Source organism: Protopterus annectens, chromosome 13.part0 (assembly GCF_019279795.1).
Source record: "Protopterus annectens isolate FY-2018-M chromosome 13.part0, PAN1.0, whole genome shotgun sequence".
In the NCBI taxonomy this organism is placed as follows: domain Eukaryota; kingdom Metazoa; phylum Chordata; order Ceratodontiformes; family Protopteridae; genus Protopterus; species Protopterus annectens.
The window spans coordinates 896,223,218-896,367,396 of record NC_056747.1 but is presented as its reverse complement, the minus strand read 5'-3'; positions in this window follow the sequence as shown (position 1 = coordinate 896,367,396).

Here is a 144,179-nt window from a genome sequence, read left to right as displayed (position 1 = left end):
CGGTCTTTAACAAATCAGCTGTCATTCTGGGATGACATGGCTGACAGTAGGCAGGCATTTGACACATATCACATGCATCCATGATACAAGGGAGTGTGGATATTACCCAAGTCGCATCCGCCCACACAGTGCCATTCCAAGGCAAATATCCTAAACACAGGCTAACTCCCATACACTTATAGGACAACTGCATTGTTTTCTTATGCTAACCAGTGCTAGATGTGTTGGCATTCGGTCATGGGAATGTGTATTACTGATTCCCATTGAGGCATCACACTTCCCACTTGCCTCTATCCTTGTAATCAGCTAGACCACTCTCTTACCTTACCACTCCATGTAACTGTACTTGTGATGGCACCCTTTATGGATGTCACGTCTGTGTCCACAGTAGCTTAATACACAGCTATCATGCTCCTGGAACAGTAGACGTGTTTATAACGTGGGACATTCTCACTGGTATGTGGCAGCTACATGGTGCATGCTGGTATATTCATACATACCTGTGAGTAGTCCACATTGACATATGGGACACTTAACTGCAAACACTGACATCCACTGGCACACGCAATTAGACCTGAAGAAGGACAGCAGAACAACATGACCAACATGCATTTACTGTTGTTACACAAGACATATACTGTTAACAGTATTGTACACCTGTACTACATGGTATATCTGCTGACTGTCAACAGTACTCAACATTTGTAAACTACACATATCATCCTAGTCTGTTCATCCTGTGCATCAGACCATATGAGCATGTCCCTGCACCGATGGTGTGGATGTCAGGGATGTGGCACAGGCATCAACATATGCACAGGGTGTTAATGTTTGCCAGAGGCCTAGGCTGCACCATTGGATGACATCATGTGTGTGGGTTTGGGCCTTTCATCTAATTGGGCATGTGTGGATGTTATGCATGTGTGTTGCGGTACCCTACATATGTGTCCAGTGTGTGTGTGTGTGTGTGTGTGTGTGTGTGTGTGTGTGTGTGTGTGTATGTCTGCACACAGTTCTCCCATGTGCCTGGCCTACACAGGGGTATTATTGACAGCTGCAGACTGTACAGGTGAGGTTTTACAGTTCACAGTGTCCGGCCACAGACATGTGACCTGTGCCTGCCAGGGGCTGCCCGGGCCCTACCAGACAGAGGTGCAGATTGGGTGCTGTCTGATGTCACTAGTCCACTGGAACTGTGTCCCTGTTGGAACCATCCCGGGCCATATGCATGTGGCCTGCTGTGTCATGGTGTGGACAGCACAGCACCAGATGCACTGCTGCTGCTACCGCCACTATGGGAGGGGGCATATGAGGTAGCTCGTATACGTAGACCTGACACAGGTGATGTAGCAGGCCTATGTCCACATGCCTGATGCCTCACTCCTACCAGATGTTCCAACACAGACAGCTCATGCTCACGGATTGTCATGCCATGGTCAAGGAATCCAACGATGTCACCCAACCGTCTATCCAAAGCATCAGCAATCTGCTGTTGAGCATTTACCATTGCCTGGATGCTGTTGTTTAAAGTACAGACAGCAGCCCTCTGTAGCCTCTGATCTTCTCTGTTGCACTATTCAGCACATGCCTGTACCTCCATTCCAGCCTGAAACATGCGTCTGGTGACACCAGCTGCTGTGCTCTGTCATGCAGGATCATGTTGGCCAGAGGTCCTCCTATGAGCAGCACTGGCCACGTGCCTGTGTGGGGCACCACCAGTAGTTTGGCTGACACCATAGTGTGCAGGCACACCTTCCATAGCCCCCACCCTTTCCTGTTCCAAGCTACCACATGCCAACTGTCCTTCCTATATGGCCACTGGTGATGGGGTATGTGCAGGTATGGGATCTGTGTGCGGGGATGAGGTGGATATAGATGGAATGGCAACCGATGGCACAGTTTCAGCCCCTGACAGCTCTGCCTGTGACCCAATCATATGTTCATTGTCACTGCTAGAGTCTGTGGGGACACTAACATCTGATGTACCACAGGAGGGCAATGCACCTACATCACCTGTGAGGGCAGACAAGATCTGCACATTACAATCTATACAATAGTCACACACATGCATGTGATATGACAGAAGGCATGCAATATGCATGTGATACGGCAGATGGCATGCAGCGCAGACAATAATAGTGGTAGTTATCATACATCCCTAGGTTGCACACAGCATGCATGTGTCATAGCAGACGGCATGAAAATTACACAATCATAGTAGTGGTTAGCATACATCCCTGTGTTACACCATGTGGACCAGCACAGGTTAACAGTACATCTGCCTGATGTGTGGCATATGACCTTGATAATCACATGTAGTATGACATGTGATCTGCTGATGTGTGCAATGACATGCATACATGTTTAACACAATGGTGTCCTGTTGAATATACAGTGGGGTAATGGTGTACCAATTCAGTGTTGTCTGTCCACCCTACATATATACTGCAAATTTAGCTGATGTGCATGGCCATTGCAGGGAATCATGAGGAGTCTCTAGTGCTATACAATGTGAGTTACAGACAGGGTTCATAGCCATGACTGTGTTCAGATACAATACATATATACTGTGGAATGTGACCTACGTCACTGAGGTGTATACACACTAAACCATGATGTGGAAGTTGTGACACAGGTCACTGACGGGTATACGGATGACATCCCTACACATCTGCAACCATATTGCTGTAGCCTGGCAACTATGGGCAGACATGGCGAACACGTCGGTACACCATGTCCCACATGACATCTGTGTACCACACACACACACACATGAGGAGCTATTATGGCCTTTATGTCCATCACCAGCAGCAGGAATGTACTGTATCTGTGGCCTGATGTGGATACTGTACAGGTAATTGCTGTCAGGTTGCAATGCCCTCAAGGTTTTCAACACATCCTATGTGGTGGATTGATGTTACGCCTACACAAGATGTGCACAGGCCTGTAGGATGTCTAGCATTCCACATCTACATTATGACCATTATATAAAGGCCATGGCTGAACCATGTGTAGCCACTGTATGACAGGGTGTACACACAAGCACAACACTTCTAGTGTGTGTGTTGCTCCATGTCTCTGGCCATCCTCCATGGCCATGTGTGTACATGTGTTGTCCAAATTATAGTGATGGGCATCTATTTCACATGTCTGTGTTGTCCCATATGACATATATGCACCACTGACAACAGGGTTATGCAGATAAAGGGTGGTATGTGGGATATGTTTTCAGGTTAGGTAGGCAGTGTAGCAGCCAGGCCAGTAGATGTCATAGACATGTCAAGATAGCACATCACATTGTGTGACATTCATAGCAGGGCTATGATCCACACCGGTGAAACCTGTGTGCTGGCCATACTCCAGCCCACTGTGTAGTACTGTTTGTATTCCACCACATGTGTAGATCAGATCTGTTGTACGTTCCTAAAGCGAACAGCACCACCACCATTGTATGCACAGCTGTCAATACATCTGGCAATAAAGTTTGTGAGGATTCATGTAGGTGAGATGATTCACATAGTTTACAAGTGTGGCACATGGATAGTCATTGTGATGCATTGCAAGTCTGACCTGTATAATGTGACAGGACCATACATTATGTGTACATGTTGTGAATGGCCACATGGCAGATAGATTTGTGCATTATGGTTCCTGATAAATAATAACACTCTCATCTGCAACAGGCTGCTGTTGCTGTGGAATGCCAGAGGTACCTAAATAGGAGTAACAGCAGTATGAGCATAATCCACTCCTGTATAAAGGCTACAGGGATCAATGTGCATAACACATACACCAGTACATTAGACTATACTATGGTGTATGCACATGTGTGCATACACAGAGTAGCATACTATAGTGTGTGGCATGTGTGTATACATGCCTTGCATATGATGTTACACTACATATTGTACAGTGACACATGCAGCTATATGGAATATAGTTGTTATAGGTGCAGTACTGACTTACCAGGCAACTCCAGGCTCAGTGGTTGAGAGACACCAACCTCCACAATATTGGTTAAGGCTTGTGGATGTGGTTCTGCAGGTGTCCCCAGGTTGGCCTGTAGCTCCTCGGTACGTGTGAGTGGGGTCTGGGTTGGTGGTCCACCACCTGTTGCACCTTGTTCCCTGGCGATTGCATTCGTACGCTGTTTTGCCCATCTAATGAGGTCTGTACAGTGTCTGCACACCTGCTGGTATGTGCAGTTGTGGCCACCCACATCATTAACCCTCCTGCAAAGTTCCATCCACAGGGCATCCTGCTACTGTGCATCCTGTGGCACATGGCTGAACAGGATGTTGTGATTATCGAGTAGGTATGGGATGAGGCCCTCATCCTCCAAGCATGTAAAAGGGGGAAGCCTTGTACGTGGCATACCTGGAAGACATAATGATGGAGACAGGTCACTGTACCTCAGAGACATACAGAGCTACAGCTGAACATACATGTGTATCACATTACTTCAGTTTAAATAGTTGTATTTGCAAACCTACATGACACTGACGTGTTTGTGTCACACACATGTGACACTCAATGTTGAGTGGATATTATCATCATATATGTGTGTGTGTGTGTGTGTGTCACCTGATTACATTACTCATACCCCATTTGGTTGCTGCCTTGATGTGGGCATGTCTGTTTGCCTGTACTGGTGTTCCTACCTATCAGCACATGGCTGGATGTGTCCACATGAATGCAGTCGACCTTGATGCAGTGTATATGTCACATATAAGGACTTACACTGCCTCAACAGACATGCCCTGTAACCCTGCAGACATGCTCACATAAGATTTTACATGTATATGTTCTGCCATATACATCTACACAGCACTGTACAGCGATTCAACATCCTGCCATGTATCACCTGTGTTGCACATGTGATACACATGGGACACTGGCTAGCCAGGTTGTATTTGCAGGGATGGATATCAACTATGGCATGTACAGTCAAAGTCAACTAGTTGGCTATATGCCATGGGCCATATATGCATCTAGGATGAAAGATTACTTGGCAGTAGCTGACAGGTGGGTCTGTGTGGCCAGGTGGAGCAGTGCCACATTACTGATCCACAGGGTTAATGATACATATACCATGCATTACCATGTAGTCATCACACCATGTCTAAGAGGGGAGCGATGTGCAGCTTTGACGGACAGGAATGCATAGTGTGGCAGGACTATGTCAAGTGTATGGGACAAGGATCTGTCCAGCATGTGGTAGGTGGATGTCCATGAAGTATGTGTTCTAGATCAGGATGAGTACATGTAGCATGTCCAACATCACTGGGTTGGACATGGATTTATTCAGGGTATGCATCATCCTGCATAGTGGAGATGGGGAATGGGAAGGCTGGTGTAGGCCATCTGCACATGGTCAATATCCCTTAAAGGTAATATGTGATCTGATATGGGTCACTTGAGTGGTCTGTATGGCTGGACAATGATCTCTATATTCATGAATGGCACCCTATTTTTATTAGGGTTGCCACATATGACTCCCTGATGGGTGTGGTGATGTAGCTATCACAGGAAAGACAACTGCCCAGCTGCATCCCTCACATACAAGTGTCTATTATGATGACTGCTGCCTAGGTGGAAGTTCATGGGTACAGGGTTATTAACATAGGGGTGACAATGTGAGTCAGCTATTGCTCCTAGGTCATAGTCATTCGCATACTTCAATGGGCAGATGCCTTCTGTTTGTCTGTGAGGTAAGGACTATAATGAGGGGGAATAGAATTCATTAACCCTGACATACTGTAGCTGCCACTGGTGTGCTGATCGCGTATTATTCAGACACCTTCTGTAGTGTTGTTTCTGCCAGCAGTCCTGTTGCTAAATACTCCTGTGACATAGGAATGTACATCTAGTATACCAAGTGTAGGTGGCGCACAGTATGGGTGATGATGTCCTATGACCTGGCAAGGTTATGATATGCAGTGTGACATCAACCATACTGTCATCTACATCTGTACTGCTGACATCACTTAAGTGATTAAGGTTCATGGCCTTCCAGACCAGACTCAGCAGGGTAGTAGTACAGTATTTCTTATTATCAGTGGTGTCTCCCCCTTTGTTGGGTTGTGATACCTATTGGTGTACACCATTCAGTGTGTACACAACCTGACATGGAGCTATGTTTTACATGATGTGTACATGGAGAGCATCTTGTTTTGCCATATGTGTATGATACAACCTGTGATTTGGGCAGGTCCCATGCAGACTGAGTGCAGCTTGTACCTGCATAGTTGTGGGTACAGGGGCCCTGTGGTGTACATGGATATATGCTTGTGTACCTGTTGAGGGGACGGGCCATGTTTTTATATTATCCAAGACCCTATCCGGATTGCTTATTCATGCTAAGCACTTGTTCTGGACTTGTAAACAATACGTAAGCTAATGATTACTATAGCACTTAATCTTCCACATCACCTACAGGTAAGGGTGAACAGGTTTTGTACATACTTTTCTCACTTGCGTAGAGTTATGTAGCTGTTGTACTCACTTATCTAGGTGAATGTAGTTCTATATTCAGGCATGTCCAAGAGTCAACTGCCAGTGTTCTCACCTGTCTATTTGATGAATCTGGACATCTTGAGGCAATGCACATATTGTCTCATGTACACAGTAAGCATCTCCGCCTACCACCCACACTACAACCTGTGAGAGATGCACTCATCTAGCCAAACTGGAGGTAAAGGTCTCTCCAACCAAGCCTGAGCCTGTCATGTGGAGAAGGTACAAAGTCGCACAACACCACACTCATCACATAAGCCTCAGAGTATCTACCCCACCATTAACTGGGAAAACTACTCGTGTACCAACACATTAGCTCAACGGTTTCTGGAATTCATAAACACCAATGCCCTGACTCAACATATCCACACACCCACCAGGGGCAACAATATCCTACACCTAGTCATTGCAACATGAGTGACGGGTGCTCCACACGTGAAGCCAACTCCTCGTTGGTCCGATCAGGCCATGTGCTGAACACCATTGATATCCACATCCCGCACCTACCCCACATTAAGCAAACCACAGTATAATATGTCTACAAGGCCAACTACATGCTTCTTAAGGCAGACATGGTGGACATCATGACACCCATGCAGATGGACAGTACTGTTACAACTGCTGAATCCTACACAACTGCACTCTATAAGCACTTATAGGAGTGCTTGGCTTGTGCTATCCCAAACAGAACCAGGATGCTATACTCATAATTAACTAAACCAATCTGGTGGTCCCCTGCCATAAACATATTGTACTGCAGGACACTGTTGCAAAACGAGAGTACAATACCATGTGTGGAGGAGATCCCTGGCCCGCCTCAGTAAGAAGGTGAGATCCCTTATACGATCCTCCAAAGCTAGCCACGACAACTTTAACGCAACTAATACCAACAACAACCACAGAGCCTCGATGTCAACAACCAGAACTGCTCCAAGTTACAGCACAAAGGCATGAACATTACAGAAACAATGGATATTGGCAACATCCTGGCAGATCCCTCTCAAAGCTGCACACTCTGAAAGCAATATCACAGCATCCATGGGACTGGACAACATCCCAGGCTGCATTTTACACAAACTTCGGATACTACTGTCTCCTCACCTATGCACCATGTTCAATTATAGCCTCACATCGGGCATAGTACCCCTTGAATGGTGCACAGCAACAGTTATCCCACTCCACAAAGGTGGCGCCACAACAGACCACGGGACCTATTTCCCTATAGGCCTGACTAGCCTGGTCTGCAAGGCTATGGTGCACATCATGGATCACTGTCAGAGACATTGGGTTCCTCCCAACCTTTGACCCCTCCCTGTTTGGCATTGTTAAGGCCAGACCATGCCTCCTAAACCTGATGGGCTTCTTAGAGACAGTTATCAAGGCATTAGATGAGGGTAAGGAGGTCCACACAGCCTACCTATATCTCTTATAGGCTTTCAACACCATTCCTCCTTCTGGTATTATCAACATACCCATCCGCCTGAACATTAACTCCTACATCATGTGATGGTTTGCAAAGTGGCTCACAGATAGAACACACACAGTAGGAGTTGCATACCCTAGGTCTGACTGTATACCAATTATAACTGCCGTCCCCCAGGGCTCAGTCCTAGGACCCCTTATGTTTGGTATATACTTCTCTGATGTACAAACAAACACAGGAGGGCTTTAGCTGAAAAGGTTTGCAGTTGACTGCAAACTAGGGGATGTCATTGTTTCCCCAACTGTTACAGACAGCCTCTGGAAGGATCACACTGAGACAGATACCTGGTGTTAATATCATGGCGTCAATCTGAATGCCTAAAAGTGAATAGTCATCCCCTTTGGATATAACTAATTACCCACGGACTACCACATAGGTGCTAGTCCCCTACATACAAAGAAGGTATTACGGGATCCAGAAACACCAGTAGATAGCAATCTCTCCTTCGATACCCATAATGACAAGATGGTTAGAATATCCTTCTACATGGCCCCCCTAATCTCTAATGGGTTTGCATCAAGATCAGAGGGGCCATTGTGACTCTACACATGTCATATCAGACCCATTAAAGGATACAACACCCCATTTGGGATATACCTTACAAGACAAGTGCAACAGCTTGGAGGACCACACCAGTACCACACCAAGAGGATTACTGACCTCAAACAGATGACCTATGCAGCCCAACCTACGAAACTCCAGCTGTACTCAGTTGCATACCACATACTCACAGGTGATCTCTGCTTGACATACAAGGCCCATGTCCAACCCTGTATTGCTGGATATGCTCCACCTAAACAGAAGCCCCTGACAGCCACATGCTCTAGGGAAATACACCTAACCACAATGATGAGTAGGACATGCTGAATGGATAGATTCCTGACCCAGACACTCCCTATGCTTTGGAACGTGATTCCAATGTAAATCAGGCAGGGCCCCTCATGAGCACTCTTCAAGGGAAACATTATGGATGGGAGACAGACATGTACCCGTGGATCACTGCAGTGGCTCTGCTGGACAGAGGCACAAGGAACTATTGGCTCTGCCATTCAGAGGCACAGGGAACCAACCTATGGGTGTGGTGAAAGACAACACACGCTAGCTAGGCTTACTGATACCCTTGGTAAGACAGCCTAGTACCTACCTTTGCACATATTACATGTCTTATGTGCATGGATAGTTAAATAGCTCCTCCATTTTACTTTGCTATCATGCTGATAAACTGTCGGCTCACTAAAAGACATATGTATCCTGTTACTGTGTATTGTAAATGCCGATTGACATAACTAATGTTTGCCTGCCATTACAGTAATGCTATGTAGCTTGTAATACATATCTGCCTACAGTACTGTACATAACACAGTTATTGGCACAATATCCCACAATGCAAAACATACTTGCACAGTGGCCCAACCTTCCACATGTTATTCTCCATATTACACCCATACATATGGCTACAGTTACAATTTATCAACATATACTATCTCCTGTTATAGCACATACTTGTTGGACCAACCCTGTCACTGACTTCGGCTGGTGAGGAGTATTTCTGTTCAAAGCCATTATATAGCATCCCTTGTGGTGTATGCGGTGTTTGTCTTGTGACCTAACCAGAGTACACACAAATACTACAAGCATGACTATGCTCAATAATACATCACTACAAGATAACAGTTACCACTATATGGATTGCGTGCAGTTTAAATACTACAGAATAGTGCTACATACACAGACATACTGACTGTTCTACATACCTTATTAGTAACCCAATGTATCGTTAACAGTTGATTCAATCCTTTTCGGTTTCAATGTTATTTGTAATGTTCCGCTGGTATATACGGATGGTTTGAATGTGTGATGACACATCCTTTTCTAGTTTCATATCGGTAACATGTGGTATCCTGTCCACCAATTGCTGTTCCAAAGTAGTTAACTGGATGCACATCAGATGTGCAGCTACTCCATTAGCCGATACCATGCCAACAGTGGTGTATAAGTGAGTACTCCTTTTAGTGGTTGTCCGTTTGCCTTACTTTCGAGGGAGATGGCCTAGATGTGTCATTGCAATATATTTCAACAGCTATATGGAGACACACAGAGATATATTAGCTTCATGACTCCCGTGGACTGTGTATAATGGCTAGACGATTTAGTTCTACATGTGAGTACAGCTGTTATATTTTGGAACAGTGCTACTTATGCAGGGTTTGTTTGTACCTGATACTTCTGCAGATGTTTAAGTCTGGCAAGGGTGTTTCGCCAGCTCAAGGCCATATGGCTATGCATGAACTGTTATGTGGTGTACAGTCATCCTTGATTTGGTGTACAAGCGTAGCATACTGTGCTGTTACTCACTAATTGCTAACATATCCCGGTGTACACACAACCCTCTGAAATGGGATTAGTGCAAACAAACCCTATTACATCAGCAGCTGTTCCATTACATAACAGCCGCTATTTCACTTAGGGCCATGTTAGTGTGTGAATGATTTGTGATGTTATTACAGTTTGTATTGTAATATGTTTGGGTGTGGGGGTGATGGTGGGTGTGCATAGCAAATGCAGGTGTGTAGGAACTGCTTTTATACATAATCACTATGGGCGTGAGGGTTCCTACCCTATTTGAACACCTATCCTTTGGTGGACTACTACAATGGTATTTGCAGGCTGATTCATTAAGGCACTGTTATGTGGCTCCTGTATAGCATGCAGGTGATGTTAGTCCTTGAATCCCTTCGGTAATACATCTGAATGTAATAACGTGTTGCTACATGATAGCTGTGTATTTCTGTCATAGGTACTTGCAGTCATCGTAGTTGTGTTGTTGACTGACCCTCTTTGGCTAGGGTTGCCACCTTTTCATATGTCCATAGTGGGTCCTTTTCGGGACACACATCTGATTTTACAGGCCAACACAAACCCACGGTCAGTACAAGGGATAGAACTTTCCTTTCTTGCCTAATTATAATCGTATTCTTGTAGCAGTTTAGTAGCTTATCCTGTTTCCTGTACCATGTAGGTACTTTAGATACAGAAATAACTATTGTATGCAACTATTACAGTACACATGGGACATAATTATGTCCTACAATCCCAGGACATTTGCCACATTTAATATATTTGGTCAGGACACAACCACCCAAAGAGGGAGTGTCCCTCGCAAAGTGGAACAGGTGGTAGCACTATCACTGGCTCATGTCCATAGCACATATTTATAATGGTGTATAGGCATATACTCTCCATATCCTTTGTTGATAAAGGTTGGTAGTGGTGGAATGTGTGATTGCTATGGTCTATGTTATACACATATGTGAACACTTCAACCGCTGTATACGGGAGACCTATGGAATTCTGAAACCACAGTGTTCCGATGCACACAGTCCCGGGAACAGACTCCCATACCCCACATTACCGACACTGACAGTAACCCGCGAAGGTAACATGAACATGGAACACACACATGCACACACAGACACACTGCTACCCAACACATCCAAACAAACCATCCTACACTACGTATGAGCAGATGGCCAAGCCCCCCTACACACCCCATGTAGGTGTGTGCACCCCACACACCACCCACTACTTTAATATTCTACATCCTAGGTTGGGCAAACAGACGCACAAAGCTAACCCACAACCACACATTACAGTCCCCCAACAACACACACCACACACAGAACACACACTTACACACACTACAGCCCTAAGAAACACATGTACACACAGTAACCTACCCAAACCGCAACACCAGAAGCACTGACTAACTGCCCATTAACATTGTGAGATTACACCTCATGCATCTGGTGTTTCGGTACTGTGTTCTTTCGGACCTTAAGCCTCTGGCTTACATGTGTCGGTATGTAAACAGTCGGTATGTGGTAGGTATCCCATTTATATGTACCTCCATGGTTATGTAGATGTTGTTAACCTATCTATATATCTACATATATATGTATATCCCCATATACAGACATATGTCTCTCTCTCTCTCTCTCTATATATGATTGTGTATATTTATATATATATATATATATATATATATATATATATATATATATATATATAAAACACACCTTTCATTGTGTACATGCCGGTTTGTCCTATTTCAACACATTCCTACCTTTTGTGTTTTATCCTGTCAGTATACACGACTGACATTGGTACATCTCAGGTAGCTTAGTGGTATGTTATTGTGATGAATGTGTACATGGTTGCATGTTCTAATCCTGGCAGTGATATCTTACCTCTCAGAGCAGGCACTGGTAGTGCAAGGGTGATGAACGTACATTTCAGTGGTTGTGTGTTCCACATGTTTATTATTCTGTGGAGAACTACCTATATATGCAAGTTGTGTTTAAGGTATACTATGTAACATGTACACATCTGTGAAGATTCCTGTCAGGGATACTCCCCATTATTTGGAAACACATCCCTGATTACATTATACAAAACCCCTCAATAACACTCCGGGGAATTCTTGCAGAGTGGGTGGTGAGCAGTAGCTACACCCCAGGGATCCCGCAAGTGGCTCTGCTCCACAGAGGGACAGTTAGTTGATCGATGGGGTGGTGACAGCAGACACGTTTTGCCTATGCTTATGAGTGGCCTCGGCGGTTGGCCATGTACCTACCTATGTATCTATGAACCTGTACATACAGTATGGACACATGCTGATAGCTTAATATACTGTTCAGGTATTGACTTACCTTGTGCCAATGGTGGTTGTGTGTACAATAGTTGAGGGCTGCCTATGTAGGATGCACAGAGTAGACCCCCTATACATGACAATTTACAGGTGGTCGTGTGTGTGTGCCATCCATGTTTGCTGTGTGTGCAGGTGGAGAAGGGTGTCAGTCCATGAGTGCCTACACTGTCAGTGTGTGTGCTATACATTCCCTCCTTGCCAAGGCATGGGCATACTGGTCACACCTCCGTCTGCCTACTGGGGCTAGCACAGGGTCTTTGTGGTCTGAGCCCCCCTGTGCCTGTGGGTCCCTTGGCAATGGTGGTGGGCTATGAGGGCCTTCACCATTCTGTCTCTGCTGCAGCTGTTTCCGCAGGATTATATTGTGTAGCATGGCACATACTATGAAGATGTCGGCACACATTCCTGGAGAGTACTGCAAGGGTCCACCGGATATGTCCAAGCAACGGAACCATGATTTCAGCATCCCAAAAACGCGCTCTATGATGATTCTGGTTTCTGAGTGTGCCTCATTATGGCATTCTTGCATGGCTGTGCGTGCATTTCTGATGGGTGTCATCATCCACGGTTCCAGTGCATAGCCAGCATCCCCCACCAGGTGGCCATATGGGATGTCCCCCCGGGCAAATACCTGATACAGCTGTGAGGCATGCCAGATGTGGGAGTCATGATAGCTGCCAGGACTGCCAGCACACACATCCATGATAATGCCCTGGGCATTGCACATGACCTGGCAGTTGATGGAGAGGAATACCTTGCGGTTTATGTAGCGCCTACCCTGCTCACTGGGTGGTGACTTGATGTGTATGTGCGTGCAGTCTATTGCACCCAGTACCTCCGAGTAGTCTGCCACATGGTGGAAGAGACGCATATTGCTGGCCAACTCCTCCTGCATTCAGGGGAAGTGTACGTGCTCATTGGCATGTGGTAACATGGCATTCAGGAACTGGTGAAGTACCCTGGATGCTGATGCCTGCGAGATTCCCATTATATCCCTGGATTGGCCTTTGAACGGTACCTGTGACTAGTATTCTCAAGCTTACACATACCTTCGTGTCCACTGGGATGGGTTCCCCTCTGTTACTTCTGGCTCTGAGGCGTGGCTGGCACAGCTCAACAAGTTGCTGTATGATGTCCTTGTCCACCCTGTAATGCTCTACTATCTCCAGATCATGTATCCCCTGGTAGGTTACCCTGGGCCTATAAACTCATCTCCTCCTCCGGTGCCTGAGATGGTTGTCAACATCATCCTCCACACCACCGTCAGTCTCCAACACATGCTATGGCAGCCTCTAACATATACATATTAAAAGTTCCCCATCTGTATACACCAATGGTGCAGAGTGTCTGGGAATACACAAGTGTGTGTGTGGGGCTTTCACAACTTATACTATTGTGCAATGGATGATGCTCGTGTAATTGGGTGTGTTTGTGCAATTTCAGCTGCAGGGTATCTTAATTATTGGTTTTACAGCAGGTACTGCTATTGTGGGGCCTTTGGTGTTGACTTACGCTTGTCTGCCATGATTCATCTATTGCCCTTTACTTCTATTTTCAACCATATTCACCTCCCATTGCCAGGTATGCATCCAGCTGCCGCCTTTCTTGTTTTGTGCTTCCACAACCCAGGACTGTGTTGGGAAATGTGTTATGTAGCTGATCTACAGCAAGTTTGCTTTGTTCTGCTGTGACAGTTCTCTTTTATTTGCTGTACGGCACCTCCCTTTCCTGTTCTGCAGGTAGCTGCTAGCAGCCTGTTAGCTGTTGTTTATGGCCCACTGTGAGTTCCTAGGTGTTAATTACTCATTTGTACTCCAATTACAATGCTGCAGCATTTCCTTATTGTCTTCCTGTAATCTTCCTGTTTCACCTAAGTTTCACACCGCGCGCACCCAGTTTCCGGCTTTTGAGCATGTTTTCATCCATATTCACATGCACTTTCGGTCACCTTGTGTGCTCTCAGCTAAGTATAGCTATGGCTAGGTGCACACCCCTATCCTGCGGCTTTGCTTAGCAACAGGCAACTCGGATTCCCAATGCTCCAATGTGCTTACAGCTACAGTGGCGCACACCTCTCATGATGTCATGTTTACCTCCAGGCCACTCCTCAGTGTTGTACTGCTGCACTGTGTGGTACATCCTTACACTGGCGGGACATTTGCAATTCAGTATTACTTGACTCATTTGCATGGCATTGACTACTAATTCCTAGTTACCATGCAGAACACTGTCACAGACCCTTAGCCATCCTTGTAACTTGGTTGTGGTGTAGCATGCATACCATTGACTATTATGGCAAAATCATGATTTGTGTTACATTGCAGTTTTATGACATCTATATATATTTCCTTGTGTTCCCGTTTGTGCACCCATGCACTGTGGTTGTAAGTTGCGTGAGTGTGGCCATGACATTAAATGTTATTTTTTATGTGTTGTGCATGTTTTTTTATGCAATTGGCTGTATATTTAGCCATTGCCATATGTTAACATTGTAATACGTAAGTTTGGTCCGCTTTCATGGCTCCAATGTTCTGTTTGAAAAAATGTAAACTGTTTTTTTGGTTTACATTTCTGCATGCTTACGCTATGCCTGCACCACTTCATGAATCGCTATATACCTTCATTTGCATGCTACACTGCTGTACATGGGGTAATTAGCATACAAGCGCCATGAGCTGCGCAGCTCTGGCATGCGCTGGTAATGCACGTGGAAACAGCTCTTACCTGAATCGCTCGACAGCCATATGTGGCGCTAGATCACCAACGCTACTCCGGCGCATGGCGCAAGCTTCATGAATCCCAGGGTATATCTCTCATAACTGCATTAGCAAAACATCTTAGGGAGAAAATCTGTCCATAAGCATCTTGTTGACTGCTGGAGCCATATAGACTGTATATGAATGGAGTATAATTTTGGGGAAGGCTATGCATGCATTCTTCCTTCAAAAAATATAAACTTTATGATATGCAAACTGGATGCAAGTAAGAAATTACCATATTTTTATTATCTTTACTGTACCTATTTTATAGTAGCAAATGTCCTCTTTATCACCAAAAGCTGGGATTGAAATCAATGACTATCACACACTTTGACTGGTTTGCAAAATATCTGTAGAACAGGTAACAATAATAAAACTTAACTGACCTCAGATCTATCTCCTACACGTTGTCAGCATACAGCTCATTAAGCACTAATGCCCCAGCCCTGGTCCTTGATATGTCCTTTCTCCAACAGACCTTGTTATTGTAATAGATGAACTGTGAGACTACAGTTAGATAGTAGATTGTGTGTTTACTGAGTTAACTGCTATACATTGTTTCTCTTTTCATGTTGATTGTGTGACTGGGGAACTAATATATTTAAGTAAAAAGATTTGGAATACAAACTAACCCCAACTAGGGATAGGGGGCTTGGAACCCTAAAAAAACTGCTTTATGTTATTTGCACTTTGGTAATTCAGGGAGGTGGATTGTGATCCTTCAAGCCTGATCAGTTTGCTGTTGGGTAATTTTTATTCAGTTCTTCTTAAAAGAACCATTAAAATCATACATATCTCCCTAGTGACTGTCATTGGCACACTCCTCTTCATCATCTTTGTAAACTAAAGAAAACTTCACTGTACAATACCATCACAACAGAGTATACTGATAATACTGTGTTCTCCTCCTTCCTCAGAAATAATCACTACAAGCATACACAGATACACACACACACACACACACACACACACACACACACACACACACACACACACACACACACACACACACACACACACACACACTTCCACCCATGTGCATACCATATGCATACATCTATATCTATATCTGTATCTATCTGCATATACATATATACATACACTCATATTCACACATATATACAGATTTTCACACACACACACACACACACACACACACACACACACACACACACACACACACACACACACACACACACACACACACACACACACACACACACACACATACACACACATTCACACACAAAGAAAGTACTATGCGTATACAGATCAGAGTTGTAAATAAGTGAATAGTAAGTTCACTACAGGCGCACTGAGGTGAACCTGAGGATGAACTTCAGTCCTCTAGTTACATCCTTTTAACAGTGAGACACCCCAATTAGTTCATGATTGCAGCTGCATGCTTCAGCCAGTAAAGGGACCCCATTTATAAAGAGAAGATTGCTGTGTGCCCAAATCTGTTCTCTGCTACTGATCAGGAATGGAATACAGAGTTATGCTACCAAAATTCTGTTGGAAAAGGCTAAAGTCCTGGAAGCTTGAAACAAGATTGGACAGTAAACAGGAAATTTATATGTGTCAGTAACTGTCCTCCAGGGATGTGCTATGATTACGAAATGGCTCCTAACAGAATAAATAAATAAATAAATAAATAAATAAATAAATATGGAAGAATGAAAAGTGGATAACAAGCTATGGGCAAATGTAATGTTCAACCAACTCACCTACAAAAAGCTTTGCACCTGGTATAGATTAACTGCATAAATATAGTCACCAGATCCATAACATGTACCGGACTATAGGAATGGAGGTAGGAGCCTGTCCTGCAGCACTGATCATGTTATTCAGTTTTATACCTTTATGGTGAGTGCACTCACATAGCTACAGCATGTTAGGATCATTGCTGCAGGAATCCATACCTCTGTAAATGATTGGGAGAGTGCCAAACAGTGCACCTTCTGCTCCTAGATATATGTGGGTGGTTTTAATCATGCCCTGCAGAATGGTGGAAACAAGTCTTGCTCGAGATTGCACATTAATGTTTAAGGAATGTATGAATGGACAGATGGTCATGTTATGGCTTCATAAATATTCTGGGAGGACGCATTTTTGTAAAAGGATGTAAAAGAAGACATAATGGTAATTAGATAAATGTGAATTATGGTGCAGGGTATCTTCAGTATTCCTAAGTGCATGTGATAATCAGGATTCAGCAGCACTGTCAACTTGAAAAGATCTTTTGTGAAGTTACAATTTGTTTTTCACCAGATTCCGCGGTGGTACAGCGGTAGCGTTGTTACCTCACAGCAAGAGGTTCTCCCATTCGATTCCCAGCTTGGCTTGGGAGTGCCTTCTGTGTGGAGTCTGCATGTCCTCCCGCGGTTGGGTAACATTCAAAAGACATGTGTGTGTAAATGGGCATGCCTTCGTTGAAGGTTGGGTGTCGAGCTGGCACCTCAGTGTTTTGTAAAAAATCTACTGCCAATCATTAGCGGACCGGAGTTCCGCTGTGGCGACCCCTTACCGGGAAAAAGCCAAAAGACAATCAAGAACAACAACAACATTAAGGTATCACAAGAGTCTATTGATTATACATGACTGAGTTAAGGTGGAGAGGTAAAGGCTATGGGTTTGTTAGTTTGCCTGCCAGTATTAAAGTATCACAAGAGTCTATTGATTATACATGACTGATTTAAGGAGGAGAGATAAAAGCTATGAGTTTGGTAGTTTGTCTGCCGGTATTAAAGTTTCACAAGAGACTATTGATTATACACGATTGATTTAAGGTGGAGAGGTAAAGGCTATGAGTTTGGTAGTTTGCCTGTCAGTATTAAAGTTTCTCAAGAAACTATTGATTATACATGACTTATTTAAGGTGGAGAGGTAAAGGCTTGTGTTTGGTAGTTTGCCTGCCAGTATTAAAGTATCACACGTGTCTATTGATTATACATGACTGATTTAAGGTGGAGAGGTAAAGGCTATGAGTTTGGTAGTTTGCCTGCCAGTATTAAAGTTTCACAATAGTCTATTGATTATACATGACTGATTTAAGGTGGAGCGGTAAAGGCTATGAGTTTGGTGTTCTGCATCTGTCATTGCTGATATAGTATGTTGTATAAGAGAAGACAGAATGAGAGTTAAACCTTTGTGAGAAATGGACTTAGCAATGGAAACAGTTGTGAACGTTTGCAGAGCAGCTGAGTTAACAGTTTTCAAATGAAAAAACCTTGTTGATGGTCTGGATATATACAGAATTAAAATGAAGCTGAAGTCTGTAAGTAATTGACAAAATTCTACTGTGGAGTGAAATCTGAGAAAGTCAACTATCAGACTGTGGCAGTGAAGAAAGCTTCAGTAATGCACAAGGCTGATACAATTAAAAATGAATGCTAGTTTAGACTCAGTCATTTTCTTAACACTGGTGTTATCAGCATGGCAATAAATAAATAAATAAATTAACATGTTCTGCTCTTAACAAAAAAAGCAACAAATGTAGGTAAGCTAATCATGTTTCTCTCGTATGCAACTCTATAAAAAAGGACAAAAATCTGCTTTAGTTTAAGTTAATAAATTAAATGGCAGTGCAAGCAACATCTTATCCTATACCGAAACTGACCAGTGTGCCACAAATAATTATTTGTGAATGCTGTACACCTGTATTCTGAAAGTATGTATACAGATTCTTCAATGAGTCATAAATTCATGTGTGCCGGTACAAAAGCCACTAGGCTGAAAAATGTGCATACATACCATGTCTAGATACAGTGGATATAAAAAGTTTACACACCCCTGTTAAAATGCCAGGTTTTTGTGATATAAAAAAAAATGAGACCACAATAAATCATTTTAAAATTTTCCCACCTTTAATGTGACCTATAACCTGTACAATTCAATTGAAAAACAAACAAATCTGTTAGGGGAAAAAAATATAAAAAATAAAAAACGTACCATAAGTTGGTTGCATAAGTGTACACACCCTTAAACTAATACTTCGTTGAAGCACCTTTTGAATTAATTACAGCATTCAGTCTTCTTGGATAGGAGTCTAACAGCATGGCACATCTTGACTCGGTAATATTTGCCCACTCTTCCTTGCAAAAGCAATCCAAATCTGTCAGACTGTGAGGGCATCTCTTGTGCATAGCCCTCTTCAGGTCACCCCACATATTTTCTATTGGATTTACATCTGGGCTCTGGTTGGGCCATTCCAAAACTTTAATTTTCTTCTGGTGAAACCATTCTTTTGTTGATTTGGATATATGCTTAGGGTCATTGTCATGCTGAAAGGTGAAATTCCTCTTCATCTTCAGCTTTCTAGCACACGCTTGAAGGTTTGGGGCCAAAAGTGACTGGTATTTGGAACTGTTCATAATTCCTTCCAACTTGACTAAAGCCCCAGTTCCAGCTGAAGAAAAGCAACCCCAAAGCATGATACTGCCACCACCATGCTTCACTGTGAGGATGGTGCTCTTTTGGTGATGTAAAGTGTTTTTTTGCGCCAAATGTACCTTTTGGAATTGTAGCCAAAAAGTTCAGCCTTGGTCTCATCAGACCATACCACATTTTCCCACATGCTTTTGGGAGACTTGCTGCATTTTTTGCAAGTTTTAGCCAGGCCTGGATGCTTTTCTGTGTAAGAAAAGGCTTCTCTCTTGCAACCCTATCCCATAGCCCAGACATATTGAGAATACAGGAGATTGTTGTCACATGTAGTACACAATCAGTACTTGCCAGGAATTCCTGCAGCTCCTCCAGTGTTGCTGTAGGTCTCTTGGCAGCCTCCCTGACCACTTTTCATCTTGTCTTTTCATCAATTTTGGAGGGACGTCCAGTTCTTTGCAACATCACTGTTGCCCCATATTTTCTCCACTTTTTGATAACTCTTCATTGTGTTTCATGATATATCCAATGCTGTGGAAATTTTTTTGTACCCTTCTCCTGACTGATACCTTTCAACAATGAGATCCCTTTGATGCTTTGTAAGCTCTCTGCAAACCATGGCTTTTGCTGTAGCAGGCAACTGGGTAAATGTCAGGAAAATCCTACAAGGACAGCTGAATTTATCTGGGGTTAATCAGAGTCTCTTTAATTGATGGCAGGTGTGTACACAAGAAGACTGAATGCTGTCATTAAATTAAAAGGTGCTTCAACAAAGTATTAGTTTAAGGGTGTGCACACTTACGGAACCAGCTTATTGTACGTTTTTTGTTTTTATATTTTTTCTCCTAACAGATTTGTTTGTTTTTCAATTGAATTGTATAAGTTATAGGTCACATTAAAGATGGGAAAAGTTTTGAAATTATTTATTTGTGGTCCCATTTTTTTATATCACAAAAACCTGGCATTTTAACAGGGGTGTGTAAACTTTTTATATCCACTGTATGATGGGCTATCATGTTGCATGTTACGATAGCAAAGACTGAATCACAGTGTTGCATATATTTTCCATATATTTTTTGATGCTTCTGTATAATAAAAAACAACATATGTATGTCATGAGCCATCTCTAGTCTATAGTCAAGTGTATATATGTGTTTATTATTAATGCAAGCAATATGTTTAAGGGGAGGGATGTAATGCATAATGAAGTGTGCCTTCAGTATCCCATAAATCTATGTGTATATGGGATGTCACGAGACTGTATATTGCTCAAGCACTTGGTGACATCTTTGTAAACAGTATGGTTACCTACTCATCAGTTTCTGTATAGTCCTGAAGTTACTTATGTTGCTGGTGTCTACAACAGAACCTGAACCATTCCAACCTCAGACAAACTCAGTTTGCCTGATAGGTTTGGGTCTCTCAGGCTAATATTTATTGTTTTGCACTTTGTTAACCAGGTTAGTCCCACCAAGCTAATGGCCTCTTTTCAGGGAAGTCCCAAAGTGGCATTCATATCGTGTAGTGCTGAGAATGCTAATGTGGAAAAGCACAACCTTCAACGAAGTTACGCCCATTCACGCATGTCTCCACACAGAAGACGCTCTAGCTGAGAATCGAACAGGACAATGTCTTACTCTAAGGCGACAACGCTACCGCAGCACCACCACCGCAGTGACTGAAAGTAAAAGAGAAAATTGGCAACAAACTGAGAAGGAGTCCAGTTTTGTGGCAGCAAATAATACAGCAGTTAAAACTAATGCATCACTGACAGCAGGTTAAAAAAGGAGAGCAGCAAGAAACTGAAAGTAAAACTGTTTTTAAAAGGAACAGAAACCCAAATGTGAGAATAGGAACAAACATGAGACTGTAATAAAAATATATTAAGTATAGGACAATTTGGTAACTGTTCTAGGATTTAAAGCTCAATAAATTCTGCCTTTTATACACATAGGTACAGAGACTTTTGTGATTTAACATTTGAATCTGTGGGGCTGATGATGAAATTTCTGGACCTGTGTCACAAAAAGAAGGACATTTATCCATGCAGCAATTACTTGTTTTCTAGCAGTAATTTAAATGCTACTTTGCAGTCCATAGCTGATGAACTGGAAGAAAAAGGTGCTATAAAAAATCTTGCAAGATTTGTGTGAAACTGTTTCCCTCCGAAAATTAGGGTAGCTAGTAGCTGTAGCATAGTCCAGATACAGACACAGGTTTGCTGCATCTAGGTCTGTTTGTAGTGGCTGTTTGTTCTGAGCATGTTTTCCAGGCCATCTTTAATTAGAAGGGCCCTTCTGCACTCTAGTAAGAGGATTGTGATGACTTGAACCTGTCTGGTAAAGGGTGGTTGACCTAGGGTTTGGAGTAAGCATCCTCAGTGGTCCTTTTGAACCGTTTTAAAGTTTTTTTCAAGTTTTTAGCTTCTGGTATTTAAGCTGTGCCCTTGAACATCTGCTTGTTTGTGCACTGGCTCGCAATTGTGCACCATAGCTGGACAGATAAATTCAGCAATTTTTCCCTTAGATACAGCTGTAGCACATTAATGTAGTCCTCATCCTAAGTACTTTCCTGGTCAAAGAAATACTGCTAATGAGCTGTAATCTACTACACCACCTGCAAAAAAGCAAAACAAAAAAAAACAGCAGAAATACCCATCCACTGAGCTCCTCCTTGATTGATCCTGAATAGCCCCCTTTGTGATAACAGTCTTCAACCTAGCATTAATGACAGTTGGACTACCCTTCTTTCTCCTGCCAACCTTGCTGACTTGGGTCTCTTGAGGCAGTGTAGCGATTGCATCATATATACTGACAACCCTCTACTAATAACTCACTCTAGCACAGAGTGCGAGAGATGTATTTACAACAAGAATCTTGAATCCATGCTCTCTCACACTCAAAACAGTAACACTGAAGAGGTTGTCAACCCAGCCACCACTACGCGTGTATATAGTACCACTACTCATACACATAGTATGCATCAAACACAAAAATCATGATATGCAGAGGTTCTCTCAAAAAACTTACTAGAACACCAGAGACCTACAAAACACAAGACTGTTACAACTAACACAGTTCCCACAGCACCTATAACACATAATAACACCATTGTCTCAGCTACCAAGCCCATAAGACGTAACACTCAAAAACTACATGTTCTTGTCATTGGAGACTCAATAGTGAGATACATGGATGTCCCATTCACTGGGTTGGACAAGGAGAAAGTCAGTGTCAGCTGCCTGTCTAGTACTAGGATTCATCAGATCATTCATGCACTCAGGTGTCTCAGCAACAAGTACCATTATGACTCTGTCATAGTTCATGTTGGAGTGAATGACCTGAGAGATATGTGTCACTGCACTATGTGAAGAGAGACATAATTGATGTCCCTAGCCTTGAGCAGCATACTACCCTCACATAGAATGATGCCACATTATAAACAAAAAATGATTGATTTCAATAATAGGTTATATTTGGTGTCAAGGATCTAGTTCCTGTCAGCCTGGGAAGCCATGGTGGACAAACCTTGCTGCTTTACTAGAGATGGTTTGCAACTGGCACCTCTAGGCTTTTAGCTGCTAGCAAAGGCTATTTCCTCCCCATAGTGCCTTTTTTAGACAAGGTCTCGAAAACAAACTTACCAACATGAAATTGGCTAACTATAACAAAATAAGGTTAATTCTGCTAAATGAAGGAGCCTAAACCAAAAACTGCACATGGAAGCACTTCTATCACTGGAAAATGCAGATGTCTGTGCAGTCACAGAATACTGGTTTAAGGTGTCAGAGAGTACCTCGGCCTTGAAAGGCTACAATGCCTTCCACACCTTCAGACTGTAAAACAAATGTGTACGAATCAAAGGAGGTGGTGTTTCTGTCTGTATTAGAAATAAATTCACCCCCCCCTGTCTAGTTAGACTGGACAACTCCATGGAGTTACTCCAAGTTTGGGTTACAGTGGGTATGTCCCCATTCAAGTCACAGCCAGTTATAGATCCCCCTTCATGGGTCATGATGTGCATGAAGCCTGCTTGACCAAACTGGAGACAATCCAAATTTACCACTCTGGTTATGGGGGATTTCAATTATCCTACCATCAACTGGGAAACCTACACTACCCCTAACTCACTAGCGCAAAAGTTCCTTCACTTTGTTAACTCAAATGACCTGGAAAAAATTGTTCATACCCCGACAAGAGGAACAAAAATACTAGATCTGGTCCTCACTAACATGTCAAACAGATGCACTGCTGCAACTGTTGGACCCTCATTAGTTAAATCTGACCACAAATCAGTCACCTTCGTCGATCTGGCATTAATGCCAGAACTCACAAAGGCTGAAATCAGACTAAAAAACTTCACCAAGGCAAACTATACCCTCCTAGGTGAAGATACAAATGCATTCCAAGCCTCACCCCCAGCTTGAAGTGGTAAATACACCGAAGCTTACACTAAAGCCTTGTACAATGACTGCATAAGTGTATAAACTCAGCTGTACCAGAAAGAATCACAGCCAGAGCCCTAAGTAAAAACAAGCTGCCATGGTGGACATCCAGCATCAACAAACTTTACAATAAATGCAAAAAGTTGCTGTCCAAGAAAACAAAGGTGAGGCCCCAATAACGGAAAAGACCCTGCTCAGCCTCAACAGGCAAATAAGACAACTTGCCAAATCCTCTAAGGGCTTCTTTAAGAAAAACGTAGCAAGCACAGCCAAGGATAACCATAAGGCCTTTTACAGCTATGTACGTAGCCTAAAAGGTAGGACCCAAGTGTGTGCAAAACTAGTGATCAACTGTATCACACACACTGATCCCACAGAGATCGCAAACCTGCTAGCGGATAGGTTTGTCGAAAATTTCACTCCCTTATCTTCTCCAAACTTATCACAAACCTTCCCCAAAACTTCTCCCCACTCTACATATCTGAAGAGCAGGTCAGCAAAGCCTTGTCCAAGGCAAAAAACACAGCCTCCATGGGACCACATGGCATTCCAGGCTGTCTTCTAAACAGGCTAAAACATGAACTGGCACCACCATTAAGTACCATTTTCAATCAAAGCCTAACCACAGGCTTTGTTCCTGCAGAATGAAGAACAGCAACAGTTATTCTCCTCCACAAAGGTGGCCCTAGCAACAGACCCAGTGAATTACAGACCCATAAGCCAGACCAGCCTCATCTGTAAAGCCATGGAACATATCATTATGGACCTCATAAATAAAGACATGGGTGACCTGCAAACCCTGGATCCTACCCAATTCGGCTTCATCAAGGGCCTGCCTGTTAAATGTGGTGGATTTCTTCAAAAATGTGACCAGGGTCATTGTCAAGGGTAAATCTGTGCACACAGCACATCTCGAGTTGTCAAAGGCTTTCAACACAATCTCACACTCAGACATTACTGATAAACTTAGCAAACTGAATGTAAACCCCTTTGTTGTAAGATGGGTTGCCAACTGCCTCACAAACCAGACACACAGTATCAGAGTGAGTGACTCTACATCAACCAGCAGACCTGTTACCAGTGGGGTGCCACAGGAGTCAGTGCTGGGCCCCTTACTGTTTGGTATATACTTCTCAGAAGTTCAGATCAAAACACAGGGGTTGTGGCTGACCAAGATTGCGGACAACTGTAAACTAGGTGCATTTATTGAATCCCCAAATTATGTCAGTATACTCCAGGAGGCTCTTACACAGACAGACAACTGGTGCCTTAGTCACGGCCTCAGACTGAATGCAGAGAAATGCATCATCATTCCATTTGGCACAAACAATGTCTCTTCACACTATCAAATCAACAGCAACACCCTAAGTACTCACAATGTGGTAAGGGGTCTGGGATCACAAGTTGACTGCGACCTTCATTCCGACCACCATGTGTCTACTTTAGTAAGGAAGACTTTTTACATAGCACACTTGATAAGTAAGGGCATTGCCTCAAGAGCAAAAGAGGTTATAACCCCTCTATACTGGGCACAAATCCAGCCTACAATTGGGTATAAAAAGCACCTGTAGCAATTGGAGACCTCAGAGGTTTCTAACAAAGAAAATCAAGGAACCCCAGCACCTGCCTTACACAGACCGACTAAAGTCCCTGTCACTATACTCTGTATCATATAGACTTCTTAGGGGAGACTTATGCCTGGCTTACAGAGCAATCTCAGACCCAAACCTAATGAACTTGCTGCATATCCGTAAATCAAATGGGACTAGGGATACCCATTCCAGGGACCTAAATATGGCCTGCAACTTAAATAGGTCATGCTGGAGTGACACATTTTTCACCCAGCGACTGCCGCATCTTTGGAACAGGCTACAAATTCATGTGAAACAGAGCACCTCTATGACACTGTTTAAGAGGACCTGGATGAGTGGATGAGGCACTATAAATTCTTACCAGGAATGGCACCTGCAAACCTCCTGGACATGGGCAGTCATTACTAAACGCAACCTTGGGTTTTGGCTAGCATTTCTATGGTATTGCATTGGGATGAAATGGCTAGGCTTGAAATGACCCCCAAGATCAATAGCCTAGTAATCTCCTATGATCTTATGATCCTAAGAGAAACTTACAGAATGGATGGTGGAGTTTGGAAGCTGTTTTAAAATGTAAAAAAAAAAAAATTGCAAAACACTTGCCAGCTATTTTTAAAATTGGTTATAGTGACATTAGGATATGCTGGCCAGACTAAATTATGCTTCTTTTGCAGGGACGTTTCTCATTTAATTAATAAATGTGAAAAAATGCAACATAATCAGTATGGGGAGAAGGGATATACAGCAAGAGGCTGTGTGGCTGAATGCAGGCTCTGTTAAAAAAGGAATATCTTGGATGGCTTATCAAGAGTAAATAGTAAATAGTGAAATAAAGGGGAAGGGAAGAAAACATTCATGAGGAAGGACAACAAGAGGCTGTGGGAGAGGGTGAACTAGGTTTAGTTGAAAAAATATGGAAGGGAAAAAAGAGAAGAAAGTTTGCATGCAGGAAGAGAGGTCAGAAGAAGGGATCGACACTAAGTTTTTTTTGAAGTTCTAGTCAGTAAAAATTATGATCCTGAGGATCAAGGATTATTTGTAAATAAACCCAGGAAAAACTATCCAAAGAGGAAATACCAAAAAAATAAGAAAATGAAAATGTAAAACTTTTTCTCCTAAATTTACAAAGAATGAAAAACAACAATGTTAGAGTACTTTCACTAAATGCAAAAAAGTATTCTTAACACTGTAAGAAGGATAGGAATACTGTAATGGTGTGCTAAATGTGATGTGGATGTTATTGTGTTAGAGGATGTAAGATTCCTGAGAAGGAAAAAAAGACATAGTCGATATCCTTAAGTCTGAGGGGACATGGAACATGCAGACAGGCTTAACCCTCTTCTGCCCAAAAAATAAAACATCTCTTTTGTAATTTTTAATTTGTAGGGGTTTTATGCTGGTTTTGATATTTGGTGTTTTATTTAATTGTGCATTCAATTTATTGTGCAATTCACATTTTATATTCACATTTTTGCCATTTTCTCTGTACTGAGTTTGATATTTGCCTATATAATAGTGTGTGTGTGTGTGTGTGTGTGTGTGTGTGTGTGTGTGTGTGTGTGTGTGTGTGTGTGTGTGTGTGTGTGTGTGCGTGTGTGTGTGTGTGTGTGTGTGTGTGTGTGTGTGTGTGTGTGTGTGTGTGTGTGTGTGTGTGTGTGTGTATGAACTGGGGGGTTGATGAAAGACCACTTTACACTTATCAAGGTAATAATGAATAAATTAAAAAGTGGTTGTTTTGCAATAACCTGAAATCTACAAAATATTCCAGACTGTTAAACTCAATGACTTTGATACGGATGTAGAGCTCTATCTTGCCTTTTTGGGTAGTGCTCATTGTGCAAAGTCATGGTTATTGAAACAGTCACCAATATTAGTCAGCCAGTCTATTAGCTAGTTGGATTTCCATTTGTTTAACAGCAAATTTTGACTGGGCCATGCAAAACTATTTTACAGTGGAGGCCTGAGGAGAAAAGCTCCAAAGTAGTAAGATAAAGATAAAATACATTCCAGTGTCATAAAATAATGCATTAGTTCAAATATAATAATGAAATGGCATTTGGAAAGCCAAAGGTAGCCACTTAAGTTAGACGTGTGAAGCAAGGTCTATCTAAACCAAATTTGACCTATAAGTAGTACGTTTGTTTTCACCTTTAAAACCACTGTTGTGATCGATAGCTTCATGCAAAAGCAGACATCAGGTTCTGACTCTATCTGACTGCAGAGGTGTTGGTCATTACTGCTCATTTCTGAAGAAGCCTGGAACAAAACAGAAGAAAGGAGCTAATTTTTCCAGTGAGAGACAGAGGCACACCTTAGGCTGATGTCATATGTTTATCAGCATCAGGAAAATGCCTTCACCTAGTTGCCACCTATGAGACAATGAGCCCTATCTGATAAGAATATGTGCCAGGGTATTCTCTTTGCCAGGTATGGACATTTCCTGAAGACTAAGATTAAGTTAAATTGTCTCTTCCAAAATAATAGTAGCAATTCTGCAAAGAGGTTCATTGTGGGGATCCTAAGGGTCATAATTGTTTATTGATGTACCACATGAGTTTTGCGTAGTCTACCAGGGTTTGCAGTGTCCTTGTTTTTTTAATGGCAGACTTTAAAACCTACTAGACTGATATGGATGGCTAACACCTATTTGAGGATGATGTGGCGCTTCATCAGAAGCTACGACCACTGGCCATGAACGTTTGGGGTTCACAGATTAGCTCTGCAAACAAAATGTGATGCATCTGTTTTCTTGATATAATTTGACATTGAAGGTTCACAGTTAATCTTTAATTTATTGCACTCTGACTGTATTACCAATCAAATTCCTTCACTGGATGTGGAATCAGTAGAAGAGAATGCCATAAGGACCAAGCTCTTAGATTCTGAAGACTGAACAGATGCCAGTGCAGTTTTCTCTTGTGAAGTCTGGCATTTGGGGCATTTAGGAGAATGTTTTTGTTTCAAAAATATCTGCTTTTGCTGAGAACTTGCAGAAAAGAATTGCATCATCAATTACATGTTATTCTAAAGAAGAAAACAATGCAAGTGTCAGTGTTCAGAATGACTCTCAGGAAAAGACTTAGTAAGTCTGATATGCAGAGTTCAGTGAAAGCAGTAGACAGTGTTCTGTATGGTCAAGCATAAAGTGTCCCGTGACTGACCATGAATCATGAATTTTTCAAGTAAGTAAAATATGCACATTTGAAACCTAAGGTAAGCAATGACTGGGTTTAGACTTTAGGTAAGCACCCTAGGTGAGTAGAGAGGTCAAGTAGCAGGGAATTGAATTGGTAGTGGCAATTCCTTACTTGTCTGTGGGATTTCGATATGGTTTCATACTAGCCTGAGTGCCCCTAGGGCCCTAGCCCATTTATAGGTGTGTATGGCTTGCGCCACTATTTTTAATTTAATTATGTTTTTTTTATGCCCTTTTTATGGGTTAGTATACTGTGCCTCTGTCTAACAGTGACACAGAATTGATACCATCACCATCTCCCATCATCCAGAAGAAAGCCAAGAGATGACTTGAATACTCTGCCCTGACCTGGCCTGGACTTTTATTCCAGAGTGAAGAAGGGAGCCTCTGGGTTATGAGTCTGTCCCTCCAGCATGTTTAGTGCTGTTCAGTGCTGTGGTTATGGCTCGGTAGCGTAGCTTGATGGGAGATGGATTTCTGAGCAGTGCCACATGTCCATTATTCCGGGGTTGGACATGGCTTTTTATCACGTCAGAGGCAGATAAGCCTCTGTATGCCACTCGAGTAGAGCTGGAGTTTCTTTTTTAACCCCCAGCATGCGGCATGTTTGAGCCCCTTGAATGTTTTCTTGGCTTTGTGGCCGTTGTCAAATGAGAGATTGCTATCTGCTCGGGTCCCCAGGTCCTCCCTAGTTCTTCTTCTGCTTAATGGATTACTACCGATGTGGTAAATTTGTAGTCACTGTTTTTGCCAAAGGATGACGGCGGTTTGCAGTCATCTCATCAACTGGTCAGCCAGTCAGTCTCCTTCCATGGCCTGGCCCTCAGAAATATATAACCGAACAAGCAACCCATGACATAGGTAGTGATTTATGGTATATGATAGCTCTGGCTTGATGCCGAGCTGTGCCGAGTGAGTTGTGTAGGTGGTGTGGCTGGGCTTGCCTTGTCAATCCAATGGCTGTGGCTTTGCAATGAAATCAGCCCAGGCCCCTTAGGAGATCAAATCAATAACAAAGCCGAACTGTAAAGGATCTGTGTCTGTAAGTCCCCATCTCTTTTTAATATAAGTCCAGCTTGATCTTTTTCATAGCTTTTTGGCCCAATTCCTTGAGAGACTTATGAGGCGATGGTTTCCAGGATCCGTTGAGGCACCATCTTTTGGGAGGACCGTTGAGCACCACTCTTTTTGTACACCAGCTACATGGGTAACTTAGTATGTGCTGAGTCTTTGTAGACATATCTTGTTTTAAGTTGGAGACTAGCTCTTCAGGATGCAGCCGGGAGTTCATGTTCTGGCGTCTGGTCCCGATGCAGCTCTTGCTTTGGAGAGCAGTGGCTCTGTGAGCAGGCAGCACTGGGAAGGGGCAGCACTCTGCTGGGATGAGTGCAGCCCTTTTTGGTGTGGGTGTTGCACTGATTGAAACTGTGTGCTAGGGGATTGGCAATGTCTTGTGGTTTTTGGTGTTTTTTGGATTTTGGACTAATTGAGCATATATCTGAGCATCCCACACTATTCCTAACATAACTAAAAAAGAATGTGATTATCCTTCCTGTCCTGTTTTTCTTTCTCTTTCTCTGGCCTTAGACTATTTTATGAGTGCCCGTAGTTTTTACTAATACTGAGAGAGATGCCTTCCCTTTTTTGGATTTCTCTGTCCTCTTGTGTAGCTTTGCTCTCTATTGTGTATAGTTTGTTTATGCTGGGATCCACCAGACAGGTTGGTCTCTGACAGTTGGGTCTTGGTTTTATTTGGGATTTGGATGATCATGCATTTGATGAGGTGTTCATCAATGCGTTTATAAAAGATTTTTTGTGGTTATAAAGGTATCCAGGCCGGGGGGTATCTTCCCCGGATTCGGTTTTGGTTAGGAGGAGTGTGTTTTTTGGTTAGATTTGTTTTTCAGTTTTTTGGCTTGGGGGGCATGGGGTGGGGGGGGGATGGGTTATCCAGTGAATATAGTTATGGATCTTATCAGTGAGTGAGGGATTCACTTCTGGTCTGGAGCATAGAGTCCCCGTATATATGATGACAAAAGTACATAGATATCCACCTACATAGATATCCACCTACAAGGCCCACAAAGAGAAAGGGTCAAAATACTAAATTTTTGTCATCATATACATTACATTGCCCATACATGTTAAGCAGAGCGCCTCCTTGGTCCTCTTCAAAAGGAACCTTGACAATTAGATGGGAGATAGGAAATTCACCCCAGGGATCACAGGGGTCTAGGGAAGTACATATGGTGGGAAGAAATGTCCAGGGAATTGCTGTGGCTAGGCTTGTATAGGCCCTAGGGCCGATAGCCTGATACCAACCTATGAACCTATTATGAAGTTGTTTATTTATTTATTTATTTTTGTTTACCAGAGGTAGTGCACTGATCTATACTGACCAATTTCAGGTTTCGCCCAGGTGAGATACAAAACATTTCAAAACAAAAAATGCAGAAATGTAAGCAATAACAAAGTAGCTCAGATTAGTTAACATGGGAAAACTGTGTATATACATTCTAGTGAACAAGCACAGTCCGAGGTACAATCAAGCAGAGTGCAATGTACAACTTCTACATTAGTTTCTAAAGTGGGTCAGTCTTTAGTGAATCTTGTGAGAGGAGAAGAGACTCAGAAAGGAGATAGGTTAGGTGATATGGGCTGTGCTGATGCAGGAGCAGTTGGCCTGGATGAAAATGTACCTTTTGAGTTGCACTCTGAGTGCAGCTTTCCTTTATGCTGATGGTGAGAGCTTGGCAAAGAGCCAAAGAGGAAAAAGCATGTGCAGTGCTGTGAAGTTTGCTTCTAGGGGTGATGAGAGTCGGTCTGGATTATCAGTAGTGTCTCAGGGTGTTTGATGAGGTTTTCTCATGAAGTCTAGCAACAAGGGGAGTAAATGTATGGAGTTGGAGCAGTTTCTAGACAAGGGATCTTAAAAGCAGTTTGAGATGTTTTAGATTTTGTGTTTTACTTTCGTTATATTAGAGAAAACCTTAAATAAAGCCACTGCCTATCTCTGAAGCAGCAATGGTTGAATAGCTCAAGATACAAAAAGTTGTTTTATTAGAAAAACAGCTACCCAAAGTTGACCACATTTGGTGTTGGGGAGTCGTCCTGAAGTTTGGTGTTTGATGTAATAAATGAATGCCTCGTGTGCTTCACTGCTTGGCCATGATTTTTCAGAAAAGATTTACCCCAATGGTATTTTTAAAATCACAGAAACAAATTAAAAAGTTGGGTGGCAGCCTATATTTATGACTATCACCTTCATAAGATAAAATCAATGGCAATTCATCCATTTGCGGTTGCAAAATAAGGGATGGTTCCCTTACAGCTTTGCAAATGTATTCTCCTCATAGAATTGCATTCGTGGTTCATAATAGATCTACAGAATCATTATGAGAAGGCTACTTCTCTAAGACAAATCAGAAGAAAACAAAGAATGTAAATGCTACAGTAAAATCATGACTTACCTATGGGAGCAGTAGGATTTACCCATTACTGGTGTTTACCACAAGGGTAAAGCACAAATGGGTAAATGTCACTGGGATTGGGTAAATCCTGCATCACCCAAGGTCAGCTGGTGATGATTAGTATTATATAACAGAATCATTTAGAAAATACATTTCTCTTTTTTTCACTCAAGAGGTATTTCTGCACATACCAGGAAGCAGAGACATCTTCTGCACATAATATGCATGAATATATTTCTATACATACAAAGCATGCATTTGTGGATGCATTTTTAAACCTTTTAAAAGAGTTACTCATTTGCCACTGTATGTAGGTTGCTTTTGTCCAGGATTAGAACTATGTTTCTTCATACATTCACTTATATGAACTTGCCACCAACATAATAATGGGAGCAAGTATGAACATATCTTTTTGGGATGGTATTACAACAGCTGAAAAGGCTGTGATTAACCAATCAAATAACACAGTCTAAGGACTTTTTACAGAAATTGTGAATGTGATTTACAGCATAATCATGTATTTGCATGAACCAAATTATTTTACTCTTTCTTTTTGCCTTTAAGTTCATAGGTTCATAGGTAGGTACTAGGCTATTGGCCCTAGGGCCTATATAAGCCTAGCCAAAAAGGTACCCTAGCTTTCGCCACTCAAGAAAATTATTTTCCTGTGCCCTTGTCGAGAAGAGCCCCAGAGGTGATCCCCGGGGTGAATTTCCTATTTCACATCCGATCATCAAGATTTTTCTTGAGGAGTGCTAATGAGGAGCTTTGTTTGATATAGATAGGTAGTTTGTTCCAGAGTATGGGAAGTCTCTGGGACAGGAATCTATCCCTCCAGCATGTTCTGTTTATTGTGGTAAAAAGGTTTAGGTCCCTAGAGTGTGTAGCTCGGAGGGATTGGGATTTCTTTAACTGAAGCATGTCTAACAGCTCTAATTTTGACATAGATTTGTATGTTAGGCAGAGATCGCCTCTGAGTAGATGATATGCAACGAAGTAATGCTGGAGTTTTTTGAGACGGTCTGCATAGGGCGTCTGTTTGAGGCCAGTAATCCTCTTTGTGAAATATTTCTGTAACCTTTCCAGTTGTTGTAGATGTCTTGTGAGGTACATACCAAACAGGGAACTGTATTCTATAATGGGACTAATGAGTGACGAGTAGAGGGGAACAATGACCTCTTTTTTCCTGGATGAGAAACCTTTTGTGATGAGGTGTGCCACATAGAAGGATTTCCTGACTACTGTGGTGATGTGATTATCAAAGGAGAGACTACGTAAGTGGCTTTTTTGTTCTCTACAGGAATCTGAAGTGAAGTTCAGATGTAAATATTCAAAGTCATTCTGTTAGCTGATTTCAGAATTGCTTTATAAATAAACATGCCTGCATGTACTGCAATATTTTTCATATATTAAATAGCCTCTGCATTATCAGATTGTCTCTATCCTGTATTTTTCATTTATTTACATAAAAGAAGTCATTCCTCTCTTATAATTTTCCCCATGCATGTACCATAGCTTCTATTGTATTATATACATTCATTCATTCATTCATTCATTCATTTATTGCATGCGTCTGTAGATTTGTATGTCTAAAGCACAATGGTGGTGTGCATAACATTATAACACCTCCAGATCATCAGATATAACAGGCGGTACAAACTTCAATGATGTAACTTGTGGACACCTCATCTCTCACCCATTTGTCTAATGCTATACAATACCTAATTCTTTATAACTAGAGAGAACCTTCTTCTCCAGTCTTCTGCCGGGTAAAGATCCATGATAGGTAGAAGTAGATGATGGTAGGTCCCATCACAGAAGATCCAGGATAAGTTGAAGAGGATGATGGCAGGCCAGTCACTGAAGACCCAGAACCAATGCCAGTTCAAAGTCAAATGGGGTCTCAGGAAAGGTGATGGACTAGGCCCCTCCCAGCAGCCAAACCAATATCCCATTACTTGACTGAATCTCCTCAATTACCATAAAATACTGTTCATACCTGTCAGTGCACATACTATTTTTTTATTTCTACAATGATCACAAAGATATGAATTTAATTTAGAACTATTATTTCAAATTTTATAGCAAAATCACTACAGCCATTTGCTAAACAAAACAATCTCATACTGAAAACAGACTTATACAACCAACAGTAAATAACTCTTCCATTTAAATTCACATTTATTGAAAATGCATCTGGCAATTCATTAAACTACAAGACGTGCAGGGACTCCTAGTCAAACAGCATATAGTGAAGCACTAATTAGTGTCTATGTAAAGGGTGCAGGAATTCAAAAGACAAATGTGCAATGCATTTGCTAACAGTTTGGGACAGCCCTCATGATGCAAGTGCCCCTTTCCAGGGCTAGCCAAGGAGTACTGTCTGGTGAAGAGACAGTCAAAGGCACACAGTACACAAATGAAGATTGAAGGAATTGAACCCTGCACTACAAAAGCAGCTTATAGCTTTATACATCCAGACATACTGTTGTATACAAACACAGTGTATTTTATACCTGCATACCTGAAAAAACACAAGGTTAATTAAAGTAAAAATACTAATATTAAACACATAAAACTTCATGCTGTCCAGTTTACTTAAAGTCAAATAAACATACTGTCAGTACTAAACAAAACAAGGATCGTACCCGAAGAACATGGCTCTTATGATGATGCTCCTGCTTACTATAATCTGTTCCTTCCTTTACACCATAACTACTGTGGAATGTAGTAACCAAATATTTAGACACACACATAACTATCAGTTACAACCACTTGCATGACTGTAAACCTCAGATATCTGCTTGAGAGCCTGTGAATGAATGCATCCATGATAATGAGCTAGAAATGTAGCTCATCTTGCTGTTGTCAAAACTGTACAGTGGAACCCATTGGAAAACCCTTCTGGTCTCTCGGCGTCTTAGGTCAAGTCAGAGACCAAGACCCAAAATCAGGAACGGCTTTAAATGCTTTTCTTAGATACTTAGAAAGTTGTTAGAATAAAAAGCTTTCTATTAGGAAACATTTTCTAAAGGATACAAAGCCTGAAATGCAAGCCTATAAACCAAAACAATGTCTGAAAGCCACAAATTTTACAAGGAATGGACAAGAATACCTCTCAAATTATTTGCTTAAGAATGCTGGACAATTTCAAAAATAATGATGGAACAAAAGTTCAAATTTGAAATGCCATTTTCTTTTATCTATTTGCCAACCAGTGTCTTTTTTCAGGGATGACCCAGGAGCATCACTTGATTGAATTGCTCAAACGCATAGTGGGCAAACAGAGGGAGAAGGATTACAACCCTGTACACCTGACTACAGGAAGCAGTTTGCTAATAGTTCATAGCCTTAAGTATCAGACAACTCCAATTAATTTGAAATGCATTTTCTGAACAATAACTATGAAACTCCATGGACTAGCATTATTGACTCTTACTCTCAGGTATTTATCAGAAAATGAAAAAATAATGGAAGGCCTAGCAGTTAGTGCAATGGATTAAGGCTCTAAGCTATTAATGAGCTGCTTACTATAGCCAGGTATACAGGGTTTGATTCTTTCTGGCTCCAGTTGCCTATTGAGTGACTTTGGGCAAGTCATTTAACCAGACAATGCTTCTAAGAGTTGATAAATAAAAATATGTATTTTCAGAGCAATAACTATAACACTGTAATTACTGGTATTACTGATTAATTGTAATCCCCCGTATTTACCTGAATTTTCTGTAACCACAGTAGGGCAGGTAATCCTTTTGGAGGGCAGTTAATCATAAGACAAATTGTTGTCTGTAATTCATGCCGGAGGCAATATTTCATCCTGAAGACACACACACACATGCACACCTGCAAAACTTTACCATGGAGACATTGATGACCAGATACAAAATTGCTACTAAGAATCTATTTATCTGCTAGAAAAAAGCCTTATTATATTCAATATTTTTTCATTTATTTGCTTTCTCTTAAAATGTGTTACTAGATCAAGCTAAGGGTCTTAATCCAGCCATTCATACATGCAAGAATGAGAAAAAGCACATTCATTTTTCTTTTGTCATGCACTTTTAACCAGCCTTTTTTTTAATTGTAGTGCCTACATTTCATAAAACTAACAAGGAGAAAGAGAGAATGGAGAAAGAAAAACAGAAAAAAACAGGAGCACCTGTTTACAATAGTATCCCCATTACACTTAAAAACAACTGAGAAAACTTTACTTTATAGCATGCAAAGAAAATCATACACTATAAAAATAGTATTATTAAGAAAAAAAATGTTTTACTTGCAGTTAACTTTCTCCCTTTTCTTCTCTTCCCCTAAGTATTTTTCCAAACATTAATGATATGAAGTAGAGCATATATTTTATAGTTCCCCACAAGTCCAACAGAGTCAAAAAAAGTCCAATATTTTCAGTTTTTCTTGTTTTGTTATATTTCACAAATATAATTATTGCTTTGTAATCCCAATATGTCAATTTTTAAGTTACTAGTTTTATTCCTGTTCATTTCTATCTCCCAAATCCTGTCTCGGCTTCATTTCCAATGTACTCTCAATTCTTCTAGTCAACTCTCATGCTCCCCTCCTTCTCTTCAGCATTTTCCATTGAAACATTGGAAAAGGTTTCAATGGCACAGTCTCTCTGTGGTCTTTATAACCAGAAGAACAAGCAGCAGAATTTCTTTCTGTTTCACAGCTCCTTTTTGTTGGACAAACTTTTTTTATTTCCGCCTTATCATGTACTTCATAAAAAATTATTTTGTCCCTCCAAGGAAGAATAATTTGAAGATAGCTGGGTACAGCAGGTTGAGTCTCATGCCTGCTTCTTGACATTCCCCCAATAGTGGAATAAATTTACTCCTTTTCTGCCTGGTGTGCAATGAGTAATCATTCTCCACAGATACTTTGCTGTCTCCCACCTTAGTACTTTGCCCTTCTGCCACAGTTTTGTCAAAATCAGCTTCTTCTGTTGGTAGGATTGCACCTTTACTATTAAAGGTCTAGGTTGCTTTCTCATAGCCACGTTCTGAGCATACATACAATGTGCCCTTTCAATTAACAACTCCTGCTGTTTAATACCAGTCCAGTTGCTTATTTGTGCTTTCATAAAATTAATACAGTCTTGTTCTTTCCAGCTTCTCTGGTACAGCAGAAAATCTCAGGTTTTCTGTATGTGCTCTGTCCTCTAATTTTATTATTTTATTTGAAACATCTCTTCTTGAGCAGTCTCATATTCAGCCAGCTTTTTCTTCATTTCAGCCTCTAATTTTTGCAGTTTTATCACCTCATCTGAGTATCTGTTTTCACACTGGGAGAGCTAGAATTAAACTGTTACTCAATGTGCAGCTATCTTAGAAGTCCCAACTCTTCCATTTGTTTGATAGTAGCAGACATTTTTGGGCTTGGCACGGCCTTCCAGCCAGCATTGGGCCCTAGGCATCTGCCTACATCAACTTGTGCTAGATCTAGGACTACCCCAGAGCAGGTGGAAGTGGATGAATTACGTTACAGAAGCTCTAGGATAGGTGGAAGTGGGTGATGATAGGCTCATCAAAGAAGATTGAGGATAGATGAAAATGGATGATGGTAGGCCCATTCACAAAAGACCTAGAATATGTGGAAGTGGATGATGGTAGGCCCCATCACAAAAGATCCAAGACAGGTGGAAGTGGACAATGGTAGGTCCCATCACATGGAACTATAATAGCTGTAATATTTTTCTGGCTCTGTTTTGTTTTACTGTCTGCTGATCATCAAGCCTCCCCTAAATGGACTTTAGTCCATTCATTCTAGAGTCATCTCCAAAATCATGAGGGTGAGAGACATCTGGAGAGGAAATCAATTAGCTACAATGGTTGCTTGCCCCCTGGCTGGTAGCCCAGCTATGAGGATATTTCTATATAACTTAAATCCTCTCTTAGTTCTGGGGTACACAACCCACATCATGGCAGAGGCCACTAATACTGCCCTATGCAACGTCACTCTCCCATGCAGTTGGTCATTGAAGGCTACCACCATATTGTAGTTTGGTGCATCACATGCCTACTTCCATGCCACATGTATCACCCATTCCACTGCAAGGTTGTACTTGCATGCAACTGACTCCATCCCCTCCCAACAGAATGGCATCTCCATTCTCCCTGCTAGCTCCATCAAGTGGTCAGACTGCTAGTTGAAATCAGGTCACCTAGCCATAACCTGGGTGTTTTCCTTCTTCTCCACCAGAGCTGGTGCATATCTCTCATTTTTATACATATCAAATACTTACCCCTACTGTCTGAGGATTGAATCTATGAAACTTGTTTTTTGTGCACCCTCAGATATTCATTTATTATTTATTTATTTTATTTTATTTGACATTTATTAACCGGGTTAGTCCAGCTGGGCTAAAAGCCCATTTTCAGTGGAGACCCGAGGAGAAAAGCTCCAATAGAAACACTTTACAGTAGAAATATTACAAGCACATGTATAGAATAATTATACATGAGTTCCAAAGATACAGAGAATTATAATACAGAAAAAGTATAGTGCAATAATATGATAAACAAATAATAACTTTTTTATTTTATTACATAAACAATGTAATTCAATTGGATTTTCCAAGATAGTGAGAAAGATTTCACAGAGAGGAGAAGAGTTTGTATATTAGTAACAGTATGTACAAATGTGCAAGTGGTAGAGCAGTATAGCCTAGGGATTTATTCTCAGAGAGAGACTAAAGGTAAGGGGAGAAAACGTAGGAGGCTTTGTAGATGAAGGTCAGTGAAGGAGCATACAGTAGTATAGTGGATTAGGTAGTGGCTTGACAGGGACAAGTCTTAGTGTTAAGTAGGAACCTACTTAACACTAAGTTTTAGCTCCTTTTTGAAGTGTATAGGGTAAGGAATAGATCTTTTGTGGATAGGGAGTTTGTTCCAAGCTTGGACAATGGAGGATTTGTAAAGTAATTTACTGACAGTTTTGTTGGGTTGGTAGATATCCAGGAGTGATTGGTTGGAAGTGCAGAGATATGCATGTCTACTGTTCCTACTCATACATGTATATGTTTCTTTTTCAGCTAACTTTATTTGCTTATATAGGGCATTCTCCCCCACCCCAAGCTACTCTGTGACAATGGACTAGTTCACAGTAAGGAGAACATGATAGAAAACTATACATACATACATACGTATATAAAATTGCTTTACTGAGAAGTTTGATATGACTCCTGCTGTGCCTACTGACAGTAATGATGGTGATGCTCGGTATGCTGGGATTTCTTCTTTTTCTGATACTGTTGCCCTACTGAATACTTTTTTGAAAGGGTCATTTCTTAATTAAAACAGGTTGGCAATTTTTGGTGTATTTTTGAAATTGGGAAAACAAAATCTGTTCTAATTATTATGATCAGTTAGTTAGTTACTTTATGAGCATCTTGTGCCTTTCTTCCAATTATTTTAACCATTATTCCAAATCAAAAGCAAGCAAAAGAGTTTTCTCTAGAAGGGATTCTAGTAGCTAAGCCCTAATACCTTCTGAGAAGGCAAATCTACATAACATACCTCTGTGGATAAAGTAGCTATTATAAAGGTATGATCTAGATAGTCATGCCCACATTTAGTAATATGCAATCCAGCTCTGTTGGTAGTGTGAGTCAATTTATTTTTTCCTACTGAAAAGTAGAGAAGCCTACTGACTATTAAATAATGTTATATACATCCCTTGTTTAGATAACTGCTCTCACCCTGTTTCTGCAGCATATGGGTTAGGTAGGTTAATTACCTTGATGGCTAGAGGACCAAACGTAAACATTCTCTTCCAAATCCAGTTTAAGGTCCCCTCACTTCATCATTATGAAAAGCATTAAGAGCAGCTGATTTCTTTCTATTTACTGTATGGAGTAGATAGGTCTATAATGGCAGGCTAATCCACTGGGTTTTATGTAGAAACTGACCTTGTTCCTGAATCTTTTCTTTTTAGTCGCATTAAGGCAAGTGGATGAGAATCATCTGCCAAAGAAAATTCAGAGAAAGTATCCTTAAAGGAATCAGTAAGATGAGGAGTCGCTAGTGCTTTGGTCTCTGGTAGCTTTATCTGTTCATTATATCTAAGCATGGGGAACAATATAGGTTTCACTGTCTTTCCATTCTTTTAAAATGTACTTTTATAATGGTTTAAGGAATCAATGAAAGAAAAGTTTACTAGAATCCATAGCTAAGCCAAAAGCAAACTGAGTCTGATCATACTAAACTACTATTGATTTCACGCAAACTGAAATAACAAAGAACAGTAGTAACAAGCCTTCTTCTTTTTTTCAACACCTAAAGTAGAGCCTTTAGGGTTTGAAAAATCTACAAAAACCTAATACTCCTCTTTAAACATTCCTGCATAAACTTGGTATAATCAAATGCAGGAGCCTATGCAAACATATATGAGACAGATGTCTAGTCCCAAACTCTCTAACTTCATGGGTTTCACACATCTACTCTGCATAACAATAAGTTGTATTTCTTTGGATGTTTGCCACCCCTCTGGTATCTGGTACTCAGATGTCTGCATTACAAAAGCAGGAAATTCACTAGGGGAAACGAGCCTCATGGGAACTGAGAGACTTTGAGAGTTGGGGGAAGTGTATTTTATATATCTAAATCTAAATATCTATATATATATATATATATATATATATATATATATGTGTGTGTGTGTGTGTGTAGGGAGATGGCCCATTGATCCTTTACAGTCACAATTTAAGAAAAAAGGCACTCAGAAATTAGTTTCCAGTCATTAAACTACACACATGAATTTACATTTTAAATATTTTAGACATTAAGCATTCTATAGCAGTTACAAACAAAAACAAGAATTTAACATTACACAAATAGCGTAAGTAATTAATTACAGGAATATGTTATAAATGGAAATAAACAATATAAATTGATGAAACTGGCTATTCACTTAGTTGCAAAGTTATTTGTCCTGGCCTGGGTGTCACACATAAATAAATTAATTACAGGAATATCGTCTATGAGAAAGGAAACAATGCAGATTGATTAAACTGACTATTCATTTAGTTACAGAGTTATTTGCTCTTGCCTGAGCAGATAATTCTATAAATAATGAATAGCCAGTTTCACTGTCCAGCATCAACGATAGTAGTAGACATTTTTACAGTTATAAAATCATTCACCTTTGGGTGCCATTTTGAACACTATTTTTGTGATTAAAGCAGCCTGATCAGCTAACCCCTGGCCCTCAGGAGCCCCCTTTGCAAGTAGTGGGGTGGTATGCAGACTAGGAAACATGAAGTAGCTACTCTTTTGTAGATCGGAGGAAGTAATCTGCAACAACTGCTGAACAAGCAGCCACCTTCTAAACCTGGTAACTGTTCATTCCTGGTTATTTTGTTGTTGTTGTTGTTTATAGCATTTACAATAAGCAGGAATGGAACTGTCTTCCACCCCACATAAAGCAAAGTACTCATTTTATTTATTTTTACATTTGTTTATCAGGAAAGTCCAACTGGGCATATGTCCTTTTTCAGTGGAGGCCTGGACAGAAAAGCTCCAAGACATAAAGTACATAGTAACAATGACAACAGAGTAGGTAACACAGTAACATTGGAAATATAGTGTAAACAGAGTATTTGTAGTTACATTCAGAGTAACAGAAATTAAACAACGACAATAGATAAATATTTAGAGATATTTAGTTTGGCAGATGTAGCGATTAACTGTTCAGGCATGGCATGCATCACAGAGGCCCGTTGCACACCAATCACTTGGATGTTACACACAGAGAGTTTGGCATAAAAAAATCCTGATATTTCTTGAGGGTGACTGAACAGCTCCTTATATTTTCTGATATTTTCATCCCTCACCCACAAGGGAATTAATGAACCTAAGGAGTCTCACCTAGGTGGAACAAATGAACCAAAACAGCAGCCAGGGGACGGCGCCATGGTCAAGAGGAACACTAAAGCAAATGTATTGAAAAAAATTACAAATGGTAGAGTAGAGGCTAGAGACAAAGGCTTCCTGTTATTAAAAAACAAAAACTAAACAAAACAAACAAACAAATGAAGCCTGCAAATTTCTGGTTATCCATGCTAAAGTCTTTTTGTTACAAAGTGGTAAGATTGTCACTGGTAAAATTACTGCTGGATAAAAGAGATGCTTAAGGTGGTGATATACTATTTGATTCCTAAAGAACCCTTTTAGTAAGTTTCCCTGGGGACTTTATGAGAAAAATCTAACAAATATCACCTTTTAAAAATAAATTCAGTTTTTAGCAAAATACTGTAAACTGGCAAAAAGAATATATATATATATATATGTGTATATATATATATATATATATATATATATATATATATGTATATATATATATATATATATATATATATATATATATATTTTTTTTTTTCAAACTGCTTTTACATCTTGATTTGTAAAAATGTCTGATGAAATATTCATAGAAGAATGACCACTTCCTGTAACAAAAAAGTCCGAAGGTGGGTTTGCATTTCTTTTCCCTCCAATGGCTGTAATATGAACATGCAGCTCTGCCAACTGGGTTGTCCACCTGCTAGGCACTTATTCAGTCCTGTAGCAATGGTACTTACAATGTATATCTTACAGCTGCTTTCACTACTCTGGTAATCTAATTACTACACAAAAAAGTCTGATTCAAAATGACAATAAAACCAGAGAAGTATTCTTTGAGACAAAATAGTGCAAAAGAATTAGGCCAAACTGCTGAGTTTCAAAACCAGCAAAGGAGAGCCAGTCAAAGTAGTGTCTCGATTCAAATTCATGTGTTTCATTATCGATCAAACTCACGTATGTATCCACCATATTAAAAAAAAAAAAAAAACAAGTAATCTCCGTGGTATCCCCGAAGTCTCAAAACAACCCACTAAAGTGTAGTGGGTCTAAAAACAAAACAGTGTAAGAAACGTCTCTGTGTGGAAGATTTTCAGTCCATATATATCTAGTTAATCACTGTATATTAATCAGATCAGACAATAGTAGTAGAAGTAGCGAACATAAACTCTTCAGGTCTGTGTACAAGAACCCTAAAAACCTATATAATTGTATAATTAGTTAGTATTGTTATTACCATCATTTTGAATAAAGTGGAAAAAAGAGAACCAGAAAAAAATAAAAATAAAAAAAATATATGTATGATGATGGAAACAAAATATACACTTAAATTTCAAATTATTTAAAATGGTACCTTTCTCTTCATAAAAGACACATAGGTTTTAAGTTCCAGATCTTGGATCGCATAGACATGGGTGATCTTGAAGGAGACATCCCGAATAGTCTGGAGAAACATGAACTCATCTGGCAATTAAAGCTGAACTCTTTTAGAAAGCCTGGACTAAACTACTACTGTTCAATTAAAAGTGCACTGGAACTTCGAAAATTGTCACATTGTTTACATGACTAATTGTATTTTATTTTATTTTTTTTTCTATACCATTTTAAATCATTTGAAATTTAAGTGTATATTTTGTTTCCATCATCATACATATATATTTTTTTATGGTTCTCTTTTTTCCACTTTATTCAAAATTATGGTAATAACAATACTAACTAATTATACAATTATATAGGTTTTTAGGGTTCTTGTACACAGACCTGAAGAAGTCTAGAAGGACGAAAGCGATCTTTGTTAACAATAGGTTATGAAAATAGAAACTGATTTTTACATGCAAAATGTATATGTATATATTTATTTATAATTTTTGATCGCAAAATGAACTAAGGTTGATATATTTCCAGCCATGTAGTATATTGCCTTGTATAAAATCACAGGCTTAATAATCTACTTAATAATTTGGTTAAATAAGATGTACAATTAAAGTACATTAGGGCTATATATTATTATGACAGCTACTAGGTAGGGCAGGACCAGCTTGAATGTCACACTGATGGGGGAAGGGATGTGAATTTAACATGTGTACCAATAACACTTTGTTTTACAGCACAATAAATCACTCCCATGCCTGATAAAAAGTATATATATATTTAGAAAGCTTGTGAGGAAATTATTACTCTATTTTTGTTTTACTTGGATCGCTTGTCTGTGTACTTAATAAAGGATTTTCGACTGGAAACAGACTGCCTGCCTTGCTTGGATTACTTTCAAATACTTAGTAATGCTGTAGAATTATATATTTTCTATTATTACTTTTTGACTTGATGAGTTTACGTTCGCTACTTCTACTACTATTGTCTAATCTGATTATATACAGTGATTAACTAGAAATATATGGACTGAAAATCTTCCACACAGAGAAGTTTCTTACACTGTTTTATCCACCATATTAACTACACTACCCTATAATTTTACAAGAAATCATGATTTCTCTTCAAATTCAAGACCTGTTTTAACCCCACAGAAAAAAAAAACAGCCTGAGGGTGGCAATTACATCTTGTTTAGATGTGGATGTGATCTCTTCAGTACCCTTTATAAAGCAGTTCTTATCAAGATGAAGCAAGTATGTTGCTTAGCTGTGTACGTGATGTGAGGCTTATCAACATGGAATATCATTGCCAGACTATTACAGCAGCACTAGGTTGGTAGAACCTATCCCACAGAGAAGAATATATACGGTAATAAATTATCATTAAACCACCCCAAAGGGCACCCTAGGTACCTAGTTGAAATACTTCTCCTAGGGTCTTTCATAATAAGCAACCTGCTGATATGGTAATAGAAAAAGGAATTTCATCTTACTTACTATGAAGGGAAATTTGTAGACTAGGTAGGAAAAGTAGTCTTTACCTGCAAGCAGGATTTGTATGTTTCTGTAAAAACATATGAAGCAGTAATTTCCCCAAGTCAGTAAATTCGCTATTGTGTGCATCCAGGACTGTGACAACCATTGTTGTTCCAAGACTAACTGGTTAGTTAATTTAGCCCCTGAAAGCCGTGTCTCAATATCACCTTGTAGCTTCTCCTTATCTCATATCCTGGGATTGTCTCGTTTGTAATCACCTACTTTAATGTAGATTGTCTTATCTGATATAGTTCCTTCACACTCATGCTTGCCTTTACTTGACTATAATTTCAAACTGGATGTGTTCATGTGTAATTTCATTTTGTGCAATCATGCTTCCTAGGTCTATCTTGAATAAATATCATTGACCAATAATACCACCCAGTTACTAGAATGCAATTAATCAGTCAATGAATCAATCAATTAGATGGTTAGTCAGGGAAGGAAAGATCAACCATACTTTGATACTTTGGTCTTGGCTATACCGAGGCAGGTAGACACTCATAGCCAACTACTGGTAAAGACTTTTTGAAGTATAACTAGTTGGTTCCATGATACAGAAGATTTGGTTCTGATTTCACTGCACTGCAAATGACACGGTTTTGACTCACTACAGGAACATCTTCTAGCATTAGCCTGAGATTTATGTTCCATTCATGAAATAAGGACTTGGGGGCATGAGCCCACACAAGGAGTGCATCACATTCTAGCTGCACATACAGTGTATGTAGAGTGCACATCTTGGGCTCACCACAGTGAGCATTGCACTATGGCTGCCGACCTACATGGAGGGGGAGCTCTTAATGCTTGTTGGAGGAAGACTATGATATCTGTCTTTCCTCTCCCTCACCTGCTGTCTTTAGATGCCAGGGAAGGGAGAAATGAATGAGCCAATATGGGATGGAGCTTGATAGTCATGGAAGACATGGGGGTCAAACAAATTGTGATAAAACAAGCATAACTAAATGTAAAGCTTTGCAAAATAAGTAGGAGAGCACATGGACAGAGCTCTCATTGCATAACATGAATCAGTATTACTGAGGGGGGAAGCTGGTATCTCTACTCCAGAGGAGATATTCTCAGGCTCTACTGCTACATTATAAGTTTTTATAGTGTTAAATGGGTGGTCATCAGCTAGGTATCCCAAGACTCTATAGTGCTGTTAAATGGGTGGCCATCGACTAGGTATCCCAAGACTCTATAGTGCTCTTAAATGGGTGGCCATTGGCTAGGTATCCCAAGACTCTATAGTGCTGTTAAATGGGTGGCCATCAGCTAGGTATCCCAAGACTCTATAGTGCTGTTAAATGGATGGCCATCAGCTAGGTATCCCAAGACTCTATAGTGCTCTTAAATGGGTGGCCATCAGCTAGGTATCCCAAGACTCTATAGTGCTCTTAAATGGATGGCCATCGGCTAGGTATCTCAAGACTCTATAGTGCTCTTAAATGGGTGGCCATCAGCTAGGTATCCCAAGACTCTATAGTGCTCTTAAATGGATGGCCATCGGCTAGGTATCTCAAGACTCTATAGTGCTCTTAAATGGGTGGCCATTGGCTAGGTATCCCAAGACTCTATAGTGCTGTTAAATGGGTGGCCATCAGCTAGGTATCCCAAGACTCTATAGTGCTGTTAAATGGGTGGCCATCGACTAGGTATCTCAAGACTCTATAGTGCTCTTAAATGGGTGGCCATTGGCTAGGTATCCCAAGACTCTATAGTGCTCTTAAATGGGTGGCCATTGGCTAGGTATCCCAAGACTCTATAGTGCTGTTAAATGAGTGGCCATCAGCTAGGTATCCCAAGACTCTATAGTGCTGTTAAATGGGTGGCCATCGACTAGGTATCCCAAGACTCTATAGTGCTCTTAAATGGGTGGCCATTGGCTAGGTATCCCAAGACTAAGATGTGTGCATGTATCCAGAAGGGAACAAGAACATCATTACCTGAGAATACTAAATAAGAAGAAAGTATCTCATATTAAAAAATAAAATTTGAAGAAAATACCTGATTTTTGCCTCATATTTTTGCCCTGCCTCTCATAATGTTTTTATTTTCTGGTACATTACTGAAGATTACAATCTGACAGACAATAATGCCAGGTAACAGAGTTTCATACTTACTGTTCAGAAAATGCATGTTGATGCAAAACGTGATGTTTTATTAACTTTTTAAGTGAACTGGAATAGTATTTAAGCATTGTCCCTGATTTTTTCCCTTTGCCCCAAATGACTTTTGTCTTTGTCCAGAACTTTGTAGCAAAGAAGTTGAGAGGTATGTGCAGTGTTATTATCTATATATATACATATATTCAACTTTGCAGACAGGAAGTGAGATAAATATAATTTAAAACATCACAGACAAGAATTCATTAACCAGTTAGTCTACAACCAATGTGTTGAGCATATTTGAAAACCCCTATGAATGCACCACCAGGAAACAAATACACCAATACAACTCCTAAACAAGTCACCATACAAACTGGTCTAAGCTAAAAAGTATAAACCACACAAAACACACATTTGTGAGGAAGCAACCTGCCTGCACAACTCATGTGGAGGGCAGTGCCCCTGTAACACCTATTTGTACAAAGCTGATAAAAGGGAAAAGGATGATATATTATACATATAGTGCTGACACATTATCCTGTTTCGCAACAGCAGTATGAATAATGTGATCAGAACTTGCAATTACTGGTAGCAACTGGTAAACAGGATATTCAATTAGTGGGATCCAACAGAGAGAATTTGCTTATCAGGTCCAGGATCAGGTGTCTTGTTCACCTATAAAAATAGTATAACATCTCTTCTAGCTGTCACAAATACATGTGTGAGTGAGTAAGTGCACTTGTTTTTTATTTCTGTGTTTGTAGTATTTATTTTTCTTTACAGTATGAGAAGGAATATAGCAGGGAAAGTAAATAATCTATTTGCCTTATTTATTTTTTTCACTTGGTTAGAAAAGCTTTAGCCACAAACTATGAGTTTAGGCTTCCTGATAGATTAACAGCTACTAGTATCTTCTGCAGTTTTAGTTCCTGCTTTTTGTATTTGTAGCCATAAGTATAGCCTTTATACTCTGCAGTTTGCTGAAAACTCTGGTAAAGCAGGCCAATGTAGGCCGTAAATGACATTATAAACACAAGAGGAATACTCTAAGAATTTTTTTTTTTTTACTTGTTAGAGTAAGCTCGCTAGGTATTAATGCTCATTTCAGGAGTGTCCCTTAAACTGTGGTTTAGTTAGTGCCAGACATCTTCCCATGTGTCTTTATTTATGTTACTTTACTTTAAGTAGACGAGGATCAGATTAATTGAGTTCAGCTTCCTAACACTGAACTCTGCAACTATTTTCCATAGGAAATTAGGCAAACAGTAGCAATTGCACATCAATACCAGTCCTGCTCATATTGTCGTGTGTGTGTACGATATACGGGTTCGTTGAAATATACTGAAATGCTAAAATTTTGACAAACTCAACACTTGCAATGTCGGCAACTTAACATGGATGCAATTTCAAAGACAGTGTTTTTTGCATCCATCCACAATCCCTTTTCCCATTTTTGCACATGGGTTCAGGGTGTCACTTGAAAAGTGACAATCATCTGCAGCCCAGGTTTACACCACCAGGGGACTAGCCCTGCCACAATAGTTCATTCATTCTACACCTACAGCCAATTTAGAGTGTCCAATCCACCTATTGCATGTTTTTTGAATGTTGTAGGAATCTGCAGCACCCAGAGGAAATCCACACGAGCACAGAGAGGACAAGCAGACCCCATACAGAAGGCACCCCAGCAACACTATCCACTGTGCCTTGTTAACTATACACACACACACATATATATATATATATATATGTGTGTGTGTGTGTGTGTGTGTGTGTGTGTGTGTGTGTGTGTGTGTGTGTGTGTGTGTATGTGTGTGTGTGTGTGTGTGTGTATACTAATTCCAAGATCACACAATCCCCAGGGAAGGAGCATATTCACAGCCCTGGGGACTGTCGATCTTGCACACCTGTCAACTGGCTGATATTCATCTCCTCCCTGCAGACAAGACAATAGAAGAATCATTTTCTAAAATGGACTCAACCATTCTATATCACCCAAGTAAATGCTCAACTACACATACAGGACTTATATGTGTATATAAGTACACACACACTCACACACATGCACACACACACACACACACACACACACACACACACACACACACACACACACACACACACACACACACACACACACACACGCATGTATGCACGCACACACACACACACACACACACACACACACACACACACACACACACACACACACACACACGCACGTGTACATGAATGTGTGTATACATACATATATACTTTTGACATCTGATACAGTCCTCCTGCAGCTGGTTTCAGGCATATCTCCATAAACCACTCTTATAATATATAGTATTTTTTGAGTTTTCCATCCTTCCATCATTCAGATGGAATGTATGCAGCTTGGAACATACCTACAACCTTATTCTTATTTAATGCAGTCCATCCATGTTTACTGCAATATCCCCAGGAAGTAGTTTTCTATTTTACACACAGTCACACGCAGTGTAGCACACACTTATACACAGTCCAGCTAAGCATATTTGTACATTATAATACCACTGCATTTAGGCATTCATTCATTTTCTAATGTTTAGCATCACAAAAAGATATAAAGAAAAACTGCCACAAACAGTTCACCTTTTTATCCTTTTTTTAACACATAAATAACTTTAGTATAGACTGAAGGAACTGACAGTAGACAAGTATCACTAAGCAAATAACAGAAGCAGTTTTAGCTGCTTAGTGTAGTGCAGCCAAACAAGAAATGTGGAACTTAAGCATTTGCTTTTATCTCCAGCTACAGGCAAAAGGCTGTGCAAACAGTTATAGCCATTCTTTTATTATATGCATCTCTTGCCTGCTGCATATATCCCTTTTAAAGTCCTGTTAGTCACTGCATTTGGCAGAGACTTAGTGTATTTGTCACTCCTTGGGTCGATGGCATGGTATACATGTAAAATTGGGAATGCCCCCCACTTGTAACAGTACAGGAAAGTTAAGGTTTACTTACTAAACTACCAAAATGTAATTATTTTCCCCATTTACCCAACTGTCTCTAGTATTTGTTTACGCACAAGCATACCTCACAACCTCTTAGAGCAAGAAATCTGGACAAAGTCATAAGTAAAACTGTGACAAAGCCCCCCAAATAGGGACAATTTTTAAATATTGCTCTTACAAACTTAGAAAGTTGATAGAATAACAGGTTTTGCATTAGCATGAATTTTCTGAAAGGTATGAAGTCTGAAACTCAACTGTCTGTCATTATTTTCTGACTTAAATCTTTAATGATTTGCCACAAATTTGCCAGAAAACCACAAATGTATGAAAAATGGACTAAAAATATGTGACAAAAATCTGGACATTCTGTGAAAATCTGTACACTTGAGAGGTATGCACACAAGTTATGAAAAATATGCAGAGCTACTGCAGCAATATTGCAGCAACAAAAACAAATTTGTCCAGGGGCAGCCAAAGCAGCTCTTCCTGCTAGCATCTCTACTCTTTGCAATAAAATGACCAAATATTTATGAGCCACGGTAGAATTGATATAATCTAGCAGGACTCAGGAGTTGAAGAAGATAAAACCACATTATGAATGATTATTAATAATAATAATAATAATAATGCAACTCATGTCATCATTAAGTTATGAACATAAGTGAGGCAGCATCTTCTTACAAGGGTTATGCCTCCACCTCACACAAGTCCCTTAATTATATATACTATCCATGGGGAAGTCAGCAACACCATAAACTGTGCTATTACTGACTTCATTCTGGAAGTATTATTTTGTTTTCTTTTACATTTCAATACAAAAGCCTTCCAACTAGGTTGCATTAATCCATAGGGAATCCCTGAAAGAGGCATCACTAAAAGTATCTGAGCCTGATAAAGTGCAGTGCCATTGATGGTCCTTTGCTAACTGCACTTTAAACAAGAATGTATCTGCTTTCTCTAGTATTTAGATTTGATCTCTTCTGACTGACTCACACTGAATACTACCTGCAATATAAGTAGATTCTTGCATAAATAATCTTGTTCACTTGTTCAGGTGATGTCTAATACACTAATTTGCCAGCAATTAGACTGAGGTAATGTATATATATATATATATATATATATATATATATATATATATATGGTTTACTATGGTAAGGTTGATCTAAGTCCGGAAGCAAACGGTGACATTGTCAAACCCGACATTGTCGAAGTACAAATCTTGCCCCCATCTCAACCCATGTTAAAGCCCGTTCCAAGGTCGAAGTCAAGATGCATTTTGACAATGTTGGAATTCAATATTTTCACTTTCACAGATGTGGGTCAGTGATTCCATCATTCGACGGAAGCCAGATTGACCTTACCATAATAAACCTATATATAAATATATATATATATATATATATATATATATATATATATATATATATATATATATATATATATATATTTGTGTGTGTATGTATATATCTATATATATATATATATATATATATATATATATAGATATATATATATATATATATAGATATATATAATGCATGTGTGTGTGTGTGTGTGTGTGTGTGTGTGTGTGTAGTTGCTATTAGATTGGGATCGGTGCTAAGATCGACCTGCTTATGGTCGACTTACTTTGGTCAGTACTGTATATGGTGGACAGTTGTGTGATAAACAATTCCTCTGGAACTGTACAATTTTTTTGGAGTTATTATATATATAATAAGAAGGGGGTGTGAGGGGATTAATCTCCACATGGTGGGTGCTGGGGGGGGGGGGGCTTGCCCAAAAACACTCTTTTTTTTTTGTTTTATAAATTCCAAAGATTAGCCTCGTAGTATGCTCAGTAGCATGTTGATGTGCTTTTGTCAATGTATGTCAACATTAAGCACATCATTGTTTGTGTAGATCGACTATTATTAGTAAATCCGTAAATATATATAATAAATATATATGTATATGTGTGTATCAATCCAGGTGGTGCAGTGGTGCAGCAGTTAACATTGCCGTCTCACAGCAAGATGTTCTTTGGTTCGATTCTCGGCTGGGGTGCCTTCTGTGGAGTCTGCATGTCCTCCTTGCATTCACGTGTGTTTCCTCTGGGTGCTGCAGTTTCCTCTCACATTCCAAAGACATGCGTCTGGAGCATTTCTCCCCAAGCCTCCACTGAAAATAGTTTCTGTCCTAGTCAGATTTTCCCGGTCAACAAATGTTAAATAAATATGTATATCTGTATGCTTTTATATAAAACATGATACTTTAGGCACCCCCCCACCCCACACACACACACACTTAAAGCTGACCCTGCCTCCATCTGTTGGATGAAATTTACCATTAGGCTTTGTAGACCTGTGCTTAAAGGTGGCAGAAGTCTATAAATCGCCAGCTGCTAATTCTTTTCCTTTTTCCTCATCCTTAAAAACCAGCATTCCCACCCCATGCTTTCTTTTCTTTCCTTAAAAACCAGCATTCCCACCCCATGCTTTCTTTTCTTTCCTTAAAAACCAGCATTCCCACCCCATGTTTTCTTTTCTTCCTTAAAAACCAGCATTCCCACCCCATGTTTTCTTTTCTTCCTTAAAAACCTGCATTCCCACCCCATGTTTTCTTTTCCTTCCTGAGCATTGTGCTGGTGCAAACATAGTCAAGCAAATGTCATGATGAATCATTTACAGACAAACTAGCAATCAGTGTTTAAAAATGTCATTGTATTGAAATCCTGAATGGCACTCTCCTAGCTTATGTATATGTCTGCATCGGCAGCAAAACGAGTTTGGTCCTTGCATCACTTGTGAGATACTGAGTACGACAATAACATTACCTTGTGCTGCCATGAGCTTTAGTCATTCTGTTACCAGTTCTTCATCTTCAAAAGTGAGTCATGAGGAATACATTATAAACTTAATGTAGGGTTCATCATCACTTCCTCATTTCCTGGTGGTTGTGTGAGTTTTACTGTTGCTCTCTTGCACTGCTGTGTAAGAACCTTTAATTTTCTACAACAGTCTGTGCTGGTCTTCTCTTCTTGGTTACTACTTGCCGAAAGGTGTCAGTAAGTGTCAATGCATTTGTAGTGGCTGAAGCTGCATTTCCCAAGATGGGTCAAATGCAGGTCACTGATTCTGTTATATTGCATAATTTAAACTTCTGCAATAATGCTAAAGACAAGCAGCTTTTTCCAGATGCTGACAATGGCGTGGGTAAACAGAGTACTATTGTTCCAGTTCTAGTCTGTGTAGCTATTATGGATTAGGACAGGGAGTTTGGCTACCCAGAAATAATTCTAGTTAAATAATCAGGCATCCTGAAAAGGTAAAGAAAAAGCAGCCTGTACCTGCCAGGATTTTAAAGACAATTGACCTTCCATATCTTTGTATTAATATGTCACTAAGACAAATCAATGAGGTCAAAATTAAAAATTTGCATTACTAGATACACTTTTTTTCATTTTTTCATTTTGGTTCTTTAGATTTCAGACAAAAGGTATGCCAGAGGGAGTGAGAATGCACTCTCCTGAACAACTGAGACACAGTGGATCAAAAGCGCCAATATTTTTTTTTTTTTTTTGGTCATTACCACTTAAGTGCTCGAAGCCTACCCAAAAGCATGGCACATCTTCAATCAGTTTCAAAAGAGCAGAGAGTAGAAGCCAGTGGAGGCCAATATAAAGATGGTGGATACTGTTCTCATATATGCTATGAAATGGTATTTTGAATGAAGTGATGGGAATTTTATCAAGACATTTATGATGCATAAAATCATGAAAGGTTGGGCAGGTTCATGGGACTGAGGTAAGAGAAAGGTAAGGAAAGGAATACGTGATGAAATAAGCTTCTAAGCATACCACAGTATAATAAAGAGCTTATTTATCTAGTATTCCATTTCACTACTTTCCTAAAGCATACCACAGTATAATAAAGAGCTTATCTAGTATTCCATTTCACTACTTTCCTAAAGCATACCACAGTATAATAAAGAGCTTATTTATCTAGTATTCCATTTCACTACTTTTCTAAAGCATACCACAGTATAATAAAGAGCTTATTTATCTAGTATTCCATTTCACTACTTTCCTAAAGCATATCACAGTATAATAAAGAGCTTATTTATTTAGTATTCCATTTTTACTACTTTCCTAAAATGTTTTTTAGGGCCACCAAGCTGTTTTTTGGGACATGCACGTGACTTATGACTAATGACTAGATAATATCTACCAACTTTGGGTGGATGTAGTATGGCTGCCACTGAGCTGAAAAGCTTACAGGCAGATCAGGAGGGCAGAAGCCATGGAACAGGCATATCTTTACAGGATGATTCATATGCAGCCTAGGGTATATGGTAATGTCCCAAGATGGGATCTGTTCAGCAGATAAAGTTAGGAATAAATACGGAACTGCAAGGAGAGGGCCAGCGTAAATGCATTTGCTCTTTGCTTCATTTGATATTTGTTCTATTAGTGCTGACTGCAGCATTTTGTACAGATTGTATTATTACTGATACTTGTTTTTGCTGTATACTTGCCTTTTTTGTCAGTCATAGAATATGTATCATTTCAGAATGGATTCTTCTCTTATTTCACAGTATATTGGAAAATATATTGAACAACTGGTGGGAGGAAAGAATCTGTTATAGCTATTATTTTTATAGTGACTTGGTTGTTGACTATACAAATTCATATATACCATGTGTCAGAATTTCCTTCTTTGACATGATTTTAACAGTTTTTGTTTATTATTATGTAAATATTTGCAGTACAACCAGCTTTCTACTCCACAGTTTTATGCCTCAGTCAACTCCTCTGCAGTTTCACTGGTCACCAACATTATGTCTTCACTGCCAAATCATGTATTTGCATCTCCTAAATGGATTTATAGGTTCATAAGGCTAACGACCACAGGGGCCTTTTTAAGTCTAGCCATATATCTCAAATCTCTGACAAGTTCTGATACCCTTGATAAGTGTAAGTATGGGCCTGGGAGATGAAACATTTACAGGTTATCTGTGTCCATTAGAGACATAGGTTCCAAACCAGGGATGAATTTCTGGTTTCCCATTCAATTGTCCAAGTTGCACTTGAATTGGGTTAAGGAGGAACTCTGCTTCACATGGATGGGGAGCCTGTTCCATAGACAGGGTAGTCTCTGGGATACATGCCTAATTATCCAGCAGGTCCTATTTATGTCACAGGTAAGGTTTAAGTCTTTAGAACAAGTAATTCTGGTGCTGTTTATTTTATGGATATGCAGAAAGTCCATCAGAGTGGGGTCTAATAATGCCCTGTATGCCAAGTATAGATCTCCCCTCAAAAGCCTGTAGGAGACAGAATACAGGGATAGGGCCTTGAGGTGGTCTGCATAGAACATTGTACTTACACCCTGTATTCTTTTAGTGAGGAACCTGTGCGGACATTCCAGTTTTTGGATATGCTTGGTTAGGTACATACCAAAGGGGGCATTGTACTCAATGATAGGTCTGATGAATGCCAAATACAGTGGAACAATGACTTCCTTGGACTTAGATGCCATACCTTTGTCTGTATGTTGCAAAACATAGAATGATTTCTTCGCCACTGTAGACATGTGATGGTCAAAGGCTAGATTACTACCTATGTGTGTCCCTAAGTCCCTGACTACTGGGTCAACTCTAAGGGGTGTTTTGCCAATATGATAGTTAGCAGAGATGGATGACTTTCCAAAGGATACTATTATGCATTTCTTGGCATTTAGTTTTAGTCCATGGCTCTGGCACCAGTTGTTTGTCTGCGTCAGCCCCTCCTGAAGAACATTTGTGTCAGTGTGAGATTCAATGACAGCTTCTAATTTAGAATTATCTGCAAATTTAGTCAGCCAGAGACCACTGACATTGGCCTTGACTTCTGAGAAGTAAATGCCAAAAAGGAGTGGTCCAAGGACTGATCCCTGAGGGACTCCACTTGTGACTGCCCTCTTTGTAGAGTTGGACTCCCCAGTTCTAACTTCCTGGGTCCTGTCTGTGAGCCAGTTGGCTATCCACCGGGTGACATACAGATTTGTACCTAACCTCTTGAGTTTGTCAGCAATGCCCGAGTGGGGTATTGTGTCAATGTGTTGGCCAGGTCAGGATAGGCAGCATGAGCGATTTTGCCCTCCTCCATTGTTTTGGTGACCTTCTCAAAGAAGTCCACCAGGCTGAGTAGGCATGATCTGCCCTTGACCAATCCAAATTGGGTTGGGTTCAGTGTCTGGAGGTTTACTTTATCTCTATTGATCATCTCCATGATAATTCTTTCCATGGCTTTATATATAAGACTAGTGAGACTTATGGGTCTGTAGTTTCCAGGGTCTACAGATGGCCCACTTTTGTGCAGAGGGATGACTGTTGCCTTTCTCCATTCATGGGGCAAGAAGCCTGTTTGGAGGCTACAGTTATATAGTAATTCCAGAGGCCCTGATAGATCATGTTTCATTCTATTTAGAAGGCATCCTGAGATATTGTCTGGGCCCATTGATGCAGTGTTCTTGGTCTTAGTGGAGCATTATGGACCTCTTCCCTAGTGATAGTAGGGGGATTTAACTTTGATTATATTTCCTGATGGAAGGTTGAGGTGGAGAGAGTGGTAAAGTTGGAGCTGAATTTACCAGTCAGAAGGTTTGCTATATCTTCTGGCTCAGTATAGGTGGCTCCATTTACAATGAGCTCTACACACAATTGCGTATTGTCTTTGAGGTTACAGAGGTAGCTAAAAATGCTTTGTGGTTGTCCTTGGCCTGGGAGGCTAAACTTACCTTAAATTTGGCTTTGGTAGACTTTATTTGTCCTTGGAGTTGTTTGTTTACTTTTATGAGTGTGCTTTTATCCTGCTGGGTCCTGCACCTCCTAATTTTTGCCATATTTTCTTCGTCATATTATACAATCCATTGATTTTTGTGATTCCACTAGGGTGGCTTGTTTTTTGAGTTAGTTTTGTACTTCTTCCTGGTGGGTACAGCTGTCTCTATGCATCTATTAACATGCATACAGCGTTTCTGTGAACAGTTCTGCATAAGCAGCAGTCTTCTCAGGGTTTATGTGGGCATGACATTTTACCAGGGTCTCACTTAATAGCAGGAGGTCAGCCTTAGAATAGTTGATGAATATTCCAGGTTTAGCTGGGGGTCCAGGTTTTATTTTTACTTCAAAGGAGACCTTTTTGTGGTCTGACCTTACCAGGGAAGGCATTACAGTAGAGGGTGTGCAGCACTCTCTCATATTAGTGAGGACCAAATTCAGTATGGTTGCACCCCTGGTTGGTGTATTGGCTATTTCATCCAGGGAGATTGTGTTTACAAAATCCAGGAATCTCTGTGCATGTATGTTTGGTGTTGTATAGGATTCCCAGTTAATAGTAGGGTAATTAAAGTCATCCATGAATATGGTATTGGGTTGGATGGTTAGTATTTCTAATAAGTTTAAATACATGGTATGGGTTTTCTGGGTCATAGAGGGGGACCTATAACTTGCAAGGAAGTGGCATTGGATTTTGCCTATTTTAATTTGAACATGTAGCAGCTCTGGTGCATTGTCCTGTATGACCAGCCTTGAAGTATATTTATTTTTGATGTAAACCTCCACCTTTAGTCATTGCCTGTGAAATATATTTATTTATGTACGTGTGTGTCTATATACATTTATTTACTTACTTACTTTTGGTCTTTCAGGGATGCTCTAGAGAGAAAGGGTGTAAGAGAGCGACAGTAGAAATACAGTAAGTTTAGAGCTGTGCTATATTATTATACTTCTTTTGTAGTCTGTAATAATATCAGTCAAACCTTGAAAATACAAGAGGTGAATATTTGGATAGGAGAAGGCTCAGTCAGATCCTTCAGTCAAGATCAAGTCTTTGGGTTTAAGGGTGTCAATAATGTCACTGAAGTAATCTACTGCTTGTAGCCATGGCTTTTATTAAGTCTCTGACAAACAGGTTTTAGGATATCTTCTGGCCTCTAAATCCACAACTCTGTTATTTAAGACATTTAGGTTTTATAGCTACCAGTAATCCCCTTTTCAGTAGTATGCTGTTTATCTTCCAGGCCTGATATTCTGCTTTCTGACTTATCCACTCCGAGCTCTGCCCTTGTTCAGAGACAACAGATTTATATTTGCTGAATTGTCGGGAAATTTGACTGAGGAGTCTTGATTCCACAATGTCCAGTAGTGAGACTGGATTTCAACTTTTGTTTCCTTGAGAACTGAGTTTGTTATCATCTATTGAACTTGCGATTCCTGCAGTCTTGAATTTCTTTGGATGTGTGTCCTGTTCGGGAGTCTTGGGAGTATTAGAGGGAGTCTTTTTTATTACATCTTGATAACACTCGCCATCTTAATTGTCAGAATTTACTCACTTAGTCAAATTAACTTCAGAGCTCTGAATCAATCTGAAACCAGTTGTGGAAATTTAATGGCATGCATTAATACAAGAAAGAAAGAAAGAAAAAAAAAAAAAAACAGTGGCAAACTATGAGCAAATGGCTGAAAAAAAGAGAGGGCTGACAGTAGTGCCACCATCTTGAAAAATCTCATTTTACAAAACTCCTGAATTTAATTCTGTCATCAGTCTATTAAATATACGCCACATTTCTAAGACTGGTTCTATGACACATAGGATAGAGTCTTGACTGCGACCCAAATGAATGGGTTTTGATTAGCAATCCCAGCATTGGAAGGATGGAAAAAGGGGCATAGTCCATTCACCTGTCTGAAGGGGAAGAGTGCATTCACTCAGGGGTACATGAGGAAGTCCAATTTCCCATGGAAAGACCAGGAGAAACCACCATTCATGCTTCAAGGGGAGGAGGCAGGGCTGCCTGAGAAGAAATGCCCCATTTGGAAGTGAGGGGAATGCATCTTTGCAGCCCATTGTAGGTCTCACACCCTGGTGTTTCACTAGGTGCATGTGTGATTTAGGGCAACATATTAAAAAATATGGAACCACCTTTGAAGGCTGTCTGAATGATGGGTCCTCCCAGGTAACCCTCAGTCCAGTGAAGGAGAATAAATAGGCCAAGCAGCAGGAAGAGGCTGATGATCAATAGGGTGGGCAAAGAGAAAGAGAAACAGGTATAGTGCATATCTGCTGATTGCGCTTGCATATCAGAAATGGGATTTTTTTAATATAAAATTACCAGAAAATATGCGTAATACTTAACCCAGCCACTGGGGACGCACAGGCCAGTGCATTTCTTTGTGCCGGTCCCAAGCCCGGATAAATGGGGAGGGTTGCGTCAGGAAGGGCATCCAATGTAAAACCTCTGCCAAATTACTGATGCGGAGAACATTTCATATTTACATAGCGGATCGGTCGAGGCCCGGGTTAACAACGACCCCCACCAGTACTGTTAGCCAACAGGGTGCTGGCAGAATTTGGGCTACTGTTGGCCGAAGAAGAAGAGGAGGGGGAAGGCATGCCCAAAGGCAAGAAGAGAGGAGAAAGGTTAGGAGTGTAGTACTGAGGGTAGGAACTTTGAATGTTGGCAGTATGACTAGTATAGGGAGAGAGCTAGCTGATATGATGGAGAGAAGGAAGGTTGATATATTGTCCATGCAAGAGACCAAATGGAAGGGAAGTCAGGACAAGTGTATAGGAGGTGGATTCAAATTGTCCTATCATGGTGTGGATGGGAGAAGAAATGGGGTAGGGGTTATCCTAACGGAACAGTATGCCAAGAGTGTTTTGGAGGTGAAGACAGTGTCTGATAGAGTGATGTTTATGAAGCTTGAAATTGATGGTGTAATGATGAATGTTGTTAGTGCATATGCTCCACAAGTTGGGTGTGTGATGGATGAGAAAGAAAAATTTTGGAGTGAGTTGGATGAAGTGGTGGTGAGTGTACCCAAGGGTGAGAGACTAGTGATTGGAGCAGACGTCAATGGGCATGTTGGTGAAGTGAACAGAGGGGATGAGGAAGTAATGGGTAGGTATGGTGTTAAGGAGAGGAATGCAGAAGGTCAGATGATTGTGGATTTTGCGAAAAGGATGGACATGGCTGTGGTGAATACGTATTTTAAGAAGAGGGAGGAGCATAGGGTGACATACAAGAGTGGACGAACATGCACACAGGTGGATTATATCCTATGTAGGAGGGCCAGTCTGAAGGAGATTGGAGACTGTAAAGTGGTGACTGGGGAAAGTGTAGTTAAGCAGCATAGAATGGTGGTCTGTAGGATGATGTTGGTGATCAAGAAGAGGAGGAGGAGTGTGAAAGCAGTGCCAAGGATTAAATGGTGGAAGTTAAAAAAGCGTGATTGTGAGGTGGAGTTCAGGAAAGAGTTGAGACAGGCACTGGGAGGCAATGAAGAGTTACCGAATAGCTGGGTAAAGACAGCAGCGCTAGTAAGGGAGACTGCTAGTAAGGTGCTTGGTGTGACATATGGACAGAGGAAGGAGGACAAGGAGACATGGTGGTGGAATGAGGAAGTACAGGAGAGTATACAGAGGAAGAGGCTGGTGAAGAAGAAGTGGGATTGTCAAAGAGATGAAGAAAGTAGACATGAGTATAAGGAGATGAGGCGCATGGCAAAGAGAGAGGTGGTGAAGGCTAAGAATAAGGCATATGGAGAGTTGTATGAGTGACTGGACACTAAAGAGGGAGAAAAGGACCTATACCAATTGGCTAGACAGAGGGACAGAGCTGGGAAAGATGTGCAGTAGGTAAGGGTGATAACGGACAGTGAGGGAAACATACTCACAAGTGAGGAGAGTGTGTTGAGTAGATGGAAAGAGTACTTTGAAGGGCTGATGAATGAAGAGAATGAGAGAGAGAGAAGGTTGGATGATGTGGGGATAGTGAATCAAGAAGTGAAGCAGATTATCAAGGAGGAAGTAAGGACAGCTATGAAGAGGATGAAGAATGGAAAGGCAATTGGCCCAGATGACATACCAGTGGAAGCATGGAGGTGCTTAGGAGAAATGTCAGTAGAATTTTTAACCAGATTGTTTAATGAAATTTTGGAAAGTCAGAGGATGCCTGAGAAGTGGAGAAAAAGTGTTTTGGTACCTACCTTTAAGAATAAGGGTGATGTGCAGAGCTGCAGTAACTACAGAGGGATAAAACTGATCAGTCACAGCTTGAAGTTATGGGAAAGAGTAGTGGAAGCTAGGTTAAGAAGGGAGGTGATGATTAGTGATCAGCAGTGTGGTTTTATGCCAGGAAAGAGCACTACAGATGCAATATTTACTCTGAGAGTGTTGTTGGGGAAATACAGAGAAGGTCAGAAGGAGTTGCATTGTGTCTTTGTGGACTTAGAGAAAGCATATGACAGGGTGCCTAGAGAGGAGTTGTGGTATTGTATGAGGAAGTCGGGAGTGGCAGAGAAGTATATAAGAGTTGTACAGGATATGTACAAGGGTAGTGTGACATTGGTGAGGACTGCAGTGGGAGTGACAGATACATTTGAGGTGGAGGTGGGATTACATCAAGGATCAGCTCTGAGCCCTTTTTTATTTGCAGTGGTGATGGACAGGTTGACAGATGAGATTAGACAGGAGGCCCCATGGACTATGATGTTTGCAGATGACATTGTGATATGTAGTGAGAGTAGGGACTAGGTTGAGGAGACCCTGGAGAGATGGAGATATGCTTTAGAGAGAAGAGGAATGAAGGTCAGCAGGGCTAAAACAGAATATATGTGTGTAAATGCGAGGGAGGGTAAAGGAATGGTGAGGATGCAGGGAGTAGAGTTGGTAAAGGTGAATGAGTTTAAGTACTTGGGATCAACAGTTCAGAGTAATGGTGAGTGTGGAAGAGAGGTGAAGAAGAGAGTACAGGCAGGATGGAATGGGTGAAGAAAAGTGTCAGGAGTGGTTTGTAACAGACAGGTACCAGTAAGAGTGAAAGGGAAGGTCTACAAGAGGGTAGTGAGACAAGCTATGTTATATGGGTTGGAGACAGTAGCATTGACGAAAAGGCAGGAGTCAGAGCTGGATGTGGCAGAGTTAAAGATGTTAAGATTTGCACTGGGTGTGACTAGGATGGACAGGATTAGGAATCAGTATATTAGAGGGTCAGCTCAGGTTGGACAGTTTGAGAAAAAGCAAGAGAGGAGAGATTGCGTTGGTTTGGACATGTGCTGAGGAGGGATGATGGGTATATTGGGAAAAGGATGCTAAGGATGGAGCTGCCAGGTAAGAGGAATAGAGGAAGGCCTAAGATAAGGTTTATGGATGTGGTGAGAGAGGACATGAAGGCGGTTGGTGTGAAAGAGCATGATGCAGAGGACAGGAAGAAATGGAAACAGATGATCCGCTGTGGCGACCCCTAACGGGAACAGCCGAAAGAAGATGATGATAACATTAATGCACTTCATTTACAGTAGCAAAGTGTTTTGCTTTATCTAGAGAGTGAAACATAACTTTTCTACTAAAAATATTAAGACATTTGCTGTTTTCGTATTTAATTCACATATCACAGTAGGACTGCATTGCAAAACAAAAGACAGGCATTGATCCTGAATAAGTGCTGTACCCTTTCAACAAATTAAATAAATAAATCTGCCACACACCCTGAACAGATACTGGTACACTAAAATCAGGTGGAAAGGCTGTATTTTGAAGCTTAAAGCCATGATAATGTTATGGTTGGCCAATGAAAATGGACACAAGTGCATAAGCAAGAGTGGAATGTACTGTTAGTAGTGTTAACCAAGGTACATGTCAAAATGTAGGACCCTCTGTAAACACAATAAAGGCCAATGCTCAAACCTATAAGCCTTGACAGGCAGTTGGCATAAGTAGTCTATTAGGCTATCACAAAGATAGATCAAAATAATGAACAAAATAATTAATTATGAGGCAAAAGGCAGACAAGTGATTTATGTGAGTATGTATTTGAGAGACTTTATCTGTAACTATGACTGAACTGACTGTGTCGTCCATTTGTCAGAGCAGTCTGCACCGCTGTATGTTTATTAGAAGTATACGTGGTAGTAAATTATAAATAATTGTCAATGGTGGTACAGATAGTATACGAATTTTACTATCTGTATAAGAAAAAAAAAAACAATGAAATGCTTCTAATTGAAAAAATGGCAGTAATGGTCAGAGAAGAGGTGTGGCTATAGGGCGTAACACCTGAAAGAGGCTGGCATACCTCTCAACCTCTTAGTGCAAGAAATCTGGACAGAACCTGACAAAATGGGGGGACAAAGGCCCAAAAATAGGGACATATTTTAAACAGTGCTCTAAGAAACTTAAAAAGTTGCTAGAGTAAGTCTTTGTTTTAATATACATTTTCTGATGGATTTGAAGTCTGAAACTCAAATGTATGCCATTATTTAGTGACTTCACTCCTAATATCATTCTAGTGATTTGCCAGAAAAACACACATTTTATGAGAAACAGACCAAAAATATGATCCAAAAAATCTGGGCATTCTGTGAAAATCTGGACAGTTGAGAGATATGTGGGAGTGACTAAGTAATCTGTTCAGGCTACTGAAACTTAAGTACAACACTGAACACTGTAATTTTAAGGCACTAAACTTCTAAAAAGTTCAGTATTTTAGAACATGAACACAATATAAAATATGACAGTCCTCTCTCCTAAGTCACAGTAAAATATTGTATAGACATAACAGCCAAAACATATTGAAAATCACACCCATTAAAAAATAACCTTATACCATTATCCTAATTCAACAAGCACCAATTTCCTTTGAACATCTCTGCCACAATGCTGACGGGCTTCAGTATTCTCAGAAATACTATATTCACACTAACAATGTGTGACACCCCACCTCTGGCCCAGTAATCAAGGAGCCTCAATCCTCACAACTAGTACCAGTGGGGGACGTACATTGTGAGAATGACAGGTACACACAAAGTATTTCCAGATGCAGCTCTCTGTATCAAGTACAATTTCCCTTAAGAGCAGACACACAGACCACAGTCACTCTGGGGCTGGTTTCATCCTCTTTCTCCATATCCCCAATAAGTCTTCCCACTTGCACAGCTAAATGGTTGAAATCTCAGCTGCGTGGCCAAGCCAAGATCTCCAGCACCCTCTCTGTCCAACCAGTGTTTTGTGTCCCTGCCAAAGTAACTGACACACACACACACTTTGAGGCTTGATTTATAAACACACACACCTGGGAAGGGCTGGCACAGGTTTACTAGCTATGCCCCCTTCTGCCCAGACTATAAGGTAGTTATTACTGCCACCAGCCAGCTCTTTATCAGCTACTTTAGGGCCCTTAACAAAGGGTGTCCAATCTTGCTGTGTTAATGTTACTATCAATACAAATGGTAGGTTGTCCAAGAGCAAGGCTATTAGGAGTGGCCTACACAGTGTCACCAAATAATACGCAAGTACTCTCAGAACTTAAATATGTCTAAAATATCGGCCACAATGAAAAGTTTAAATATATTTACTAATAAATAATAAAAGAACAAAGAAACACTCGGTATATAATCACAGTAACATCAGAGTTCAAAATCACAGGAAATATTTAAAACAACATTGCAGGACAGTCTCAAATAAATAAAGAAAAACATCTAAATGAAGCTTTGCTATATTCCTGATTATATCTAGAAAATTACTATATCCTAGCTAACTTACTTACATAGCAAGCAAGGCAGATGTGGTGAGTGGGTCTTCCAGCTGATGTTGTCAAGTCAAAGAAAAATACAGAATACTCAGTCTCTCTAAGAGAGTGCTTAAATTAATATCTTGAATATTACTGCTGGGATAGCTTGCAGAATGACATCACTTCTTGTCATCTGGCTCCATCCCAGGTGAAAAATAACCATTGATGCAGCTGGTAGCCTTTAGCATATACCTAAACAAGGGCTTTTCTTAGATCTAAGACAGATCCTGGAAGTCATAAAACAATAAGCACATCCAAGACAATGCAAAAAAAAAAACTTCTAGTTCTAGACACTGTGTCTCTGTTACTGCTAGGGTTACCACCTGTCCCACTTTGTGAGGGACAGTCCCTCTTTGGGCAGTTGTGTCCTGACAAAAAATTAAAAAAATGACAAATGTTCTGAGATTACAGGACAAAATTATTTCCTATATTGTTATGTAATAGTTGCATAAAACAGTTATTCTGTATCTAAAATATCTAAATGTTATAAGAAACAGAATAAGCAACTAAAATGCTACAGTAATAAGCTCTTATTTAGGCAAAAAAGTTAAGTTCTATCCTTTATACTGACCATGGGTATGTGCTGGCCTGTAAAATCTGATGTTTGTACCACAAATGTCCCACTTTGGCCATTTGAAAAGGTGGCAACCCTAGTTACTGCACTGAAACTGAAAGATAACATCCATTTTAGGTTCATAGGTTGGTACTAGGCTATCAGCCCTAGGGCCTATACAAGCCTAGCCATAACAATTCCCTGGCTATTTCTTCCCACACTATTTACTTCCCTGGACCCCTGTCTAGCAGGGCGACTGACGTGATCCCCGGGGTGAATTTCCTTTCTCCCATCCAATCGTTAAGGTTCCTTTAGAAGAGGGCCAAAGAGGCACTCTGCTTGACATGTATGGGCAATCTATTCCAGAGTCTGGGGAGGTCTCTGGGTCAGGAACCTATCCCTCCAGCATGTTTTGTTTATTGTGATGACAAGGTATAGATCCCTGGAGCCTGTGGCTCTGAGGGATTGGGATTTCTTTAAGCGTAGTATGTCCAACAGCTCTGGGTTTGACATGGCCTTGTATGTTAAGCAGAGATCACCTCTGAGTAAACGATATGCGACAGAGTATAACTGGAGTTTTTTAAGGCAGTCAGCATAGGGCATCTGCTTTAGGCCTGTGATTCTTTAGTGAGGTATTTCTGCAGCCTTTCCAGTTATTGCAGATGTCTTGAGAGGTATATACCAAATGGGGTGTTGTATTCTATAATGGGTCTAATGAGGGATGAGTACAGTGGGACAATTACCTCCTTTTTTCTGGATGAAAAGCCCTTAGCGATGAGGTGTGCCACATAGAAGGATTTCCTGAATGTTGTGGTGATTTGGTTATCGAAGGTGAGACCACTATCCACCTGTGTCCCTAAGTCTCTTATCACACTTTTGGTGTTTAGTGTACTGCCACCTATATGGTAATTCACGGGTACATGTTTTTTCCCAAAGGGGATAACTATACATTTCTTGGCATTGAGCTTGAGCCCATGGCTCTGGCACCAAGCAACTGCTTCTGTAAGGCCCTTTTGTAGAGTATCCACATCATTTGGGGATTCAATAATGGCTCCCAGTTTGCAGTCATCTGTGAACTTTGTTAGCCAGAGTCCCTTAGTGTTGGCCTGTACTTCAGAGAAGTAGATGCCAAACAAGAGTGGTCCCAGGACTGAACCCTGAGGAACTCCACTTGTCACTTGTCTGGAGCTGGATTTGGAGTCGGCTACTTTTACAGTGTGGGTTCTATCAGTAAGCCAGTTAGTAACCCATTGGGTGATGTAGGGATTAATGCCCAGCTTAGTAAGTTTATCTATGATTCCAGAGTGGGGGATGGTGTCAAAGGCCTTGGCAAGGTCTAGATAGGTTGTGTGGACCACCCTACCCTTGTCCATGGCTCTGGAGACTGAGTTGAAGAAGTCAATTAGGTTCAGGAGACAAGATCGGCCCTTCACAAACCCAAACTGGGTGGGGTCCAGTGTTTGAAGGTTGCTGATGTATTTGTTTTTAAGTTCCATGATAATATGCTCCATGGCCTTGCAGATAAGGCTCATCAGACTGATGGGATGGTAGTTTCCAGGATCCAAGGTGGATTCCCCCCTTGTGGAGTGGGATAACTGTAGCTCTGCGCCACTCAGTGGGCACGAAACCTGAGGTGAGGCTATGATTAAACATGACACTTAGGTGAGGTGCCAGTTCATATTGTAGTTCATGTAGTTCACAGCCCAGGATGTCATCTGGTCCCATGGATGCTGTATTCTTAGCTTTGGAGAGTGCGTTTTTTACCTGTGTGGCCATTATTACCGGAATTTGGCAATCTTCCGGTATTGAGATGGGCCATTTAGGGGGTGAGAGGGGGATGAAGTTAGCATGGAATCAAATTGCCAGGATATTGGCAATATCCTTGGGATCAGTATATTTAATGCCATTCTGTTTTAGCTCAGAGCAGATCTGAGCATTGCCATTTAGATTCTTGACATAGTTATAGAATGCCTTGTGGTTGTCTTTGGAATCTTTGGCAATTTTATTTTCACAACTAGCTTTGGAGGATTTTATGAGGGATCTCAGTTTCTTACTGAGGCTGGTAAGGGAGTTTTTTGCATCCTGGGATTTTCCTCTTTTCTGCAACAGTTTCTTCCTTTTGTTGTAAAGTTTGTTTATGGCAGGGGACCACCAGATTGGCTTCCTTTTTTTGGATGAGAGCATCTTGGTTCTATTAGGGATGGCACGATTCATGCATGAGTGGATGTGCTCATACAGTGCCTTAGTGCAGGATTCAGCAGTTGAACTTTCAGTTCCCGTCTGCGTGGGTGTCATGAAGTTTGTCACTTCTGACTTGAGTAGCATGAAGTTGGCTTTGGAGAAGTTTCTTTATGGAGGTTTCCTTACTGAGGGGTGGGAGTGGGATGTGGATGTTAAGGGTGATTAGGTTATGGTCAGACCTGACTAACGAGGGGTTGACCATAGATGTGGAGCATCGATTTCCCATGTTGGTAATGACCAGGTCTAGGATATTGGAGCCCCTGGTGGGACTATGGATTAGTTGATTCAGGGCGTTTTATAGCCCAACCATAAATTAATTTAATTTAAACTATTTTTCTGATGGTAACCTCCTGTGTTCCAGTTTCCATTGTTAAAATATACACATTTAAACAGTTACAACAGTGTATTTACATTTCTGTTCTTTTCTAGTAGGGTACACTGTGGATACATCTTTAAGCTCAGTACCATATCAGCAGTTTGATAGGCACATAACATACAGTTCAAATACAGTTGTAACACAAACATCTTATATGAAGCAGGTTGACATTCACAAATGACACATAACCATTTACAAAATTCCAGACAGCTGTGCTGGCAGTATCTCTCTTTGTCACACTTCTATAAAAATCATGTTGATATTCACAAAGGACATATAATTATTTACAAAATCTATGATAGCTGGACTGGCAGAATGTTATACTTCTATATAAATCATATTAATATTCACAGATGACATAATTATTTACAAAATTCCAGATAGCTGGGCTAGCAGTACCTTATTTTGTGACACACTGAAATAAAAGCTCTACACATAACACACAGTAATTACTTCCTGTTGCAACTCCAATGTACACTGCTGAAACTAACATTCATTATACATAGGCCAGTATATTTTATAAATGCTATTCTTCCATTTATAACTAAATCGATCACTAATAACCAGATGACTACAATGGTATCTGATGCATAAAATGCTAGCTGTTATGATACCTCTTACAAACAGTGGCCTAAAAATATTAGAAAAGTAATGACCACTTCCTATCATACCTAAATGATTTCAGCACCAACAGAAAAACATCTCTATATATTCTTCTCATACCAAAGCTACAAGCTAAACATGCACACACCCACACAAAACTCCCCCTTAAAATGCAAGAAAATAACCTACCTTGTTCCAAGAATCCCTGCCTACATAGCCATGAAATGGTACATTCATACTGTGGCTCCATAATAGCACTGCACATATAGTCTAGAACTGAAAATAATATAATACAATACAAATCCCATCCTCAATAGATCACACTTGCAAAGTACAAAAGGGTAAAAAATGCCATCCCTCCCATATAATCTATAAATGATGGACATCTATAAGTTAGATGTCCTTTTTTGTTCTTATACTGTGGAAAGGAAGTGCACATTCATACATATAACCCATGGCTTTGTCTACCATGAGCCAACTGATATCACCCTTAGTAGTAACGGTTAAAAGATAGCCAAACCAAAAAACGTGGCTCATGGGCATCCTACACAAATGTGTGCACAAATATCTATGAGCAAAAAATACACACCTGGTCAAACAGAAAATGAAAAAATACAGATACAACACTGTTCCTGTAGTTGCCTATAGATATATATATATATATATATATATATATATATATATATATATATATATATATATATATATATATACAGACACACACACACACACACACACACACATATATATATATATATATATATATATATATATACATAAAATATTTGCTATCTGTGTTTGCACGTGTGTGTGTGTGTGTGTGTGTGTGTGTGTGTGTATAATGAAGTCTAGAAAACAAGCTTTATGATGAGCACAAGTCTGAGAATATGTTCACTAATCTGTACAGGACAAGATACTATGCATGTAATGGGAAATGAGAATTTATTCTCTATTTTTTATTTTATTTTATAAGAAAATAATATATGTGTGAACAAGAAATACAAAATACCAGAAAATGATTTTCTTGTTTTATATTATGCTATTTGGTCAGAGAAAAAAAGTAAGGTATATGTATAATTTTACAGACACTTGTATACTGAGCAAATCAATTACATTTGTACTTGCAGTACCTGCATATCATCTTTTTATAGTAGTATTACTTTGATAGTAAATATGGAAAAAGATATATTTATGTTTATTTATGTTCATTAACAAAACGTTGAATTTGTTTGAATATGAAACATTGCCATGGTGGTACAGTGGTAGCATTGTTGCCTCACAGCAAGAGGTTCTCCTGTTTGATTCTCGTCTGGAGTGCCTTCTGTGTGGAGTCTGCATGTCCTCCCCATGGTCGAGTGGCCTCCGAAAGACATGTGTGAATGGGCGTGCCTTTGCTGAAGGTTGGGCATCGGGCTGGCAACTCGGCACCATAAAAAAAAAATCGACTGCAAATAATTAGCAGATCAGAGTTCCGCTGTGGCGAACTCTAACTGGGAAAAGCTGAATAGACAAACATGAAACATTGCTCATTTTATAAAATGAGCAAAAATGAACAAAAAAGGCCTTTCATGGAAGCATAGAGGGATGAAGCCCTCACTGCAGCCACAACCCAAGTACAAATAAAACTTGTGTGCTTGACAGTGCAGGCAGACAGTAAGGACATGCCCATCTTAGTGGAGAGGGGGTAAGGGCAGTGGTTTCTGATCAGCTTGCATCACTGCTCTAATGAAAGAGCCTCAGCAAGTAAGCGAGGCTCATTACGATGAAGGGAACCAGTTCAAGGAAGGCACGAGGATGATCACCCAAGCTGATGATGGCAACCCTTGTCAGTGCATGTGGAGGAGCATTCATGCTTTGAGAGAGGTACCAAGGCAGTCCATAGACTGATGAAAGTGCTCTTTTCACCACCATGGGAGGGGTAAGCCAAAAATGGAAAATGCTCTCATTGCCAGCATTCCAACAAGAGCACAAAGTCCACTCATGGCTACCTGGATGAAGCCCCCCAATGACAGTACAATATCTGAATGAGTTGAGGATTAATGGTTAGCAGCCAAAGGGGCAAAAATCATACAAAAATGAACAAAAAAGCTGAATATTTAGCTATGTGTAAGAAGCACTGTTTTTACAGATATTTTCCATGCTGAACAACTTTTCCTCTCACTTTGTTTTGTTTCAGATTTGTTCATCTTAGATAAACATGACAAAATGTTTGATTTTGATTTTTTTATGCTAAACTACCTATGCATAAAAGCATCTGTCATACCAGATCAGTCATTGTGTGTGTTTAATGATGAATAAAATGCTATTTATATTATAAATGTATCTAATGTGTTATCTCTCTGAATATAGTCAGGAATGCTGCAATAAATGAGATTACATTATTGTCCTTAATTGAAAATATTTAAATAGATTCTAGAATCTGATGATGCTAGTAGAGTGCTAATAAATTACTGGTGATGTGAATAGAGTGACAATACATTTTGTGATGATACTGTTAGAGTGGGAATGAACAAAATGTTGGGTGCTTGTTGAAATCCCAAAGAATGTAATGTTGATACTAGGAAGTGTGGAACTGTAAATGTGAATTAGGGGGAAGGCATACATGAAATTATTCATCCTAATCTAAGGTACAGCAAACACTCAGAATTAGTGTATATAAATAGTGTGAGTATGGGGACACAACCCCTGTGTTGGGGCTACAGTGGGAAGCCCCCCTGCAAAAAAATACTTTAAAGGTGTTGTAGCAAGTTCCAAAATTCACTGGTATTTCTGGGGAATGCAGTTTAAGTGTTTAATGTGCAGGACTTGCTGTATCCCGCCTTTTACTTCTGATTGGAAGCCCAAATGTCATGTATTCAGCTCAAGCTCAGACATCTGTGTTTATACTTTTCACACCATTTTATGCTCTACTAGCATTAACAGGGTTGGTCTTACGTCAGCTGTACATGTTTGGTCCAGTACAGCCCTGATGGCTCAAGGGGCCCCACACTAGACTGTAACAGGGTCATTATGCCTTACATGAACCAGATTTGCTTGAGATACTACAGCAAAGTCCAAGGCATTTTCCTATTAGTAGTCTTGCTACCTCTGTAATTATAGAGTTACAATCTCGTTAGTGGAGTGAACATTTCCCATCATGAACTGCACTAGTGGCTAGTCCAGAATCATTAGTAAAGTACAATTATGTAAAGTAAAATTGCCATAACAGTAAATGCTTGAATGATCACTTATGCAGTAGTCTTAGCTATATGGGTTATATTCTGCCAGGCTTATGACAGCCAGTCAGCTTTCAAACCTTCAGGACACCCAAACTGTCTGGCAAATTAGATAGAGGGAGGCTGAGCCCTGAAAGGACAATGCTAGGAAGAACAATAAAAAAGAAACAGTATCAGTGATGTAACAGGTAGCACACTTGCCTTTGGTGCAGAAGACTATGGGTTCTATTCTCACACTAGGCAGATTGATTGCTAATCCTGCAGTGCAGCATAAGGGGGATGCTGCACTCCTGAGTGTGCTGCCCTTCTGATGAGAAGTTAAACTGAGAACCCCTCTGCCTGAGTTGGTGGTAGCTCAGGTGGATGTAAAAAATCCCATGGCATCTATTGAAAAGAGTAGGGCAAGTTCATCAATGCTCTGGCCAAATTTCCCCTAGTAGTATAAATACCACCTCAGATCTCCACTGAAAAGAGTGCATCCTGGCATAAACAATGCAACGAAACATCTACTGTTATAGTACGTTTACTTACACAACTGTATTATATTCATCACAATGATCACTGCTACAGTAATTTTGGCTATATGACTAGATTAACCTAGGTTACTACATTTGGGAGGGGGAAAGAGAAGACTCCAGGAGCCCCTGGAAGAATAGACCTAGCAAAGCCTGACAGAAGGAATCAAGGTTGTAGTGCCTTCCAAACATATATAGAAGACCAAGTTGCAGCTTCTAGAATACTTCCAGAATCGAACTCTTTCCAAAAAGCCACAGATGAAGCCAAGATCCTGATATTGTGGGCCCTGACCCAGCATGGAACAGTTTGTTGTGGTGTTTGTAAAAACAGGTAGTAGCCTTAGACAACCATTTTGAAATAGTCTGTTTTGACACAGGTTGTCCCTTCTATTTACTTTCACAAGAAATGAAAAATTAATCCGAAGATATGAGAGATTTACGTTTGTCAAGATAGTACCTGAGTTGTCTGTGTGCATTCACACTGTGGAGTATCTTTTCTTCCTCATTTTTCACTTCAGGAAAGAAAACAAGGTGAGTGATAGTCTGGCTTAAAATAAACTCAGATACCACTTTAGGCATAAAAGAAGGATTAGTTCTCAAAGAAACCCTGTCCCTATGGAAAATGAGACAATGCTGACTCACCATAAGAACTCAAAACTAACATACTCTTCATGGAGAGGTCAGAGCAATCAGTAAAACTGTTTTCCATGTTAAGAACCTCAAGTCAGCCAGGCTAGCATGTTCAAATGGAGTGTGTGCTAGTTTCTCTAACATAAAATGAAGATCCAAGGAAAGGCCACAACTTTTCTTGGAGGTCTTTTTATGCAAAACCCTCTTCAAAATCATTTTGGCATGCATTAAAAGAGAAGGATCCATTGGCAGACATACTGAAATGGCCACTAAATGAACTTCAAAAAGAACATAGGATAATAACTCGCACAAATATTAAAAAAACAGAGAACAACAGGCCCTGAATGGGTGCTGGTCATGTTGTTGGCATCAGGTAGAACACCTTTTCCATTTGCTAATATGATTTTCTAGTAAGATGCTTTGTTGCCTCCATTAGTGCCTGCTGCACATCCTCAGTAAACAGGTGCTAAAGGGAATTAAGACCCTATCACGCAGGGGCAGTCAACTAAAGTTGATTTGTATTGGGGTGTATCAAACACCCCTGTTCTTGTGTGAGTAGATCCAATTTGTGAGGAAGCTTGTGGTAACTGCCCCTAACCAAGAAGACAGAACCATGGTTGCCTGTGCCAGAACAGAGTCACCTCAGTGATCTTGGGGGATTCCTTGTGAATCTTCAGATGCGCTCTAGATATTAGTGGAAATGGTGGAAAGGCATACAGGAGCATTCCTGTCCAAGGAAAAAAAAAGGTATCTGTCTTCCTGGCCTTTTTTTTTTGCCAGCTGATTATTCAGAGAGGAGACAAAGGAGTCTACTTGAGGAATCCCCCACATATGGATCAAATCTTAGAAGACCCCCCCCCCATCTACTTTCTATTCATGAGGGTCTGCCCTTGTCCTGCTCAGCTTGTTTGCCACACAGTTTTGCTCCAATGGAATGTAGGGAGCCTGTAGAGTGAGATTGTGTTGTGCAGCCACAGCCCAAGCTAACATGGCTAGTCTGCAGAGGGGGTACAACCTGGTTACCCCTTCCTTGTTGCTGTACCAGTTGGATGGTAGTGTATGACAGAAGAATGCCAAAGAAGCTGAAAAGTAATGTGTACAAAACAGCACTGTGACCAGCACTCATACCTCTCAAGTGAACCTCATTACGAGGAACCTTCCTCATTTGAGGCCTTGAAACATTCATGTTCCTCAAAGTTCCACATTGAAAGTATCTGTCAACCATTCAGTATTAGGTATTTTTTAACTGATATCCATGATAAAGGGGGAAGAATCATATTAATTCATCAAGATACATTTTTATATGTAAAAAATAGCCCATTTAACCAACATATGAGCTTCCTAGGTGAAGTTGTTAGTAAGCTGTTAGTAAGTGTTCCACATTTTGCCTATTTGTCACACATTAAAAGAGGTAGTGTTCCTCATTTTGGAGATGGAGGGTTAAGAGCTATGCCAGCACTACTGTATGATACAGAAACCTGGGTACTAAAGGCAAAGCAGTTAAGGAAGCTACAGGTGACAGGAGATGAAATGCCTGAGATGGGTGGTAGGATGCACACTGTGGGGCAGAAGAAAAATGAGAGCATAAGAGCAGAATCCTAAGTAGCTCCAATTGCAGAAAAGGTCAAAGAGATCAGATTACAGTGGTTCAGGCACAAGTGTAGAAAAGCAGAAGACAATCTGGTGAAGATGATTTGGGACAGACAGGAAGAAGGTAAGGGGAGAAAAGGACACCCAGCAAAGGGGTGGATGGATTGTGTGAAAGAAGATCTGCAACAGTCATGCATGAGTGTATTGAATAGAGACAGATGGCGGCAGTTGACATGACAACCTGAGCCATATAAAAAATGGGAAAAAGGAGGTTGATGACGATGATGATGATGATGACGATAATGATGAACATAATGGTGACGATGATGATGATGAGGAGGAGGAGGAGGAAGCAGCCATATAGTTTATACTTATAAACATGCAATAGAGTATAGCAGTCAAGCCTGTCTTCCTTGTCCTATAGATTATTCTCACAAAATGAGCAGGACTAGACTCAACCATGTCCTTTCAATATTGAGCAAAGGGTACACCTGCTCCCCTAGCAGCTAGAATTCAGTCCTAGATAATGGGAGTTATTACCAAGCAAAAGACCATTTTACCTCTTCCATGATTCTACTCCACATTTTTACACTATTGGGGCATATCTAAATCATGTGAGTATAATCAGTCTCCATTGTCATGCATCTACAACAAAGGCTGTCCCTCACCACCCACGTTTCTGTAGGGATAGAGGGTATCATGGCAAAAACTCAATAACTTAGGCTTAGTAGAAGCAGTAAATGGAGCTGCATGAAAGTGTTGCCTCAGTATCACTATATTGTCACACTTTGCAGCTGAAGTTTGTTTGATTGTTCAGAATAGCCTCCCACTTTTGTTTCAGTGGACCAAGTGCTTATCTAAACTTACCCATCAACTGACCGTTACCTCCTTTTGAGTATTTTCTGTCCGTTAAAAATCTCCCCAGCCACTGACCCTTCCATGTGGTTTCACACCTGTATTTTCACCCCCCCCCCCATTTGCTATTAAACAGGGATCTCAACTACAAATATTGCCAAAACTGGGCCTGATGTCCAGCCTACAGCAGCACATAGGGAATGCACACTGAAGCCCTGCTAACAGATCTGCGCCATAGATAAGTCATCCAGTGGATTACCTTCGAGTCAATGAGGCAGGATGGAGAACTCCAGATTCTTTCTCATGTCCATAGCTCACTCATGCTAAGGCCAGAAATCATCAGTTCTCTCCTTAATATTTTCTCTTATCCACCTGAGCCCTATCTATTCTTCTCATCCCTGAAACTGCATGCTTTCTGCATATATCAACTATAGTTCGGTTAGGACTCAAATGGATCTGAATAAGACAAAGGCCTGCCAAAATTCTGCTAGAGCAGTTGCTTTTGCATAGGATACAGATTGTAGCAGCCTTAACTCACCTTCAATTACTGGCACAAATAATTTTCTCCTACTTACCCAAGATGGATGAGCATCACACAGGAATGAAAAAGTGAGCTTATGCAACTTGCCTGGGTAGTTTAGCTTATAGGTTCATAGGTTGGTACTAGGCTAACTGCCTTTGTGGGCTGTTTTAAGCCTAGCCAATTACCCGCTGTGAGAATCAAACTCTGAACCTTGTGTCTGTGAGGCAAATGCCTTAACCATTACACCACCCCCTTCCCTGTCCGTTATAAATCTCCCCAGCCACTGACCCTTCCATGTGGTTTCACACCTGTATCTTCACTGTTTGACTAGAGTCTATTAAGGGGCCCATATTCAACTCCAATAGCTATAAACGATCAAACTTAATATTAATTCTAATGCATTTTACCATGGTTGTGGGGAGGATAGGCATATCTTGTAGACCATTAAAAAATGACTAACATTTTTCATTTAACATAAATAGGGCAGATTTCTTGTGATTTGTATTTAGTCCCAATATAGTGCTAAATCTCTCAAAATGCCATAGCACCTCTGTCATATTTGTATGTCAGTCTGATAACTGTAAAATTCCCTTCATCCACAGTCTATGACAATAACATACATTCAGCCCCAGTGTGTGTGCAGATTTGCCAGAAATTACTGGTGACAATCTCAATGGCTAGAAATATTAATAAAGAGAACAGTGGACAACCCTATTTAGCATCTCTGTATAGCAACATGGAAGGTGAAGTTATGCCTTTTGCTGCTATTTGTGTCAGTGGTTCAGTGTACAGTAACTGACACCTATATATAAACTCCCCTTAAAGCCATAAGCGTTAAAGGCAGCCCCAAAACAATTACACTGTAGTGAGTCAAAGGCCTTTTCAATGAAAAGTGCAACAACTGGAGAGTTAGAAAATGTGGGTCTACACAGCTGAACCAAGTTCAGCCATACACACACAAGGTCTGTAGCACCCTGCCTCCTTTAACAAAACCCTGCTGTGCCTGGTGCTCCAAAGACGATTTCTAGCTGCCCATCCAGGATTTGACATAGATATTAGTCTCCACTTTGGAATTTCTTGGTACAGTCAATAATTTTCTCACATTGAAAGGGCAGTTTAAGTCCAACATGTTCATCTATCCTAACTGCATTAGCTCAATAGTCTGTAAAAAGGTTTTCTTGTCTGCATTACCCACAAGCTACTTAAGCCCTTAAAGCTTTATTAAAAAATGTTTAACACAGACAATCATGTATATTTCATATTGCACTACCCTATACTTAATTTGTAACAGAAGCAATGAACATCTCCCTTCTCCTCTCAACCAGCCAGTAATCCAGCAACCTGGGGGATGTAATACCCTTTGTCCATTGAAATAACTTCCACCTCTCCCAGTTTGTGGTAATATGACTAAAATATAGGGCCTGACATTTCTTCTTACATTACTGAATCTGGCACTGAATTATTCCTTATCCATTGTAGTTTTTTTTTTCAGTTTGAAGATGTGGGCTCATAATTCACTAACCTTTTCTTTCTGGTTTGACTTGTGCTTTTTTCCAAGGAATTCAGCACAATCCTTATTGTACATCTTAAATTATTCCCGCATGGGGGAAATCCATATATTCTCTGTCATTCTTGCTCTGGTATTCCTCTGGGGCACCCTTTGATGATGCTTTGTTTTGTGGGGATCTCAGAATAAGGATATCTAACCTACATGGTAACAATGGGCCTGGAACATTCAAATGCACCATATTTATGGGCAAGTAGCTGTGGTCTGAAAGGGAGGAAGTATCTTACTTCACCAGCACCATACCATTGAGTTTATGTGAGCTCACTAGGATGTAATCTAACATACTTATAGTGCCCAGCGTGTGTGCCAGAATGGTATAATCTCGCTATCTTTTTTCTCTGTGTAGTGCAGAGCCCACTACATGTCCACTACTTGTAGGTCTTTCACTAGTTTTGGGAAGCATCATATTACTTAGGGCATTCTGTTTCATTTTTGGGACAGTCTATCCAGTCTGTGGTCTAAAGTTGCATTAAAGTCTCTGTCCTATGAACATTTCAGCAGCCTGCCTCCAAAGTCCAGCAGAGACATTACAAACTTATGTTTTTTTTTTGAGTCATCCTCATTCAAAACTGCTAAGGTAACACAACTAGGGGAGATGAATATGCTGGCCTTAAGCCATAAAGGAAGCCAATATAATGAAGCCTCCATCTGTTCTCATCTTTGCCAGCATCCACCTTCCTTACAGGCCCTTAACAGTGGAGTTCTGTGAACCAGTATAGTCACTCATTTCTGTGCTGTAGTGAGGCAGAGAGTCATCAACCTTTCCTTTCCTTTTCTTAAGGAAAATGTCACAATATTTTTCTTAAGCTTAATTTCCTGAACAAAAACTGCATCAGCCCAGAGTTTAGCTCACATATTAACACAAGCTTTCTGTTACAAGGAGGTAGACAGGCATCTTATATTGCACAAATCACATTTATGTGCTAGTGGAGGAATATGTGGCATATGAAGACCACCACATTAGTCCAAGTGTTTGACTAGGGCTGTATTGTTAAAACTAACCATTACTATTCAGTTACTTGTAGGCCTCACCAGAGCTGAAACTAGATCACAAAGGCACAAGCAGTAGCCCTGCTATTATGGCTGGTAGCGAATGCCCTACACACACATACCTCTCAACTACTTTCTCCAGAATTCTGGACAAGATGTAATCACATCAACCACTTCTTCCCATCTCTGACCTCCTTTGCCATCACAGCAGTAAACATATCTGACATTGATGTGAGATGAATTCAGAGTGACCAGCACCTGTGAGATATAGTCAGATTTAGTGTGTTACATTGTCTTTGTGCCTCAGAAACTTTATCCACTAACATGGTAAACTAATGTTTACAAACAGTCAACATTATTATAGTAAAGACAAAAGAAATATATGTTTATGTCTTTCATAAAGCTAAGTATACTATAAAATTCGTATCCTCATAATAGCAACATGCAACCCTTCAGGGGCCCCCTGTATGCCAAGTTAGAAGAGTTTCAACTAAAAGGTATTGTTAAGGAGCAGAAAACTTAGTGCACCTTTAGAATTTTTGTCTTCAGGCACTTGACATTGTTACCCGTTTGACACAATTCTTCACCATCAGCATAGTGACAAGACAGGGAAACACCCCCACCCAAAAAAGATTCTTAAATACAGATAGCATGAGGACAAGAATTTTATAGCATCCAATACAGTCCCCTACAATATTGTAACATATAAGAATACACTGACTAAAGTTTCAACTATAAATCTCAAGCCTCTGATGTGTGATGTGCCAAGAGGGGTTCATAGCATACAATCATAAAACAAATATATATATATATATATATATATATATATATATATATATATATATATATATATATACTGTGATGCCCTATTCTAGCCATTTTGATGGGCCCGTTAGCTGACCCCCCCCCCCCCATTTATCACCTCAGCCCTCCATCAGCTTGCTGACTTCTTGGGAATACATGCAATTACTTTGAATTAAAAATAAAAAAAATGTTGATCTGTTAGCTTATATTCACTATTCCACAATTACGTCTTGTAATTATATTCATTAGTAACCAATTATAAACCTCATATCAGTCATCAAATTAAGCCTGATCTTATCTTCTGAGAGAGTAACTGGAGTGTGACACAAATCTAGATTGTTAATATAACTAGTTTTGTGTTTAAAAACTTGTTGGTCATCCCTCTGCACAAGGGCAGATCATCAATGGATCCTAGGAACTATAGCTCCATTAATCTGACTTGTCTCATAAGCAATGGCATAGAAAGAATTACCAGTGGAATGATTAACAATGACATAGGAAACCTTCAGACACTGGACCCAACCCAGATTGGTTTCATCAAAAGTAGGTTATTGTAGATCAGAGTGTATGTGCTGTATCTTTCAGAAGCATAACAAGGACTGATCATGCACATATAAATACCGGGCACGTGCTATTACCAGTGCCATTTTGGTAGAGCAGCCAAAGAGTGAGCATGTACGATTGCAGTAGTTAGTTTGTATATAAGTTACTTAAGTTAAAGTCAGTAAACTCCTATTGTGATGTGTTTGCATATAAGAAAGCTGTTTGAACACAACCCACAAAGACTCTTCTATTGTGTCCAAAGTAGGAGAGCGACAGTTATGCCTACTCAACCTGGTGGACTTCTTTGAGAGAGTCATCAAAGCAATGTATTTATTTATTTTAGTTTGTTTAATGGGTAAGTACACTGATCATTAACCGTTTGAAATGTCGGGACCCAACACAGCAGGACTTGAAATACAGAGACTAAATGGCCAAATTTAGGATATATATATATATATATATATATATATATATATATATATATATATATATATATATATATATATATTATGCCAAGTCAAAGATGTCATTTCTCTGAATATTCCCTTTTCTCTGAGGTATGGTGATCACAGAGTTGATATATATATAAGTTCAGGAAGTGCAGAGAGAGGTCCCCCCTACAAAAATAAGTTTTAAGGAAAGGAGTGATTTTGAAGATTCGTTCCTCTCTGCATTTTCAGTAGTTTTGTTTGGATTTTCAGCACACGGCATTACAAGTGCTGACATTTTAATTAGCAGCTTGCTGATCATTAGGCACAGCCAATGTGAAGAGATTTAAAAAAAAAAAAAATAGAACAAATTCACAAACACAAGGTAATCACAGAAGGTTGGTAGTCACATAGACAACTGATACAATATTTAAATAATAGTAGTAAGTGTGAGAGGGAAGCAGCAGCTGAGAACAGAAGGTCAAATAGAAGTGATGCAGGTGAGGGGAGAGTTAGGTTATATGTCCAGTGGAAAAGCATCTGCAGTCAGATTTTTTATGACGGTGTCTTTTGAGCTGAGCTCTGAAAGTGGGGAAAAAAAGACTTCTTTTAGCCAAGGAGGAAGGGATTGCTAGAGTTTGGGTGCAAGAATGGAGAAGGAATGGTCAGTACAGTACGGTTTAGTTTGGAGGGGTCTTGAGTGAGGGTGTTAATTGAGAGAGGTTGTGGAAGATGTAAGGGTGTTTTTTTTATGGAGTTTGACTTCAAGAGGTGGAAAGCCACCTGGTTGAAGTAGTTTGAAAACAAGAGACCCTAGGAGTAGCTCAGCTCTGTAGGAGACTAGTAGCTATTTAGTCTTTGAAAGGGTGATGCATTGGTGTTCCTGAAAGGAGGAATTGAAAATGAATTTGCAGATTTTGTTTTCAATGGATGGCAGGGTGGATACTTTCTTTAGTGGCTGTGGCTATGATGGGGTGCCTGTATTCAAGCTGAGCTAGGAGGACTCCTTTGCCTATTGCAGTTCTAGCTGGTCCAAAGAGAAATGTAGATGTTTTTGAGGACCAAAATAAACAAGAACTGATCTTTTTCCTGTTTTTTTCAATGTGGTTTTATAAGTGAAGTGACTGGTCTAACCATAAACATTAAGAACTTAAACAATGTGGATGTTTCTGTCGGGCAACCATTGAGATCTGTGATGTTGAGATGTTTAGGAGTCTTTTTAAGCTTTTGTGAACTTCCAAATATCATACTTTTTGTTTTAGACGGGTTTAGGAGTAGCTTATGGTTGTTTGGCCAAGGAAATAATGGAGTGGAGGTCAGACTGAAGCTGGGTTTGAATAACTTCATGTGACAGGCTGAATCAAAGAATAACTATGTTCCCTATATAAAGAGTATTAGGAAGGTTAAGGAGATCAGTAGACAGCATGTTAAGACTGAAAACAAAAGTAGGGCTAGTATGTACCCCTGGGGCACTCCTCTGGTAAGGGGTGCTGGCTGCAATAGGGGCGGGCCTATTTTCACTCTGAAATACCGATTTGTTAAGAAATGCTGGAATCAAGGGATACGTGCTGGGGCTAAACCCGATTACTTGGGGGGAGTGAAGGAGCAGGAAGTGGTCAATTAAATCAAAAGCTTTGGTATGGTCAATGAAGAGAGCTTCTGAAAGATTTCCTTTATCTGTGTAGAAAAGGATCTCATCTGTAAGTGACCACAGTACTGCCACTGTGCTCTGGCCAGCCCAGAATCCATGATGCTTAAGAGTAAAGAGGTGGCACTGTTGAATGTAAGTGGACAGTTGCTTGAAGATTAGTTTTTCAAGTATTTTCCCCAGTGTAGGGAGGATGTAGATGGGTGAAAGTGGGAGGTATTTACTGGCTGAGGCTGTTTGGGAAGGGGTTTAACCACAGCAGTTTTCCATGTGTCTGGCATTGTATTTTGAATTAAGCAGAAGTTATAAATATGTAGAAGATGCATAGCAAGGAAGTCTTTGCAGAGTGTTAGAAACCAAGGGAGTAGGTTGTCTGCTCCAGGGGGGGCATCCAGGGGTATGCTTTCTAGAAGGGGAACAAGTTCTTTGTGTGTAATTTACATAAAGTAGAAAAGGGGATTAAAAGAAGGGGGGCTAGGTGAACTGGGGGAGAAGTAGAGGTTGCAGTACTAGGGAGGTGGCTGAATTCTTTGAGAAACTCAGAGGTTGAGAGTTGGCCTTGACAGGTCTGGATAGCGACAGAAGGTGGGATTAGTGGATTTAAAGCCTGTGAGAAGATTTACTTCCTGTAAAAAATATTTGGGTTTGCCAAGAAGAGCAAGTTGTTTGGTTGTGAAGTAGTTGGTTTTGTGCTTGCATGTCATGCATGGCTAGGTTACACAGAAAACTAAAGGCAGTACTTTTTCTGATGAGTGTTTTTTGTCTCCACAAAGACCGCACACTGTCCTTAAGTTTGAGTAGAGCTTTCAGTTCAGTGGTTAGCCAGGTAGTTTTATTATATTTGAAAAGGTGCTGTGTGAGAGGGAAGAATTTGTATTAAAGTTGAAGGAGGGTGTGTGTCAGAGCTGTTACACCCAAGCTGGAGTTTTGTAAGCTGGTGATGGGAGACCAGTCAAAATTTGCTAGGTGTTTCTTGAGGTTGTCTGTATTGATGGATACGTATACAATGGAGGAGGGCAAAATGGTGCATACTCCTACCTTGACATAGCTTAGGGATTTTATACAATACCTGACTAAGGCACTGTAAATAAACTCACAAAATTAGGCATAAACCCCTAAGTAACTTGTTGGATAGCCAGCTGTCTCACAGACAGGACCCAGGAGTTCGGATTGGACAGACTACCTCCACAAAGAAGCCAGTCAACAGTGGAGTCCCCCAGGGCTCTTTGCTGGGTCTGCTCCCCTTTGGCATCTATTTTTGGAAGTTAAGGCCAATGTCAAGAGCCTCTGGCTTACCAAGTTTGTTGAGGATTACAAGCTAGAACAATCATAGAAACCTCCCAAGATACTAATATCTTACAGAAAGGTCTGACACAAACAAATGACTGGTGCCAAAGCCACTGCTTAAAACTCAATGCCAAGAATTTCATAGTAGTACTTTTTGATACTACCCAGGGAAACTACCTCACTGATAAAAAAACCCCCTAAAAGTAGACAGAGTAGTTAGGGATTTGGGGACTCATGTAGATTATAATTTAGCTTTCAACCAACATGTGTCTAAGGTACTAAGAAAAATCATTATATGTCACTCATCTTATAAGCAAGGGCATGGCATTATGGTTCAGGAAAACCATCATGACACTGTACTCAGCCCTCATCAGACCAGTCATTGAGTATAACGGCCATTCGGTATGTATCTGACCAGACACATGCAAAAACCGGAACATCTACAGAGGTTCCTCACAAAAAAGAAAAGAGAGCATAAGTACAATGTCCTTTGCAGATTGCTTCAAAGTCCTACCTCCATAATCTGTTCCTACAGACTGCTGAGAGGTGATTTATTCCTGGCATATAAGACATCCTTGGATCTTAATCTGATGGACCCTTTGCATATCCTCAAAATGAAAAACATCAGAAGTACTAGAGCTAAGGATTTAATCTTGGCTTCTGATTTAAATAGGACTTGCTGGAAAGACAAGTATATATATATATATATATATATATATATATATATATATATATATATATATATATATATCTCAGAAAATCCCAATTCTCTGGAATAGGCTTCCCATCCATGTGAAGCAGAGCCCTTCTCTAATTCTATACGAGTTCAACCTGGGTCAGTGAATAGGAAATTGAAAATTCACCCTTAGTCTGAACCTATGCCTCTGATTGACAGAGGAAGTCATTAAATCATGCCTAACTAATGTACACCCCCTTAAAATAACCTCTGAGGCACAACTCATGGGATTCATTTGGTTTGAATGGTTAGGCTTACAAAGGTCCCAGCAGTGATTAACCTAGTATACACCTATAAATCTATAAGCACTCAGGAACAGCAACACATTACCATGGGAGCATGAGTCATACAAAAGGCATGAAATTGCTGATGTTACTCATATTGATCACTGCTGCAGTAGCCTTAGCTATGTGGGTTATATCCTGCCAAGGATGTAACACTCAGCCAGCTTCCAATAACTCAGGATACTTTCCATTCACCCAAACTGTCTGGCAGCACAAGTTGAACTGACTAAAAGACAAGTTTGGATGCCAAGCCCTTCAGAGTTTACTGTTGTCGAAGAGTGCGCTCCTCTGAGGCTTTTGAAGATCAACGGTCAGCTTGTGCTGTTCTTTTGTGGGGCCGATAACTTTCCATTCAAGTAATTTGTATTTTTTATTAATAGTTTCCTCTTCAGGAAAGTTATTTTAAAGCTAAGAGTTTTCTGTTTTAACAGACTATTGTGAGAATGTTCTACTTTTAAATGGGAGCATTTTTTTCCTGTCAGTTTAAAAGTTGTTTAAAGTGTTTGAAAACCATTTTTCTGCATAAAAATCTATTTACTTTACTTTGTAGGGCTGCCAAAGTGTTTTACAATGTTTTTACTGATTTTTGTCTGTAAAAAGAGATTTTTAAAGACACTTAGTTTTTACCAGCATTTGTTGCTTGCTTTCCGCAGAAAAGAGGTACCATTTTTGGCTTGACCATTAAAAAATCTAATGGTCCTATGGTCAGTCCTTCTTCTAGCCAGAAAAAGAAAAAGTTAAGCAAATGGTCTTTGTTATCATAGCAGGCTAGCAATTTGCCTCAACAGCAGGTGGGTGACTCTGCTGTGGCCATTAGTTGTATCTCAGACCACACATCTTTTACCCAGTATCCCTTTGGTGTAGCACCAACAGTGATTATGGGCTAGGGGTTAGTTAAGTCCTCTGCAATTGTTGAGATCTCCTCAGTGGGCAAGGGAGAAACACTCTTGTCAGTTCAGGGAAAGGGGAACAGGAAATGCTTCCCTGTTTTGTCAGAATGTTGAGCACATCCCTGAGGAAAATGCTGCTGCCATCAATAACATCGTTGACCTCAATTTTCATGTAAAAAAAGAAACAGTAAACTAAGCAGGTATCTACTCCTCTTTAAATTTCTTTAGACAGGAGTAAGTTTACTGAGTCTGGCTCAGGGTTAAATTCAGACAATTGATTCATTTTGTAAAGCAGTTTCTGATAAAAGAAATAGGGATATCTCCTTTCCCAAAGAGATTCAAGATTCTGAATCTGGACAGGAGGATGAAGGGACAGATACAGGGTTTTCCCCTCAGATTTCCGATTCTTACTCAGAGCAGAACTCAGTTTCTGAATCTCCCTGTGGGGGGTTCTCTTTCTCTGAAACTATTTCTAGAATGTGCTAGTGTTTTCAGTTGGAGTCACTCAGAAAATACTATGAGCTGTTACAGAAGGAATTTCCAGAACTTGCAACCATTCAGGGCACCTACCACACACCCAAACTCTCTGGCAGCTCAAGCTCAAGTTGAGCTTACTAAAGGTTCTGCAAGCTTTGGAGGATGTGTATGTAACTGCCTGCAATTTTCCTGAACGTCAGCCTGTCGTCCCTAAAAAGGCAGATATGAAGCATAAAGTTTCTTAGTCTTTTAAGCTTTTATACACTCTTCTCAAACCTGATCTACCAGCTATAGGTTTAATTAATCCTTCTGCTGCTAAACAAGTAGTTAATTCCAATCCTTCCTAGGATGATTATTGGTAAGTATGGGAAAAAGTGTGTGCTTTTGCTATTTTGATTATCAGAATTTTGAATTGTCAGGCTCATATGTAAAGGTTTGTTCTAACTAATAGTGAAAGTACAAGGAATGTTTCATCTGCAGTTTCTTCTTGTGAGGAAAAGTCTGCTTTACATAATTTAATTTCTACTACTGTTCAAGTCACTACTCAGGGTGTATGCATGACTTTTTGATACTTCTTCAAGGGCTATGGCTAGCAGTACTGTTTTGAGAAGGTTTGCATGGCTACATTCTCAGAACCTCCCAGATGATGTTAAAATGAGATTTTAAATTCTCCTTTGGAAGAGATTTAGTTTTGGCCCCTCTGAAGCAGAGATGATCAAAAAGTGTGATAAAAGGGGTAAACTGATACAGGGAATCTCTAAGATTTTTCAGCCCTCCTTTTCCAAATTTTCCAAGGACCTCTAATTCCTTATCCAGTTTTGGTAAGTAACACATTGGCAGCCCTTTTTTCTTCCAGAAAGTCTGACTCTCCAAGTTTCTCTTTGCTAACTGATAGTTTCAGACAAATGGGTCTGAAATTCATTCATCACTAACAGATGGCAGGATAATTCTTCATCCTCCAGACCAGACTCTTTTGTTTCCACTGTCCTTCATCACATGCTGTCACAGGGAGTGATAGAATAAGTCCCCCTTTCTTAGGTGGGAAAGGGGTTTTATTCAAGGATGTTTTTAGTGCCAAAGAGAAAATGCTTGGAGACCAATTCTGGATCTTTCTTTCCTATTTGTGATAGTGCCCAAATTCAAAATTATGTTTCTTCACAACCTATTACCTCTTAGGTTCATAGGTGTTTACTAGGCTAATGACCACAAGGGCCTTTTAAGCCTAGCCATGCATCCCAAATCTCTGACAAGTTCTGATACTCTTGATAAGTGTAAGCAGGGGCATGGGAGATTAACCATCTTCCTTCTCATTTAACATTGCAACATTAGATTTAAAAATGCTTATCATCACATTCCTATTCATATAGACTTCAGGTGTTTCTTAAGGTTTTGTGTGTCTGGATCACATTATCCCTTACCCTTTGGACTATCACCAAGTATTTAGATCCATTTATAGTTCATTGCAGGCTACAAGGTATCCACAGAGTTTTTTTCAAAGTGTCATAACTCTCTTGGGTGTGAGATCTCTTACACAAGCTGGGATTCTAAGAGAAATTTCAAAAGTCTTTCTTGTCTTTCTTGACTCCTTCTCACAGGATTGTGTTTCTAGGATGTCAATAAGACACCACAGTTCAAAAAGCTTTTCTTCCACTGGAAAAAATATGTCTATATCTAGATATATTTCTAGTGTTTTCCACTCAGACTTCAGCCGTTGACAGGGAATACCTCAGGATTTGGTGTCTCATAGTTTCTATGATTCTCATGATACCCCTGGCAAGACTCCACACCTGAAAGACACAATAGTATCTGATGTTTCTTTGGTCCCAGCATCAACAGCCCTTTTTTCGGATCCCGGTGCTAGGGTATGTCAGAAGGGAAATCACTCAGTGGAGACACCAGATAACGCTCAATCCAGTTCTCCCATATTCCCTCCCTGTACCAAAGCAGTCAGACATCAAAAATGCCTCAAACTTTGCTTGGGGAGTAGTTTCAGGAAAGATAAAAGTGCAAGGTGTGTGGGACACCAAGGACAGATGCAAACTCATAAATATCAAAGAGATACTTGCCCAGATCAAGGCATTCAATTCTTTGAATCATCTTTGGTCCCTGGGACCACTTCATATTGTTCATAGGTTCATAGGTGCGTACTAGGCTAATGGCCCTGGAGCGATTTCAAGCCTAGAGAAGCACAAAAAACACACAAGTATGACAAGGTACACGGACTGTACCAACTGAATTCTAACACAAGAACTGTTCAGCACCAAGGAGGTTAGAAGAATATGCAATCCTTTACTGTGGCAAACTCCAAAAATGAGAGCAAACTGATTTCGGCAATAGTAATGCCTTCTTCAGTGCTGTAACACACAAAAATTATTGATGCATTTAAATAATAAAACACATAATAAGAGTTATCTTCCTATTGGTTCATACCAAATTTAACCAAGCTCATTAAGGCCAGGCTTGAACAAAGCACCCAGCCTAATAATCCAACTAGATTCTTTTTTATTCAAAATGGTAGGTCATCCTGCTTTACACATCTTATTGCCCTGGACTTTGTCTATGATAGTAAAGTTAAATCTAGCAGTGGTATGGGTCATAGTATGTTTAAATAATGAATTAGACATTCTTTTATTTCTTATGTCACTGAGGTGTTCAGTTATATCAAACCTCAGTGGCTAAGATGTTTGTCCCACATAAAAGGCGGAACAGGTTGCTAAATATATCGCCCAGTCACTGCTACAATTATCAAAAGAGTGGATCTGATATATCTTAAATGTGTTACTGCTGGTGAATTCTTTAGTCTTTAAGACATATGCACATGCAGAACAGTGACCACAAGGAATACTACCCACCAATTTGTCACCAAATAATGTGAGCTGTTGTATATGGAAGGAGGACGAATGTTTATAATGGGTAAAGTGAGAATTGAGTGGGACCTCTACGATTTGAAAATAAACATTGAAAAGATAATAATTCAGATAATCTTTCATTGGCCAACAATATGTCCCAATGGTTGTCAATGATCTGTCCAAATGTGTTAATGTTGTATCCAAAAGAGGTGACCAGGCGTATGGGTTGAGGTAAATGTCTATCCAAATCGTTAGGGGTATGCTCATACTCCAAAAGATTCACTCTAGATTGTTCTGAGGCAAATAGACAAGCCTTATCTATGTTATGAGCATGATAACCCCTACTGGGAAACCTGTTGACTAGACCCTGTTGCTGTAATGAAAATGCATGCTCCGTGGAACAGATTTGTTTAATCCACAAAAACTGGTACTTGGGAATGTTGTGGATGATGTGTCAAGGATGAAGACTTGTTGCATGAAGCAGGGTATTGAATTGGGGAAATTTCCAGAATACTTCTGTTCTAAGCATGTGATCACTCCCGGATGACCCTCACATCCAAAAAAGTAATTTGATTGTAATCCCAATTCAATGTAAAGTGAATACCCCACTTATTTTCATTTAAATATTGTACAAATTCTTGTACATAAGTCATGTCTCCTCTCCACACCATCCAACAATCATCCAAGTACCGCCGCCAAATATCCATTTCATCCAAAAATATATTATGACTGGCATCATAAATAAGTTGTTCTTTAAGGTATCCCATGAACAAATCAGCATAAATGGGGGCAAAAGAGGCCTCATAGCAGTCCATCTAACTTGCCAGTAACATTTACCATGGAAATAGAAAATATTCTTTGTTAAAACATGTTTAGTTAAACAAATTAGTAAAGTGTTAAACCCAGGAGTGTATATATCAGCTTTTTCCAACCAAAAGCAAATGGCTTCTAGACCAGCCCAATGGGGAATGTTGGTATATAAAGCGGTGACGTCCAATGTACACATCAGCCAACCAGGATCCAACTAAGTATTGGTGATGATCTGAAGGAACTGTGTGGTATCATTAATCCTTGCTCTAACCATGGATAGTAATGGTTGTAAATATTCAATCAAAAAGGCCGATAAAGGCTCTGTTAAAGACCCCCTGCCAGATATGATTGGTCTCCCTGGTGGTTGGGTTGGATGTTTATGTATTTTGGGCAGTAAGTATAAGTATTGGGATTATGGGTCAGGTACAGTGAGTTGAAACCCAGCTTTTTGACTAATGATACCTTCCTCCTGGGCCAGTTTCAAAAACTGATCAATCTCTTTTTTAAATTTAAAAGTTGGATCAAGTGGCATGCGCATGTAAAATTGGCCATTGGATAGTTGTTTTTCTGCCTCAGCTAAATACATGGACCAATCCATGATGACAACCACCCCTCCCCATTTATCAGCTGGTAAAATTACCAAGTCATGGTTATTGCTAAGTTTTTTCAGAGCCAGTTGTTCCTGTTTGGTGAGATTGTGTTTAATGTTGCTGTGTATATTTTTATTAAAATGTAGATCTTTGAGAACACATTCTTTGAATATAGAAACATGTTTGTCCATGGGTGGCATGATATTGGATTTATGAAAGTGAAAACCAGTGATCTTTGAGCCTGGTCATTACTTGAAAAAAAATAATAGTTTCAGATTCAGTATTCTACAAAATTCATTAACATCATTAACAAATGCATCTTCATTGACAAAAAATCTGGGACACAATTTAGACCCTTGTTAAGTAGGTTTATTTCAATATCAGACAAAACCTGGGAAGATATATTGTGCACATTATGGTTAACATTTAGTGGGGTAGAATCATGTCCAGAAGTTGTTGAATACTGCCTACTTGTTCGATGTTTCCTACCCCCTCTGTCCCTCTTCCCCCTAAAGGGTCAGTACTGGGCCTTCTCTTGGCAATAGGTGACTCCTTGGTGGAAGTTAATTCTACATCAGTAGCAGACGAAGAATTGTCTCCTGAGGTACCCCTATGACCATTCCCCTTATTCCTCAATATTGACTTAGGTCTTTTCCTTTTATTGACCTTTTTATTATAACCTTGGTCCTGGAATCTGACATTCTTTTGTATACCAAAAGGTTTCCCTCTATCATAATCAGAAATGTCACTATTAAACTTCTGCATCTTTTTCTTTTTTAATTGCTGTTCTAAAGTAGATAAATCTTTAGCCAATGAATTAAGATCATCATCTTCTTTCGGCTGTTCCCATTAGGGGTCGCCACAGCAGATCACCTGTTTCCATTTCTTCCTGTCCTCTGCATTTTGCTCTGTCACACCAACCACCTGCATGTCCTCTCTTACCACATCCATAAACCTTATCTTAGGCCTTCCTCTTTTCCTGTTACCTGGTAGCTTCATCCTTAGCATCTTTTTCCCAATATACTCAGCATCTCTCCTCAGCACATGTCCAAACCAAAGTAATCTTGCCTCTCTGGCTTTGTCTCCAAACCTTCCAACCTGGGCTGACCCTCTAATATACTTATTCCTAATCCTGTCCAACCTCGTCACACCCAGTGCAAATCTTAACATCTTTAACTCTGCCACATCCAGCTCAAACTCCTGCCTTTTTGTCAATGCCACTGTCTCCAACCCATATAACATAGCTGGTCTCACTACCCTCTTGCAGACCTTCCCTTTCACTCTTACAGGTACTCGTCTGTCACAAATCACTCCTGACACTCTTCTCCACCCACTCCATCCTGCCTGTATTGTCTTTTTCACCTCTCTTCCAAACTCACCGTTACTCTGAACTATTGACCCCAAGTATTTAAACTCATCCACCTTCGCCACCTCTACTCCTTGCATCCTCACCATTCCTCTATCCTCCCTCTCATTCACACACATATATTCTGTCTTAGTCCTGCTGACCTTCATTCCTCTTCTCTCTAGAGCATATCTCCATCTCTCCAGGGTCTCATCCACCTGTTCCCTACTCTCACTACAGGTCACAATGTCATCTGCAAACATCATAGTCCACGGGGACTCCTGTCTGATCTCATCTGCCAACCTGTCCATCACCATTGCAAATAAGAAAGGGCTCAAAGCTGATCCTTGATGCAACCCCACCTCCACCTTAAACGCATTTTTTACTCCCACCGCGGACCTCACCGCTGTCACACTACCCTTGTACATATCCTGTACCACTCTTACATACTTCTCTGACACTCCTGACTTCCTCATACAATACCACATCTCCTCTCTAGGCACCCTGTCATATGCTTTCTCTAAGTCTACAAAAACACAATGCAACTCCTGACATTCTCCGTACTTCTCCATCAACACTCTCAGAGCAAACATTGCATCTGTAGTGCTCTTTCCCGGCATGAAACCATACTGCTGATCACTCATCATCATGTCCCTTCTTAACCTAGCTTCCACTACTCTTTCCCATAACGTCATGCTGTGACTGATCAATTTAATCCCTCTGTAGTTACTACAGCTCTGCACATCACCCTTATTCTTAAAAATCGGTACCAAAACACTTTTTCTGCATTCCTCAGACATCCTCTCACTTTCTAAGATTTCATTAAATAATCTGGTTAAAAACTCCACTGCCATTTCACCTAAACACCTCCATGCTTCCACAGGTATGTCATCTGGGCCAACAGCCTTTCCATTCTTCATTCTCTTCATAGCTATCCTTACTTCCTCCTTGCTAATCCATTGTACTTCATGATTCACTATCCCTACATCATCCAACCTTCTCTCCCTCTCATTCTCTTCATTCATCAACCCCTCAAAGTACTCTTTCCATCTCCTCAACACACTCTCCTCACTTGTGAGTATGTTTCCCTCATTATCCTTTATCACCTTTACCTACTGCACATCTTTCCTAGCTCGGTCCCTCTGTCTAGCTAATTGGTACAGGTCCTTTTCTCCCTCCTTAGTGTCCAACCTTTCATACAACTCTTCATATGCCTTATCCTTAGCCTTCGCCACCTCTCTCTATGCCATGCACCTAATCTCCTTATACTCCTGTCTACTTTCTTCATCTCTCTGACAATCCCACTTCTTCTTTGCCAACCTCTTTGCCTGTATACTCTCCTGTACTTCCTCATTCCACCACCATGTCTCCTTGTCATCCTTCCTCTGTCCCAATGTGATACCAAGCACCTTTCTAGTCATCTCCCTTACTAGCTCTGCTGTAGTTACCCAGCTATTTGGTAACTCTTCACTGCCACCCAGTGCCTGTCTTAACTAATCCCTGAACTCCACCTCACAATTACCCTTTTTCAATTTCTACCATTTGATCCTTGGTGCTGCCCTCACACTCCTCCTCCTCTTCTTGATCACCAACATCATCCTACAAACCACCATACTATGCTGCCTAACTACACTTTCAGATGTTTGGTGAAAAAACTTTCCCCTTCATAACATTTTACCTCATCACAACTGTGTCTGACTTCCCCAATACATTGATCAGTAGTTCTCTCATAATATGAAATAAGAGCATCGACAAAGGCCATAGATGCCTTATGTTGGGCCTGAACCCAGTCTTATGATAACTTGTCATCCATCTGGCTCACTAAAGGTTGAATTCGAACCCTTAGTCCACATGGGGTGATATCTTTAAATTTATAGGCCTTGAAAAGTTTCAGATGCCAAATATTGGACCTCACGGTCCTCATATTGTTGGTGAGTTTCTGAAAAAGTGTACCACAAATACTGTCAGGGAAGCTGAATGTCCAAGTTATCCCCAAATCTGTAAGGAATGATTGCCAATAATAAACGCTATAGAATCAGTATGTATACATTCTGGAACACCCATAGTGGAATTATCTGAACCTGGTTGTCTCAACCCAAAAACTTCAAAATCATCCCTAACTGCAGAAAAGCCCTCCAATAATTTGGAAAGATCCATCCTGTTAATCTCCTGTATGTCACAAACTCAGTTATTAATACAATCAAAACTACTACCAACAAACAATGAACAGTTCAAATGTAGTTGCTCAATGTGTCCCTTAAGCAGGACAAAAATTAAACAAAAATCACTGGAGAAGTAAAAAATTGTATCCCTAAAATAAACCTTATAGCCTAGTTCATGTAATTAAAGGTTAACAGTATCAGGGAAGCTGAATGTCCAAGTTATCCCCAAATCTGTAAGGAATGATTGCCAATAATAAACTCTATAGAATCAGTATGTATATATTCAAAGGCACCACTAATATAGGCACCAATTCACCAGAGCTACAACAAAAAATCCATATACAGGATAAACCCCTGGTTGACTGAATGGCCCGTGCCCACAAATACAAAAACTGTAGCTGTTAAAGGTCACAAACTGACACTCAGAGTTAAGGAATATAATGGTCAACCTTTGTCTCGACCATTAATATTAAAGAAATGAACCTTAGACACAAATCAAAGAGATAGAGCTGTTGTAGGTCAAAATCTGACACTCTTAGTTAGAAATTATAATGGCCAACCCTCGTCTCTGCCATTAATAATGAAAAAAACACAACAGCTCACAAAATATTGAGGCTATATGGCATTCCCTTGGTTGACTTTTGTCAATCCCTGAAGAAACAGCCAGCAGTTACTGTGCCAATGCTCAGCCAATCCGTGGGTTTAATAATAATTAAGGAACCACCTGAAAAGCAGCAATACAATAAAAGATGTTCAAACACAAATTCAGTATTTCCTGATTAGCGGTGTCTGAGAAAAAGCATAATTAGATGTTATGCAACCCAAACTTATGTGAATGGCTATACTGTATGTGCATAAGACATCAGCAATTTAGGCCCAATAATTGCAAACAAGAGCCTGATTGTGCCAAGCCTAGCTCATAGACGTGTGCTGGTATTGTGCCGCCCAACATTAGTTCCCAGTGCCTCTATCAAGTAGAGCCACTGGAGTGGTCCTTGGGGCGAACATTCTATTTCCCATCCACTCATCAAGATTTCTCTTGAAGAGGGCTAATGAGGTGCTCTGCTTGACATGTATCAGAAGTCTATTCCAGAGCAAGGGCAGTCTCTGGGTTATGAACCTGTCCCTCCAGCATGTTCTGTTGATTGTGAATAAGGGTGAGGTCTCTGGAGTGTGTGGTGTGGAGGGATTGGGATTTCTTTAAATGTAGCATTTCTAACAAAGCTGGGGTCAGACATAGCTTTGTAAGTCAAGCAGAGATCGCCTCTTAGTAGACGATATGAGACAGAGAATAGCTAGAGTTTTCTGAGTCTGTCTGTGTAGAACATGTGTTTAAGACCTAGGATCCTCTTCGTGAGGTACTTTTGTGGCCTCTTCAGCTGTTGCAGGTGTCTAATGTGATACATGCCAAATGGGGTATTATACTCGATGATTGGTCTAATGAAGGAAAAGTAGAGAGAGATGATTACCTCTTTCTTCATGGATGCAAAACCCTTGGTAATGAGATGTGCCACACAGAAGGACATTTGACCACAGTGGCGATGTGGTGGTGGCCGAAGGAGAGGTTGCTGTCAACTTGTGTCCCCAGATCTCTTATAGTGCCTTCAGTGTTCAGTGGGCTCCCATCCATGTGGTAATTAGTGGGCACTGAGTTTTTCCCAAAGGGGATGACGACACATTTTTTGGCATTAAGCTTAAGGCCATGGTTTTGACACCAATCATTGGTCTCAGTGAGGCCTTTCTGTAGGATGTCTGCATCACTTGGAGAGTTAATAATGGCTCCCACCATGCAGCCATCTGCAAACTTGGTCAGCCAGAGTCCCTCCGTGTTGGCCTGGACTTCTGAGAAGTAGATGCCAAACAGGACAGGACCCAGGACCGATCCCTGTGGGACTTCAGTTGTGACTGGTCAGCAGTCTGACTTGGAGTCAGCTACTTTCACACTGTCGGTTCTATCTGTGAGCCAATTTGCAACCCACCTAATGATACAGGGATTAATGCCTAGTTTGGTGATTTTATCTATAATTCCTGAGTGAGGAATGGTATCAAAGGCCTTGGCCAGATTGAGACAGGCTGCATAAACTGCCTTACCTTCATCCACAGCTCTGGTGACTGACTCAAAGAAGTCAACCAGAATGAGCAGGCATGATCTACCTTTCACAAAACCAAACTGTGTGGGATCTAGAGTTTGGAGATTCCCTATATCCTTGTTAATTAGGTCTATGATGATGTGCTCCATAGCCTTACATATCAGACTCATCAGGCTAATGGGGCGATAATTTCCAGGGTCTGTAGTCGCTCCCCCTTTATAGAGAGGGATGACTGTAGCAGTGCACCATTCAGTAGGGACAAAGCCTGAGGTGAGGTTGTGAATGAACAGGGCACACAGTTGTGGTGCCAGTTCACTTTGTAATTCATATAGAACACAGCCAGGGATATAGTCAGTTCCCATGGAAGCTGTATTCTTGGCCTTGCACAATGCAGCTTTAACATGTGCTGCAGTAATGCTGTGTGCCTGACATTCTTCTGGTATTGTGATTGGTCCTTTGGGGGGTAAAGTTGGCACTGAATCTGTCGGCCGGTATGTTGGCAATATCTGTTGGATCAGTATAGGAGGTACCATTGTGCAATAACTCAGAGCAAATCTGGGTATTGCCATGGAGATTCTTGATATAACTATAGAAGACTTTGTGGTTGTTTTTAGTGTCTGCTGCAATTCTGCCTTCATAGCTGTCTTTGGAGGATTTGAGGAGGGATCTCAACTTTTTGTTGAGGCTAATAAAGGAGTTTTTCCAGTCTTGGGACGTCACCTTTTTTTTTTTTTTTTTGCAACAGTTTCTTCCTTCTGTTGTAGAGTTTGTTAATGGCAGGGGACCACCAGATTGGCATCCTTTTTTTGGAAGAGAGCGTCTTGGTTCTGTTGGGTATGGCTAGTTCCATGCATTTATGTACGTGTTCGTACAGTGCATTGGTGTATGTTTCAGCAGTCGTGCATCTATTTTCCATTGGCATGGGTGCTGTGAAGTTAGCCACCTCTGTTTTTAGGATCCCAAAGTCAGCTTTGAAAAAGTTTTTCATGGTGGTTACTTTGGGGGGGGTGAGATATGGATTTCCATGGTGATTAGTTTGTGGTCAGATCTAACCAAGGAGGAATTGACTATTGGTGTAAAGCAATGGTTGCCCATGTTAGTAATAACCAGGTCAAGGATGTTGCTTCCTCTAGTGGGGGTCCAGGGCTGGTCCAGGGCTTTGGAATTGACGAATTCCAGGAAGCATTGGACCAGTGTATTGGTGCATGAGTAGTTTTCCCAGTTGATTGAGGGGTAGTTGAAGTCACCTAGTATGAGAGTGTTGGGTTGGATCTTAACAGATTCCAGGGTGCTTAGAAACGTGGAGTGAGAGTCTTGGGACATGGTTGGTGACCTATAGCAGGCTACGACCTGAATCGCCATCTTACCCAATGATAGTTGTACCTGAAGTATCTCAGATGCGTTATGCTGGGCTACTAGTCTGGAGGTGTGCATATCCTTTATGAATATAGAGATGCCACTGCCTTTGGAGCTTCAGTCCATGTTCTGGGGCCGAAAGGTGTGGAATGAGTTATAGCCTGGTTGCACAGGGGTGCTTTCTGCTGCTTTAAACCAGGTCTATCTGTTACAGACAATACCGTAGTTACAGACACTTGAATGAGAAAGAAGAGTAACGGGTTGTGAAATTAGAGAGCAATATGTCTGGTTTATTGTGCTATATTAACAATTTGTGAGTTATTATCCTACACATACTTGTTTCAAGATTGGCTAATTGATGTTTCATGTGTTTTATTTGTGATGTTCTCCAGTCTATGTGCATATTATTAACAGTTGCTTATGTTGGCTAAACTTAAATAAAGGTGACTGGTTTAAAAAAAAAAGCTTTGCAAAAGCTATTCAGACTACTATAGAAGGTAAAATACTAAAGAGATAAAATGCTAATATGAATTCTACAAATGATATGGGAAGGGAAACTCATAAATAAACATCAGATAAAGTAAAACAAAAAAAAAACATGATACTGGCTAAAAATAAGCCTGTCCTTGAGAATCAAAGTGAATGTAAGCTTGGCAAATGCACAAGAGTTCATTGTAACATGCTGAATCAGAGCAGGATGTTGCACAACATAGCAGACAGTATAAGAAATGCAACATGGGACATTTTGCTGTCATTTACAAAACTAAGTTAGTAGACTCATTTAGAAAAATTGAGAAAAGTGTTCTGAGAGTGTTTTTCCTAGGTTCAGTAACCACTACGTCAAACACTGAATCAGATTGCCAAGCTAAACTCCCAATTCACGGAAACCTAGTAAGCTTTAAGATTAATGCAGCGGTCAATGTTCCTGTGACATCAAATGCCCCTTATAGAAGCATCTTGAAACATCTGCTTTTGGGGAAGCCAAACAGAGAAATACATCAACCTGTAGGCAGACCTGTACACTGACAGATTTCTAGTCAGCCTGAGTGGTAAGAACACAAGAGTGAGTAAAACATTTTTGTGCTAGAAGGTCAGTGCATAAATCTGCACAGCAAAGAGTGGCATGCAAAGTGGGACTAAATGCCAAAACAAATGATAGTAATGTGGATGTGTTTAGTGAAGGTGGTCTGCTTAACTGAGAGCCAGTAAAGATAGAAAAAATCAGCCAGACATCATTATATATATATATATATATATATATATATATATATATATATCTTGACCACATTCAAAAGTGTACCATTTCCTATACTTTTAAAAGTAGAAGCAATCCTCAAAACAAATGCAAGTCCTTGGTGCGACTGAAGTAGAGCAAATGCAAGCCCTGATGTGACTGAAAGTGCAACTAAACCAAATGAATGGTGCACTGTCATGGTACCAGTCATAAAAAAATGGCAGTATGTTAAAATATGCATTAAATTGAAAAGGTTAAATAATCCAATTATGCAGAAAAGCTTTATTTACCTACTCCAAAAGACATTACACCTAAGTTGGCTGATGCCAAAATGTTTTCCACCGTTGATGTTTCAAGCGGGTTTGGGCAGATACAGAGAAAAATAGCAAACGCCAACAGCCTTCATTACTTCATTTAGAAGGTTTTGTTTTAAAAGAATGTAATTTGATATAACTTCAGCACCAGAAATATTTCAACACAAGATTTGCAGTCTTTTGAAACGACATAAAGGTTTTGTTGTGGTCACAGATGATGTGCTGTTTCGCTCTAATAAAGAAACATGTGACCTGAGAATGGAGGCTGTATTCCAAATCATTAAACATTTAGATAAAGACAAAAGTTGTTTTGGAAAGCCTGAGATCCAATATTTAGTTGCATCATAACTGTAAATGGAATCCTACAAAATTCAAGCAAAGTCAGAGAGCAACAGTAAGAAAAAAGTCCAACCTGTGAAATTGAGCTGCATGAGGTCACAGAGATGATAAATTTCTTTGGCAAATTCACACCAAATCTGTCTACAGTCTTACAGCCACTAATAGATTTACTGAAGAAAACTGTCCCTGGTTATGAGGAAATGTCCAGGGCAGGCCTATGCTTTCCAGAAAGTTAAATAAATGCTAATGTCTGCTTCAACGTCTGCCTAGTATGATGTCATAAACCAACAGTGCTGATGCCACTAGTTATGGCTTAGGTGCTGTTTTTCTGCAGGCAGATGGACAAGCATTGAGATAGGTTGCTTACTGCACCAGAATGCTAATTGATGTTGGACAGAGATATCTACAGGATGATAAATAGTGCCTTACAAGTGTGTGGGCATGTGAAATGCCCTAAAGATACCTACTACAGAGAGTTTCTAACTCCATAGTGACTACAAACCAGTGGCTCCTCTGATTAATTTCTATAGGTTTGGACAAAGTACCACCCAGATGGCAAAGGTTGCTTATGAAACTGAGATGTTTCGACTGAAGGATAATCCATATGCCTGAAAAGACAGTTAGTCAAGGCTAACATGTTATCCAGACACCTAATACATGAATAGACACAATCAGATTCTGAGGAAGACATTGCTACCTATATGCAAAGCATTATGACAAATCAACCAGAGATTACAAAAAGGCTAAAAAAGCTAAAGCAAACTACTAAATATAGCAATGAGTTGCAAGCAGTTCTCAAATATGCAGATGTTGGAAGGCCTACCAGTGAACACAGACTAGTCATACGATGTACAAATATACTGTCAGAGCACAATTCTCCAAATATTATAGTCTGTTAACATAAGAAGACATTTTTGTACCATTCTCATAATGTGCTTAGGTGTTGAAACAAATATTTGAAGGACACTAATGCCTCACAAAATGCCATGAAAGAGCCACAATATTTGTATAGTGATCTAACATCAACATGGGCATTGTAAAGCTTGTGTCAAAATGCCAGTTCTGCAACATATACAAGCCATCCCAAAACAGAGAACCATTACTATATCACCTTTACAATAGGTTCTTGGTAGAAAATAGCTGCTGATTTGTCAAAATTTGAAGGAAAGAGTCCACTTAGTAGTAGTGGACTTTTATTCTCAAGATATAGAGATATTGCATGCACAACTATGAGGCGACAAAAAAATAGTGCCACATTTAAGACTATAGTCCAGATTCCAAAGAGGTACTCTTAGTGTAAGTGACTTACTCTGGTGTAATACACTGTATTAAGGCCCTTGAGAGCAAGTCTTCTGGGATCAGGTCCTATGTTTACCAGATATAATACCCACATCAAACTGATTAGAGAAAATGGTAAGCAATTAATATCAAATGAGCACCAGCAATTTGATGACAACTAAGGCCTGTCTCAAACAAATAACTGTTGCCAGATTCATGGGCTAAAACTAAATGCCAGAAAATACATTATTGCATCCTTTAGGAAACCTACTACCCTAGAAAATTATCAGATTGACAATACGGCCCTAAGAGTCAACCCTGTAGTTCAGGAGTTTGGAACATATGTGGGCAACCTTACATTCAACCAACATGTGTCCACAATGGTAGAATGTCCCTCTATATTGCACACCTTATCAGCAAAGGGATAACCTCCAAGTCCAGGAATATCATTGTCGCCATTTATTTTGTTCTCATCAGGCCAGTTATTGAGTACAATAGCCCCTTTGGCATGTATCTGGCCAGGCATATGCAACAACTTGAGCACCCACATAGGTTCCTCACAAAGCAAATACAGGGCTAAATCCTACATGGAGTACCTCAAAGCACTATTGTTATTTTTGGTATCCTACAGACTGTTGAGAGGGTACCTGCATGTGACTTATAAGGCATCCTCTGACCCTATACTGATGGATCTTCTGTACATCCACAAGTCAGTTGGTATCAGAAATACTCATTGCAGGGACTTAGAAGTGTTTTGTAGCTTAAACAGAACAGTGTGGAGTGACAGGTACATCCCTCAAAGGTTACCACTACTCTGGAAGAAACTTCGCCTCTATGTAAAGCAAAGCTCATCCCTCTCACTATTCAAGCATAACTTGGATCTATGGATGGGAATGAGGAAATTTGCCCTAGGAATTCCCTGTCTACTACTTACGGACAGAGACAACACCTAAATGCTCATACTACAAAATGTCACCTATAAATATGCAATGGTATGCCCTCAGAAGAATCACTTTCACACCTAGAACTAATAACTATCTTAAGGGTAGTATATAATTATAAACCTTGGAACTAGGAATGGGTAATTTTAACTAATGGGATAATTGGCTAGGCTTAAAATGGCCCACAAGGATAGTTAGCCTAGTATTCATCTATGAACCTGTTGAAAGGACACTTCAAACTGCTAAAAAGATTCTTTGACAACCTCATCTTCTTAGAGCGCTCATGTCTACTCAACACATTAGCACATTAGTAAGCCCTGCACAGCCAATGCTTAAAAAACAAATTACAGTTAACATACTGACGCAAGAATCCAGACTTTAACAAAAAATAATTCTGTTTGAATTAATTACAAAGAACAACCTACAATTAAAAGACTCTTTTAAGGTTTTAAATATAATATTTTATATATGTGTGTACACACACACACACACACACACACACACACACACACCCACATATATATATATATATATATATATATATATATATATATACATACATACATACATACATGCATAGCTATCTATATATATATATATATATATATATATATATATATATATACATACATACATACATACATGCATAGCTATCTATCTATATATATATATATATATATATATATATATATATATATAAAGAGAGAGAGAGAGAGAGATCTACTTGAAAACACCGACATGCCAAACACAGACAATGAGAACACCGAGACCGGAAGATCGACAACTGTGATGACCGACAGTTTAAAAGCACAAAACTTCACATGCCCGGCAAACCACAATCTCGACAATAATCAAAACAAAACAAATACCTTTTCTAAAAAACACACACTCAACACAAGCACACCAAAAACCTTACAAACCACACAACTATCTATGCACTAACCTTAAGCCAAACCCTAACCCTAAGGTCCGTCACTATCGCACACTCCCCTAACCCGCGCCCTAACCCTAACTCACTTAACCCGCCCCTAACCCTAAAGTCTGCCACTATCGCACACTTACCTTAACATGTCAGTGTTGTCAGCGTTGGGTTTTTAAACTGTCGGTCATCTTAGTTGTTGATCTTCCGGTCTCGGTGTTCTCGTCGTCGGTGTTTTGGCGTGTCAGTGTTTTCAAGTAGACATATATATAAATATATATATATATATATATATATATATATATATATATAATTTAACACTTGTTTACTGGGAATGTCCAATTGTGATAGAGCCCCTTTTCGGTGAAGACCCAGGGACAAACACTCCAGATGCATGTCTTTAGGAATGTGGGGAGCTCCTGGAGGAAACCACACAGAAGGCATCCCAGCGGAGAAGCAGAACCTCTTGCTGTGAGGCGACAATGCTAACCACTGCACCACTGCATCACCCCATATATATATAATGAACAGCTTACGAAGAAATTGGTCAAGAATTCAGATCATTAGGTGCTACATATGTCAGACAAAGGTAGATTAACTACATACGAGGCAAACATGGGTTTGGGATTTTAATAGTAAAACTATCAGACAGACTGAAAGTTTTAGTATTAAGGGTTGGCAGTATATGTATGAGTGGCTTCATCCCCCAGAACCAACTTACTCATGAGTGCTAACCTTAACCCTAACTACTAACCTTGCCCCTAACTGCAACTTTATACATTACATTAGAAAAAACTCTTTCCCTAATAATACCACTACACAACACAAAAGGCCGCAGAACACACAAAACACCAAACATGCACAACACTAAATCTATCTCCTTATCTAATCCTTACTTTAACACTAACCTGCAAACACTCACACATGCAAACTAACTGCCACAACATGAGCTTGCACATTTTTAAAACCACCACATTTTCAGCCAAATACTCATTTCCATGCACAGTCCTACTTACCCACACTACATAAATTTGTATTTTAACTATATGTGATTCACAAGTGAGCATTCACTCCTTTTTTATATCCTCCCTGTGTTTGTGAGGGTTTTCTCTGGGTGCTCCAGTTTCCTCCCATATTTCAAAGATATGCAGTAGGTGGATTAGGCATTCTAAATTGGCCATAGGTATGAGTTTGAGTGCAAATGCATGGTGTGGAAGAAAATTCACGGCAGGGCTAACCATCCAGCGGTGTAAACTTTGGCTTTATATGATTGTCACTGTTAGTGACACCCTGACCCCCATGTGTGAAAATGGGAAAAAAGGGGTTGTGAATGTATATTTTTCTACCAAAAAAGTATTCTACCTTTTGAGTTACAACTGTCTATCCATCTAAATAGACAGACAGATAGATAGATAGATAGATAGATAGATAGATAGATAGATAGATAGATAGATAGATAGATGGATAGATAGATAGAGAAATATATATATATAGTCAGAAATTGCACAATTTGAGGGACAGAAGTGTGATCCTCAAATAAGCAGACATTTAAGTGCAGAGTATACAAAATATGAGTGCCAACAATTCAAAAACTAAATTAGAGTTACACATGATAACAGCAAAATTCTGAATTTTGCTATTACACTTTTTAAACTTTTTTACAGGGGGTGTTACCTGTTTGTCCCTTCCACCCCTTGTACTTATAATATACTAACTCCAACATTGCTTCACCTTATAGGAAACTGAATACTCCAAGACAGCACAGTCTCAGACTTAATATATGTATTAATCTGTTTGCAGTTAAAATGCTACTTTTTCAAGGATGGCAATTACACTCCTCAAAATGTGCATCCCTGAGGACTTCCATGATGGCTGCACACTCTTCAACAGCTTAATTTCAGCTTTCCCAGTGTGAAAAAAGTGAGAGATAAGGGCCATTAACTCTGCCAGTTTTAGTAAATTCAATTACTGGCTAGAAAATATACTACCTGGATGTCAGCAAAGGAGAAACTTAGAGGGCCTGAAAGAAAATCAATTAAAAAGGTGTAGAGAAAATATTGACTGGGAAGAATCCTGCAGCTGTTCAGCAAAAAGCAGTTCAAGCTCTAGCTTTGGTGCAAGACCTGACTTCCACTAATCTAGAGGAAACAATGAATTAAATGTGCTCAGAGCTGATTAAAATAAACAAAACACTAAGAGAGTATATCAACTCAGATAACAAAAGGCTGGAAATAATGGAAGAAACCTTAAGCAGCTATTCATATGAATTGATAAAACTAGAAATATCAGACGGCAAAATGAAGAAAAGCTTGGCTGAGTATGAGACTGCTAAAGAAGAGCTGTTTCAAAAAATGATATAGTTATAGGACACAGCACAGAGGGAAACCCTGAGATTTTTTGCTGTACTAGAGAAACTGGAAGGAACTGACTACATTAACTTTATGAAAGCACAAATAAGTAACTGGACTGGTGTTCCACTGCATGATTTGTAAATTGAAAAAGCACATCAAGTGTATGCTCCAATCCTAGCCATGAAAAAGCAGCTAAGACCTGTATTAGTAAAGATGCAATTATGCCAGCAGAAAGAGTTGATTCTAACAAAAATGTGGCAGAAGGATATAGTATTAAAAACCGGAGAGAGTAGAGTGTTTGTGGAAAATGATTATTCACTGTGCATCAAGAGAAGAGAAGCAAATTTAGATATAGGGGTGACATTCAAGCTGCTGTATCCAGCTGTCTTCAGAATATTTTTTCCCTGGAGGATCAAAGCCATTTTTTATGCAGAATAGGCTAAGGAGAAAATACAAAAGTTTGTCCAATGAAAAGTGAGCCATCAAACAGAAGGATAACTCTGCTTTTCATTCTTATGATAATAAAGCACATAGAGAGTCTTTGCCAGTGAACCCCTTTCTAATGTTTCAAAGGAAAATGCTTGAGAGACAGAAAAAAGCAAAGAGTTGACTAGAAGAATTGGGAGTACCTTGAAATTGAAATGGAGTCTGGGGATGGGAAATGGACATGAACATGAAGAAAACCAACAACACTGAAATTAGTGAATAAATGTAAGATTATTAAGCATCAGTCAGATTTGTGAAATATGGCTTTACAAGAAAAAGTGTAAAGACTGGATTTTTGCTGACTTTGTTAAACTTGTGGAGACTGAAAAGCATATAAAAATCTTGTAAAATGTGACATAGATTCAAATGGAGTTGACAAGAAACAATTGTATAAAAGATAAACCTGTCAAACATTACTGGGTACATATAACACCAAAACTGAAAACAGACATTTTAAAAAGCTGTCATATATATATGTCATATATATGTTGGAATAATAACTTCTTATTATAATAGCAACACTTTCCATATTACCTTTGAACATTAATGGTCTTACATATATATATAAAAAAGAAAAGACCAACACTGGAACCAAGACAAAAAACAAAATAAAATCAAGCTTCCACTAGCGATGAGATGAAAAACAGACAGCCCAATCTGTATTCTTAACGTTTTCATTCTGTTTATTCCGAAAAGAACTTCATCAGAAAAGCACCCTTGGGCAAAAGCCAGATTTAAATACCAAATCACACAAATAATTAACCAATGAAAAAGCATACTTAATTTTGCCTATACTGAACATGTAACTCTAATAAATTATGTCTACACAGTAAAAACTGAATAGTGAAACCATAAGAATATAATAATGATGATAACTGCAAATAAATTATCTCATCGCTAGTGGAAGCTTGATTTTATTTTATAAAAAAAAAAGAGTAGTGAACTATATTAAGAAATGCAGAGTACAAATAGTTATGCTACAGGAGACACATTTGGAAAAAATGAGCTTGTGAGTTTGATAAAGAAAGGATTTCAGGATAGTTATTCAGCAGAATAGCCAGGATGAAGGAAAAGAGGAGTACTTACATTAATTGCTAGAGGAGGTCCAATAGTGATAGAAAAGGAAAAAATAATAATGGGAAATTTGTGATAGTAAGGGGCTACTGGCAAGGGATAAGGATTACTCTGGCATTTATTTATAGTCTACCTAAAACTGCTATTATTGAGTTTTAAAAAATGTAGAAGAGTAATCAGCTTTCAGCAGGGATTATACCTTATAGGTGGAGAGTGGAATTTAATTTGCAACAGTGAGGACATATCTGTGGGACCTAGAAGGGAAAATATAACAAAAGAGGGTAAATTTCTGAAGAAATGTATATTCCTACTACTGAATTCATGTCCCCCATACCAAATATTTTCATATATTTCTTCAGAAATTGCAAAGGGCAAATTCCCAGTCCCCAGTGCACTGCACTGCAACTTAACACAACCAAATACTGGCAAAGTTCAAACAATTTTGCTGGTGTTTTAAACATTTAAACTTTTGATAGGATGAGAGGTTGACAGGAACCCCTATATATATGTGTGTGTGTGTGTGTGTGTGTGTGTGTGTGTGTGTGTGTGTGTGTGTGTGTATGTATACATATATATATATATATATATATATATATATATACATATATATATATATATATATATATATATATATATATATATATATATATATATATATATATATATATATATATATATATATATATATATATATATATATATATATATATATATATATATATATATATATATATAGCTATATATATATATATATATATATATATATATATATATATATATATATATATATATATTTACATATATGCACACACGGGTTTACCTCAGATGAATGAAGTTTCAAAACTTCGACAATCATATGGTCCTCAGCCATATGATCAAACTTTTGAAACATCGAACAAATAAAATAAAAAATAAAAACAAAAAAATCTTTCTTTCATGTTTTTGCAGGTGGGCAAGCCCTCAGTGCCCCCACACCCCACGCTAATTAAATATACCAACTCTGAGTAAATTTCCCATTCCACACTGTACAGCGATCCCCATTCAGAAAGTTTGAAGTTTCAAAATTTCGATCATATGGTCATTGGCCATATGATGTTTGAAGTTTTGAAACTTCGATCTTCTGAAGTAGACACACACACACACACACACACACACACACACACACACACACACACACACACACACACACACATGCACACACACATACTTGCACATAGATGGAATACGGGGATCTGGAGTATGACAGATATATATTTTAAGATTAGGGGCTGATTTTAACTTGAGTTCCCTAATCTTAGTGTGTGAGACAATGAGGTATTTCATGTTTCATACAGATACTAGCACATTCCATTTATCTATTTTATTAGATTTAGAATACTGTTTCTCAGTGATTTCAGCACACTGTTGTAATTGTAGACATTGTATACTGAATAGAAATTTAGGGGTAGTTTTTATAGAATTTTATGAAACTGTCATCTTGATTATGTGCTGTAGTTCTGAAGTACTTGTTAATCTTTTTTATAGTAGTATAGTGAGGGTTTTGTTACTATTTGTTACAGTTAGTTTAGTTTACCTCATTGCTTTAAAATTATTGAATGTTCTTTCTTGGGGATTGATTTAGGTGACCAGTATTGTTTCTGAAGGGTTGTTTATGTGTATCTGTGGGTAATGTTACATTTTTTACATGGAAGTGAATTGAATGCAAGGTTCATGTTCTACTCGGGTTCCTATTAAATCAGTGAATGCTTAAAATAGCGAACGCTGTTTTATCTACAGTGTTTACTCGAAATGTTGAAATCCCAAAAGCACAGAACAGCGATTTTTTTTTCCCAGGGAAAAAAATCACTGGGCTGTTTTCAGGACTTTGCCATTTCCTCCACTGTAGTGCGATCTCAGACTTGGTATATTTAAGTAGGGGGGTGTGGGGGCACAGCCTCCCGCATCGGGGGATGTGGGATGTGAAGCCCCCACTTTATTTTGTGTTTGGGTTTTTTTGTTTTTTTTTTTTTTAATGGAGCAGGGATTTTTTTCCCTGGGGAAAAAAAAATCACTGTTCTGTGTGTTCAGCATTTTGATGTTTTGACATATTAGGGTCAATTATACAGCATTCGGTATGTTAAGTGTTCGTTGATATAAGATATACCCTTTTACTCAATTCATTATTTTGCCTTAGCTTTTTAAACTCTATTTAAATTCTGATTTTTGATGCTTTATTTGGACTGAGGTATGTGTCTGTAAGTGCAAAGTGTAAACTTGCAATTACATTTCAGTGAGTTTTAAAATTGTTTAGTGGGACTAATGGCTAATAAAGGATGTAAAAAAATTTGATTTTGAACCAAGGATGTACATTAGCTATATATCTTTCTCTGAGACTCTAGGTAAGCACAGTGTACCACTGACATTTTTATATTTTTATTTCATGTCTACCATTAGAATAAAAGAGTTCTGAATGTGTAATTTATTTGTTTCTTATTGCATAGCTTTAAAACATTAGCAGTGACATAAGAATGACTATAAAGTATTTCATTGCTGTATATTCCTTACTATATATAATATAAGAGGAGGGTGTTATTCAGATACAAAAGCAGTTTGTATTAAGTGAAACAGCATGAAGAAGTGATACAGAAACATGTACCACAATCAAACCAGCATGAAAAACAGGAAGGGAAGCACCACATACAAATGACCACATAATGTAATTCAAATGAGTGTTAACATGCCAATGAGAGCTACCACTGAAGCAAATGAGGACAGCAAACATGGTGGTATTATTCAAAAATATTTAAAAATAGTGGCATTAGCCACAATAAACTGCAACAATCAACTTGTTTAACTATAGTAAACCACCTTTAACATTGTGGATTGCTTAAAGTTATCCACTTTAATAGGACTACTTTTTTTTCTCTTCAACTTAAAGTTGAGGGGTGCACTGGGAGCATGTTAACTTAAGTACACCACTGCTACATCGACATTTCATCATCCAACTGGTGATATGCTAGGAGTTTCATGTGCCTCAGTTCCATGATCATAGCTGTCTCAACTGTCCATATTTTCGCAGAATGTCCAGATTTTTGCCTGGTATTTTTGCACTATTCCTCAAAACATATGTGGCATTCTGGCAAATCACCAAGGACAGAAATTAGTAAATAATGACAGACATTTGTGTTTCAGACTTCATATCCTGCAGAAGATACATGTTAATGCAAAACTTTAATTCTATCAACTTTCTAAGTTTATAAGATCAATATTTAAAATCTGTCCCTATTTTTGGACTTTTGTCCCCCCCCCCATTATTTTTGGATTTGTCCAGACTTCTTGGAGTAAAAGGTTTAGACATCTGCCCATGATTCCTTCTCCAGTTACTAGATTAGGCAACCATGGGTCACACTGAATGTGCACGAGCACCACTGTTAGTCATTGCGAGTCCACTAGCACAGATGGGAAAACTACATTGACAATGTATTAGTGTAATTTATAGCAATATATATATATATATATATATATATATATATATATATATATGCAGAGAAATGTTCTATGAATGGAAAATGCCAGGAATAACTAAGGGGGGGGGTAGAGGTTTTACTATAGCAAGAGAAACCACAGAGAAGGACAGAAGAGTGCAAAGGGAGCTGCTCGCCAATGGAGTTACTGCAACACACAATGTTGAAGGAGTAAGACAATGGCTGAATGTAGAATTATGTGAAACTTACACAAGAGAGGTGGGATACGGTAAAGTGACATGATGTACCAACCTGAACCAGTCTGGACAACATCAGATTTTGAGTAGTGGAACTATACTATACTATAATGCTAATATCATTAAAGAAAGAAAATATGAAACTGTCAGTGGAGATGAACCATCAGTTCAATCTACATGCCAGTGTATCCACAGTTCCCTAGCAGGGGGAGCCACTGAACCAGTCAGACAATAAGGGAGCATAACGTACACATATCACAGAAATGTAGCACATATGCAGACTGATAGCAAGAAAAGAAAGTTAGGCCTCAAGGAAACTGAACCTATGACTTTCTCTATACTACTGGATTAGCAAGGAGAGCCATTGACACATTCTGACTAAAAGTGGTCATAGAATACACGTCAGGGAAATGTAACACATGCAGACTGAAAGACAAACACTGTAAAAGAGTTATACAACCCTAGAAGATTTGAACTCGACAAACAGTGGATGGACAAAGTAAAATTCATTTCATAAGTACATTGAGCCATTGAGGAGTTAGAATAAAGGCATTAGCTTTAATTTATTTCAGACTGGCACAGTGATGCACATTGAGGCTATCCTCATTTGCACAACTGATGACAAAATTGTAATGCATGACAAGGACTGGACTTCATTTTTGCAATGGGATGAGGAGTGCCATTTCACATTGGTTGTACATGTGCATCAGTGCTGCTCTCTGTTAACCATTATGAACACGGAAAGATGATTTCTGTTTCATAAGCTCTTTATGAGTGTGTGTGTGTGTGTGTGTGTGTGTGTGTGTGTGTGTGTGTGTGTGTGTGTGTGTGTGTGTGTGTGTGTGTGTGTGTGTGTGTGTGTGTGTGTGTGTGTGTTGCGTTTATCTATTCTTTAATTAGATTAAAGATTGGAAATATAATTACTGGAAAGAGATAAAAGGGAAGCAAGCAGAGGGTAGAACACAAAGGCATGAGGTAGGAGCATATCCCTGAAGTTTAGCTCAACAATGCTACATAAATCCATAAATAAATTTGGTCAGAAAGTGCCACACAGACTTTACAGATTGGCGATAGCATTGTTCCATTTCAGGGTAATACAACACATAATAGCAAGAAAAGATAAATACACTTGCATGGATTTGAAACCATGCCATTTTCATCTTCCCTGAACCAGAGCATTAGCTAGGTATGCCACAGAAGCATTTACAAGAAAAGCATAAAAAAAAAATCACCAAAAGGGCAAATATCTATCCCAGCAGAGTGCTGCCCCCCCTGACATCTCAGATGCTCAGGTAAGAGCCACCCTCTCCAAAGCAAAAATCACAGCATCAATGGGACCAGACGGTGTCCCGGGCTGCATCCTACATGAACTCCAAGAAGAACTAAACCCAAACATAAAACTACTGTTCAATCTCAGCCTTACTACAGGATATGTACCCAAAGAGAGGCGTACAGCAACAGTGGTCCCTCTCCACAAAGGTGGTGCCTCAATGGATCCTGGAAACTATCTCCCCATAAGCCTGACTAGCTTGGTCTGTAAAGCTATGGAAAGGATCATCATGGACCTCATAAATAAAGATATTGGGGACCTACAGACACTGGATCCTACCCAGTTCGGCTTTGTTAAGGGCAGATCCTGCCTCTTAAACCTGGTTGATTTCTTTGAAACAGTCACCAAGGCCATTTACGAGGGGAACACAGCCTACCTGGACCTTGCAAAAGCCTTCGATACAATACCCCACTCGGGCATTATAGATAAGCTCACCAGCTTAAATATAAACCCCTATGTCACTAGATGGGTTGCAAACTGGCTCAAGTACAGAACCCACATGGTTAGAATTGCTGGAGCCATGTCAGACTCCAAACGAGTTACAAGTGGCATCCCACAAGGGTCAGTCCTGGGACCTCTCTTGTTCGGTATAAATTTCTCGGAGGTACAGGCTAACACGGAAGGACTGTGACTGACCAAGTTCGTAGATGACTGCAAACTGGGCGCCATAATCGATTCTCCAGCCGACACAAGCATCCTACAAAAGAGCCTCATAGAAACAGACAACTGGTGCCAGAGCCATGGCCTCAAGCTAAACGCCAAAAAGTGTATAGTCATCCCCTTTGGCAAAAACAAAGTGCCCACAAATTACCACATAGATGGTAATCCATTAAGTACGGAAGAAGTAATTAGGGACCTGGGGACCCAAGTTGATAGCAATCTCTCATTTGACAACCACGTGGCCAAAGTGGTTAGAAAAACATTTTATATAGCCCACCTAATCATGAAGGGATTCACATCTAGATCAGGGGAGGTCATCATGCCCCTTTACTCATCCCTCATCAGGCCCATAATTGAGTACAATGCCCCTTTTGGGATGTACCTTACCAGACACCTGCAGCAACTGGAAAGACCCCAAAAGTACCTCACCAAGAGGATCAAGGGGCTCAAACAGATGCCATATGCTGCCCGGTTAAAGAAACTCCAGCTCTACTCAGTGGCATACCGCCTGCTCAGAGGTGATCTGTGCCTGACGTATAAAGCCATGTCCAACCTGGAATTAATGGACATGCTGCACCTCAGAAAATCCAAATCCCATCGAGCTACACGCTCAAGAGACTTGAACCTCAGCACTGAAATAAATAGGACATGCTGGAGGGACAGATTCATAACCCAGAGGCTCCCTTCACTCTGGAATAAAATCCCAGTCCAGGTTAGGCAGAGTCCCTCATTGACTCTCTTCAAGAGGAGTCTTGATGAGTGGATGGGAGATAGTAGGTTTACCCCGGGTATCACTTCTGTGTCACTGTTAGACAGAGGCACAGTATACTAACCTCGAAAAAGGGCATAGCAAAATTCATTTAAAATGGGTGGCGAAAGCCAAACACACTCTGGCTAGGCTTATAAATGCCCTAGGGCAGATAGCCTAGTATGAACCTATGAACCTATAAAATAAAATAAATAAAAACACACTGCAGGCAAATGGAATACAGTTACAGACTGAAAAATGAATATAAAACAGCGGTGGTGCAGCTGTAGCATTGTCACCTCACAGCAAGAGGTTCTCCCATTCGATTCTCGGTTGGAGTGTCTTCTGTATGGAGTCTGCATGTCCTCCCAGTGGTCGAGTGGCATTTGAAAGACATGCATGAATGGGTGTGCCTTCGTTCAAGGCTGGGCATTGGGCTGGCACCTCGGCACTGTAAAAACCTACTGCCAATCATTAGCGGACCAGAGTTCCTCTGTGGCAACCCCTAACCGGGAAAAGCCGAAAGAAAAACAACAACAACAACAACATTATCCTCAAGGGATTAGAGTCCTTTACCCAGTGCAGATGTGAAAACTACATCAACAATGTATTAGTGTAATTCACAACAATATGATGCCACCATATATCCATGGAAATGAGAAAAAACTATTATGTGGTACAACTTATAAGTAATGGCATGGCATTCAGATCTAAGGAGATCACAGTCCCACCATACTCAGCTCTCATTAGACCAATAATCAAGTAAAATGTACCCTTCAGCATGTACCTGACCAGGCATTTGCAACAGCTGAAGCAGGCACAGAGGTTCCTCATTAAAAGAATATAGAGTGTAAATAATATATCCTATGCAGACCACCTCAAAGCCCTGCCCCTGTACTTGGTCTCCTACAGACTACTGAAGGGTGATCTGTACCTAACCTACAAGGAATTCTCAGATTCATCTCTGACAGATCTGCTGCACATTTGAAAAGCAAACAGAACTACAATTACCTGATCTAAATTTCTAAACCTTGTCTGGGACATAGTCAAAATATGTTGGAGGGACAGGTATGTGTCTCAGAGATTACCCCTTCTCTGGAACAGACTCCACAGTCATGAGAAACAGAGCTTTTCCCTAAACCTATCCAAATGCAATTCAGACCGATGGATGAGAAATTGCAAATTCACTGCTGGCTTGTCTGCTCTGGCCCTAAAGATAGTAGCAGTCTGTAGATGCCCCTAAGGCACAGACAAATACCAAAGCTATTCTAGCCCATGGGTATTGATAAATGTGAAAATTGGGGCATGAATGGCTAGGCTTAAAATGGTTCTAGGGCCATTAGCCTAGTAACCTCGTATGATCCAATATTGTCACCCTGTATGTCTGATTATAACATATGAGGAAGGTTTAAGCCAAAAGCCATCTCATGCAGTCTGTCATAAGAGAATACTAACTGCAAAAGCTTTTTATCAAGAAAGCACATCTGTGTTTGTGGCCAGTGATCCTATTTGAGCTTTAGTAATAGTAAAACTGTACATACACATAAAAAATGCTGATTAGGCAATAAATATGCCCAGCACAGGTGATAGACAACAAGCAGATACTTCTATTCTATATTGTGAAATGGCCAGATAACTACTACTTATGAATATTACATATATGGACCTTCTAGTGGTCAGTAAGGAGTTGGTGACAGAGCCCTAACTTCAGCCTCCCATTAGCTAAGGATGTCAGGCTTGTGTCACCTCAAGTCACTGTAATCGTGATAGCACTGATCCCTCATGCATGGGATGCCTGTAGTATGGGTGACAGCCTTGGCCAGACTATTCCAGGCATCAGCTGTATACTGTTATCTGGTATAGCCCTCATTAGCATAAATAATGTCAGAATAATAAAACATAGGCACTGTATTATTCTGCTTACAATGACACTGTAATGTGTGAACTACAGCAGATTTCCAACTCTCTATTTACCACAGAGTATACATGCTCAAGAGTGACTCCAACTTCATATGGTCAAAGATAGCATGACAATTTCTTTACACTTATAAACATGGGAGTCATGTGCATTAATTTGATTATATGAATTTCTGATTGGTGTCATAAGCCAGGGTTCCAGGGCATCTCCAGTATCGCCCACAAGATGCCTCTGTGTGAAGTCACCTCTTGGAAACCATTTGCAAAGATCACAAGTGCGCTATATGCTGGAGTCATAAAAACTGCCTGGATGGCCTACACACATATTGTATATGATACCTTGTGCATTACAGACCATATGGGGGAGCTAAGCCAAAAGCCACCCTCATATGCAGTCTGATATACACAAATACAAGGTGCAGGAGCTTTTTATCAAGACAACATATCACCACTGACTTCCAAGATGGCTGCACATTGAGTAACAATTTAATAATAGCTCTCCCAGTGTGAAAACAATAACTGAGCAGAGAAGGCCAGCAGACTTTTGTGTTTCTGTGTAAATTTCAGTAACTGGCTAGTAAATGCACTGCCTTTATGCCAGGAAAAATGAAATACAGAGGACCTGAAAGAAAATCAAATACAAAAGGTGAGGAAAAAAATGGCTGGGAAAAGTTCTGCAGCTGTACGGGAAAAAGCAGTGCAAGCTCCAGCTATGACTTCCAGTAACCTAGAGGAAAGTATAAGACAACAGCATACATAACTGGTTAAAATAAACAAAACACTGATGGAGTATATCAACTGAAACAACAAAAGGCTGGAAAAAATGGAAGAAGCTTTAAAAAGATTCATACGAGGTGATAAAATGGCAAAAATCAGAGGTTGAAATGAAAAGACTGGCTGAATATGAAACTGTTCAAGAAGAGATCTTTCAAAAAATAATAAACTTAAAGGACAGAGCACTTAGGGAAAACCTGAGATTTTCAGCTGTACCAAACAAGTTGGAAGGAACAGACTGTATTAATTTTATGAAACCACAAATAAGCAACTGGACTGGTATTCCATAGCAGGAGCTGCTAGATGAAAGGGCACATTGTGTGAATGCTCCAAACCTAGCTATGAGAAAGCAACCTAGCCCTTTAATAGTAAAGATGCAATCCTACCAGCATAAGTAGTTGATTCTGACAAAACTGTGGCAGCAGGACAAAGTACTAAAAGTGAGAGACAGCAGAATGTTCATGGAGAATAATTACTCATTATACACCAGGCAGAACAGGAGTAAATGTATTCCACTATTTAGGGAATGTTGAGAAGCAGGTGTGAGATTCAAACTGCTGTACCCAGCTATCTTCAAAATATTCTTCTCTGGAGGGACAAAATCATTTTTGATGAAGTACTTGATAAGGAAGAAATACAAAAGTGTGTATAACAATTGCCATTGACGAGGGGAAGGTGGTCCACACAGCCTACCTGGACCTCGCAAAAGCCTTCGATACAATACCCCACTTGGGCATTATAGATAAGCTCACCAGCTTAAATATAAACCCCTATGTCACTAGATGGGTTGCAAACTGGCTCAAGGACAGAACCCACATGGTTAGAATTGCTGGAGCCATGTCAGACTCCAAACCAGTTACAAGTGGCGTCCCACAAGGCTCAATCCTGGGACCTCTCTTGTTCGGTATATATTTCTCGGAGGTACAGGCCAACACAGAAGGACTGTGGCTGACCAAGTTCGCAGATGACTGCAAACTGGGTGCCATAATCGACTCTCCAGCCGACACAAGCATCCTACAAAAGGGCCTCATAGATACAGACAACTGGTGCCAGAGCCATGGCCTCAAGCTAAATGCCAAAAAGTGTATAGTCATCCCCTTTGGCAAAAACAAAGTGCCCACAAATTACCACATAGGTGGTAATCCATTAAGTACAGAAGAAGTAATTAGGGACCTGGGGACCCAAGTTGATAGCAACTCTCATTTGACAACCACGTGGCCAAAGTGGTTAGAAAAACATTTTATATAGCCCACCTAATCATGAAGGGATTCACATCTAGATCAGGGGAGGTCATCGTGCCTCTTTACTCATCCCTCATCAGGCCCATAATTGAGTACAATGCCCCTTTTGGGATGTACCTTACCAGACACCTGCAGCAACTGATAAGACCCCTAAAGTACCTCACCAAGAGGATCAAAGGGCTCAAACAGATGCCATATGTTGCCCGATTAAAGAAACTCCAGCTCTACTCAGTGGCATACCATCTGCTCAGAGGCGATCTGTGCCTGATGTATAAAGCCATGTCCAACCTGGAATTAATGGACATGCTGCACCTCAGAAATTCCAAATCCCATTGAGCTACACGCTCGAGAGACTTGAACCTCAGTACTGAAATAAATAGGACATGCTGGAGGGATAAATTCATAACCCAGAGGCTCCCTTCACTCTGGAATAAAATCCCAGTCCAGGTTAGGCAGAGTCCCTCATTGACTCTCTTCAAGAGGAATCTTGATGAGTGGATGGGAGATCGTAGGTTTACCCCGGGTATCACTTCTGTTTCACTGTTAGACAGAGGCACAGTATACTAACCTCGAAAAAGGGCATAGCAAAATTCATTTAAAATGGGTGGCAAAAGCCAAACACACTCTGGCTAGGCTTATAAATGCCCTAGGGCAGATAGCCTAGTATGAACCTATGAACCTATAAACCTATGAACAAAATATGAGCTATGAAACTGGAGGAGATTCTGAGTCTTGTTCTTCTGGTAATAAAGACCACAGAGAGACTGTGCCAGTAAAACTTTTTTCCAATGTTTTAATAGAAAATGCAGGAGGGAAGGAATGGACCATGACACATTGGAAATGAAGCAGAGACAGGATTTGGGAAATGGAGAAGAAAGGGAATAAAACCAGTGACTTGGAAATTGATAAATGTGTGATTAAAAAGCAATAATTATATTTGTGAAATATAACGGAACAAGAAAATCTGCAAATACTGGACTTTTTTTGGACTTTGTTGGAATTGTGAGGCACTCTGAAGCATATGCCCTACTTCATGTCATTCTTTCTTAATAGCACAATTTTCATAGTTGATGATTTTCTTTGCAAGCTATAAAGTATTTTTTTCTTAGTTATTTTTAAGGGAAATGGGGATACTTTTGTAAACAGGTGCTCTTGTTTTTTTTTTTTGTTTCTTTCTTCCTTTTTCTCTCTTTCTCCTTGTTCAGTTTTATGAAATGTAGGCACTGCAGTATGAAAAAGGAAGAATAAATGTCTGGTTAAAAGAGCACAACAAAAGAAAACATAATGTGTATTTTCTCATTCTTGAGTGGGGTGACTGGATTGGGGCCTTTGGCTTGATCTAGTAACAAGTTTTAAGAGAAAGGAAGTAAATGAAAAAGAATATTGAATATTGTAAGGCTTTTTCTAGAAAATAAATGTATGCTTAGTAGCAATTCTCTATCTGGTCCTCATGTCTCTATGAAGGCAGTCTGGTAAAGAGAAAGTGTCTACAATCTGATAAAGATAAATTGGATAGGGAAAAAAAGGAAATTGGGTAGTAGATAATGTTGTCTGAAAGCATTCATTTTTTTCCCCAGCTGGGAGGGATGTAACAATAAGACAGAAGCAGGCAACATTTAACAGAAGCACAGGCTGCACCATGTGTCTTAGCATGGGTAACCTTTCTTTTAGGTTACCTGAAGTCTGTAGGTGTGGCTGTCAGTTTGGGACATTTGTTCCTTTTAGGTGGGTAAAACTTCACTATTTGAATATGTGCATAGTTTTGTGTGTTAATATTAAGTTAATAAGTTTTAGGGGGTATTGGGGTGTGTTTATTTTTTGTTTGAAGGTTTTCAATAAAACTAAAAGTTTTATAATATGTGACATAGGCTCAAGTGGATAAGACAAGAGACAAATAAAGTTCAACCTGTCAAACAGTGTATGCATATAACACAAAAGTTGAAACTATACATTTAATAAAAAAGCTGTTCATAAAAGGTGGGAATAATAAATTTAATGCAACAATGCTTTCTGTAATGTCTTTAAATGTCAATGATCTCCCAGATAAATACAAAAAAGAAAAATACAAAAAATAAAGTGTAGTGAATTATATTACAAAATGTAGAGTGCAAATAGCTATGCTACAAGAAACACACTTGGAAAGAACTGCACATGTGAATTTGATAAAGAAAGGATTTCAGGATGGTTATTCAGTGGAATAACTAGGACAAAGGAAAAGAGGAGTATTTATATTAATTGTAAGAGGAGGTCCAATAGTGACAGAAGAGGATAAAAATATAATAATGGCAGATTTGTAGTACGAAGGGGCTACTGGAAAGGGAAGAGGATTGCACTGGCATATATTTATATTCCACTGAAAACTGCTGTAATGGAGCTCAAGAAAATTTGGGGAGAAATAATCAGCTTTTTTGTAAAGACTGGAATTTGATTTGCAGAAGTGAAGATTTGCCTGGGGGGGGGGGCACAAAAAGGAAAGTACAACAAAGGAGGGTAGACATTTAAAGAAATGTATGAAAATATTTGGCATGTGAATTCAGTAACAGGAGGTTGGAATGAATTTATATATTATTCCCCAGGATACAAAAACTGGGCTAGGCTAGACAGAATTTACATTTCACAGTAACATGTGCATTTAAATGAAGTTCATGATATGCACCCAATAATTATTTCAGATCATGTGCCAGTGATAACTAAAATAAAAACACAGAGTAATGAAATAAAAATGAGACATTGGCACTTTCTTACCTATCTGTTGAAAAGAGAGGAATTTAAGGAATGTGTAGTTGAAATTATTCAGGAACTATTAGAGAAGATACAATTTCTTCTGAAAATATAGATAGGGAGTGGGATAAAACTAAAGTGGAGTTTAAAAAAGAGTAGAAATAAAAGAAAGGAAGATATGGTTAAGAAGCAACAAGAATGATTTAAAGGGAATGACAAATGTTAAACTATTGCAGAACAGGGGGAATCTCACATGAAGAGGAGCAACTGCAGAATGCTAAACAGAAAATAAGGGATTACCTTGATAATATGCATAAATTTAGACAGAGTGATGTTAAGCACCTGATTTTTGATAATAAGTCTAGAGCACAAAAACCTTTTGCACAGCGGCTCACGCAACTGAAAGTAGAAAAGTTTGTTGCCAAGCCTAGGAAGCCTATAACAAGGAAAGTAACAAGAGATCCCGTAGAGGTATTAGAAATATTTCAGAGATTGTATGAAAGTCTGTATAAACCAGAGAAATATGAAGATCAAGAAATGGTACAAATGGAAATGTTTATGGAAGAATTAAATATGCCAAGGTTAGAGGTAGAGGAGGCTTAATTAATTAACAATTAGGATAGGAGGAGATGAGATAAAAATGGTGATGTATAACCAGTCTAAGGAAAGTCCCCAGGAATAGATGGTATTGATGTGGAAGTTTGGAAACTAGGAGGGAAAAACTGGTAAGGAGCTGGAATGTTTTGTTTTACAGAATTTTAACAGGAGGCACCAACATCCTGGAAAAAAGTAGTGGTAGCTGTAATGCCTATAGAGGGTAAAGATCCATCTGATCCAGTTTCATAGAGGGCCATTTCAATACTAAACCATGATCATAAAGTGTTTATGCCTATAATGGCTAAAAGAATGGCAAAAGTGATACCAAAATTGATAGCTATGGATTAATGTGGCTTTGTGGAGGGGAGGCAAACATTTGACAATATTAACAGACCACTGATGATCCAGAGGGAAGCAGAATGTAAGAAAATACCACTTCTTTGGTGGGTCTTGATGCAGAGAAAGCATTTGACAGAGTAAGCTGGGACTTCATGAACAGGACAGTAGAAACATCTGTATTCCCTGATAAAATTAAAAGGTTGATTAGGAGGATATATGAGGGATAGAAGGTAAATGATACAGTGGATGGGGTCCTCTCTGATAATTTCCGCTTGAGCAGAGGAACCAGGCAGGATTGTCCTCCTTCCCTTTGTTATTTGCATTGAACCACTGGCAAAGAAAATAAGGGACTCAGATATTCAAGGATATAATCCGTATGGTAGCCAATACATGCTGGCTCTATTTGCAGATGATATTATTTTATACCTGACAAACCCAGAAAAGGACATTATAGTGTTTTGGAACATTTTGACACAGTTTCAAATCGTTTTGGGATACAAAATTAATGAAGCTAAAACAAAGGCAATAGCTGTAAATTATGTACCCACACATGAACTGGTTCAGCAATATCCATATTTATTGGGACATGATAAAATGAAGTATGGATTAAAAATGTTTGTGGTGTGGCAGCTAAGGATATGTAGGAAGAGACTAAATGAAACATAATACAAAACCTGAGAAATGGAAGCTCTATTATATGGATATGGATACTAATATACAAACAGTTAACATGTTTTTTAGCCCCTTTAGTCTTTCTCCAAATGTTTTTTATTAATTTTTCAAATAATTCCATTGTATAATAATATTAATACATTTTCAGATAAGTAAAACAGTATGGTTAACTATATACAATATTTACAGTTGGCCTGAAATTAAATTATTATATTGATCAGTCTAGTCAGAGTAACATCATATTAATGAGATATCATTTGTTCCTTTTTCTTTTACTCTCATTAAGAGTTTAAATTCAAGTTTAGTGTCTCAATAAGTGATAGTATTTTTTCCCATGGATTCTTGTTCCATCGTCTTGGTGCTATTCTTAATTCTTTTACTCTGGTTTCCAGTAATGCAGTTTTCTTCAATATTAGCAGAAATTCTTTAAATGATGGTTCCAGATTTGATTTCCATTTTCTGGTAATACATTTTCTAGCATTTGCTAGAATGTTCCATAGTAGGTAGAGATTGCTATTATTTAATTCTAAATTCTCATTAACATTCAACAAAAGTAGAGATTTACTTACTACAAATGTATCTGAGAATATGGCTTGTATGAAATTGCTGACATCTTCCCAAATTTTTTTAACTTTAATACAGTCATGAAATACATGTATTCCATCTGCTTTACAACTCTGCAAGCATCTCCAACATGTAAGATTATTAGAAGTATTACATTGTTTTAATGTATTTGGAGTAAAAAAAGATCTATGCAAAAATTTCCATGTGTAAATTCTCCAAAATTGCATGTTGGATGTCAATTTAACAGAATTTAGTATTTTGGTTTTATTTTCCAGAGATATATTTATTGAATGACATTTTGTTATATGATTCCAAAATTTTTGATTGATTTTAACTTTATAATTTATTAAAATGTTATATAATGTTGATGTCAAATTTTCCCAATTGTGATTATTATATACTACTTCATATAAATGAGTTATAAGTGTAGGTCTGTCTCTAAAAGAAGAATTGTTAATTATTCTGCATAGATCTTGTGAGTATTGTAATATACTTTGTGATAATACCCAGTCTGATGTAGAGAGCTTATAAATTTTTATTATAAGTTGACTATCCAAAACTTTATGTTCATTAATGCATTGTTGCCAGCAAATTAATTGTTTATTTTCCCAAGTAATGAAAACCATCCTATGCATTTTGTTTGGAAAATTTCTTGTTACATTAAAAGGATATTAAAGTTCTAGCCATAACCTTTTATCTGTATTAGAAGTTACAAATCTTCTAAATGAATTGTACATATCATTTAAGTATTTTAGATTAGTAGGTTTTGTTAGATTATATTGAAGGCTAGCGCATAAGATATGCCATGATTTATTAATAAGATTGTCTATCATTAAATTCTTTAAAATGGTATTTTCATTTGAATAAATAACAGTGTGGAGAGATTTCCAGTTAGAAGAATTAGAAGAATAGCATGGATCTATCCAATTTATAATTATTTAAAAATGGTGGCTCTAATATAAGTTTCAATATCAGGGAAATTGATTCCACCTAGTTTCCATGGTCTAATGTGGTGTGTATAAGCTATTCTGTTTTTGTTAGGATGCCAAAGAAATTTTAATAATGATGTATTTATTTCTTTTATAAAATATTTGTCTGGTATTACTGGAATAGCTTGTGCTATATATAGGATTTTTGGAAGTAATATCATGTTTATTACTTGCAATCTATCTTCAAATGGTATATATATTTTGTTCCATTTTATTATATTTGACTTTATTGTGTCTATGATTTCCTTGTAATTTATATTTAAAATTTTTCTAATGTTGTACTTAATGTTATACCTAGATAGTTTAAAGTGAGAGATTGTTTACCAATTATATGATTATCATTTATTTGAAAATAATTTTTTATTCAATATCATAAAGCTTGATTTTGTTTTGTTAAAATGTAGCCCTGAAATCAAATAAAATTTATCAACTTGTATATCTAATTCCTTTAATGAATTTTTAGAAGTAGATGTGTTAAGAAGTATGTCATCTGCAAATAACATTATTTTTGAAATATATTGATTATATAAATTTATACTCTCTATTTTGGGATTGTTTCGTATCGAGATGTTAAATATTTCAATGGCTAATGCAAATAATATGGGGGACATGGGACAACCTTGTTTTGTGCCTTTTGTCAATATTATTGATCCAGATGTAAAAGGTCCTAATTTTACATATGCTAAATTGTTTTTATATATGTTCTTTATTAATGAAATAAAGGAGCTAGGAAACTCATAATACTCTAATATTTTAAACAAGAAATCCCAGTTTAAGGAGTCAAAAGCTTTCTCTATATCCAATGCAACTATTAAGGCTTCTTGTTTTTCTCTATTTAAATAGTCAATAATAGTTAGTATTCTTTATATATTATCATAGGTGCGCCTGTTATGTATAAACCTTATCATAGATTTTTTGATTCAATTGACTAGAATAGCCATAAAGATTTTATAATCATTGTTTAGTAATGAAATTGGTCTATAGGAGCTGCATTTTGATGCATCTTTATTTTCTTTTATTATAGGAGTAATTAATGAGTATATCCAAGATGGTGGAATGGTGTTGTGTGTTTGTATTTCTATTAAGGTTTCTTGGAAGACTGAGATTATAGATGATGGAAAGATTTTTGTATATTTCAGCTTTAATACCATCCATTCCTGGAGTTTTATTATTTTTGCTTTCTTTGATTTTCTCTGAAATTTCTTTAAGAGTAATTTGCTTTTGAAGTTCTAATTTTAAATTTTCTGGGATTGTTTTAATCAATTCGGGTTTCAAATCTAAATTAAAGTTTTTTGCTTGAATTCCTTCCATCTTAAAATGTTTTGTAAAATGGTATTTAAAAGCATCTAATATATCACTTATGCCTGACACTTTCTTGTTCTTTCTTCCTTCATGTATAATAGTAGTAATGTTATTTCTTTTAGATTGTACTTTAACTCTTATCGCCAAGTTATGCATATGTTTAGGAGAAACAGCATATGAGTTTAATTTTAATCTTTCTAGTGCTAGATTAGTTTTATGTGTTAAAATTCCATTAAACATTTCATGCAGATCATTAATTTTCTTCTTATTAGTCAGTGCATTTGTTAAATAATAATAATTTAGCCCCTTTAGTCTTGTGCACAAGTCAGGCAGATTTTTATCAACCAGAGGAGAAGTTGTGGATAGCAATTAATAAAGAGCTGAAGGATTTTATCTGAGAGGGGAAGATGGCAAGAGTTGAGTAGGATAAACTGACTCTTCTAACAGAACAAGACAGACTGAGATTACTTGATTTGAAGGGGTATTTCAGAGCAGCACAGTTAAGGCTCCTATAAATAGCACAAGCAGAAAACTATAATTCATAGTGGAAAGGGATGATGATGAAATGGGGGGAAGCTCAAGAAACAAGGAGAGATTGGGATTTTATATACAGACCTTCAAGGAGAATAACAATAACCATACAGAATATTATTCATAAAGTAGCAGAAAGTATTCTAACTAAGCCAACATAGGAATGGAGAAAGGAAATTCTGCCAGTAGGGATGACTGCAATTTGGGATACAGACACAAGGCAAGAGGGGGCTGGGATTTATTAGAGAAAACTGGCAAAAGAACCAAGGTAATGGGAGTAAATAACTAGAGAGGGAAAGGTAATAGAATGAAAAGACACCAATTATTTATTTGGACTGCAGATTAGAGGTTTCTTTCCCCTATCAAGGATTGATATGATATCAGAGTATAGGCAAAGAGAAAGAAACAAGGGGGTCCCAAACAAAAGACCAATGCTGGTAAAGTTTTTAGTCGACTCTAGAACAGAAGCTGCTGTTAAAAAAGGAATAATTAGTAGAGCATATAAAATATTGCATGGTAACTATAAGAATCAATCAGAAGAGGTTAGAAAGGATTGGGAAGGATATTTAATAAAGACATAGAATGCTGGAGATGTAAACTAAATATTAAAGCTGACTGGCAGCATACGTTTTATGAATGTATACAATTTAAAATATATTGGAATAATATGAATTCTCTCTCTTACAGTCTGTTTTTAATAATAAATTTATGCTGACCAATTCTCTTATTTTATTTAATACACCTATTCCCACTTGTGTCATGAAAATAAAATACCCTCTTTTATGGAGTATGTTAACATTTGAAAGAACAGTCATCACCAAGAACTGGAAGAATCAGACTTTTCCTACTATGAAAGAATTTGTGCACTCAGCAACTAAAGTATGTCATCTTGAAGTTATCATGATCAAGACAAGAACATCTAGAATCACCTCTTCATATAATATATGGTTGGAATTCAAAGAACTGCTGGATAAACAGACTTTAATAATCAGCTAACAACTACTCATTACATTTCTTTTTCTGTTTAAAAAGCTTTGTTTTAGAATAGACACCATTGTAAATAGTTATTTTAGTTGTTTCTTGTTTTTCTTTTAGATGTGTATATTTGCTTTACCATATTTCTATTATCATGTATTAATGTTTTGTTGTTAATATTTTCAATAAAAACAATTTAGAAAAAAGAAAGGTTTGGGAAGAGAGACTGGATAAGCAATTCACAAAGAAACAATGGGGCATATATGTATGTCTCCCAACTATGAAGCAAAATCTAGAAAATTTAGGATTTTGCTTGGAAATGTTTACATCGATATTTTAATACCTCATGTAGACTCCTGAGAATTTTTTGTCAGGTGTACAGCAACTGTTAGAGGTATTATGGGGAAGAAATAGATAATTTGGAGCATATTTCTGGCAGTGTAATGAGTTAACTGACTTTGAAGATTCCCTGCAGACTAGTTTGTCAGAGATGCTGGGTGAGCAAATTGATGCAAGTAGGGAAATGATTTTTCTGAGCTATGATCCAGAGTTGGAATTGCCTAGACATAGTAAGGCTTTTTTGAGTCCAATTATGGTGGCTGCCAAAAAAGCAATTACTAAGAAATGGAAATCAAAGTCTAAACCAACTATACTAAAAGTAGTGAATATAGTAACAGAGATAAAACAACTGAAATTGAGATCTTTAGAAAAGGGTAGGAATAAATTACATATGAAAAAATGGAAATTGTGGGAGGAATGAAGTTTAAAAGAAGGCAGGATTTGAATGAGCTATGTAATGTTTGACTGACAATGATTGGGTAGATTATAAGTGATATATAATGTTTGCAACTACAATTATGTCAATATGGTTTGTGACGTAAAATGCTTGCAAATGGGATCATGTCAATATGGTTTGTTTTCATTTATATAAATGTATGATTACCTATGTCATAAGTGGCAATTTAATAAAGATGTTTCTTGTTTAAAAAAGATGGCACATTAGTACTTGTGATCAGTGCTTCTATTTGAGCTTTGATAATAATAAGCCTTTCTGTATTGGAGAGAAGTCTTCTAGCTTATCAGTGGGAGTGGTAAGCACTTGATAACCTATCTACCACAAGAGGAGTGGTTTCTGGCCCAACATTTGTAGTTTATTGGCCATTTGGGCAGTTTTTCCATTTCTTTCAGCCTTCTGGTTTAAAGGCCTGCATTTGCGCTTTTCCTGCCTTTCCTGTGACTAGTCTAGTCCAGATACAGATTTGCTGTATCCAGGACTGTATGTAAGCTTCTGAGCCCCCCCAAGCCTTTCCCTGTTGGAGGGAAGCCTTCTAGCTTATCAGTGGGAATGGTAAACACTAGGTAGCCTATCTACCACAAGAGGAGTGGTGTCTGGCCCAGAAATTGTAGCTTAATGGTCATTTGGGCAGTTCTTCCATCTCTTTCAATGTTCTGGTATAAAAGCCTGCATTTGTGCTTGTTTCCCACTTCTCCTGTAACTAGTCTAGTCCAGATACAGATTTGCAGTATCCGGGACTGTTTGTAAGCTTCTGAGCAGTGACAAATTCTGCTCTTTAAGTTTTTGCCCTTAGATCTGCTAGTTCTCTCCTCTCCTGCACTTTTACTAGCTTATTAGTTTAGCACTTTAAAAAACTTCTTGTAGCAATTATTGTAGGTCACAAAAGTGCTACCAGCACTAAATGTTCTACAAGGAAACAGCTCCAGTACTTATTATTAATGCCCACCCCTCCAGGCATGTCTAAAGGTCAGTTCCCTGTGCTTTCTCCTATTAACCTGGTGAACTTGGGCATCCTGAAGCAATGGAGCAACTGCCTCATGTACACTGACATCCCTCTCCCCTTACCTCCCAACACTCAGACTTGTGAGAGATGCACTTCTATATCCAAATTGGAAGCCATGCAGTCTCCAGCCAAGACTAGAATAGCTGGTCAAGAGAAGAAGGTCAACACTTGCACCACACCACATGGAACACATAGCCCTCCAGAACACACAACAGCACTGCCTTCACATAAAAACACAAACCACACACCCACCTTCACGGAGGGTCTCAATAAAAATCTACCCAAACACCAAAGACCTCCAAGGCAGAAACGCACTTGACCACCACAACACAACACTAATCATGAGAGACATAACTCTACTAAACAGTGTGCCACTCAACAAAAGCCCCTAAGGCAAAACAGCATGCCCAACACACTAGTCATAGGTGACTCGATAGTGAGGCACACTGATGTTCCACTCACTAGGTTGAATAAGGAGAAAGTAACAGTCAGCTGCCTGTCAGGCACCAAGATCCACTATATAATGCATGCACTCAGGTCCCTCAACAACAGGTACAAATATGACTTGGTCATTGTACATGTGGGTGTGAATGACCTGAGATGTACCTCCCTGGACTATATAAAAAGAGACATGTAGGAGCTCTTGGATTATGTAGCCCAGGCAGGTATGACCCTAGCCCTGAGCAGCATCCTACCATCACTCAGAATTATACCACAGTACAAGCAGAAAATGATTGAATTCAACAATTTGCTAAGTTTCTGGTGTCATTCTAAGGGGATCCAGTATCTGTCAGCCTGGGATGACATAACTGACAGACCTTGATGCTTTGCCAGAGATGGCCTGCATCTGTCACCCCTGAGCTTCCAGATACTGGCCAAGGCTCTTGCCAACCCTATAGTGCCTTTTTTAGGCAGTGTTCCAAAAAACAAATTACCACTGTAACAGCTACAAACAAATGCAATCTGAGGGTCATGCTGTTCAATGCTAGAAGTCTAAATCTCAAAATGCACTCACTTGAAGCACTCCTTAAAATGGAGAAGATCGAAATTTGTGCTGTAACAGAGACCTGGTTCAAGGCAGCAGAAAGCACCCCTGAACTACCAGACTATAACTCATTCCACACCTTTCGGCCAAAGAACTTGGACCAAAGCTCCAAAGGCGGTGGTGTTTCCATATTCATAAAGGATGCGCACACCTCCAGACTGGTAGCCCAACATAACATGTCTGAGATTTTCTTCTCCTCTAATCATCCTGCCTTCCTTCCCACTAGACTGTGAGCTTTCTTCTACAGTCCTTCATGTTCAGACTTACCTCTGGATCTTTCTCTCTTCACTGATTGTCTTCCACAACATTTTTGCTCTCTTGGCTCTTCCCGCTCCATTCGCCCTCCGGGCTCACTCCGCTCCCCTACCCTGCCCCCAATTTCCACCCACCCTCACTACTCCTACATTTATCCCTCTACTAGACCCACCCCCACTTCACAGACTCCAATCAAACACACCTCATCATTAACACCCTCAACCCCTTTGTTATCACTTCACACCCACTCATTACCTAACTTTACGTCTCCTCTACCTCTGACAGTCATTCTTCTTCTTTTCATTTGGGTCAATAATTTAAACCTTATTACCTCTTTCATCACCCATACCTTAAAAATTTACACATTACTAATTCCTCCACAACTCCAATTACTGATCTGGATCTCTCTCATACCTCCTCTAGCTACAACCTATCTCCTAACTTCATATGAACATCCAATCCACTACTCCCTGACCTTTCCCTCCTTACACACCTCTACACCTATAGTCCCTTTATACTCAACCTCCATAAACCTAACTTATAAAGCCAGCTATCAACTAGCCAAATATCACAGACTTGTACATATCAAGTTTAACAACCTCAAAACCAAAAAATCACTAGTTTGCTTCTGGAAGCCTCTCCAGCCTAAACACTTTATACTTATCCATGCCCTATTGGATGGAGACATTCATCCCAACCCCGGCCCTCAACATACCTATTCTCTAGGATACACTAATCAATCCATAACTAGTACCCTCTTACCTACCAAACCAGGCAACTCACTCACTGTAGCTCATGCCGATATACATAGTATTTGCAACAAAATTCATTAGGTCCACGCCCTCTTACATATCCACCAATTTGACTTACTTTGCCTATCTGAAACATGGCTTAAACCTAACATTAAAGACAATGAAATTACCCCACCTGGGTACAATATTACAAGACATGACCACCTAGCCAAAAAGGGAGGAGGAGTGGCTATCCTATATAAAGCTAACCTTCAAATCAGTAATATAAATCTCAACCTACCCCCAGACATTAGTTCTAAAATTATTAGCTTAAAGCTCCTACTCAACCAAAGCAAAGCCATAAATATTATTTGCACATATCTCCACCCAGAAAATAACATTAACATTCTAGAAAATACCCTTAACTGGCTCTCCTCTAACCTCCCACAAGAGACAATTATTCTAGGTGACGTAAATATTGATTGGAATACCTGTAAAAGCACAAACCCCACCTCCCATATAAACCTATATGACTTCTCACAACTCATTAACAGCCCTACCAGAACTAATAAAATCAATAATCACGAAACTACCTTAGACTGGATACTTACTAATAGCCCACAACATACCTATAGATCTGGTACCCTTTCAGATGATCTAAGTGACCATTCACTAACTTATGTAATTAGACATAGACTAAACCTAAATCTTCCTAATACTTTCCTAACATTACCTTCAAAAAAGCAGTTTAACTCAGAACTCTTTCTAGCTGAACTAAAACAATGTAATTGGTCTCCACTAAAACTTCTTCCCCTTAATGAAGCAGTAGACTTCTTTAATTCCACATTCCGATCCATCCTAGACCGTCATGCACCTCTATGTACTATTAGAACCAAAGCTAAACCAGCCCCTGGCTCACCAATGACACTAGGCAAAAAATCATTCTTAGAAATAAATCCTGGGCAAAATGGCGCACTACTAGGAATCTGACTGACCGCCAAACCTTCAGAGAACTTAGAAACAGTACAAAAAAGGCCATTGTGACAGACAAAAAGAACTATTTTCTCCTATTTCAGCAAACCTCAAATAAGCAACCTAAACAATTCTGGACTAGTATTAACAATCTTTTTTCCCCAGGCCAGTCTATTACCCCCAACCCACTAGGCTCCAATCCTGAACATCCCTCACAAACAGCTAATGCCTTTAACTCATTCTTTACAAGTGCTATCCAAACTCTAGCTAGTCACCTATCCCCCAACACTTCTAACCTGCTTACATCTACTACTTCTCCACCTCCTTCTTTTCATTTTGAACCAATTCCTACCTCCTTCATCTTCTCACTTCTTCATAAACTAAAACATACCACCCCTTCGGCTGACAGACTCCCTGTTGAGTTCCTTCAAATAGCACCAAAGCTATCGCCTATCCCATCTCTATACTTTTAAATAGATCTATAATTGAAGGAACTGTTCCTTCTATCTGGAAAATATCTCATATTATTCCACTCCACAAAGGTGGGAACTCCAATGACTTCTCTAACTACCGTCCGATAGCACTCTTATCCCCTCTTGCAAAAATATTAGAAAAATGCATACATAAACAACTACTAAACCACCTTCTCCAAAACAACCTACTTGCCTCCTGTCAGCATGGATTCAGACCTTCCCACAGCACCACCACTGCATTGCTCTCCTTCACTAACTCCATTAACTATAACCGCAATAACAATAGACTATCATCTGCACTCTTCATTGACTTATCTAAAGCTTTCGATATGGTCAATCACCAACTTCTTCTGCACATTCTTACTTCTCTCTCACTCGATCCTCCTTCCATAACCTGGTTCACATCTTACTTAGATAACCGACAACAAGCAGTTCTCTGGAAAAACTCTCTATCTGATCACCTTCCTAACTCTATAGGGGTTCCACAAGGCTCTATCCTAGGTCCCCTACTATTTTCCATTTTTATTAATGACCTTCAGACAGCTATCCCAAACACTACCTGCATTCAATATGCAGATGACTCTACAATAATCTGTACAGCCACCTCTCAAACTGAACTCCAATCTATTACCCAAAAAGCTTTTAACACCGTTGAACAATGGTTCTCTCAACGCTGCCTGCTCCTTAACCCTAAGAAAACTAAACCGCTACTCTTCTCACCAAGCCGAAAGTCTACCCCTATTCATTTCACTCTCACTTCCAACAATGGTACTCTTATCTCTCCGGATCTAACCACTAAGCTATTAGGAATAACTATTGACAACAATCTCAACTTTGATTCTCACATCAACAATACAATAAAATTAGTTAACAAAAAAATAGGTTCGCTATATAGAATCAAACCCTTCCTCACTCCACTAGCTAGGACCACAATAGCTAGAATGCACCTAATCTCTACTCTACTCTATGCCTCACCTATATTTACCAATCTCTCTAAAAATAACCTCAATAAACTAATAACATCCTATAATAATATTGCTAGATTTGCTACAGGATCCCCCTTCAGAACCTAAAACAACTAGGATGGCTCAAACTCCCTAACCACCTCAAACTCCAACAGCTTACTATAGTGCACAAGACCCTTTACCAACCTAACAAAACCCCAATACTTACCAGTCTCATTATACCATACAATAACCTGACACCTACGCTCTTCAAACAAACTTTTGATCAATACTACTAAAACTAACAATGTAGCAGGTGATTCACTGTTCTCAAATGCTGCTGGAAAAATATGGAATAAACTACCCACTGAGATCACATCTCTCATGTCTCTCCCACTGTTTAAAAAGAATCTAAAACTGTATTTCAATAATCACTGGCTATGCTCTTGTACTAACCCAGACTAACCCTGTCTCCTCTTTCTTTTCTCTTTCTCTTCTCTCTTCATTTCTACTCTCCCTATAACACTAATACCTTTCCCTACTCACCTTAAAGCATTTTTAGCAAAATTTATGTTATATTTATTGTAATTACTATGTATGGCGTTACTATGTATGGTTTTACCTGTTTCATGCTACTATAATCATTGTTTAACAATTATATAAACCTGTAATAAATACTGGAGCTTTTCTCCCCGGGCCTCTACTGAAAATGGCCATATATCCAGCTAGACTAGCCCGGTCAACAAATGTAAAATAAATAAATAAATAAAAGATACTTCAGGTGCAGCTAACATTGGGTAAGACAGTGATTCATGTCATAGCCTGCTATAGGTCCCCAACCATGTCCCAAGACTCACACTCCACATTCCTAAGCATCCTGGAGAATATTAGGGTCCAACCCAACACTCTCATACTGGGTGACTTCAACTACTCCTCCATTAACTGGGAAAACTACTCATGTACCAATACACTTGCCCAACATTTCCTGGAATTCATTAATCCCAATGCCCTGGACCAGCTCATTCTTACCAGCACTAGAGGTACCAACATCCTTGACCTGGTCATTACTAACATGGGCGACCGTTGCTCTACACCACTAGTCAACTCCTCCCTGGTTAGATCTGACCACAAACTAATCACCTTGGAAATCCTCATCCCTCCCACCCCCAACCCCCACCCCACCGCAAAGATAACCACAATGAAAAACTTCTCCAAAGCTAACTTTGGGCTCCTAAAAACAGAGGTGGCTAACTTCACAGCACCTATGCAAATGGGGAATAGTTGCATGACTGCTGAATCATACACCAATGCACTGTACGAACACGTACACAAATGCATGGATCTCGCCATACCCAATAGAACCAAGACACTCTCCTCCAAAAAAAGTAAGCCAATCTGGTGGTCCCCTGCCATAAACAAACTCTACAACAGAAGGAGGAAACTGATGTGGAATAAGGTGAAGTCCCAAGACTGGAAAAACTCCCTTATCAGACGCAACAAAAAGTTGAGATCCCTCATCATATCCTCGAAAGCTATCTATGAAAACAGAATTGCAGCAGATAGTAAAGACAACCACAAGGCCTTCTATAGTTATGTAAAGAATCTCTATGGCAATACCCTAATTTTCTCTGAGCTACTGCACAAAGTTACCTCCTATACCGAGCCAACAGATATTGCCAATATACTGGTCAATAGACTCAGTGCCAACTTTACCCCCTCCCACCCAAAGGACCAATCACAATACCAGTAGATTGCCAGGCACCCAGAATTACTGCTGCACAGGTTAAAACATTACTGTCCAAGGCCAAGAATACAGCTTCCATGGCACCTGACAATATCCCCGACTGTGTTCTACATGAACTACAGAGTGAACTGGCACCTCACCTGTGTGCCCTGTTCAATCACAGCCTCACCTCAGGCTTTGTCCCTACCAAATGGTCCACTGCTACAGTCATCCCTCTCTACAAAGGAGGAGTGACTACAGACCCTGGGAACTATCACCCCATTAGCCTGACGAGTCTGATATGCAAAGCTATGTAATGCATCATCATTGACTTAATAAACAAGGATATAAGGAATCCCCAAACTCTAAATCCCACACAGTTTGGTTTTGTGAAGGGTAGATCTTGCCTGCTCAACTTGATTGACTTCTTTGAGTCAGTCACCAGAGCTGTGGATGAAGGCAAGGTGGTTCATACAGCCTACCTTGATCTGGCCAAGGCCTTTGATACTATTCCCCACTCAGGAATCATAGAAAAACTCACTAAGCTAGGCATCAACCCCTACATCACTAGGTGGGGTTGCAAACTGGCTCACAAGACAGAACCCACAGTGTGAAACTAGCTGACTCCAAGTCAGACTGCCAACGAGTCACAAGTGAAATCCCTCAGGGTTCGGTCCTGGGTCCTCTCCTGTTTGGTATCTACTTCTCTGAAGTCTAGGCCAACATGAAGGGACTCTGGTTGACAAAGTTGGGAGCTATTATTAACTCCACAAGTAATGTTGACATCCTACAGAAAGGCCTCACTGAGACCAACGACTGGTGTCAGAACCATGGCCTTAAGCTCAATGCCAAAAAATGTGTCGTCATGCCCGTTGAGAAAAACCCAGTTCCCTTGACTTACCACATTGATGGTAGTCCACTGAACACAGAAGGCGTTATTAGAGATTTGGAAACACAGGTTGGCAGCAACCTCTCTTTTGACCACCACATTGCCACTGTAGTTAGAATGGCCTTCTATGTGACACATCTCATTACTAAAGGTTTTGTATTCAGGAAGAAAGAGGTCATTGTTTCCCTCTACTCTTCCCTCATTAGGCCAATCATCGAGGACAATGCCCCATTTGGCCTGTACCTCACTAGACACCTGCAACAACTGGAGAGGCTGCAAAAGTACCTCACAAAGAGGATTCTAGGCCTTAAACACTTGTCCTGTATGGACAGACTCAAAAAACTCCAACTATTCTCTGTCTCATATCACCTACATAGAGGTGATCTCTGCTTGACTTACAAAGCCACGTCTGTCCTAGCTCTGTTAGAAATGCTGCATCTAAAGAAACCTCAGTCCCTCTGCACCACACGCTCCAGAGACCTCAACCTCATTACCACAATAAACAGAACATGCTGGAGGGAGAGGTTCATAACCCAGAGACTGCCCATGCTATGGAATAGACTTTCCATACATGTCGAGCAGAGTACCTCACTGCCCCTCTTCAAGAGAAATCTTGATGAGTGGATGGGAAATAGAAAATTCACCCCGGGGATCACTCCAGTGGCTCTACTCAACAGAGGCACTGGGAACTAAGAGAAATTTTGATCTGTTTGGAAAAGGAAGCATCTGAGGAAGTGAGAAAATATAAACAACAAAACCTAGAGATATTTGAAAAATATAAAAAAGAAATATGGACATGGGAAATAAAGAGAGATTTGATATGGTGCAATATTTATGTAAAGGAGAAAGCCAAGTTAACTAATATAGAGAAGGCAGTCTCAAAGATATTTGAAGAAAATACAGGCAAAGGCATGTGGATATGGAAAATTTCACAATAAAAAGATTAATAGCACAAAGATGTAATGTGGAAAAGACGATTAGTAAAGCAGAAGTTAAAGAAATAGAGGTTGAAGTTATGGAGTGCCTGTGAAGTTAAGGATTTAATGTAGAAGGTCTAAAACAGACTACATCACAGCATGATGGAGTAAGTCCCAAAATAAGGAAAAGCAAGAAGATCAGGAGACATGGGAAGAAGAAATATGGACATGGGAAAGGAAAACAGATTTAATATGATGAAATATTTATGCAAAGCAGAAAGCAAAACTAACTAATACAAAAAGAGCAGCACCACAGATATTTGAAGAAAAATATAGGGAAAGGAATCCAGATATGGAAAACTTTACAATACAAAAAATTAGAAGACTAAGAGGGAAAGTAGAAAAAAGAGATTAGTAATGGAGAAGTCAAAGAAATAGAAATTGAGGTTATGGAACAGCTGCAAAGCGAAGGATTCAGTGTAGTAAATTGAATACAGAAAGCACCACAACAAGATAGAACAATGGATATTCAAATTAAGCGGAAACCAGTGGAACAGGAAGCAATTGGTCAGGTGCCATATCAAGATATTTTGGAACCTTCCACAGGAAACCAGTATAAATGTTCACTTGAAGCTAGACAGCAAGGAAAGGAACAGGAAACTGTGGAAACTCTGATGCAGTCAATGTTGAGGAGTGATAGGCCAATGAGTTCCCATATGACAGAACAACAGATGACACAGGATGAAATTGAAGAGAATGTGCCACAGGAAGATGCTATAAAACTTTCTATAGCATACCCGCAGGAAACGGAAAACAAGGGATGTGCTCTCAGTATGGAAGAAAATAAGTTAAGAGAAGAGTTGCTTGATTTAATAGACAAAGACAGATATTTCAAGATCAATGAGAGAAATAGACTGCAGAATGTTAATAAAACCCCAAAAGTCAGAAGCTTGATAAAACAAATAAACACAGTAATTAGGACTGTCTATAGAGATCCATGCGATATAACATAAGTAAACAGAATATATTACTGTGCTGCTAAATTAATAACTGATAAAATTCTACCACAGGAACATAGGATAACGAGGGAAAGGGGGGTGTAAGCGAATACCATCATGGAAATATCAAATAGAGAAAACTATAAAGCAGCTAAGACAAAAGTGTCATTGTTAGAAGATTATAGAAGAGGGAATATATCAACAAAAATCCTAAGAAAGATAGATATGATAAAAGCAATGTGCAGTATTAGAACAGACCATACTCTATTATGCACTATTGGAGATAAACTAAGAATTTCAAAACAGGCAGAAAGACTTGGAAGATATGAAGATAAATATAAGGGAAAAGCACAAAATAAGCAATTTATTGCTGACCTAAAAAGGTTTTATAGAGAATTGGAAGATTGTCAAAAAAAGAGGAAGTAGATACATTTTGTAGAAGTATCTATGAAGATACTGTGGAACATAACAAAGATGCTAAATGGACAGAAGAAGTAAAAGGAAGAATAAGAAGTTTAAAGGTACAGGATATAAAATGGGATGAAATAGCCAGAGAGATTGAAACAAAGTTGAGGAAAGCCTCTGACTGGAAAACCCCAGGCCCAGATGCAGTACCTAACTTTTGGCTTAAAGTATTAACTTATTTGCATGAGGATTTAGCCATAACTAAGAGCTATTTATATGCACACCCCGAACACACACCGGACTGGTTAACAACAGGAAAATCAATGCTCTTACTTAAATGTGAACGTGCAAGCTACCCTAAAAATTATTGACCAATAACTTGTCTTTCAACGGCGTATAAACTATACATGGGAATTGACGCAGACAGAGTTTATAGTCATTTAGAAGAAAACTCAATTATGGCATTAGAACAAAAGGGCAATAAAAGAAAGTCATATGGAACAAAGGATCATTTGTTGCTAAACAAAGTTATAGTGGAGAACTGTAAGAAGTGGAAGAATCTAAGTATGGCATGGATTGACTACAAAAAAGCTTTTGATATTATCCCACATTCAAGGATAAAAAAGTGCTTAAAATGTATAAGTTACACCCTACATTGAATGACTACATTACAGTAACCATGAAACAGTAGGAGACTACTTTGCAATTAAGCCATGATAAAGGACAGATTATTATCCCAGGGATAAAAATTCAAAGGGGGATATTCCAGGGTGACTCTTCTATTCTGCCTTGCCATTTATCCATTAAGCTGTTTACTTAACAGCTTAGCCCATGGCTACAGTCTGGCTCCTAGAAAACAACAAAGTCTAATAACTTCTCATCTTCTTTTTGTTGATGATTTAAAACTGTATAGCTCATCAGATGAGGAACTGAAAGCATAGCTGCAGGTTGTCAGAACTTTTTCAGATGATATCAGAATGTCATTTGGTCTTGATAAATGTACAAAAGCAACCATTAAAAAAGGAAAACTGCAGCACATGGAAAACATCAGTTTGGGACAAGAATGTGATATAAAAGAACTTGAGCAAGACTGAGTGTATAAATACTTGGGAACTGATGAAGAATCAGCAATAAAACATGAACAAATGGGAATAAAACTCAGTAAGGAGTACTTTAGAAGACTTAAATGAATCCTGAAAACAGCATTAACATCTAGGAACAAGATCCAAGCTATAAATCAGTTTGCTCTTCCTGTCCTAACTTATAGTTTTGGAGTGATTGACTGAGCCCAAAAAGTGCTGGATAGACTGGATATTACAACAAGAAGGATGCTTCATGCTTACCAAATGATTTATAAAAATCAGTCTATACCAAGATTATATATTCCCCATTCCAAAGGTGGGATGGGCCTCCTTGAAATTGATTACATGTATGGATCTGCAATCATGGGACTCCACACATATCTACTGACCTCACAAGATCCAAATGTAGTGAAAGTTTTGAAACATGAAGAGAATAAATCTAAGATGATGTCTCTGCTTAATGTAGCAGAAGCATATTGATGTCAAGCAGGAATGGAAGTCAAACCAGAAGTAGATAAAAAACAGCCAGCAACTGAATGTGCTTAAAAAACAAAATAAAGAATATAAGGTGAAGGACCAGATGAGAAGGCAAGAAATGTGGAAAAAACATAAATATAGTTGCAAGTATAGAAAACTTCTGGAAGATCCTCATGTTGATCAAGAACAAATGCAGGAATGGTTAAGGAGAGGTGAATTCAAATCAAGAAATGAAAGGTTAATATTGGTAGCACAAGATAGTGGGCTACATACACACTGGTTTACAAAGCTATTGAACATGTGGGAGAAACAGACATATGTAAGTTTTGTAAAACCGAATTGGAAACAGTCACACACCTTGTTACTGGCTGCGATGAACTAATGGCAGAGGGACTGTATACTGAAAGACATAATAATGTGGCGAGACTGTTACTCAGGAGATTGTGCAAATATTATGGTATCAAAGTGGCTGAAAAACACTGGAAACATGAGCTACAAATAATCATTGAAAATTATGAAGTTTATATCACATGGAATCACCCAATACCAACAGTTCAAAAGTTAGATGCTAGAAAACCGGATACAATGGTCCAAGAAAAGAAGACAAAAGTAGCATTGATCATTGAAAGGCCACACCTAGTGACTACAGTGTCTTGCATACAGAGAGACACAAAGTCATAAAATACCTTGATCTGCAGGCAGAAACAAGAGCCATGTGGAAGAAAGATACAAAGACAGTTCCAATAGTAGTAGGAGCAACTGGTCTTATAAAAAAGAATTTAAAATCATATTTAGATATGTTACCAATTCATGTAACACCATACGAATTGCAGAAGGAGTCATTACTGGGCACATTGTGGGTGCTGCAAAGAGCACTTTTGGCTACATCAAAGGTTGAAACAATACTAATTTCAAGAACTCTCATCGTACTTTGACTTAGGAATGGGGTCCATTCCCATAGTGGTATTAAAAACCCAAAAGATTTGGAGAAATTAAAAAAGAGAAGGTATGCAGAAGCACACTTCTAACATTGTACAGTCATATGCATTTCTTTAAGCTATGCTAGTCCTGCAGATGTGGGACTGCTGCATAAAGTTGTACAGACCTATGTTTAATGGCTGTAACTGTTACTATGCAAGTAGAAATATTTTTCACGACAGCATGTATACTTACCCCAGCATTCTCTTAGTCACTCTAGTCCACTGCTGTGCATCTCCATTCTCCTTTCAATCTCTGCAGGGACTACAGATATAAACCTGGTGTAATGAGAAAATACATGGTGGCATGAATGGTCTGGTTATTTTTTAGCTAAAAGATGGTATACTTACAGTACAGAGGTGGTGACTGCACCCTAATTTCATCCTCCCATCAGCCAAGGAAGTCAGACTTGGGTTGACTAAAGTCACTGTAGTGATAAAGGCACTGTTTCCTGTGCATGGGATGCCACTAGTATGGGGGACAACCTTGTTTAGACTATTCCAATCATCATCTGTATACTGTCACCTGGTATAGCCCACATTTGCATAAATAATGCAGAATAGTAAAACATATACACTGTATGATTCTGCTTCCAATGGCACTTAAAGGTGTGAATGTGGCACTTCTCCATCCCTATATTTGCTCCTGAGCATACATGCTCAACAGTGATTCCATCTTAAGATGGTTAAAGATAGCATGACAATTTATTCAGTCCAATAAACATGGGCTTAACATGTATAACAGAGCTGGCCACAAAGGCTCAAGCATGTTTGTCATCATGTAACCTTCAAGATATTTAGCAAGTCTGTTTATCATGCAGATTGAGTGATTTAGAAGTAATAACGACATGGATGGGAAATCACAAATTCACTTCTGGGTTGACGTCCCTGTCCCTTATGGACAGAGACAGTCTGTAAAAATAGCCAAAAGCCCACTTGCTGACCCTTGTTATCTTTCCCCTAGGGATAAAAAATTGGGTAAAGTCTTAGTAAAACTGGTTAGGCATGTAAGCTCTTGAGCCATTCATCCAAAAATGCGTGGATGTCCAAAGCAGGACACGTACTGCACTCCGTTGAAGTAAATGTGTTCTTTATTATATAAAACCAAGATAAGCGCTTTCATCTCGAGTTATTATCTATACAGTCTTCAACACCCCCCATGCACGCACACACACACACACACACACACACACACACACACACACACACACACACACACACACACACACACACACACAAACAAACCACAACATTGATTGCTTTCTCACTGCATTCATCGGATGCTTGTGGTGCCGGTAGTATCCAGTGCCTTATTCTGAGTATTGCCGTATCTTCTGCACCACTGATGAAAAGTTGTTAACTATTAAAATTAAGAAAATTAAGAAACTTCTTAGAGATGAAAATGACTATGCTAATAATTTAGCTTACCCCCCCCCCCCCATCACAGGAATGGCAATATAATAAAAAGAGGATCGAACCTCATACTAATGTCAACTATCAGGACAATGTTATTACTGACTTAGACTCATATGACGAAGATATTTTAGACGAGAAGCAGTACCCACCCCTCAGACAGTCCGAACGGATTATGAATCAACAAAGAACTGAACAACAACAAGGGAGAGGCTGTTACAGTTCATATTAACCGGGGAGGGGCAGAATGAACAATGGGGGGGTCAACAGGAATACCTGGAGGGGGCGACAGAGACAATAATCTCTGAATCTGGAAGTTCTGATACCAACTTATTAAGAAATAGTTATTTGTTTCCAGCTTTGAGTGTGAACTTTAATTCTGAGAAGGACTTTAAAGTTTATAACTTTTCGGATTTAACTTTGACTGTGACTATATGCGATTTATCAGCTAAAGGATTTACATTTGTACTGGACCATTCCATAAACCTAGTACACACTTTAATGTATCTAAAGCAGTACATTAGGAAATTTAATTAGAATATTATATTCAATAAATTTGAACAAATAAGGTACCCTTTTAAAATCTCCAGCGCATACAACTTGTCCATACACCCCACTTTGGTAACATTTGAAAGAGTCTGTGAGTTAGACGTTTGTGAACTTAGTAATAATTGTAAAAAAGGAAAGCTAATAATAGAACTCATTGGAATTTGAATTTTGATGAGGAGTTTGAACTGGATTTCTTGATTCACAATAAAGGGGTTAGAATTATGAAGCCTGATAAGGGGGGCAGTGTTGTTATCATGAACAAAGTGGACTATAATAACAAGATGCTTGAGATATTAGAGACTGATACATATGCTAAAAGTTATTTGAATTAAATGAATGGGGCCCATACAAAGATTAAGGGGTTTATACAAGATATGTTTATTGATGGTTTAATTTCAATTAATGAATTATACTATCTCTCTGTTGAATATCTATCTACCCCAGTCATCTTTGGGGACCCCAACATTCATAAAGACGTAAGCCAACCACCAATGAGACCAATAGTTGATGCCAGGGGCTCTATAACATATCTCCTAGCTAAATATTTAGACAAATAGCTGAGTAAGTTTATTTGGAATGAGCCTAATATATGTATTGACTCATGGGACTTCTTAAGGAAGGTAAACACAATTGAATATAAGGACGAATATTTATTCATTACAATTGATGGAGTCACCCTTTACAGTGTCATTCCACATGATCTGGGCACACAATGGTTTTGTGAGTACTTACAGTCTAAGATCATATCTCAAGATAAAGTTAACTTATACGAACAAATACTTGAATTAATATTAAGAAATAATTTCATCCTATTTGAAGGAGAATATTTCCTTCAAAATTAAGGAGTGGCAATGGGCTCCTCTTGTGGGGGCCTTTATGCCAACATTATTATGTTAGAATGGGAGAAACGATATTCAAACCAGTCTCATTTTTTTCCATACTGTAAGACCTATGTACGTTATTTGGACGACATATTTATTTTATGAGAAGGACCGAGGGAGACGATAACACCCTTCTTAGAATTTATTAATAATACGACAGACTTTCTGAAGTTTACTCATACTATAAAAGAAAAGGCAATTTATTTGGACATATTACTAACAAAAAATGGGAAAAAGATTTCTAGCCGAGATCTTTTGTAAGGACACAAACTCCAATAGTTTCCTTCACTTTAGTAGCTGTCACCCTTTTCAGGAAAAACGAGCTGTTGTGAAGGGGCAGTTCGTCCAGGCAGTTCAGATGATTACTTTGTGGAAGACTTTTATTGAAGAATGTGGTTTACTCAAACAAATGTTTATCAAATGTGGCTTTCCTACTAAATCAGTTGATCAAATAATGGAAGAGGTAAAAATAAAAAGAGGTAACAGTCATTTCTTACCAATTCTGTACCCCAGAGGTATAGAAGAGCAAATAAATGTGAATAACTTAGATCCAATAGAAACAGAATATGATTTATCTATACAGGCAGATTCCACCTTAACTATTATTGAAATTAGTACCCCTAGTCGAACATTACCCTATCAATGTAGTTTTCTAACAACATATAATAGGGATGCATTAATGGTTAAATGCATCTTAAATAAGAATTGGAATTTAATTAGTAATGACAGGGATATGAGAGACATCTTAGGACATGCACCTATTTGCGTTTATAGAAAAGGACATTCCCTGAATAATTTATTTGAACATAATAAATATAGGCAATACAAAGGGCACATGTACAAATGTAGTATGTGCAAGTTCTGTAGGAACATCTTAGAAACTGATTTTTTAGAAATCAATGGGATAAAAATACGGATACGAGAGAGATTCTGTTGCACAACCGAAAGAGTGGCATATTGCGCACTGTGCTCTAGCTGCCCCTGTTTTTATGTGGGCAAAAACTGAGCGCAAATTGAAATATAGGATTGGTGAACACCTTAGGAATATACGGGAGAGTTGTGAATGTAATGCCCTAGCTAAACACATTATGTCATACCCTGAGCATGACTTTAAATTTATAATTTTGGATACTATAGAATATCTGAACGTGGGGGAGCCTGGTCATATCTATTGGAAAAGCTGGAACTTTCTTTGCACCTTCATTTGAATTCATTATATTGGCCAGGCTTGAATGACAATGTATCTATTACTAGCCTGCTAAAACTAAAGGCATTGGATAGATGCTAACTGGACATCTAATTTTATTTATTTTATAAACCTGTTTTAGATATTTTTTATTTATTTATTAAGGTGTAATAATTAGGATGAAAACACAATGGTAATTGATTGTCATTTAATTTATGCTTTTTAGTGATTCTTAATGTTATTTGTGATTGATTTTTATTTAATTAATGAGAACATTAATATTACCATCATTTACATTAGAATCTGTTTTTCATTCTGATTATGTGCTGATTCTGCTCCTTTTAGGTATAAGATTCACATATATGTGTGCTGTCACTTTAATATTTTATTAATAGGAGGAAATGAGGTCACTATTAGTATCTATTTAAACTTAAGGCATGCTTGTTGAATTTATCTGATGAAGTCTCTTTTAATGTAACTCGAGACAAAAGTGCTTATCTTGGTTTTATATAATAAAGAGCACATTTACTTCAACGGAGTGCAGTACATGTCCTGCTTTGCACATCCGCACATTTTTGGATTACTGTTTTTTTTTTCCTTGGGTTTCATTTAGGATCTCTTGAGCCATTCACCTAGTAATCTCCTATGAACCCTAATTATCATAATCATCACTCCCAGGAGGGAGAATCTACACAATATAAATGCGATGAAAAGCACAGATCATCATCATCATCACACAGTAAAAGAAAACATCAACAGTGAATAGGATTGCTAACTGAAATAATTTTTTTTTGACAGTCAGGAAATCAGGGTCTCAGTCAGAAAATCCAGAATACAGGGTCTCTATCTGAAAATCCTGCTAAGATGAGTACTTCAAAGGCATTTTTGAATCATTCTTAGAGGTAACACACTCCTGAAGTATGTTTCCTAAAATGTTTACTTTATACCTGGATTTGCTATCTGCATTTGAATGCAGTGAGAAAGCAATCAATGTTGTGGTGTGTGTGTGTGTGTGTGTGTGTGTGTGTGTGTGTGTGTGTGTGTGTGTGTGTGTGTGTCTGTGTGTGTGTCTGTGCACGCGCACGCATGGGGGGTGTTGAAGAGTGTATAGATAATATATATATTATATTTTATATATATATATATATATATATATATATATATATATATATATATATATATATACATAAGTGTTTATAAGAGCAACAAGTTGTCCATTATTTCTTTCACTTTCTATCACAATCAAACATCAGCACTGCACACAAGTGTCTCTTTTTCATGGTCCTGGCAGAAAGTATGCAAAAGGAACTTGTTCTTGGTGGAGTGGCACAATAAATAGCATTACCATCTTACAGTGCTGTTCTCTCTGCCTCTGTTTTTGTGGCTCCATCTGAGTGAAGTCTGACTGTCCTCCCTTCTCTGTATGGGTTTCATTCAGATGCTTCAGTCTCCACCGCCTTCCCAAAGACATGCCATAGGTAAACTGTTGTTCTTCAAATTTGCCTGTAGAAATCATGCAC